At 37.8% G+C, this 144,179-nt stretch overlaps 1 protein-coding gene across 1 annotated transcript; it reads left to right on the top strand.

The window, feature by feature from the left end:
• The first annotated feature begins 35,808 nt into the window (after window positions 1-35,808).
• DNAJC1 (DnaJ heat shock protein family (Hsp40) member C1) lies at window positions 35,809-143,251 on the top strand. The gene is made up of 12 exons (XM_040074748.1): window positions 35,809-35,974; window positions 72,665-72,766; window positions 73,502-73,548; window positions 79,636-79,801; window positions 80,676-80,773; window positions 81,839-81,932; window positions 91,259-91,349; window positions 100,938-101,104; window positions 128,157-128,276; window positions 140,930-140,978; window positions 141,428-141,906; window positions 143,036-143,251. Exons 1-12 carry the CDS (start codon window positions 35,810-35,812, stop codon window positions 143,102-143,104), a joined length of 1,647 nt encoding a protein of 548 aa, XP_039930682.1. The 5' UTR covers window position 35,809; the 3' UTR covers window positions 143,105-143,251.
• The last annotated feature ends 928 nt before the right edge of the window (window positions 143,252-144,179 follow it).

Raw genomic sequence — 144,179 nt, 5'->3', positions numbered from 1 at the left:
TCAGTGCTCATAAGATTTTTTTTTTTTTTTAGAGGTCTTTGTTTCTTTCTTAAGAGGAAGCTGCTGCTCAGCATCAGAGATTCCTAATACCTTTTTTAGCAACACCAGGTATCACGATAGATGCCACATATATTAATATATATAAGTGAATTGAAATAGGGATGCATGTCTTTACATTTGGGAGTAGCTTTAGTTCTGGAAATCAGAAGAATAAAAGCTTACAGATAATTTTTTTTTAAGTGTTCCAGCTGTCAGGAAAAAAAGGAATTTTGTCTGAAAATGAGCGTTCTGATCCTAGTTTACTGGGAAGGAGAAACAGTAATAAATTGTATCATGTTTACAAGCCCCTGTACAAAGTGTTGCCATATGTGTAAAACCTCAGGGCATGTGGGGCCATACCACAGTTGGGGACACCCATCCTTCCTTCTGTTTTGCTGGGAGAAAGAAGGGTCTTGTCCCTATCTTGGGACTGGGAGAGGCAGTCTGAGATGGGACCAGTGTTACCACCATCACTATGACATGAGATCATCTAAATCAGATTTATGTCATGGGTGGTGGGTGGTGGTTTTTGTTTGTTTTTTTTTTTAACTTAGAGACAATTAAATTCCTTGTTGGTTGCTGTGTTTTGGGTTTTTTAGGTTTTTGGGGGGCTGGGGGGGGGGGGATTTTTTTTTTTGTGGGTTGTTGTTTTTGTTTTTGTTGTTTTTGTTGTTGTTGTTTCCTGCAATACTACCAGCTATGAGAAAACATTTAAAACAACCATATGCCTGAAAATAATTCATCATGAATTCTGTTAAATTCTCACAACTGTTTCCATTTTACCAGTCTTAGAGCTATGTTTCATTGTGTGTTTGGAGGGAAGCAGGCACCATAGAACCTGAAACCTGAAAGAGCCCTCTACATTTTATTAGGGTATAAATAATGGCAATAATTTGATGGATCTCCTTGAATAACACAACAACAGAATGGGGCATGGTTTACAGCATCATACCTTGCTTTGTCTGTAGAGCTTGTGCTGCCGATTTCTTTGCTACAGATTGGCTTCTGCCAGTGAGAACATCATAAAGGCCCACCTTAATCACTGGCTATGTCTAACTCTCCCCTAATTTAATCCCTATATAGGGCACCACGTACTATCTAGGATGCAATTTGAGCAACTTAAAAGAGTGGATAAAATGTTTCTATTGAGATGTAGTTGAAGCTGCCATGTGATAATGCAGGGACTGGGACAGACAGCTGGTCCCAAGCATGTTAATCTGTAGGGGAGCAAACAACAACCCTGTAAAGTTTTCCACACCATCACTCTGGACAGTCCAGGACTCATCTAAAATTCCTTTTGTTTCATAAAATAATTTTCATCTATTTAAAACAAGGGCAGAGGAGGGGGAGACAAAACAAAATTTCTTAAAACTAGAAACCAGAAACTTCTGTAAACTGTAATTATTTTTTAAAGGAATAATTGTTTCTAATTAGCTCCATAGGTTGGATTGTATGGCACATGGATGGCTGTGGACTTCAAGAGCACTTACCCTGTCTCTGCTCACAAGGAATTCAAACACAAAATATCACTCTGGGAAAATAAAATGGGAATCTTCCTTGGTTGCCTAGTATTTTGCTCTTTCGGTTCCTACACTACATCTGATCATCATGACCTTTAGCTAATGGGACGTAGTAGGAGACATGTTGCCTTTGCTGGTGCAATCAAATAGGCTGCTTTCTAAATCACCTGCTAGACAGACTTTCCACTGGCAATGTAATGTCTCCGTGCTCATTCCCAGGCACAGAGGTCCCTAATCCCAGTAGGAAGGGACAAGGACATGCAGTGAAGCCATGCACCAGAGATCACTTCAGTGTATCCCCATAGCTCATGACCACGTGTATTCCCCAGACAACATTTTCAACAGGAGAAGGGCAAATGGCCTTCTGGAGCAATCCTTATTTGCAGACATTTGAGTACAGCTGTCAAGGAAGGGCAGCAGAGCCAGTATTGTTCCACAGAGACTTGTGGCATCATGGCCGTGTTGCAGCCATTTATCATCAGCCCCTGTCATTCCCAAACTGGGGCCTCTCACATGATAACACAGAGTGCCACTGCTCCTTTACTGACTTGGTCCCTGCTTAATCAGTTTGTTCAGGTTTTGAATGCTGTATTCAAGCATATTTTTAACAATGAAAAGCTCTCTGTGATAAAAGAAAGGTCCTATGTATTTGAGTCACATTCTTGTCTCTCCAATCGTTTCAGGTTTTGTGTCACTTCATTTGTACTAGCTGTGGCTCATTATGAGAAGTATTTGTCAGTGTGGGCACTACGGCACGCACAGCCCTACATGTGAAATTTAATTATGGGCATGGGAATTTCCTGTCCATTCCCTTGAAATATTGTTGGTTAAAACTTGATAGAGTGAAGGTTTTGCAAATTGAAAGAGAGAACCATGAAGGAAGATAGACAGAGGAATAGACACAGGGGTCCAGAGATGTCTGATGCCTGGGGATTGAAGAAAAAAAAGCCAGGTTCCCTCAGGAGCAGTGAACGACCCTGGAGCCATTGGAACAGAGGAAAAATAAGACACCCTGAAGGCACAGGATGGAGCCTGTTGGAAAATACTGAGGGATGGATCCTTGAATTGGATCAAGAGAGGAAAAGGAGCTTGGAGGGGAGACAGAAAAAAGGTTAGGACTGGAGGGAGTCTTCTGTCCAGAGGACCTTTAAATCAGAGATTGTAAGCACAGGATGCACATGTTGATATTACAGTGCAAGGTACTCAGAAAAGCTGTAAGATAAAATTGGCATAATTTTCATTTAATAGATTTGCTCCACCTCTCCTATCTCACTAGAAAGATTTTAGCAAGTGCTGAGCCCTGGTCACTAGTGCACAGCTGAGTAGGACAGAAGGACTTTGCCTCCTGCAAATGAAACCATTTGCTGGGAACCCTCCTGCTCATACAGTGATGCTGTTTGTATCTTTGCTTGAGGGGAGTTTTATACAAGATGGAGAAATCTTTCTTTACGGGTGGGCAAGTGACATCTCCATTGTTACTCATGTCTTTCTTGAGGCGGGGATTGTATTAAGGATTTCCTAAGTATTCAGGGCCTCTAACTGCAGAATAAAATCATGCTGCAGAACTTTGCTTCATCTTTTGAAATCTCATTTAAGTAAAATAAGTCCCTGTAGTTTGTAGTCCCCTCTACTCAGTTCAGGTTATTGTACCATGACCACTGTTTCTGTCCCAACACCCCGTAACCTCCCCCTCCTCCCAGGGAGTTCTGACCCTCAGCTTCAGAGGCAGAGCACCAGCCACATACAGGGCACATCAGCATTATCACATACAAGGAGTGAGATGGGTTCTTTCCCCCATACATGGGGCAGAGATGGGGTTTTTTTGGACAGAAGGAGGTGGTAGCAGGTAGCTTGTTCCTGCTACAACATCACAAACAGCTACAGCGTTGTAACAGAGACTCACAAAAGCATTGAGGCTCCTGTAATTATTACTCTCTTCTCCCTGCTCTAAATCCATCCCTGGTAGAACTTCAAGAAGGAGTTGAGGAGCTCTGCTAGCTGCAACCTGACAGGTAACAGTGGTATCTTAATCAGCAGAGCCTGAGGCACGGCCACAAACTTCCCAGGTGTTTTATTCTGCCTACCATTGTGATGCCTGTCACAGTTGCTCACTGGCTGCTTTTCACTGATGAACATTCAACAGATTTCAACCCAGCTTCATGACAGTGCTGTTGTCACTCGTGATGCAGCTACAGAGAGCTGGATGTTGTCTCCATGCTCTTGGGAGGGAAACCGTCAAAACACCAGCAGACAGCAGAGTGGCTGCGTTGTCTCCCTGAGTCCGCAGATGGTATGAAAATAGGGAGCTTTCATTTCAGCAGAATGATAAATCTGAAACTTAATTGTGACAGCTGCATTTGCATTAACTATTTCAGTACCTGGGCATTTTAGCAACATGTTAAAAACATGAGTCTATCAGTCCTCTCTGGCATGGTGGTAATCTCCAGCTCAGAAGTTAACTTTCAGCTTCCACCCTAACTGCTGATGCTGTTTTCAGTTGCCAATATAGATGGCATGTTGGAAGCTGAAAATGCAGATACATACATTTAATTTAATATTGAAAAAATACAAGTCTTTCCTGTCTTGATTATATTGCTTATTTTCCTGGTTAGGATGATCGAAATTCTTGTTCCCTTGGCTTAGGCTATGGAGAAGATCTGCTGTGTCGGTGTCAGCTCTTTCTAAGGGCGTTCCCTGGAGCACATCTGTTTCGTACACAATTGCATGACCAGAGCTACAGTCGAGGAGTTTTCCAGTATCACTTCCCTAGTCATGATAATTGGATTACTGTATCAACTGTGAATTATTCCATAAAGAATACAAATAACTGATGTTCATTTGGATATGGGGTCAGTTTTGCACTTTTAGAACTGGAGATGTAGCTGAGTTCAGCTAAAACACAGAAACTTAAAACATGTTACTTAAAATCAGAGATAACTTCCTTCAAAGCTGATGATTTTCCATTTCAATAATTATTGTGCTTTAAAATTTTATCAACAATCAAATTTAAAAACGTTCCATAAATCTAAGCATTATTTTTGGAGAAAGTAGAATGTGAAGCATTTGCAATAGGAGCTGTTAGTATATAACTTAAGAATAGAAACAAATTCATACAAAAATATGAAGTTAGACATATACTTGAAAGCTAACAGTTTCATTTGCAACTTATTTTAACTTAACACTATCACCATAGTCTCCATTATTTGGTGCTGGGGTCACGTGGTCTACTGGTGTGCAAATAATATCACAGTCCCAGAGTAATAGCATTCTCTTTGGAGGGTATTGAAAGAACAATTGTTAAGAAATGAAGACTTCAGAGAATCCTGAGCTCTGAGATAAAATAATGCAGATACCTTCTTTACCCATATCTCATTAGAATCCAAAATGCAAAGGTGTATTTCATATTGATAGCAAGTTATGAAAGCATCACTATCCAACATAGTTACAGTCTAACAATTTTCACACTTTTAAGACGAGTGGGAAGGGCACTCTACAAGCGAGAGAAACTGGGAAAGAAGACTATGGAACAAGACATCAGTATTAAGTAGAGAAAAGGAGGAAAAAACAGCTCACTGTGGATTACAGTAGCTAATAGAATAGGGATGGGATCAGAGGAGAGCGAGAAGAGACTGGGAACTTATTATTTTAAGTAATAAAATACTTAAGCATTATTTGCCCAAGGATAATGCTGGGCTAAAATATATAACTATCAGCGAGATTCTGTCAGATTTACAAGCATCACATCAAGCTGACTCGCTATCAGCTGTAACTAAGTAAAATATGCTGCTCCAACTATATTGGCCGAAAAAAACCCACAAAAAAACCGGTTTGCACATAAAGAGCTAAATTTTATGTTGATTCACCATATGTCCCTTGCCACCTCAGAGAAATAAAGATCTGAAGAGCATAAATATGCAAAGAATGTTGGCCAGGTTTTGCATTTTTAGTATTTTCTAGTTCTTCCATAAGTACAACATTCTTGCATCAGGTCTGCTGTCAGCTGCATTAGTTGTAGAATTATACCACTGACAGATAGCAAAATACAGAAAATTTATGGGTCCCTTTTTGTTGGAGCATGGGATTTGCAGCTAAACACAAGTCGGCTTGTTGATATTCATCCGGTTGGGAAGACTGTTTCCAGGGAACATGCTTAACAAGCAAACTTTTGGAGTAGGGACCGTCTTTTTGTTCTGTGTTTGTGCCAGGTTGTCTTGGTCTCTAAACAGGGGTTCTGGTTGCACTAATAATAAATAATCTTTAAAGATTATACTGATTCTTGATTTGGAGGTGACAAAGAGGTGTAGAAAGCAAGCCAGTCATTTATAAAAATCCTGCCTAGGCTGGCTTAGCCTTTTCAGTGCTGTGAGCCAAATGTCAGCTTTGGGGCACCTCTGTAAGCTGATCTCTGGAGCCCCATCAGAGCAGGGTTCTCCTCCAACACAGGTGGGCTGGCAGTTTACAGAGTAAGAGTTTGGGCATGTGGAGGTGCTTGGGGAGGTAATACGCCAGCTGACACAGTCCTGGCAACCAGCTCTGGCTCATGGGCTGCTGCTTTGATCTGGCCTTTTCATCGCACTCACAAGAACTGTTCCACGTTTTTTTTCAAATATGTTGATGAATTTATCATTTTCTCCTGTATTTGCATAACTCCTCTAATCACTGTGAAGTGACTTGAGAGTTCTCTGTATGTATTCCATAATCCGTGCTTGGGAGTTGTGTCATCTTGATTAGGTGTGATCGGGTAGGGTCTTGCAATGAAGGTTTTGTTCCTGGTCCTTGGCTGAAGGAGAAAAGAGACACTTAGGGCAGAAGTGTGGATGCCAGCAGCACTGACTTTCTGCCCACTCTGTCATGGAAAACACCATATTTTCAGGTGGAATCCTCTAAAATTAATCACCACCAGACAAGCATTCAGTATAAACAGGCAGTGGGATATCAATTATGAGTCAGTATGAATGAAATGGGGGTCAGTAATACTCTGTAGGCAATCACTTATTAGAGAAACAAAAAAATATGTAGCTCTCAACTGTTCATTTGCTCTTGTGTGAGAGTAAGACCATGACTGAGGTACAGTCTGCACATTAGCACACAAAAGACATGCAATAGGGTCAAGTATTACATGTATGCATATAAATTACATGACATTACAAAAATTATGTTTCTGTTTCTCTTTGGATTGGCTATTTTTTAAAAAAAGGTCCAGGAATTTGTAATGAAATTCAATTGTATAGTGTGCAAGTTGTATACAGTTTGGAAATGTAGTAGCAAACTATCATACAGGCTCTATTATAATTACAAGGTGATGCAGGGCTAAAATCAGAGTGAGAATGAGACCCTTATAAAGAGGTACACATAATTTATTATACATTCTAAGGTGTGTGAGGAAAACTGGGGATTAGCCTGAGTGACCAGTAGAAGCTGAACCACACACAAGGCTCAAAGACAGAAAAACTGAGCTACCTTAACTCAGAATCTATGGAAAAAACCCACTAGCAATACCTTTACCTGCTCATGGAAACATCATGCTAATGTGTGCTGTTCTGCTCCACCACTTAAATTATAAGTTTAGGTTAAAAGTTGCTGCCTTCACTCTCAAAAGCCTGTATGCTGCTGGTTGTCTCTTTCTTTGGAGTTTCAACCAGCGTGAGACTTCAGGGAAGTGCCAGTCCAAGGTCCTGGTATCCGTGCCTCAGGAAGGATGCGAGGCCATGAACTTCGCAGCCATCAGAGGTAAAAGCATGATTTGCCTCTCCAGATAAAAGAAACGTAGCCACTCCTGGACCCTGAAATCAGCTCAGTTGGTCAGAGTCTGGTGCTAATAATGCCAAGGTTGTGGGTTTGATCCATGTATGGGCCATTCATTTAAGAGTTGGACTTGATGATCCTTGTGGGTCCCTTCCAACATAGAATATTTGGAGATTTAGTTATCACTAAAGCAAGGAAAGGGAGCAATCAAGAAGACATTTTATAAGACATTTAATGAGACAAGACCTAGGAAAAAATGTTACTTATATACTTGACCTGAGTGGTTAACCAAAAATCAGCTTAATAAGAGTGGTTTTTTTGTAATAAGAGATTGCTGGTGGAATAATGTATTTCTTTGATGCTGTCATGATTATTTTCAGACTGTGCACAGACAGTTTTGATCCCTGAACATAGCAGAAATGTGACAGCAAGGAACAGTATTTTTTTCTGTAGCTCCAAGTCTTTTACCAGTTCTTTCTATTCACTGTAAAAGGGGACTTCCTTTAACATAAAAGCCACTTTCGCACAGTCACTAAGTCTGCCATACTGTTCATTTTCCTACTGCATATGTTTGACATCTGTAAGAAATATTGTTGTACATGGTTTGAATATACAGCCCACCACTCAAGCCATGCAGAAAATCTGGAGGAGATGGCAGAAGCTCAAGACATCTGAACAGAACTTTTACTGTTAGAGAGGTATGTGGGTTTTCAACCAGAATGATCTTGATTAGCTATAAAGCAAAAAAGATAAAGTATTTCTGTTTAAAACATCTAATGGTGGGTTCATTCACTGTGTTTCAGAAAGGAAGTAGTGGGGCTGAGCAGCAAATTTTTCAGCAAGGCAATTGCAGTCTCTCAAATGTTGAAGTCTGGGGAGAATTCTGATTTCTTCCTGTGCTCTGATACCCCAACAACAGGAAATCATCAATTCTGGTTTTTAATTTGTCAGTGACTCTCCTGTCTTCTACTTTAAAGCAAATTAATTACCCTCTTTATTTTCCTAATATGCATCAGAAATTTGTATCTATTAATTTGTATTGATCTCTCAGTTAGACAAAATATTTATATGTACATTATATTCTTTATTTCAATATTTTAATAATAAAAGAAAGAAAATATAAAACAACTTTAAAAAAATGGAGACAATATAAGACCAGACAGGACTACCACACAGCTCTGCAGACATCAAATCCCTGAGCAGGATTCTCTGCTGGCCTCAGAGAAGATTACAGCTGTGGTATTAAAGGCCAGCTCCCAAGGGCCTTTCCTCTCACATAAATTAACTGGAAAGCAGAGGCAGAGGGGTGAGGCCAGAGGTGGGCATTGACACTGTTGGGAGTTTTGATCTGCCTCTATCTGGATGGATTAGCTAAAGAACTGCCACGGGATTTAAATTTAAGGAGATAGTTGCAGTAAAGTACAGGATCCTCTCAAGATTTCTTTATTTCAATATTTTGTGAGGGAAGTGAGGATCCGGAAGAACAATACCTGAAATACAGAGAGTTGCACTGGCCGTTCACTTGTCACTGACAAGGTGCCTGGGTCGTGGCTGGCAGAGCAGCCCCAGGGCAGAGACATCCTGAGAGTTCTTTGGGCAAGAAACTCAGGCACAAGCTGAACAGGACTCCAGAGCAGAGTTCAGTCCTCACAGCCCAGCTCCATCTCCCCGGGGCCTGGATCAGCCCAGCCATGCTGTGCAGGGCCCTGGGTGCATCCACACTCTTTCTCAATGACCCACCCACCGCCCCTGTCCTGCCCTCAGCACCTCACTGCTGTGAGCACATCACTTCCGTGGGTTTCCCTTTCTCTCTTTTCCAGAGCTTCTCTCTGGGAGCTGTGTTGGCTGCCCAGAAAGTGGGAATGTGGAGAGCAGAGGAGATGTAAATCTCTGTCACTGTTTGGAAGCTTTTTATGGGATAAATGTTCTATGTGAACAGACCCATGATATCTCATTAGCATGACAGATATGGTCCTTAAAGGTTGTCTGATCAGTGGAAATATAAAATAAAAACTATAAATCGGTCTCTTAAGTCACCCAGGACCCAAAATTGCCCTCTTGTAGTGCAAGATTGTATTCCCTGTTGTAAGGATTTTGTGGAGATCGGATGTTAAGCCATGTCCCTCCTTCTGTTTGTTTCCTGTTTGAGGAGACACCTGGCAGAGTTCTGCCTTCTCCAGACAACCCAGAAGAGTTTCCGCAATGCTTTCAAAATGTTGTGAGTACCAGGGGCCACACAAAAGTGTATTGGCTGATAAACCTACATTTGTTCCTGCCAAAATATAGCAGGGTGCCACAGATTAGGAATGGTAGTTCCCGGTTTAGTACTCCCACTAAAAAGAAAAGCACCGCTGCTCCTGCCCCACGCTGGTGAGAGAGACAAAAGGCACAGGTAATGAGTTAAGAACAATTTGTTGGAAACAATGAGATAAGCAATGAGATAAGAAAGACACAGTAACAGCAACAATATTACTAACAAAAGGGTACAAAACGAGAGGGTGATTTACATGCTAAATGCTCGTCCCACAGCAACAACGAACAATGGCAGACAGATTTCCCACTCGGGCCATGGCCCTAATCCTGGAAGCAGGAGTCCCTTACACCCCTGGCGAAGATGTCAGTGGTGGAGAATCACAACCTAGACACGACCACGCAGTTCCAGGCTCCTCTCCCTCGCAGCTACTGCAAAAATTTACTGCGTCCTGGCCGAAACCAGGACACGTGGGTACAACCAGAGAAGGCAAAGACAGCTTGAGGTGACAGTGTGCAGGTACCTGACCTTTGTCATTCGGCTCAGCACACCTAAGCCCGGACACGGCTGCAGTGACCGAACACCGTGGATGTAGGCAGGATGACTGTACTAAGCAGAGATGGGTGGGATCGCCTCCATAAGGCCTGCCAATGGCTTTTTCCCACTTCTCTGCTCCAGCCCTGCCCATCCCAATTCTCTCCTGTGGCGTGGGGAAGAGAAGGCACGGACACTGTTAGCAGAACAGCATAGATGTCACATATTCTTTAGCTCCCATGCCAGGCCTCTTATTTTTTCACAAGGTGCCTGCTGTTACAGGTGAAATGGATTGATTGCTTTGGGAAAGGTCTTCTAGACAGCTAACAAAGAAGGCTCTTAATTACCAAGAGGTGGTTCTGCAGGGGGTACTTGGCAAGTTGTAGGTGAGAACTGCCTTTTCTTAAGCGATTTCTAGTTCCATTAATTACAAAACTGTAATCTTACAGGATCCTGTGGAGTGTCAGTCAGAGATGGAGGTGAAGTTCTCCCCAGATCATGAGGAGGTGGCTCTGATCGGTGCATGACCCCATGGCAGGGCCTGTGGAGTTTGACCTGGGAGGTGAGAAAGACAGGGAGGTGAGTTTGACTAGCAAGTCATCTTTTCCTCAGCACACAGAAGAAAAGAGTAAAGAGGGGGAGAGAAGAGGGGAAAAGGGTAAAGGTGGCAAGGAAGTACTGATCAGGTCAGTATCTGCACTCCTGCAGAGGACTGGGCTCTCTGGCACCAGCGTCCATTACATCTTTTGCTTAATTTTAAAAGTAGTTTCTAATAATTTATTGCGTATTTGACAGAGCAGAAAGTATCTATGGTGCTAGAAAAACTCTGGAAAGAGTAAGTAAATTAAAATGACACAGCTGTTCCAGGCTTTCCCAGCCTCCCAAGAAGACAGCTCAGACTGCAGAGAGACACACACCACATTTCATTGGCGTAGGGCCACTGTTTGTGTCACAGCCAGACAGCTTGCAAGAGAGCTTGGCCCGAATGTGAAAAGCCTTCTTATTTGAATTTGAGAACTACAGAGTCACACTCGGATTTTAAAGCTTTTTAATTAATAAAAGTTTAGGACAGAAAATTCAGTACAGTTGTTATTGCTGAATCCAGACAGGGCTTGAAAGGTGGACATTCAGCAGGAGGGTGCTTCTAGCAACCCTCATCCTTCAGGGGTGATGAGCACCCTTCAGCCCTGCTGGCTTCCCTAAGAGCAAGTGTGAAGTCTCTTCTAGTGCTAACCTCGTGTGACAGGTTGTACTTAGAGCTCAGGAGGGTAGATGCCTGCCTGTGACCCAGCACTGTCTTACGGCTGCTGACAAAGCATCACTCAGACAGGTCTGATGCCAGGTGAAATCTGGAGCAACTCTGTTTCCCACCGGTAGAGTTACATCAGTGTAAAGCCACAGCAGAAAAAATCAGAATAAAGCCCAGCGTGGAGAAACTTACTAGAAAGTGTAAAGGGGTCAGAAATCTTACTCCAGTTGCACTTCAGGTGTGGTAGTTTTATTCTGGACCTGGCATATGGTTGCTTTGGGTGCTGAAGCCATCTTAAAAATTACCCTCATTTGAGTATCCTTTACCAGCCCTCTACCTTCTGCGCACTGCAATTTAATACTTGAAACAGTGGTCTGCCTTGTGCTGCAGCATAATATAGAGCAGTTTAGGATGTGGTATCTCAGTGTTATACTAGAGCTGCAGTTCAAGGACTTTTTTAGGCCTTTACCTAGACCAGGACTGAAGGGGAGGATGGGGGAATAAATATACATTTAGAACTAAGATTGTGACTTAGGATTTTCAATAATTTACTCAGCCACCAAAAGAAATTTGAGGACAACTAAACTTATTTGCAAATGTGAGCTGAAATTGGCAAATAGCTTTGGATTTAAAAAAAAAAAAAAAAAAAAAATCCGTCTGGCATTTTCTGAACCTATTCCTGAATCCTTTTCAGACTAGATTTATAGGGACACCTGAGTACAGCCCACATAACTGGGAGGAAGATGAGTCTGTTGCAGGGTGACAAACTACTTGCAAACTGAAGACCATGTCTAGTATAGTTCTCTGAAATGGAAGATCAAGTGAAATTCCTCATCTAGTCAAGTGAGAAGGACTGGAGGGCAGATTTCCTTACTGCTGGAGATACAAGAGAGGACAGAGGAAAACAATATATTTTGTTAGACTTGTTTCTAATTGATTAAAAAATAGGTTTAGGTTAACTCCAGACAGGGTTTTTTTCCCAAAGTCAGACAAAAGTGATTTCCATGTCTCTGCTTAGAGCTGCATTCCTGCACAGCTCTCCTTGGCTGAGCCAAGCACAAGCACAGCCTGTGTAACAGTGCGTCCCTACGTATGATGGACCATGAGCATGGACGAAGGGATTACTGTAGAGTCTTGCTCTTGATTTGGAATTATGGTAAACATTTATCTACTAATGCAAATCAGATTCAGTCTACAAAGATTGATTTTCATATAATTTGACCTTGTCTAATAAGTCTTCTTGACCTGATGAATTGCAGGGACTTTGCACTGATTTATTTTTGCTTATGCATAAAGTACTGCATGCTTGTTCATTTATTATGCTTAGCACATCAGACTCGGGAAGGTTATATTCTTTGAAAATTAAATTTCATACATTTGTATTTTAACATAGACCTCTCTTCAGCTGTTTGACTTCCTATAGCTCTTTCCTCCAACATGAAGAAAATGCATAGAAAAAATTACGTGGTTTTCTGCAGTTTGCATGTTGAGTAATAATCCCAGAACTGTCACTGTGGGTACTCCTGCTATGATGGAAGAAGAAAACTACAAGGTTTTCAGAAAACTGTAAGGTTACCTGAAGCATTTTACCTTGACTTGTGTCACAAATACTGATGTGCCTTAATTATCATTGTAGTGTTATCGTGCCACTATAGGGAGATTTTGCCATTAGTTGATCACCTTAACTTTAACTGTATTCTTTAACATCTTTTGGTTTCTATTACTCTTTACATTAACTTCATCCTAAATACAAAAGTTTTCGTAAGGCTGGATCCGAAGTTACTGACATAAAGCGAAAGGCTCCCTTTCATTTTAGCAAACTGTGTATCAGGCTCCTGAAGCCAGCAGTGCCCTAAGTTATTGAATCTATTTTAAACAATCACTATATAGGAAGATAATTGTGTGAGGAGAAGATAATTATGATTGTAATTAATCTTTCTCATATTATTATCTTACATTTCTGGTGAAGTAACCTCATGCTGCTACGTTCTTTCAATTACTATGGTTCTTTCCCTCCATCTTTGCTTACAGTGAAATTTAAAGATATATCATTTACTCATTTAATCAACTGCCCCTTTTAGAACATTTATGCTTATAGTAAATTTATTTCAACACTGACGTCTTCAGTATCTCCCCAGATACCTCTTTGCATCTATTTCAACAAATTGCAGCCTATTTATCATTATTAATTGTTTACAGTCCTTCAAGCAGTCCATGATTTATCTCAAATTATTTAATAGAGACCCCTCATTTTTTAAAATATGAGGCTGAATTATGCCATTTAGCCAATTACCCAAGTAAATAGGGAGTGTGGTTATCCTGATCATTAAAAACTAGTTGTGTTTTGGCCACTGTATGGTTGAACAATAGAGCCTCTATAAAACTCAGCTAGTCATCTGTGTATGTATATATCCTTCCAAACAAGTATCAATAAAAGCTGATTTGCCATATGACCTTTATATATTTATATATATATGTACACATGCACACATGTATATCTGGAATCACAGTCACTTATTTTTTAAAATAGAATTTTAGCTACATTAGAGTTAACATGCTTTGGGATTCTTCACCTATAGGGCCATGTTTGTAGGGCCATGATTCTGCAAAGCATTTAAATATGTTACAGCGTGGAATTACACTGGTGTCAGCAGAATGAATGTGCCTGAAGAAATGCATTTAAGGCTTGTGAGAGAATTTAAGTAGCAGAATTTGAAGCCAAGCTGGTTCTAAAATAACTTTGTATGGTCCTTCTCTTAATGAAACTGTAAATATTTAAATGGTGAATACCTGTTACTGTCTTGCCAGTGACAGAAGCAAGCACTGAGTTTTGTAAGAAAATTATATCTACTTCTGTCTATAATGACAGAGATCTAGCTTTTGGCCCTTCAACTCCTCATGTTTTGAGATTGAATAGTGTACTTCAGAAGTATATAATTTTATCAGAAAGATATCCACATGTGAGAGGCAAAAATATTTCCCTAGAAGACTGATGAAAATTAAATATCAGGTGTTTGAAACTGCTCAGGTGTTTAGAAAGTCAGAATTTGCTGAAGGGAAAGGAATTTGTACCCAAAGATCAGGCAATGCATTAAAAATGCATGGAAAAATAAGGAAAAAAACCCCCATAGGATGCATTGTGGAACCATGTGATAAAATCAATTTCACAGTGAATCATGCAGCTCTGCAGTTCAATGTTGATAACTCACAATTCAGCTGAGAGTCAGAAAATATTTAGCAATTTTTTACAGCCCTAACTCTTAAATTCATATGATTACAGCGGGAATTCCAACTTTAATTAAATTTGAAGTAAGTCCCTGCCTGCAGAACAATGCTACAAGCCACGTTCATGTATGCTCCAAAGACTTGGAAATCAAAAGACAAATAAAAGCAACCCGTATTTTTTTGTTTGTTTGTGTAGGCTTCTGTTGCTAATAAATTGTAAATAAGCTTTATTTGGTTCATCTGGAGGCTGCTTTATTCAAAATGAGTAACAAACTAAAATACTGAGCTAAGAAGAGGAATACAGTGAAATTAGACAACCTACAAAGCATCCTGTTTAATCTAACTCAGGACTGGAGAGTAACAAATTTTATCCTGGTAAACTAAAGCACTAGCAGTAAAGGTTAATGAGGTAAGAGCAGAAACGTAACCTACCTTAATGCCAGTGAAAAGATCCACCCAACTGCTGTGTGTTTCCAACTAATAAAATACAGTTAACATGTATTACCAGCTGTGTGCAAGGGACCCAATAAATGATGGATCAAAAGACAAATAATCTCTTCCCCTTTTTATTTTTGCATAAAATACTGAGTGACTTTATCAAAGCAAAAGAAGGGTCTTTTTCAAGAACTATCCCAAATGTACTTTTCTGAAATGTTGGGGTATCCTCGAAGCATTCACACTAGTCTGTTCTGGGGATCACACAAGAATTAACATGTATATAATGCCCATGTAAATAGTGATAACTTTATTGAGGTTGAAAAATCAAGCTCCTTAAAATTAGGAAGTGTCCCAAACGAGGTTTTGTGTAACTCCAGTCTTTTATGAACTTGCATCAGTTTTGACTCTCATGACCAGTATATCTTAGCACTTGTACCTAATGTTGAGGATTGCTCCATTTAAGACCTGAAGAAGTGTCTGGCTGTCCTTATTCTCCAAACCATCATAATTTGATTTAATGAAATGCACTGCTTCTGACTGCAAATCTCACTTCATGAGTGTTTCTGATAGTCCTCAATGAGTGATACCACTGAAAAACCACATTGCACTTAGTCACTCCTCTTCACGTAGCTCTTCATCAAGTACCATATTCCCCACAACCTAAAGCTAACTGCTCTCTAAATCCAGTCTCTTCTGCCTTGCATTCTCCCTTTTGTCTTCACTTTCTGCTCTCAGTTTTCTTGTCAGTCTGGTTCCAGGTCTGTCCACTGTCTCTGCCCTGAGTCAGTCACTGCTGACACAGGTAGGTCGTGTGCTTTTTCTTGCTACCTCTTTAGAATGATTAATGCTGAGAAAGTACACCATCCCCTGCATATATCTGTTGGAAAATGCATGCCTAGATGCTCCAGGGACAGCCACATAGGATGCTGGAAAGAAAGAAGAATACTTTGTGGCATGGAGGGAAGGCACACCTTTGTTCTAGTCACAATGGAGCTACAAGCACTTGCAGCACACTCAGTTTGCAAAGGAGATTACAGGATAGTTATATTAGCAGTGGATGAGTTTTAGTGTTTTTCAGTTAATACCTCTTGCTGCTCTTAGGTCAGTCAACATAAACTATAAATAACTTTATATTTGATTTGTTTGTTTTGTACCTCATTGTGCTTAGGATTCAGATCGGTATTCTGTCTCTTTCTGATCATCATGATTTTTTAATATCATCAATCCTTTCTGATTTAGTCTTCTTGGCCCTTTTTAACCAGTTTCCCTGACTGCTTGACGCAGTGTCAGTGAGGTGACAAGAGCAGGCACAGAGGACAAAAGGAGAAGCAGAAGGGCAAATGCTGATCTCTTCTCTCTGGTGACCAGTGACAAGACCTGAGGGAACAGCATGATGTTGTGTTAGAGGGGGTTAGGTTGGATATTAGGAAATGGTTCTTCACCCAGACACTGGAACAGGCTCCCCATGGCAGTGGTCACAGCACGAAGCCCGACAGAATTCCAGAAGTGTTTGGACAATGCTCCCAGGCACATGGCATGACTCTTGAGGTGTCTTGTGCAGGGCCAGGAGATGTACTTCGGTGATCCTTGTGGGTCACTTCCAACTCAGAACATTCTATGATTCTGTGGAAGAGAGCATGGGTACCTTTTGATACCTTCTTATCTCTTCCAGAATCATCTCCTGACTAAAACTCTCCTTGTTCTAGTTCTGAACTGAGGGAACCTCAAAAGTTATCACTGTATGGTTAACTAAGTGATGAAGACAGAAAACACTGAAAAATGTTTATGGGAAGGAGAGAGAAAGCATCACAGGGTTTAGTGGAGCTGCTCATACTTACATGAGAAATTAATCTAGGAAAAAAAGAAGTTTAGTTTTGAAGTTCTGTATTTTCTTTAGTATTTACAGTTTGTCAGCATCACAGGACCTTTATTTGGATTTCAAGTGCAGCTCATGAGACTGTACCCCTCTTGTCAATAGGATTGTTGTGCTTTCTTCAATAAGATTATAAACGCTCATTTGCTTTCAGCAGAAGTTTTACCAAGCGTCTATTCATATCTTAATGGATTATTGACACAACACAGCAGACTGCTATGAAGTATTCCACTATGTGTAATTAGAGAGTATTTAATCTGCATAATAAAAATCCATATGAACAGTTGTTGTCATTCATGCCCAAAAGCTGCTCATCTAAATGAAGTATCTAGTTTGCCCTATAAATTTAGGGGCGGAAAACAGCATTTTGAAAAAAATCTAAATTCCAGAATGCCAAAAAGGTGCTTTTACTCAGCAACCCAGATGGGGGCAATTTGATTTCTCTCCCCCCTCCCCCCCCAGAAAAAAAGAGAAAAGAAAATGCATATAAATTTGAATATTACATTGCCACTTTCATCTTGAATCATGTTTTTACAGCCATTTGTTGAATATTTACTGGCCTTTTCCTTGTGCATTTAGTAGGATGCCAAGAGAGCATACAGGGAGCTTGCTCAGAGTCCTCCTGCCTGGGCTGGGGAGGAAGGGTGGGTCAGGTTGTCTGCACTGTAGGGCCTTGTGATTTTTTTTACAATCCATCCACCCAGTGCTCCCACATGTACAAAATGGCCAGAAGGTCAAGCTGGCATATGGACATCATTTAAGACCTGCTGAAGCATGTGAAGTAGAGCTTAATTGTGACTATGAGTGGTCCATAGAGCATCGCTGGGTGCTCTGCAATGGGAAAATTTTAGGGTTAAAAAACAGCAGGGGAAGAGAAGCTGTAGCTGATAATGCAGCCTGATAGTGCTGAGAGAGTAACCGGTAAGTAGGGGAAATATTTTATCCCTGTAGCCTGCTAGGGCTTCCTTTATGAAAGGCTTTTTACCAGATCAAAATTTGCAAAGAAAGCAGGAAAAAAGGGAGTTCAAAATATTTAATAAACTATTTTTATATAATATTTTTTTACTTGCTTTAATAAAAAATTATTGTGATTTTTATTTTGCTAAGGAACTTCCTTGAGTTCAAACTTAGCCAAAACTGAAGGATATAAACTTTCGTTGTAAAGAATTGTTCTGCTCAACCGCCGTCACTGCTTGTTATGTCGTGGTGAAAATCTATCTCAGACTAGCCTGAAAACACACATGAAAAGGAAAGAACCCCAACCAAGGTAAAACCTCAGCTGTAATTTTCACATCAGCTTTTTACAGCCAGAGCACAACACAGTCATTTTGTGGTATCATAAAGAGTTGGTAGTTGTTCTTCTGGTGATTTAAAGCTCTAAAATTGTCCACATGGTCTAGAATATTATTGTGTACAAAAGGAAACTCCATGGCATAAATTCCATAAATCTGTTCATTTTGGCATGAAAATAATAAACTCAGTCATTTGAGGAGAGGCATCTATAGGGCATACAGTGGGCTTGTCATGGCACTGATGGGTGTGTGTGTGTGTCTGTTGAATTAAGTAGAACGGTTCACAAAGAATTGAAAAATCTATGCTGATACATGAAGGTACTGTAATATTCAGGTGAGCAAGCCCTGTAAAGCGACTTCTAAGTGACTAGTGCAAAACTCCTTCTTTTGTATCTAGACATTAATGTTAAGTCAACAGGAAGTAAGGTATTCTGGAATTGGTTCTAATTCTGGTATTTAACCTTCAAATATTTGCCTTCACAAGATTAACAATGTTCCTCACATACAGCTTCTAGCAAGTGTGAATTTAGACTTACAAATTGCAGGTCCTCCAGATTATCTGCACAAATGTATTTGTGGTTCTCAGCTGAGGGGGTAGGATTTGGGGTTGTACTGTAATTTAGACCAAAGAATGGTAATTGTAGCTTGTGTGTAAAACACTTGGAACTGTCCTAGAGGAGTCTCAAGATGCTTTATCAACCCAGATATTATACAGAGCTTTCAAGAACTAGTTCCTGAATGTCTGAGTTTAAGGAAAAAAAAGGCCAATGCGATAAGAAATATGCTGAAAAGCCTTCTTAAATCCCTTTATCAGAGGGAGAGAGATAAAAATAATAGCACTTAGTAGCTAAAAAATACAATCTGTGGAAATCTTAATGAAGCCTAATGAATCATGTGAGCTGTATTGTTAAATTTACTATCCCTATTTTACAGCTAAGAAAAAAGAAATATGAAAGTGAACACTGACATTTTCATCTATTTGGTATATTAAATTTTGCAACTTAATCCACACTCTTACATGCTAGTGAAAGAGAGAAGAATTTCATTCTTATTGAAAGTTAAGCTATCACAGAGAGGGGGGAGAAATCTGCAAGAGCAACAGAAATACCCCCATTCTATCAGGCATCTAGTGACTAGTGACCCAAAACTTACGGTTTGAAAGCAGGAGGCTGAAAGCTTTAAAGTGCCAGCCTTCCAAACATCTTTCCCCTTCTAAAAGAAGGAAGTGTATCTCAACAGTGCTCAGTCAATGCCAGTTTGATCTTAGTTTTATGGAGCCTGCACTTAGAATGTTTGTAGAGTGAACACCCACAGTTTCACTTTGTGTGTTGTTCTGTGCATAGTCTTCCTCCCATATTAGCTGATCATCCTCTGGCTTCTTGATAGTCTCTTCTGCTTTGGAATTAGTAAATTTAGGATCTTACTAATTTTCCTCCTTTTCCATCAGAAACTGTGGATTTCTCTCACCCTACTGCAGTCTGTGTGTGTAAAGCACTATCTTTGTGCCTTTTGAGCCTCTGTTTGCTGTTGTATATATATAACATGCTGTCTCATGGCTGCTTAAATATACTCATTGATATTTATAAAGAACTAACAATTTTGGTACAATTTTCTACTCAATGAGGATTACAATGTGAAAAGGCTGTGTTCAGCATTTTGGTCTCCAGCATCAGGTTGTGGTCTTTCTTTCTCTTGGGCATACTTTACCAGTATTTTTATGATCCTATTGCATCCATGTTTCTGTCAACTTGCTGTGAACTTAGCTTTCTCTTTTGACTACCTATCTACATATGTCTCTACACTGTCAAGTACTGATGAGGAAGAAAAATGATCCTGGTGGGAGATGCACAAATGCAGGCAGTCCTGCTGAATTCCAGGGATTCAGCAGCAATTTTGTTGCCCCATCTTACCAGTCCATCTGATTTGGATCACGACCCCAAATCCTCGTTAAAGTTCTGTACAAATAGAATTATTTATAAAAATAGCTTCTCTACAGGATGTATATATATACACATAGATGTATATATATATGTAGACAGAATCCATATGTAAATAACACGGACTTTGTATTTTTAAAATTCCATATCAATATAAATACATGTAGTTATAAACTTTGGGTAATTTTCAGCTTATTTTTGGACAAAATATCACCAGCTGTTATCTGCTTCATTTGTGTGGCATAGATTGCTGGACTTTTCCCTGGGGAACCTGTTTTTCCAATTCTGATGGCTGCTGCTGTCTTAAGTGGTGTATGGAAGTCCACATCCTCGGCAAGATGTTAAAGTTGGATTCAGACCCTATGGGGATCACTGGCGTTATCTCTGAGAACACTGAATGAGGAAATCTAAAGGTTCTACAAAGTCAAACAGCCTGAAGAACAAACTGGCTGACAGCTCTTGGATTGGTTCATGTTTTTACAATCAGAAAGAAGAACAAGTTTTGACAAAGAGACTGCTGGTGTGGAAGACCAGGAAGCTGCAGGAGCTGGACTGGAGACCTTTTGGCCCTGGTACAGTGAAAGTCAAGGGAGAGATAAACTCAAGGCAAGAACAGAAATGAAGACATTACGTGTGGTCACTCTGACCCTCTGATGCTGACCTCTCTGATGAGGGAAGATGTAACAAGGACTTTGCTGGTGAAAGAGATAACAAGGACATCGCTAGTGTAAGAAGGATAGTCAAGAAGATTGTGTTTCTAAGGGGACTGGGGCAAAGGGGTCTGAGTCGAAAATTTTGTACGGAACATAGAGATCTATAAATACTGATGAACTTGTGTAATAAAGGGGCTTGGCTTTGCTGGTGTAGCAGAGTCTGGGTCTCTCAATCCACACAGCTGGCTCTTACGATGTGGTTTGATCAGATGTAGGTCTATAAAGTTTGGCTCTCCTCCTTTGGCTCAGGCCATGTCTTCCAAGACCCCCTGGTTTGGAACAGGAGCTCATGAGGCTTTCCAGAACAGCCGTTCCTCTCACATTTTTGAGGTCCACAACGGTACTCTGCTCCTTCCAGAGTAATTCATAGATAGGTCCTGGATACTGACTCTCCAAAGAGCTTCTGTTTGTGTTCTGAGGTTTTCCATTATATTATTATGAGAATTGATTCAATGGTATCTACTTTTACCTTACAACTTCCTTCATGCTGCAGAAGAGAAATCAGAAGACTCAATCAGACTTGTAATCTGTTCCTTATCTTCCCTGGAAGGCAAGAAGGCTTTCCAATGTTTTGGTAGATATTTCTGGAGAAACTCCTAACTCCATAAGCAAAAGCACAAAGCAAAGATCACAAGCTTCTTAAACATTGACATTTCCTTTTGAAACAATTCTGTTTCTTCAATGGTCTTCAAGACACAAGAGCACACTGAAAGTGTCTCACTCATTTTAGTGATGAGAGAGCTTTGTTGTCACATTACTCCTCCACCATAACATGGCCGGAGAGATATTGTGTGGACTTAAAATTAACTTGTTCCTTGTGCACACCGTGTCCCTTCAGCCTGTCATTAATTTATAAGTCTTTCTTTGATACATAATGATAAATTACGTCTTTTAAAGAGGCCCACCGAATCAGCTTGGTGAATATCCTCTACCACCAGAGATTGTCTCCTATGCCTTCAATGTCCACTGCAAGAATCAGTCTTTCTGCCCTGGAGCTCGTTCATCTCTACAGTTCTGGTTAGACAGTTTCTTGATTTGTCAGTTAGAGGAGTATTTGTTCACAGAAGTTTCTTTCATGACTGTAGTCATCCAGTAGGTAAGACAATTTATCACTGTGGTGATTCTTCCATGGCCTAAGGCAGTTTTTTCTCTACTACTCCTAAGCTTTTGGTACAGTTCCCTAAAACACTGATTTCAGCGCCATGGCCTCCTAGTGCTGAGCTTGCCTTTAGTCAGCAGTAAGCAATGGCTCTCTGGATTACAGTTTACCTGTTTATTCTTGTTGGTGATATCCTTATAAACAACAGGGGAGATTTCAGCAGGCACATGCAGCAAGCATGCTGATGTGTGATGATGATTTATAGGACAGGATGTTTTTATTAGCTTGTTTGAAATGGCCCTCATAGTCATACCCATATTGTGTCATCAAGTGAAGGATTTTCCATTTGGATTTGCTGAATGCTCTTGAAACTCCACAAAGTTTCTTCCCATCAGGGTCTTGGTCCTCCTTGCCAGGTGAGATGGTTTTCATATCTTTGGTAGTACACTTTACAAATCTTTCTCCATTCTTCATTTTTCAGTGAAATCAACCTCACAGTTATTTCAGTCAGGAGGGTAAAAAGAGATGGTAGCCTTTATTAACAGACAGGCATGTACATCTTTTAGAGTTTATGCTTTACACTCATCCTAAATACCTTTCCAAGTAGTGTGAGTATTCTCTCTTGGATGGGAGAATGACTTCTATCAGCTGTTCCCAAGCTACATGCTCCCAGGACAGAGCTGTCTGGCATACCTTTAATACCAACATATAAATGGTCTCTTGCACCAACATATGAAATTATCTGGCTAACTCTCTTTGGGTACAGTTACACTGACAGTATGAGTGACATTCAACATCACAAAGAAGAGGATACAGATAAGCTACCTCTCCTACGTTACTTCTCTATTCCATTTTATTATGTTCTGCTTTCACTTTATGTTTTTGCTTTGTGGACTTGTGTTTTCCTTCATAATTTGCATTATCATCTAGTATCTGACATTTCCAGAACTAAAAAAAAATACAGTGTTTCATTTTTGAAAACACTGCAAATATTATTTCTAAATTTTGTCTTGCCTAGGCTTGCAGTTCACATTCCTCACAGCACAACTCCTATGAGATGAGCTTTGCTTGTACTCAATATAATTAGAAATTCATTTCAAAAGTATTTCTGGGACTTCAAATATAGTATAACTTATGTATGGTATTCAAATGCAAATCATATATTGTCTTTTCATATCCAAAGTGATAGTCCACAAAATTTCTGCTACAATTGATTCTTTCTAGCTCTTCTTTGCCTCTCTTCAGCCGTTGTCCACAGAATTTTGCAGAATTGTTTTGCTTCTTACAAATATAATGGATTTGCCCAGAGGCTGCTTGGGTCTATATTTTATTCAAGCCTTTGTGCAGTCTTCTATGTGACTTCTTGCAAATCTACTCTGACTGTATTTTGTGGACTTCTCTATAGAGCCTTCAGTTTTGTTTCGCAATTTTATCTTTATGGATTTTCAGTTAAATACATATAAAGAATCACACATCTGCTTCCTGAGTTCTTAGAGGAAACCCGTCCCTCTGCAGCTTTACCTTTCTGTAACTGAAGAATACTCTTCATTTATTTAGTGCTGTGTAACAGCTGTCTTGCTCTTTCTCACCTGCACATAGGCTGCTGGTCTAATCTGGTGCATCTGAGCCTCAGCATGTCTTAGGCCATTTTTTAAATCTTTTTAATCTTCTCAGAAATAGAAAAAAAAAAAAGTCCTGCTTTGCTCAGTTCTCTAGGGTTTTTCTGAAAAGTTAGATACATAGTGCAGTTTTTACTGATTTCTCTAAGATATCCTTTACTCACTGTTTTTCTTCTACTTGTGTGTCTATTTTGTTGCTGGTACTGCATTGTCTTCTGAGGTGGCAGTGAAACAGAACTCCAAATCAGGACTCAGAGGTACAATAAATAATTATCATAACTAAAGAGAAACTAAACCTGGGGAAAGAGGCAAGTGTTTTACTCCATCAGGTGCTCAGCACCGACTGAGTGTAGCAAAAGCTATTTCAGAACAAAATTCTTCTTTAAAGTGCCTTTTACTGTGAGTGTTATTTAATGTTCAGAGGTGTTATGTACTTAAGACTGTCTCTGAAGTTAAATGAGGAAGGAATGAAATGGTATATTTATGCACCAAATTTAAAAGACCAAGATTAAAAATTGGCTTGTAATGCCTTACTATTTAGAAATTCTTACATCCGGTTAAGTTATTCAAGGTTGTTTTTTATGGAGATATTCCAGAAAACTGCTTTCAGTTCTGGAATGACTGATCTCTTTCTAATTGAGTGAAACTTGGCAAGCCTCAGATCTACAAGAAACAGAAAGGGTGCAGGTACAACATTTCGCTATTAAAAAGATTTAATTAAATACTGTATTTCTAAAATCATAATAGCTGAGAAACCACCATTTTGTTTTACTTACTGTGAAAAGGCAAAATATAACCAGAAAACAGTAAGATCCAATTTGCTTATTCCTCAGCTACAAAATATGCTTTCCAAAATAAATCTTTATGCTGCTTCTTTCTCCTTATAACAAATGATTTGTTCTCTTACTGGCAAAAATGAAAACAGAAAGAAAGACAATAGTTTGTGAAGAGTCTTTTCACTTGGGAAATACTACTTTATAGTAGCTGTAGTATAATCTGTCATAACTCCAAATGTAGCAGACTAGTACAAAAAGAAAGCAACAATGGTAAGTGCCTCCCTGGGTGTTTCATGGTAATTACAGCTCTCTGGCTGAGAGAGCTGATGGCTAAAGGCAATTTAGACATTTAAACTGACCAGTCTGACTCCTTTCCTTTTAGGTTGAGATCGCTCTTTTAACAGGCATGCAGATTGATGGCGTAGCCAAGATTTTCTGGAGTGGGGCGCAGTTTCAGGAGACAGCCTTAAAAAATATGGGTAAAAGAGTGAAATAATCAACCACACAATAACAGAGGCATAATTAAACAATAGCCAGGGGAGCATCATGACCACCATTTTACAGTTTATTTTGACTGCCATTGCTATTTTGTACAGTCCTTAATATAGAGGATATGGTGCCTCTGTACGTGGTGTTGTCCTGTACGTACTATTGTTAATGTTCACTGGACATTCTTTTATATGTTTTTAAATGTAAATTAACTGGCTATTATTGTCAATAGTGAGCCATACAACAGCAGTAGGTTTCTGACTACATCAGTATTTAACATTTTTTATAAAGACACACAGAAATTCCATCTCAGGAGGGATCTATTGCTGCACTTGTGCCTCTTTCCAGATTGGTTTTGTTTTCAATATTCCTGTACTTTAAAATGACTGCAGGGATGATGGGATTTTGGCACAGCAGGAAGTACTGTAGTTATGGAGGTACTGTAATTTTGGTGGATTTTAGTCCTGTGCACAGTGGGAACAGGAAAAACAGTGTGGAGAGCGGGGGCAGAATTTGCTACTGGGCCTGAACATGGCACACAGCTGTGGCAAGTTCGCTTGCTTGTTTGTAACTGCAGAAAGACCTAGATTACATCTTTCAATACTCCTGGGAAACCAGACAACATGAACAATCATATATGTACCCAAAGGAGTAAGTAAAAAATTTTCCAAATCAAAACAGTGATGAAAAAAACCCACAGTTAATATTTTTAAACAGAAAAACTACTTATTTTTTACCTTTTGTGTTTCAATGCCCTGCATTCTTCAATGTCAAATTTCAGAAAAATATAAGGACAGGTTTCTTATTCCTTCCTTTTCCTGCCAAGAGCTGCAGCATCCAGAGGGCTCTTTGTTGCCTCTGTCAGGTCTTCAGTGGGTGGATGGTCACAGATGCATCTCCTGCTCCACTGGCCTGTTTTGGCCTGTTTTTCATGTCCAAAGTACTTGGTCCATTCTCAGTTGGATCTGCTGACACAATAGGCTGAGTTTGCCCCAAAGTCCTTTAAGGGAAAAGGTAATATGTTAAAGGAAAGTTGGGGAAGTTGGAATGTATGATTTTTGGCTAGAACTCATCCATTAAGACTAGCCTGTAGAAAGTTACCTAATAGTTGTTCCCAAGCTGCATGGTCTCAACCGGTTTTTATCTCCTGGGAAAGTCGGCAGGAGTGGCTGTTGGCGCATAACAGGAGCAGGCAAGAGGGGCCCCAGCCCTGGGTGTCCCTCTGCAGGTGTGTGTGCCAACAGAGGACAGATATGCTCAGGTCCTTTCTCCATGGCCAAGGCTGAGGCTGGAGCAGCAGCTGGGGAATGTAGAGAGTCTGGGGTGGATGGGAGTGGGAGAGAGAAAGCTCTACAAAGCAGCAGGAAGGGGCTGCATGGCTGCAGGGAGATGCTGGTGGCTCATAATGCTGAAGGACAGGCAGAATGGCAGTTTCTGTGCTCTCAGGAGCTCCCTGCAGAAAAACCTCACAGCACACAGAGCAGGGAAGGACGGGTGCGGTGCCTTTCCCTAGCCAGGATGGACAGACATCCCTTGGAACGTGGAGCATCTAGCATAAAATTCTCTGAATCTCGTATGACGGTCATGTACAATGAGCCCCAGCACAGCAGCTCAGTTGTGGCTTCACCTGCCATGTGTTTGATTTGCTGTGCCTGCACAGGGTGTGCACATGCACTGCTGTCAGCTGGGGCCCTCCTGCCTTCACACCGACCGTCTCCAGCCCGGGGTTCGATAGGACTGCACTCACCGATGCCTGGTGGCATCAATGATCTGTCACTGACGTGTGAGGCAAGTGGTGGGAGGGCAGCCCGTGACCAGCAGGAGGTACTGAGAGGAGAATTCCTTCTGCCCTTTCCTCGTGCTGCAAGAATAAATCACAGACTCAGTCTAAATGGTGCTTAAGTGATGTAATGGAGCCCTTGGATGGCCTGTAGACAGAGGTAACAGCACTTGGATCTAGCGCTGATTAAAATCTGCCAGCCTGCTGTTTATTTACCATTTCAAAAAGTATTTTGCAACAAAAGTAAAGATGAAAAATATCATTTGACTATAAAAGCAAATCAGGGCTAAGTGAAATAAAGACAAGCGGGCTGTTATTTGGCATTAATATTTATATTTAAGGATATTCTAAAGGCGTGCAAGGGCTGTCAGATTCCTTTTTATTTGCAGGACATAAGAGAGCTTTGAAGTTTGCATTATAGGTCAAGAAAAGAGAGAATATTTGTTTGGCCTCTGTAACACAAGGGAAGAAGATTAGTGGATCTGTAATTTAACTAACCACTGCCAATAGCACAGCTATTAAGGGTGGTTTCTTTTCCCAGTTTTCATAGGTAGTTTTGATGTTGGGAGGATTGCCATACTATTGGCAAGCTGATAAATGGGGGGGGGGGGGGGCTTGTCTTGTTGTCTTGTAACTTTTTGATACTTTGTGTTGAAGGTGTGACTCCTTAGTACTATTAATGTAAAAGTGGACCCAGATAACACCATTGTGTACATTCCTACGCCGTGCTCTGCAAGCCACCTTCTAAGCCTACCAGTGACCAAGAATATCTACCAAGAGCATCCACTAAGTGATTTCTTCCTGTACATGCCATATGGAGGAGAAGTCAATATTTATACCTCTCACTTGATAAATTCATTAAATATATTTTGCTAAATAACACTCTATATTACATATTCCTTGTCTAATATTTGCCCACGGAAGAAGTATTTGTTATGTGAGTTGAATGCCTAGTTAAGACCTAAATGAGTATAACATATTTAATATTTATTTGCTAGCACAATACAGTGGATACAGGGGAGATGAGAAAGAATGCAAATAGAGGAGGAAGAAAAAGTGACTAAAGGGCACAGACAGAACATAAAATATTTCTACATGACTGCAGTGATTCTGGAAAAAAGTAAACAGCAAGAGAAGTTCAGTTGTTTTGGGTTTAAAATTTAAAAGTCAAAAATTTTAAGGAAAAAAAAATATTTAAGAAGATTGTAAATGACTATTAGCAGCAGACATGCTTTGTCTAAAAATGTGTTGCTTCAAGTGAACTACAGAAATGAGCCACTTCTCATCAGATCTGGACTGTTTGGGTTCTCTGCATTTAGGGCACCTTTTATCTTCTATGACAGGTTCTTAGTATGAGAAATCTTTATTTTTACTTTTCTATTGTTTTAATCTGTGATGTAGTGAGTAAAACTCACACCACAGCAAAATCTAGTCACAACAACAACAACAAAATCCCCATGTGGCTGAGAACTGTTAAAGCTCTGTTAAAGACTACTTACTAGAGAGATTGTATTGGCTAATGGGATTTTGTGAGAAATTACATTGCAGAATTTTGGCAAAGAAAGTGCTTTGGATAGCAATTTTTTTTTTCTGAAAATAATGTTTTGTAATAAGAGTAACATGCCCTGCTCTATTTTCCGAAATATATTCCTTGAGAGCAAATGGAAATCACAGCCGTGCAGTCAGAGGAAAGATTTTGGCCATTTATGAGACTTGAAGAAATCACAAATATAACCCACCATCAGCAAGATGCTGTGACATGTTTAACACTGAACTTTTAATTTAATAAAAGCAAGTGAATCATGAAGTAAATATATCTTTACTTGACATGATATAAATGCAAGAAAAGCTGTATCAGACATTATAATGCTTATTTTAGCAGATATGTGTTTGCATTTGTAGCTGTGGGCAGGATTTCAAAGATGCCCTTTATTAAATATAACCAGGGAATAATCAAACCTCATTTCTTTATATTGGCTTCTACAAATGTACTTTTTCTGCTGTGTAGTTGTGATTATTCAATCCAGACTGGTCTTCCTAGGAATTTCTTTTCCATATCTATGTATACTGGAATTTTGTGGATGAGAATTCATTGGATTTTTTTTCCAGTCACAATTAAGTGCACTGTTAAATTTGAAGTGGAATTTGAAGAATTTTAATAGGCTTTTCCTTAGACAGACACTTGAACACATACATCATATTAATGGTCTTCCTATATTTAGTTAGTTCTGCTGGTTTTGCACTGTGTAAGAGTAAGTCGGAGTACGACTACTTCATTAATGCAATCCTGAAGTGTGAAAATTATTTTAACTTTAAATTTATTTAATAAAGAAAATATTTTGAACATCCTGAGCAAATTTCAAAGTATTATCCTCAATTTTGAACAGGACAGCAATTTACCGCCTAAAACCCCCCTATGGTACAGAAACAGCAGTTTTGAGTAAACAGTGTATTCTATGTTCATCCATCACAGCTTTCAGTTTCCTCTCCAAATGGACTCAATCATTTTATTGAAAAGATATCCCACAAACCAAATGCTCTCTGTGATTAATTCCTACATGTGTTTGCTGTAACAGCCTCTTCTGTTACAATGCTGGCACGTTGTGCTGCTGGTTGCACAGTCTCTCTATGCAAGGTCATACTAGTTTATTTTATGGTGATGTTTTTTCTGTTTTGGATTTATCTGATCCCTTTTCTTTTCTCCAGTATTTCATGGTGCTAGTTCCTTTCTTGGGAGGATATCTTAGCAAACATCACTAACATACATACCTACCACATTACTAAATGGGAAATGAGCGTTATGTACTGACAAATGGAATTGTATGATCTTCATAGAAAATTTCCAGGTGATATTTAAAATGGTTTTCTCGTTTGCAAAATCAAATTCTATTTTTAATTATTCCCAACATCAGTTCATCTCTGGCAAAGCAACAAATAGGAGGGACTAAGCAGAAACAAAACAGCACTGACAGCATTGAGCAAGGAATTAAAATCAGCTGAAATAGAATGATTCTATGATTCTGTGACAAGTGTTCACAATACTGACTTACTTTGTTACCTGGTTTAATGCCTAGATGGTTGTCATTTCTTTCTGGTGTTCCTGACAGAGGTGCAGAACAGCCACGCGCACAGAGGACCAAGGCAGCGCTCACGTCACAGCCATCTTGTACCAGCCGGTCCTCCAGCTTGCTCTCTCTCCCAACAGTTTTCTTAACCTCAGAGCAGTCAAAGTTGGCAAAAATGGTAAAGATGTCCCTCTGATGTATTTTTAGGTCTGCACACTTTTTGTTTTTAATCACATCTGCAATTTCTGTGAAGCAGAAAAGGACCTTGCAAGGGTCACAAATCTATGAAACCAATATAAAAATGTTCCCTCCGGAGAAATAGTTCTTTGCCCCCTGGTGGTGAATTAATTTGGAAAAATATTACAAAACACTTTTAGGAAAATTTACTTAAAATGAAAAATAAATGCTAATTGCTTCATTGAATACGAGTAATAATAATCTGCTAAGCAACACTTAGTGTGTCAAGCATAATTAGGAAAAATCCTATTATGAGCAAGCTCCATCAATCTTTGATAGTCACTGTAGAAGAGATTAAAAATAGTTTGAAAACTGCATGAAACCTTCAATACTTCAAAATCATGTGTCTTGCTTTGGTTTTTTTGGGAGGGTTAACACAAATATCTTGAAAATGTAATGTAGTCTTGAGAATCCCTAATTTCCAGCATTCTTACTGGCAATGAACTATGGAAATTATATTCATCTGAACAGCATCTTTACCTCTGCCCCTCTCTGTATGTTGTCCATACATTGAGAACTGCCATTCTGGGCCACTAGAATAGCATTCCCTGGATGAAACTTTTAAAATAGCTGCACATATCTCTAAAAGTTGTCTAGAAGTTTTCAGTTTGCATATGCTGAGCATCTCCATGTGTGAACAGACTACCAGGATTTCATTCTTGGAATAGTAATAACAAAATTAACACTGGTAGTCACCCACTTGCAATTTTATCCACAGATCATTTTGAAATGTGTCAAGAATACGTTGTTTAAAAAGATCCACTAGCCGTCTAATCAGTGATTTTGTTCTCTTTTAATTATTATGCCTCCAAAACTTCTGCCTGAGAGTGCTTCCCCACGTTGATGTTCTTCAGGAAAATATATATTAAAATTTAATGACAGACTATTGTCATGTCATGCAGCAAAACATTATGCATTTATGCTGGAAAAAGGCCATTTATAACGATCAGAGCTTTCATATGTTGGCTTTAAACTGTTAGGATATGGCTGATATTTGCTTTTCCTGTTGCACACTCTGAGCATATTATCGTATCTTGTATGATGGTAATGTGGCTTAAGGTAGTTTTTGAGTTTGGAAAACAGCATCAAAGGTATGGCATGCTCAGCAAGGCACTACTGGGTTTTGGCACTTAAGATGCAACATGAAGGAAAAAAAAAAAAATAGAGTAATGTAGCTAAAGGAGACGACTGAGCTGCCCAGACCAGGCACAAATGAGCTATTTCCTAAATAATATTCTTTCATGTCTGATGGACTGCAATAGCTTTCTGTTTTTAGCTCTGTTGCTTTTGCTTCTCTTCCCATTCCTACGTTTCTTTCTCATTACTTTGACTTATATCTGGCCTAAGGTAACGGCTGGTGTACACAAATGACATATTCCTTAAAAATCTCTCGGTGGGCAGGGTTGCTATGAAGTGGTCCTGTCCCCGCCGTCCTTCTTTTCCCACTGCCACGCTGGATGTCATCTTCTCTCCGTCTCCTTTCCATTCGCCCGTTCACGTGGCTAAACGCTAAACTGCATCTGCAAAATGATCTGACTTTAGGAAGAAATCCCTTAAAGAGGCAATAAGCAGGCCACTCGCCTATCGGGATGGAGCAGTGCGGCGCTGCTCCGAGCAGGGCTGCTGCCGCTGCCTCGCCGCTGCGGCCGGAGAACCCTCTCCCCTTCCGGTGCGAGTCCTGCGGCGTTCCTGCCGGCTGGGAGACAATTCCCGCCGCTCTGCTCAGCCCTGCTGCCACGGGAGCAGCCCGCCTTCAGCTCCCCGGCTCTAGCCGCACAGCGGGGTTCTTTCCAGTGGAAAAGCCACTTTAAGTCGGACTGTTTCCTCCTTGCTCTGCCCTCTTGTTCTTGCTCCCTCGTCGGGGCTCGCTGTCCCCGTGATGGTGCGAGTGCAGCTGTTGGGTTGAGTTGTAAATCGGGTCAGTGGAACATCTGGGTTTTTCTCTGTGTGTGTACATATGCGTGCGAGAGGTTTTGTGGTGGTTTTTTTTTGGTTTTTTTTGTTTTGTTTTGGTTTTTTTTTTTGTGTGTGTTTTTTTTTTTTAACTTTTTTTTTTTTTAATATACTTTTTTCTTTTAGAGCTGGATCATCTCAGTCATTTGATATATAATGTGCCCCACAAGGTGTTGAATTGGCACAGCTGAGGAGGCAGCAAACAGCGGCGCGGAGGTGGGAACCAGCGCCTGGGCTGGGGGGAGGGCGCAGGAAACTCTCAAGCCAGCTTTGTGAGCAGAAAGAAGCGCACTGTGACTGTACAAAACCATGCCGAGCACCTACACCAACCCGCCCGAAGACAGAACTGGAATAGACCGCAGAGCAGTCAGGCTCTTCAAATGCCGGAGATAAGACTTTATCTTTAGGAAGAAAAGGGCTGGTTCCTTGATAAGCTCTTTCCCCTAGTCGTCTGCTATTCATTTGAGACACCGAAATCGCAGGCTGTTTAGCTATTCAGAATATGATCGTGTGAATCCTACTGGGCTTATGAAGCACGTTGGTCTTTCAGTGCTGTTAAAAATGCTAATAATAACTGGTTCATGCCTCGGGCCTTGGGTGCTACTGCCAATTAATGTCAGAACTGAGATTTATTTAAACAAATTATTTCTGTATATGCTTCTTTCCCTTACGCTTTGTAAAGTAGAGCTTCATGACCAAGTGGACCTGTTTCAGTGACACCTGTCTGTATGTGTGAGCAAAATTGGGGCACAGAAAAAAAGCTGTCCTTGCCTTCATAGCTCTCTATATTCTTAAGTTAAAGGAGCTGCCTGGCTGCAGAGACTACATACAGGATTAAAAACTTCTCTGATCCTCTAGCAATTAAAATGTCATGGCTGAGTCACAGGAAAAAATACTAATACTTCCCAGCAGGAGTAATTCTAGACAATGATGAAAAAGCTATGCGTAACCTTCTACCTTCCCCTTTACCTTTGTGTCAGAGCTTGCAACAGCAAGATTTAAATCGTCATCACCAGCGTCCCAACTCACCAGCCTGTGATGTCTCACGTGTAGTTGCAGGCTCATAGAGAAGCCAAACATTGTTGAATCTCTGATTATGTTTATTTTGTATTTTAAGTCTTTCTATGAAGGCAAGAGAGAGAACAGATTTGAATTATTACTTTTTTTTTATTATTTTATTTTTTAATATTGGGGAGGCCTAATGTAACTTGGATTAATTGAAGTGCTGGAGAAGGGGAAAGTACTCGTCATGACTCACTCTCATGACTTTAAAGAAGAAAACTGAAGAATGAGGAAATGTCATTGTTACGGAGTCACTTAAAGTCTTTTAATAGTATTTTCAGCATTATCTTCCCAAAATTTCAATATTTATGCTTGGAGTACAGAAAAATCTTAATGGAAACATTCAAACTTCTCAGAGTGAAGAATTTTTTTTAAATCCCTTTTGGAAATGTTCCATGCAGTATTAGGACTTCTATTCAAATGGTTTAAGGAGCAGAATAAAAATGACTTTTAAATTTCTCACATTGTTAAAACCAATTGGAATAATTTAACTATCCTGACTTAAATTAAGAGATCTCTTAAATATGTATTTTAGATAATCATAATCCCATTAACATTAGTGAATTTTTTCTCCTATTATTCTTTCCAATTTCACATTCATCTTGATTAAAGAAGCCATAATTTATCTGAAGAATTCTGAGGTACTTTTTTCAAAATAGCTATTATCTGCTGTGTTCTCAGAAGCATTGGTGCCACAAGCCACCTGAAAATTTTGATCAGTGCTAGGACCAGTGTTTCCCTGGTCTCAGTAGAATGGAATAAGGGACCTTTTTTAATCAGGTTTTTTTGAAGGCTTTTTTAACAGTTTCAGCAATAGCAGTCAGAGGTGGGTTTTGAAAGTAGTAATTTTTCATAACAGATTCCAAATGCCAAAAAATAAGATCAAAATAACAAATGCTTCTCTTCAAGGGTCATCATTGCATAGATCAACTTAACTGAGGAAGCTTAGAATCTAATGAGGCAAGAGGAAGTAGATATGAAAAATACAGAATGAGTCAGAAGAAAAGGAGAATTTGGAAGTATTTATTAAAGGGAATGAAATAGCACGAATCTCACATTTTAAAAAATCTCCTACCTGGTTTAAAAATAATTCTACCTTATTTTACTCTTTATGTACTAATTTCTGAGGATACTTTGCATCTTTAAACCTTGTTCTACAGCTTTATGAGTAGGAAATGTTTTGAATCCAAAGCTGGTATTTTTGTGCAATAAAGCTTGAGACTTGAAAGGAAGGAAAATGTAAATATACAGGGCAATAAATTTATACTGTGGAGACTGGCATACAAATCAGAACAGATTAACAAAGTAAGGACGTGGGAAGAAACTGATCTATACCAGGTTCATTTGCTCCAGCCAAACAAAGCAGCTGATAAACTAACTACCCCGTGACTTTCTCTTTACTTTGTCATTCTCTAAAAAAGGATTTTTGGGGGGGTTTTGTGATCAAGTGGGAGGAACTTTTTTTAAGATGGTAAGAATGAGCAGTTAAGTGCTCCTTTTTGTGAAGGGTAAGTGAAAAGGGTCTACATAAGACACTGTTGGCTAAATTATAATTTCCTGGCAAATGGCTTTAGAACTCTTTTCAGAAAGCAGAGCCGGAGGCAGAATTGTGATCCTAAAAGCCCACTGGGCATGCATGGGATATGGAAACATGAGTTTAAATATCAATCTAATTAATATTTAAATAGTTTATACAAAAGGGAACAGTTTCAATAGTAGAGAATACCTAAGACTACTCTATACTTTATGAGTTGGAAAATTGATAATGGTTATGTTGGTTCAAGTCCTTACTCAGAACTGAGCAGAGTGTATTTTAAAGCCATATCTTGATATTCCCATGGAGTGTCAAAGGAAGCGCTCTACTGTACAGTGATTCTGTAAATGACAGCTAGCTCCTCTTAGGTGAATTCAGATGCAGATAAGATTGGCATCTGGGATTTATTTTTTTTTTTCTTAAATTGCAAACCCTATTTTAAAAATTTTTGTTCATGGATATTTTCTCAGATGAGTGAATCTCCCTTTTCTTAAAAAATATTTCCATAGTGAGTTATTAACCAGGCCTAGTTTCGAGAGAGACGAAACAGACGGGGTGTGCCGAGGAGTCTGTCCTTGCCAGAGAAAAATTATTTAATGCTGATAATTTGTATTGTTCGGCCATTAAGTTTCTATCTAATTTCTCATCTAGCGTCCTAGATGAAACATTTCAAATTAATTCAAGCAAGGAAAGAACGAAAGGTCCGGGGACAACACCTTAAAAATCGCGTTGACACTAACAACAGGCTGTAGCGATTTTAGGGTCAAATAGGTTACAGGAATCAAACATGCCCTTAAGGAGTTAATGAAGACAGAAAATCGAAAGGAGATTTAGCGCGCGGGGGCCCCGCTGGCCCCGCAAACACCGCGGTTCCACGGCCGCCGCGCCAGCCGCGAGGGACCGGAGCCCGCCGCGAGGGACCGGAGCCCGCCGCGAGGGACCGGAGCCCGCCGCGAGGGACCGGAGCCCTCCGCGAGTCCCCGCGGCCCCGGGTCCCCGGAGCACGGCGCCGCCGCTCCCGCGGCTCCCGGCGGGAAGGGCGCGGGCCGGGGGAAGGCCGGGGCGGGGCGTCCGCGCGCGCACAGCTCGCGCCGGGAACCGCTCGCGCCCTTCCCCCTCCGCCCTCTCCACTGCGCCAGCGCCGGCTGTTGCCGGGGCGCGTGACGTCAGGAGCCGCGGGGGCGGCGATTGGCCGGGCGGGGAGCGCCCCCCCCCCTCACCCCTCCCCCGCCGTGGCGCCGCCGCTGCCGGGGCCGGGCCGGGCCTCGCGCGTCCCCTCAGTGCGGAGCGGCCGCCGCGGTGAGCGCGGCCTCCGCGGAGCCTCCCGGGTGCGTGCCCGCTCCGCCGCCGCTCCGGTGCCGCCACCGCAGGCGGTGGTCATGGCCCGCCTGCGGCCCGCGCCGCGCCCTCGGCTTCTGCCGGTCCTGGCGCTGCTGGCGCTGGTTGCGCCCCGTGCCGGCGCCTGGGACAGCGGCGACCTGGAGCTCTTCGACCTGGTGGAGGAGGTGCCGCGGAACTTCTACGACTTCCTGGGGGTGCAGCAGGTGAGCGAGGGACCGAGCCCACCCGCCGCCGCCCCCTGCCCTAGCCCGTTCCCGCGGGCCCCGCCGGTCGCCGCTGCCGCTGACCCCCGGCACAGCTGCTCGGCTCCCCCCGCCGGCCCCTCGCCCGCCCGCCTGGCGCTGTCACCCTCCTCCTGCCCCGGGCCCCGGCTCCCGCGGATCGGGGCAACGCGTCTGTCCCTTTCCGGCCTCTGCCCTCCCACCGCGGGGGCTCTGCTCTGCTTCAGGTACTGCTCTGTTGCTTCTCCTTCCTGCCCCGCCATAAATCAGCTCTCCCTCTCCCACTGTACCTTTGTGTGTTCCTACTGCCTGTTGCTTTTCTGAACGTGTCTCATTTTCTCCAAATGCATCTATAACCAGACAGAAGTAGCTTCTGGGGTTTTCACACTTCCCATTCGTATCGTCGGTGTGGCAGTTTCTCACCTTTCTCTCGTTCTGCATAGCTGCTAGTTACTTATCTTAAGATTGTGCATCACCATGTGTTGTGGCTCATATTTTCTCTCACTCATGCCATGTGGTAGACTGTGACCCTTTGCTATGTTAATGGCTCGTACATTGTTATATTTGTTTACTTTCTATGTGTCTTGGTTATTGTGCGTGGTTTTTACCTCTCTTTGGTAAGTAACGCCTAAGATGATCTTAAAGAATTTATTATACATCTTCTGTTAATTTTTTGTGCCAGTATGGTCAAGACAGGAACTCCTGTTAGGAACACTTTTATCCCATGGTTCTTATGTATATTTTAGATGTTGTTGCTGGTTTCACTGCCGCTTGGCATCTTCAACTTGTGTCACTTGTCTGGGCTCCCATGTGATGCCTTTTCTTATCTCTAGATGCTCTGCTCTGTGTGTGACTTTGCTCAGTGTCTCTGCGTACATCTTAACAATTATTTTTTTACTTTCTTCAAGTCAGTGTTCTTCTCAATAATGAAATACACAATTCTTTATATGCTGTTACTTCACCCAGAGTCCCCAAAAGACATTTTGCTCTTTCTCTGTCTCTTAGTACATTCTGTATCCCTAATACCTTCTCTCTCCAGTACTATATTTAAATGGCTTCCCTGCCAACCTTGAAGTTTATTCTCGTGTAGTTCTTGTAGATTTTGGGAGTAATGACTGTATTTTCAGGTGCATTTCATTAAGGCCATGTCTAAAAAGAAAGGGAAGATGTCTGCAATACATTAAGGTCCAGTTCTGGAAACTGCTGGCTGTGGTCGTTCTGACTCTGTTTCATCTCTTTCTTTCCTTCAGTCCTTCTTAAAGCATCCAGTGTTAAATACTATGGAATACCATGATCTGTACAACACAGCAAGCACTGCTATTCATGTTTCATTTTCAAGACCCTAAAAATCTAGGTGTTAATTCTCAAAGACAATTATAGTGTTAGGTAATGTAGGAATGCAAAACTTTGTTTCTGTTGGTGATATTCAGGTCTGGTATGCAACTCTTTGTTAACATCTCCCACAGTCCTTTTTTCTAGGGCTGAATCTAGACCTTGCCCTGTATGTTCAGCAAAATGTTAATTTTAACAAGCAATTATTCTTCTAATTCACATTTCCACTTCTAGTTTTAATGGAAAACTTTTATCACTTAAAGTGTGGGAGCAAGGAAAAGGTTGGTAGAAGCTCAATGCAAATGAAACTAAGTTTGTTCATTTGTTTGAAGTGTACTTTTGTTTAAAATGGTCACTCATCATGTCATTATAGCCAAGACTGGAGGTGTAGATAGTGCTGATACTTTACACAGGCAGTAGAAAGGACTTGTGTGGAATAATGGACTACGAAGTGTTGGAAGTTAAACTTCAATAAAAACTGGTGAAATTGGAAAGCGCTGTTTTTTTCACGCGGTATCCTTTGTTCCTGCTGCTTGCTTCTCCAGCTCTGACCTCTGTCTGAAACTTCCAACAAGATCCTCGTGCCATCCTGAAGCGATGTTGTCTTGCAGTGACTCGCTAGGCAGCTGCTGCAATTTGAGTTACCTTATGAGGAGGGTGATTGGTCTTGTGACAGGATCAAAGGAAGTGCACAAATGTCAGGTGTGCTGCATCCTACCTTGGATGTCTCAACACAAAGCCGTGTTTTACCACAATGGCTGAATGTGATGTTAGCACGTTTCTTCAGGTCTTCTTCTATTTTTTAGTACTATGGTTTAATGGAGCTTATTTATTTTGTATGTCATTATTGTTTTAGTTGGGATGCTTTTTTACTACAGTGCTGTAATTTCGCTTTTTGTAGTTCTGATACTAGAGGTTTCCTTCCCTGAGTTCAGGTGGTTTTCTTGTCAGCAGGAGTTGACTCTGTGTGTGACAGTTGCCTTTATGGCCACCTCTTTGACCTGTTTAATTGTCTTCCATTCATCAAAGCTTGCTATTCCTCCCACCCATTCCTATTTCATTGCATTGTATCATGTCCTGATAATCCCTTCTTCCTTCATGTACTTCTGGGAGAGGGAGTACTTCTCCATTATGCAGGATGTAACTTCTACATCTGAGGTATGGATGCTCAGCTCTGTTTGTTAACAGTAGTGTAGCAGGGCTGGCAGATTTCTTCTAAACATGTCATCTTGTGTTTTGAAAAAATATAGGGGATGACTCCAATGCTTCCTTAAGGCATTAAAGCAGCTTAGGTTTTGATGGGAGAATTGTGGCACTGATTGTTGAAGTCATACTCGATGTCAGAAGCTGATGTTGACCTCAACTGACAAGATGCAGAAGGCATTGTGGGAAGTGCTGTAGCTCTCAAGCATGCTTTGGTGAAGCCTCTGGCGTGTGGATTTTTTCACTGAAATTGGAGAGAAATTATTGGGATTTTGTTTTGTTGCTACTCTGTGCTTGCAGGGGTATGGATTTTGTGTTTTCTCATTTTGAGGGCCTCGTGGAAGCCTCCTGGCATTGTCAGGTATCTCATCCAGCTCTGGTAAGGTATTAGGTTTGAGCTGCTGTAGTGTTTTCTGATATCAATGACAGAGGTAGAGGATGATCTAAGCGGAGTGATTTTTGTTGTGGTTTTGAATGTGGAATGACAAAGTAAGAGTAAGATTGTGACTGTCTTGGCTGTTAAATAACTGACCTTTGTTCCTGACTTCAAAGAGGGGTTGACTGAGCAATTTACAAATGCTCATGGCATGGTTGAGGTTGGAAAGTCCCTTCTTGTCCAACCTTCAAGCACTAGGGCTGGGTGCCTAGATTAAGAAGTATCTGATTTTTATACAAGGACACAATCTATCTATTTGGGTTTTTAATAGCTCTAATATTATCATAGCATGAGGAAGTCTTGCATTGTTATGTTGTTTCTATTGCTGTTCTGACCAATGTAGGAATTGCTCTATCTTCCTTTTCTTTGGTGGTTCTTAGATTGGTGATGTGATTAACTAAAATGAGTCATTTAAAAGATTGCTGTTTTCAAGAAGTTTGAATGGGGATGTAACCTTTGGCTTGAGAAAAGGTTGCATTTCCATGTCCCCCAAGAGATTACTGAAGAAATGGAATCATAACCTCTTAACAGATTTGATGTAATAAGGATTTCAGTAATCACTTCAGTATAGCCAATTTCAAACCAACAAAAGAATCAGGGCCAAATAATATTCATCTAAAAACTCAGATGGAGTAGCAGAATTAAACCAGAGGCTGTGCAGACTCAGTAATATGATGACCTGTTACCTGAGAATGAGAACATAGAAATGCGATGTTAACTTTTTGGAAATTCTCCAGGAATATCTGAGGAGCTACAAGCTTGTATCATGGACAAATGAATGGGTCAAGTTAATGTTATCATCTCTTACAGCTTTTAATAGTTGATACCTTCGTGAATATGAGATGCTTTGGGGAAATTCACTTTGCATCAATTGAACCTGTGGCTCTCCTTCCCCAAATATGCTTTAGATTATAACTTGTTAATATGACTTCAAGGGAATTATTTGTTCCTCCACTTTTTTTGGCTTGCAGCCAGGAAGGCACTAGAAGCATCTAAATGTCTTTTGAAACTTTGTGATACAGTTCTTGGATACAAAGGATCTGATCAAGAAATTTTTAGGTAATGCTGTTTGTGAAGATATATTAGAATGTATGTGAGCTGTATTGCTGGAATTGAGCTGTGTGGAGCCATGTGTTGTGTGTCAGGAGCAAGGAAGGTCTGCATAAGGCTTTGGCTTCCACTGGTAATCACATAAGGGAAGAAGTTGGTGTTGAAAGTTCTGCTAGGCCTGTGCAGAGTAGGGAGGCAAACATAGAAAGGTGTTTGAGGTAGTGGAAGAGGCCCAGGGAGCTCAGATTCTTGAGGGAGGGTTAACAAGTAGGACTTGCTGGCCAGCATGGTGGATGAATATATAACCTGAAAAATGTTGAGTGATATTTTCTTCAGTATTGGCTTATGCCTTTCTTATGGCACATGAGCTTTAAATTGAACTAGGCTCTAATGTGTTCATGAAGCTTTACTATGGAGAACTAAGAGCGTTATATCCACTGGAAGATGCTGGGTTTGCTAGATGATGCTGCAGCACAAAGTCAGAAGTGAGTGTACAGAACCTGATTGTGGTCTGACAGCCTGTGAGACATTGATATGTTAGTAACTCCAAGAAAGTGCATGACATGAAAACCAAGGAGCTGGATTTCTGTGGCAGTGGGAAACCACAGCCTCTCCAGATGAGCTGGATGTGTTGGGCTAATAGGCTTCTTTCAAGATGGAACAGATGAGCTGTTGTGTACTGTGTCGAGTAGCAGGATCTGACAGGGTTATGTCTGTAGAATGCAATGTTTGGTGCTGCAGAATTGATGTCTATACTGTTTGCATTTCAGGTATTTTGTTTTTCCTTGTTGTTGAACTAATTCCAGGCTGGCTGCATGGACTCAATGCCTGTTTGTGTTGAAACATTCCGTTTGTGCTCTTGGTTTCACATCTTATGGTTCAGTTCTCTGCGAAAGGAATCCTGTTCATCCACTCCAGGATTGCTTCATGGTATGCAGTCAGTAGGTACAATAAAGAAGTTTGCTTTACACATGCACTGCTGGGCTGCACTAAAAATGAGGTAGCTGCATCTTTAAGAGTATAGTTTCTAGTAAATGGCTGACGCTGAATTTTGCTTCTTGACATTACTCTGTAAGAAGAGGAGTGAACACTACAACAAACTGTTTGGTATTTTCAAGTGTTACTGGAGATGGAAGAAAATTCCCAGGGAGGTGTTTCTGCATGGTCTGTTTTATGCAGGTGCATTGACCAATGGCATGCAATGCATACATCACCACAGTTCAAAAGTTGTGAATTTGTATGTTATATAAGTAAAGTTATTGGAAGTAAATTTAGTAACCTGTTTTTCAGAAATAATGGTAATCTCAGAAGTTTTCAGTGTTGTTTTGTCTGGCCTTGCCATAGTTCTGGTTCTGAAGAGGTTATTGTCCAGAGAAAGACCCACATTAAACTATTTTTCCTATAGAACTTCTGAGGAACTTTGAGTACCTAGATTGGCCATTTCAAGTGTGAAGAAACAGCTCTCCCTTATGTGTATCTGTCCAAGGAATACTCTTAGGTCCTCATCAAGAACAGCCTATCTGTACCCATGGAGTTCTGTCTTTCCTGGCAGGCAAGGTGCACATAACTTAGAGCAAGGAAGGAGGGAAGTGAGGAGGGGTAGCCCAGAAACTCAGCAGTTTGTTCTTCCCCGTGACAAGCTGGATCACTTTCTGTAGACATTTTGGTTGCTCTTCTAACACTTCAGACTGTTCTCCTCCCTGTTGCTTTTTAAGGTTGATGTATGTGGGTGCAGTGTTGCTAAAGTCATGGAGTGTGCATCATCTGTGAATGTTTTAGCAAAAATCAAGGTTGGTGATAGTGGTTCAGTCTTCCAAGCTTGGGAAGTATTTGCTCAAGTGAGGCTTTTAATCACTTTTATGTGATTATAAAATCACCTTTTCAGATGATTGTGTCAAAAATATGAGTTGTAAACTATTCTTGCATTGTTTTGTAAGATTATTTTGTCTTGCATGACAAATAAAATATTGTGACCTTCAAAAGTGTTATGCTGTGAAATGATGTGGAACCATGTAGCACCTTGGTGTCTCACTCATTTCTGACAAAGCAAACTTGTTCATCTAGTGGTTGAACATCTGTCTAATACTCTCAGCCTTTTTCAAGACTGCTTTCTACTTCCTGTTCAAAATATATGTTAAGGAGATCTAAATTGGAAAGCATTAGATTTTAATGCACTGTCAATTGCAACATTGGTTCTCAGTTAGAAAGATGAAATGTTTCTATTTCCTTGCTCCAAGCTTTCAAAAATAATTAACTTCCGTAATACACAACGGGGTGATAGTAGCAGCAGACCTTTATATGGACACTGAGGGTTTTTAATAATTCCTGAAACTGTATTTCTTTTAAGCCCATGAATATTCTGTTGGCATTGAGGCAGTAATAGTCCATTGCACTGCTTCAAACAAAAATAGCCTCAGAAAATCAGGGTTTTTTTCTGGTGGCTTTAGCTGTAATGTCAGTTCATTCCATCAAAGTAATTTTTTTTTTTTCCCCCTCAGTGTGTTACTGGGACACAAATCTGTATCCCTTGATGATTTAAAACTTTCTTTTAAAATCTGTTACATTAAAGTTATGCATGGACCTGAGATTTTCAGCAGTTCCGGAAACTCTGCTTGTCCCAAAAGATGTGAATTGTTAAGATTGTGTGAAGTCATCATTGAGTTTATTCATTTGGATCCTGTAGAACAAAATTGTTTCAATTTTGAGGAGTTCAATGGCTTTAAGAGTCACCATAGAGAAGTGCTAATGATAACTGCAGCATTTGTAACTGGGGATGATGCAGGGTACAGGTTTCTGTGTGTTTTGGGATTTTTTAAAAATTGCTGAACTTACAGGTAAACTGCTGATAGATAATGTATTCTGTTCTGTAAGTACCCTGCCCTTATCTTTTTGTTCACTGTTGTTGCATATAAAAATGATTGAGACATCTAGACACGTAAAGCTTGTATTTTCCATAAAAATGGGTTTTCTGCATTGTTGCCTATTAAATTTCTGCTTGGATGTTGTCCAAGATTTTTTTTTCTTTCATTGTTGTCTCCTTTTTTCAAGACACGAAAGTGCTTTGGAATCTACCAATTCAAGTACTTTTAAAGACACTTACTCTTAACTTTCCCTGACAATTCATTCATATAGTACTTTCCTGGTTTCTTTCAGGTTATCTTTTTCTTCTTTCTTGCTGTTTTGGAGGACATCCAGCAGCAAGAAATTACTATGTTTGGGAACTCAAGGGAATTGACAGTATGCAAAGTGCACTAAGAAGGATAAAACAAGCAGTGTTGAATTGGTTTGGTTTTGTTTTTTTTCTGTCTGCAACAGTAATAATGTTTCAGCTATTTCTTTCTATGCTTCTTGCTTCACTAATCCTTTAATAGTTTGATCTTCAAATTGCAGAAATAAGAAATGGCGGGGGTTTTTTCCAAGTAGTTCTGTGTTTGATCTGTAATTCATTGAAGAGATTGACCAATTTCTTAGTGTAGAAGGTTAGGTAACCTGTGCTGGCCTTTGGTGCTTACAAAAGGCTCTACGTTTTATGCTTGTTTTTAATTCATCTCCTTGCTGAAGTTCTAAGTACGTGGCCATGTTGGTATCTGAGGCAGCTACGTAATTGATCTAACATGGAATTTTGTAAACAACTTCCCAGTCGGCCTTTTACTACTTGACTGCTGTGGATTGTAGTCATCATATTTGTCTGTAAAGCTGCGTTAAAAAAAAAAATCTTAGAGGCAGCCTTAATTTCATTCTCTTGAATGATAAAGCTTTTATGCTCCACCTAGAGTCATTTTACAAATAAGATTAACATGGTTTTCTAATCAGATCTAGAGAAAACTATACCTTTAAGGGAGATATTTGGAGGTATCTATGGTGCTATTTTAACTTTAAGTATGTGGTAAAATTTAAAAAATAAAATGAGAATTCAGCATGTAAGATGTTTCTTAATTGGTTTGGTGCTTCTTGTGCTCTCAGCAGGGCCAGTAACAAAGAGTCTGTGGTGCTGTTGTGCAGCTGAGCCAGTAAGAATGAGAGTGTAAGTGATAACAAAGGGGGAATTTTTGTCTTTAAGAATGGGTCCAATATACATTCATTTCCTCCTTTTATTCATTTTAATATCTGAAATGTTTTGATTTTGCACAGGATCCTAGTCAGCTAACAAAAATCACGCAGCATATGAAAATCTGCGGTTTTGCTTTTGATTTGCTTCCTAGTCTTTCTGCTTTTGCTTAGCTAGATGCTGTGCAGGTTAGAAGTTTGCTTCTCTTTTGGTTTTTTTCCCCTTGCAGTGTAAAATTGTTGAGTTTCCCTAAATTCTGAGGAGATTTGGGATTTCTGTTTCTTTTGCTTGTTGTTTGTATGACAGTCTGGATGTTATTAACTCTGTATCAAAGTGTGATTTGTAAACAGTCTCACGTATATGGCAATGTTGTACATGTGGTGTGTGTTACAGTTATGCAAAATGTTAGTGGTTTAAAGCAGGATTGTGTATTCCTGGGCTCTCATCTGAGGGTTTGCGTAAGTGCAGAGTTCTTAAATGACCTGGTTGCAGGCCTTGCAAACTGTTCTTACTCGTGTCAAATGAGCAGTGGGATGAGAAGTGAAGAAAGTTCATGTGCAGTCTCTGATAGATCTGAAATTCATGCTTAACTGGAAAATTTGTGGAGGAAACCAGACAATGCATAGGAACTATTGAAATAAAGTCACTCAGCAATCCTTTTATGACTGAAGAGAGAAGGGAGAACTAGAGGGGTCTTGCCACATGGGCTGTAATTATGAAATGCTGCTGTCTCCAGTACTGAAAAGTACTTTCACTTGTTGAAGGAAGCGTTCAGTGCTGATGAGGACATGAAAAAGCTGTGAAATAGCCTTATTGCACTGGTTTGGGTTGATTAGCTTCTCCTTTCAGGCACTGTGATTGTTTTTACCTACCCCTAAAACTATTACAAATGATTTTTTAGTGTGATTGATCAATGCTTTATTGAATTTTATTTATTTCTTTAGCCTGAATTGTTTTTATCAAATTGATTGGTTTTAATTCAGTTTTATCAAACTGATTTAGGCTAGCTTTGTATTCAGTAATCACCATTTCAAACTCAGGGATTTTTCTTGTGTTCTTCTATCAGATATAAATGTTGTGTTGGGAGAGTAAAAGAATTTGTATGCCATTTAACTTTGTGACAGTCCAAGTCATAAAGGAGATGCTTTACTGGATGTCGTGTCCAACAGCGGCTGCTAAAATGTTATAGTACAAAAAAAGTCTGTAAAATTTAATCTTATATAGAAGCATCTTCCCATTTTCCATTAAGATTACATGATGAGTTTGGCCTTTCATACACTTACACTTCCCCTTCTTACCAACAGATATGATGCCTTAATTTTCTGGAGGAGGTGCAGACCTCTGTTTAGTGAACTCAGATTAAAGGGCAATAACTGTAGTATCAGTTTAAAAATAATGTGATTTTTAATGTGCTTGAGAGTACTAAGCACACTTGCCTTGTCTGGGTTGCAGATGTTTAATAGTAGTCTGGAATTGTCTTGAGCGATGCATCCTGATGACTGTGAGGGCCTGTTTCCATTCCATAGTCTTCTTGGTCTCCAGTTAGGGCACCCCTCCATGTCATCCATAAGCTGTTTGGATACCTCCAAGGAATGCTGAATGCTGTAAATGTGCTGTCTGGTTTCTACTCTTGTTTCTTATTATTTATGCACTTCTATATTATCCTTGCACTTCTTTCTTTAATAAAAGCAATAACGCCAGTGGCGGTAGATGGTGTCACTGGGGAGCACATGTGAACTTAACCATGTTTTGCAGTCCATTTGCCCCCTGTACCTTTCAGCTGCCACGGTTTTTGATTAACAATGTTTGAAGGTGCATTCCTGGTGGTACCTTTCAGTCTGGTGCTGTACACTGGATTTGTAGAACTGTCAGCAATGTGTCTTGGATCACTCAGTGATTTATAATAACCAGCTGCAAGCTCTGCTCTGTTTAAGAAAGGTGTAGTTTAAAGCAACAGTCTTACACTAAATCTTATCTCTCACTTTTTTGCTAGATCACTTGGTTTGGTGTTCTCTGGCTTGTGTCTGGTACCTACCCAAAGCATTTAGTGTCACTGTGTGCTTGGCTCTTCAGGTTGTCTTTGAAAATGCTGAATGAAGCCAGTCCCAGCACCAATCTCCCAGCAGGAGACCTTTCAGCTGCCTCTTCTCTGCCCTCAAGACTGGCCATTAGACCTTGCTTTTTGTATCCTGTTCATTAATTTTCTATTTTGTAAGACTTTTTCCTCCCATCTTGTGTTAAGTTAGTCACTTTAATAGCCTTTGGTATGGAACCTTGTCAAAAGCTTTTTCAAAATTGCCGAGTCCCTGGTGGCCTTTTCTTTGTAGCACTGGCTTATCTTCCTCACCTACAGGTGTGCAGTTTTCTCTATAAATTTCTTTCAGTCTCAGGTGATAGCCGTGGTCCTGACTTATTAGTATCTAGTTTGTCTGTTTGGGGTAATATGTCTAATATATATTTCAAGTTGAATTAGCTTCTCTTGACCTGCAAAGAATACGTTGGTGTGAGAATCTCTTTAACCTCTCCAACAGGGAAGATTCATTAAGTGAATTATTAAATTACTTGGCTGTAGCTTTTTTCATAAATGAAACTTTCATAGTTTTGTCATCAAGCAGTCTCTAATCTTGGTTTTGATCACATCTGAAGAAATAAAAGGGTTTTGAAAATCAAATGAATTGCCACTCTGGTTTGCTTGGACAAATACAAAAGTCCTCAGTAACGTGCTGGAAAGAAGTAGGCAACACATTTTTTTAGCTACGCATTCCATGAATTCTAATGGAACTGGCTCAAATATCCACCATGTTGCTGTTGTGGTTATTTATCATTAGAAGGAAGAATAGCTGCTGTTATGCCACTTCTCCTGTTTGATGAACTGCTACACATGAATGGTTAAGCACATTTTCATAGGAACCCAGGATTTTAATTGGGATATCCGTAGGGAGTTCAGGAATGTATCATCTGCTTCTGGTCACTTTGCTTTGGTTACTGGCCTCAACTCTGTAACATCTCAGTCATGGACAGTAGTTCTCTTTTCAGGCTTTAAGATAGCGGCCTTGGGCTTGTATTACTACTTGAGTTAAGAAGAGTTGGTTTGTGTCCTGTTGTCCCTCCCTCCTTTTTGACTTATGGTTCCTTTATGCCATAGTAAATCAGTGGATTTATCAATTCTGCTGCAAAGTTCTTACTGTGATGCACTCAAGTATATTGTTTTGGAAACAATAAGGTTGTTTTAATCCAGTTATTGTAATTTTGATGGTATCACTTACTTGCTATGTCTTTGCTTATTCCTACTGGTTTAGGCAAGATTTTGGTATTGTATTGTTGTATAAATCACAGTGAAAACTTCAATTTTGTGTTTTCTATCAGATGTTGGCATTGTGAGAAGAAACATGACAGGGTTTTATGAAATACCCTCACTTCTAGAAGTTTTTAAAAGGTAAAAGCTTGCTGAAATAACTTTTGCAGCAGGAAACTTGTTTGAAGTAGGGGAGCTTTAATTGAACATACTAAAGAGTTGTATCAGATAAAGAGTATTGAATTTCAAGGTTTTAGTACAGTTCTTCATTGTGTAATCTATTTTCTTTTTCTTCTAAATAGAGTTGATCTGTTTATTGTTCAGGGACATAATAAAGTCATAGTTCTAGGTCCTATTTAAAGAAATTAAACCCTGTCTCTAATTCTATGTGTTGCTTCCATGCTGTGCATGCACCTTGATTATTATCAAGAGATGGGAATTTAGGGTAGACTGCACTGTTTACTAGTATCTACATGTCTGATGTGGTACATTGAGAAGTCAAGTTTGAGAACACAAACACACAGCATCTAGAAAAAGTGTGGGTTAATGGAAGAGGAAATCAGACATTTCTGGGAACAGTAGTTTTGTAGGTACAATGTACTGGGTGCAGAGTTCAGATGGAGAGTTTTGTAGCAGAGGTGTTGGTGGTAAATACTTCCAGTTTTGAGTTCCATTTGGGATTGTCTCTTTAGGGCAGCAGTTTGTCTTCGTGTGACAGCAAATTGCAATATATAGTTAGCTTTATCTGCATTTTTAGGTGAAACTGTAATACTTGATTCTCTCAGTCTCTGAAGATGTATGTTTGAATGGACTGTATTTACATCCAAAATGTTTAGGTAATATGACATTCTCCAATGAAATGGAGAATAAATTTTATTTATCTGATTTATTATCCAATAAAAAGGGATGGAGTTGGAGCGAAATGCACTTGAATTAAGAATCATGTCCTAAGAATAAAGAACTTTAATCTTGCTATTATACTTCCTATTTTAAATTGTGCTGGTTTAAAGTTTTCAGCGCAAAACGTTTGTTGGCATTCATTTCATAGTATCTGAAGTATAAAAAGTAAATCAGGGCACCCTCTGTTTAAAAAGTGTTCTTGCATAAGTTGCCGTTTTGCATTGCAGAATGTTGACTTCCCTTGTAAGTGTATTTGTGAAAATAAACTGCTTAACATTGAATATGAATATCCATATTTTCTTTCAAAGAAACATTCTTTCATTTGTATTCTGTATGTTTGACTTCCTCAAAATTCAGCTTTTTAACACAAAAATACTTTTTTGTAAGAGGAAATATGACTGGTATTTAGACAACTGTTAACAGGGGCATATCTTCTTAAATTTCTGACCTAAAGGAAACAGAAGGTTGTAAAATGTGAGTGTCTTCACTTCTGGAATATGTAAGATGCATTCCTATAGCTTCTGGGGTCTTTTCTAACAGATTAACTCAAAGACACTGTCATTGAATTAATGGTATCCCATTATTATCAGGGTATTGGTTATCCTGTCTGCTGTCATGAGATATGAGAGCCTTACATGACAGCTGGTTAGACGTGATTGGATTGATACTATGGCCAGGAAAGACAGTACCGGACTAGGCTGCTTTCTGAAATTGATTTCTCAGTCAAGACAGAATTGTATCTTGATCAAGTATTCAATATTTTGCAATTCAGCTAAGACAAATATACAAACTATTTCCCTTTTCAGCTGCAAGTGTCGAAGTTGCTGTTGTCATACAAAGGAACACCCGCCCTGCCCCCAGCTTACACCGGGCTCGCTTGTGTAGTCTCAGAGTGTTTGGCTGCAAGCCTGAAAGGAGTACATATATTGGAGTCATTGCCATGCTTCATCTGAGTAGGAGAGTCACAGGATCATTTAGTAAGGTTATTATTCTGACTGTTCTTAAGGGGTAGCTTGCTCAACTGGAGGTTCCTCTTGGACTCTCCACTGTCAAGGGGTGAACGGATAAAAAGATTCACACACAAAAATACTATCAGTCTTCCCTCTGACCCCTCTCCCAATATATTAATAGATTTAGGCATGAAAGTAAGAATGCCTAAAAAAATGGAATCTTGCGTGAGTTGGCAAAGCTGAAAAATACCAAACTGTCATGATAAAAATCTAGTCTTTTGTCCAGTTATATAGTGAAACCAGTATTGCCAGTTAAAGATGAGATGGTATGAATCCTGAAGTGGTGGTAAAAAGAAAAATTAAGACTCCATGAAGGACATTGATTTCTCAGATACTCTAAAAACATGGGAAAATCCAGTGAAATGGTGAAATCTGGGAATTAACAGATCTTTCCCCCTCCTTCCCCGCTTAACTCTTGGGTTGTTGGTGGTTTTTCTTGTTTGTTTGTGTGTGTGTGTGTGTGTGTGTGTGTGACTGTATTAGTACAAAAGGTATTAACTTCTATGCTAGGCTATGGTTAGTGTATTTAAGATAATTTTTCGGTCTAGAAAATGCTGTTCTGGCTCTCAGCCCAAGACTTGTGCTCTGGGATTTTGGTAGTAACAGATTCATATACTGGCAGTAGGCACCTTGAAAACAGGATTTGTTTTTACAAGGATTCTGTCTTGCAATGACTTGGTTAAGGAAAAACATCATTGCAGGAGGTGAAATAATACTCTAGATGAGCTATGCTAGTGTGAAATCTATCAGTTTAGCTGAGGCACAGTGCAGGATAGCACTTTGCTGAGACCCAGCACTCTGGCAAGAGGAAGGAGAGCAGAAGAATAGAGTGAGCCAGCATGTGCTTGGAATAGCAAGTTACTCCAGGGAAATTTCTGATTGGTCAGTTTTGCTAACTGCCTAACAGGCTTGAGGTGTTCTGTATTAAATTTTTTAGATAAATATCTGATTGGGGGTTTTAGCAACAATTATTGCATGTGCTCTGCTATAACTGTTCTAAAATTGTGTTTCTTTTCAAGCACCGGGAAAAGTGCTGCAGTTTCTAATACAGCCCAAGGAAAGGAGCTCATCTTCAAGAGATTCATTGCTGATCTTTTGATGACATTTTGAGGTTACATCTTGCTTATTATGCTGTCCTTTGGTTTCTGTTTAGGTTTGACCTTGGTGGTTTTATTTGGGTACAGTATGAATGTCTACTCCATTTTCTGACAAAGCCTGGTTGAGGTGATATTTTCAATGAGTTGATCTTCAATTTCTAGGCCACAGTCTTTCTTCTAGAGTGCCAGTAATAATCCCATCTTAACAGAGAAGAAGAAAGGCTCGTTTTCTTCTGGCTACCACTAGGATAACACCTGTGGCCCAGAAAAGGAAGATGATGCTTCCTTGTAGACTTCCTGCATGTTTTGTTTTAGTTGAGCTTCGTTATATTCTTTACCCAGAAAAGATGCAAACAAACCCTCAAAATTATCTACTCTGATAATTTTTTTTTTCTTTAGTCTCTTAGTTTCTCTCTAGACTTCATAACAGATCTGCCTACAAGGACTTCATTTTCTAGATTGATATTTGGCAGCAGGTTTACATTTTTTGCTGCAATTAGCTTGCTGGACTTCCTGGTGATTTTGTTGCTGTTGATTTTGTTTATGTTGTTGCTGTTGTTTTGATATTTCCTTTTTTGCATCCTTTTTCCCCAAATGAAATCCCTTTCTTCAAACTGTTAATCCTAGAATAATGATGAAGTACGAGACAGTTAAGTAAATGGTTTCTTGTTCTTTGGTATGCCTACAGCTTTGTTTTTCACCCAGCCGGTCCTGGGTGTTTCTTTAATGAGGGCGGTGGCCGAGGTCCCTTGTGGCTGCAGCTGAGAACTGCTGTGCTGGTTGTGATGCTCGAGTAGTGGTACAGCTTTGTGAGTAAATCCTAGGAACCTTCTGCAATGCAGTTCGGAGCTAATAATTATTCTTTACTCTTTGATGGCATTTTCCATGGCTTCCATGCTAGTTGTTTTTTGGTTTTCTTTCTGCTCTAATTTTTAGAGGCTGCAAGAATGAACAGTCTGACAGTCCTGTCTGTTCTGCTTGAGTTATACTGTACTTTGTCTTCTGAATTCCTTTACCTTTTTTTTAAACTTGTCCTCTTATTGAGAACTAGAGTTATCAATCAAGGACACTTTACAGGGATATCTGTAACTTTTAAAGCATCCTTTCTTTGGGTACTTTTCCTTATCAGTGTATTTGATTCTTCTGAGATATCTGCAGTCAGTTCAAACTACATGTAATCATGTTTGGGAGGAAAAACTAAGGGCTTTAAAATTTCTTTTTAATCTCCAATGTCTTCTGTTTGTCACTCCTAATCTTTGAGGTCATCTTTTCTCTTTATTGTGTGGTTGGTTGGTTTGTTTTTAAATGTATTCCTGCTGCCATCAAATTTTACTGTGGCTTTCACTGCTCATCATAAATTCAGTCTGCCCTTTCAGCTTGGGAGCTGAAGTGGTTGTATGCACCATGGTTAACTTACATTGCAATTACTTCAGGAACATCTTCTTTGTCTAATCCCCATACTTTCTGTAACTAAAATGGCTGTCTAAAATTGCTTTTGGCTTTTCAGTTGGACCCGGAGATGAATTGCCAAGCAACAGGCACTTAGTGTTGCCTTGATATTAAAGCTACATGTGGCTTTAGGCTGCATGTTACAGTTGCCCTTTATATTCCTGTTTTTTAATACTGCCATTTTTAAAAAATCCTCCCATAGTTTGGCATGGGTGGTGGTGCTTTTTTATTTATTTGTTTTTTGTCTTTGCTAGTTCACTGATTTCTGTTCAGTTTTTACTCTCTTCTTATTCATGTAATTCCTGAAGATCCATTTTCATTTCTGCCTGCCAGTATCAGTTCTATCCCTCCTTTCCCAACATTGTAGAAGAAATAATTGTCCTAAGTTTCTCAGTAGATACTTTTATTATTTGTGGCTTTTAAAAGTAGTTCGCAAGTAAATACTTTGTGTTCTAAATTTCAATATGTAGGTGTTATATCAATTATTATTTTAAAAGAGAATTTTTTACAACTGTGTTTGAAAATTCCTGATCTGGAAACTAAGGCTCTTTGGTTGGGCAGGCTGGGTTCCAAGGGCAAGCAAACACAGAAGTTAGATCTTTCAAACTGACCTCTTCCAGCTGGAAAGTTGACTGTCTGGAGGTTGCTTTTTAAATGGCAAAGTTTCAGCAGACTGCTTTGTGTGATCTTTCTTTTCAGCAGAGCTCGCTCTGCTCAGTTAGGAGTAGGTAAGTCGCCATCCGGTACTAACACAGATCAGGTTGAATCTGTGGACTGGTGGACAGAGGATCTGATAGAAGTAAATAAACAGCTTTTTCTTTACCAATGAAGTAATGGTAAGGCATAGAATATCTCTGCTATTAACTGTTTGGGTTTTTTTTTCCCTGTTCATTTTAATTTCATCACTATTCCTTTTTCTGTTTTTAAATTTCTGTAACAGAAGTTGAATTCCTAAGCTCCATGGCATGTACTGATCACTATTCCATCGAATAGGACAACACCAAGAAGTCTTTGTACTTTATCTTCTGCTGTGGGCAAAATACCCAATTGGAATAACTGCTGGAAGGAAAATGTAGTGAAATAAGTTTGTGTGCATGCAGGAGCATGTAGAAGCTCTTCGTGCAGTGACACTGGGTTTGTGGTAGGAGGTTTATTTCAGTGGTATTCCTGGTCATGGTGGAGACCTTGTGGGCTTTCTGTATGTGGGCGTGATGGGCAACCATGGGAGTAGTTGTACCATAAAGTCACTGAGGGGTTGAAATTGAAATAATCAAGGTCTTGCAGCCTGGCTCCATTCTGCTGTTACTTTGTTAGTTCTTTTTCCTATTTATTTGACCTAGACAAACCCTCCCATTTTTTTGGTGTGTTGCGTGCTTGTTTCCCAGTAGGTCACTTGTGATTGTAGAGCATTAAGGCTTCTCCTGACATAACAAATGTCCACAGATGATTATAGCTGTGGAGCACAAAGAGACTGACATAGCTGCATAGTTGCTGCATTAGACACTGCTGGAGAGATGAGCTGCTGGTTTGCTCTTTCTTTTGAGATACTGCCAATAGGCAACACAAAGTATGAGGAGACGTTTGTGCTGTTCCTTCTAATTATGTTATTAAATTCTTCCTAATTGCCAAATTAAATATATTTAAAGTGTTAAGCATTACGTATATTGTTCCTTTAAATAAATAAATTCTTTTGTTGTGATGCCTTTCTTTTTCTAAATCTAGTGTTGGGGAATATAGATTTAGATTTTTATTCTGTGCAATTTGAAGTAAAAATAAAGCTTACAAAAAGAGATTTGAAACCGTTGTTGAATTTATGTGTGAGGCGCTGTAGTGCTCCGGAGTAGATATACCAGAACTTCAGTGAAAAGAACCATAAAGATTTTCAGTAGTCAGTAATTATTGTTATCTCTCTATCATACTGATCATTTAATCTAATGATTGAGATTTTACATTTTTATGTTCAGTTTGGGTTTCTTACCACTTGATGGCAGTGAAGGAGCTAGTGTTGCCGGGCAAAGGTTCAGGGCAAGAACCCATTATGAATAACAAAAGAGGAGGTACAAAGGAAGCCTCTGACATTTAATATTGTTCACATTTCTAGGTGATATTACATATACCACAAATGACAGTAGATGGAGAAAAGCCTCTAGATGGAGCTTCAGTACTTCCAATGGGGGAGAGATTTTTATACTCAAGTGGTTTCCTCCTATTTATAATAATTGTTTCTAACAACAACTTTCCCATTTAGACCTGGAATGATACCAGACATTATCAATAAATAATGTCATTGCTTCTGCTATTATAAGCATACTACTTGAAGAACATGCAATTCTGGTATTTTTCTCACACCTTCTGTTCAAATCCTACAACCTTTCAAGATTCTTAGGAATTCTCAGGTATTGCTAGAAATGTGTGCTGTAGATTAAAGTTCAACATAATTATTCAAGATTTTGTAAAAAGAAGATAGTTGGATTTCACTGGTGACCAAAAAGAGAAACTTGAAAAATACTCTTCACTGGAAACTGTCCCACAGTATTTTCTGTTGTGCATGGTCTAGTCCCATTGAGGAAGTGTTTGTTGTAACATTAAATATTACAAAGCACGCATGTGCGTTTGAGGCGCTCTATTAAATGAAGGTTCTTTTGCACTTCCTACACCCATGTACACCTCTTGCCAAGCTGGTATGGGGAAATGAACCATATAATGGCCCTGCTGTAGTAATTGGCTCCACATGGGTGGACTCTAGTGCACGGACAAAACCTTATTTGAAGTAATTGGTGCTTTGTGTAGGTACAAGGGTCTGTACATGCAGATTTATTTTGGATCCTGGGTCAAACCTTGGCATTAGTAAAGGTTTCAATTTCATGCAGTGTCTTTGACGTGTAAGTGATTTTGAATAAGTATCAAAAACATCCATGCAAATGCAACTTGATTGAACTTTTTTGTTAAAATAGACGTAGCTAATATTTTGCAGTTATATTTTTGATTGGGTGCTAAGTAAAGAGCGTGGTTTAAGTTTTCCATGTGTGCAGCCTGTTACTAATTTAAGAGAATGTCAAAAAGCAAACTCTAAATTTGCATAATTATTGAATGTTTTAATCCTTATCAGCATTATTCTAGTTCTATAATAGTACAGTATAAACTCACAGTTGAAAATAAGTTAAAATTGGCAGAGCTATCAAATATTTATTTTGGTTTCAGATGCCATTCTTATTTTTAAAAATAATTAAAGCACATTATTCACCGTAATTAATATTATTCCTCATATTGGTGTTAGCAATTTGAATTGATAGATTGCTGTGTTGATTTACTGTAATGGCAGCCAGAGCATACTTACTGGGAAAAATTCAAGTTTCTCTTATCAAATAAGTATCAAACACAAATTCTGTCTAGTGGTAGAAAGAAAAGGTTAGAAGATGGAGTCAAAGATCGTGCGGTATTTAGAATGATGGTTTTAGTCAGGAGAGACTCATTTGCTGGAAATGCCCTTGTGAGACCGTAGCATTTCATCTATGGCATTAGTTCGTTGTGTGGCATAAAACAGTATTGGAATGGGTTTCTTGTTAATGCTGTTTCAGTAGGATTTGTTAGAAAACAATGTGATTTTACTTCATTACATGGTATGGCTGCTTTTATTTAATGCTGTTGGAAAATCTTACCTACTGTGGTGCATTACAATTTCATGATAAGGTGGTGCAAGCTTTTCTAGCAGCTGTTGTTCAATTAAGGGGAATCTGAAATTTGAAGGATACAAGAAAATTATGGCAGGATTTGGAACATGAAATCTGTTTTAAGAAGTTAATGTTAATCTTGCTGTGTTTTGCTTGCCAGGATGAACAGCGTAAATGCAAAAAATCAGATGTGGGAAGAATGTCTATTTGTGAAAAAAAAATTTGTTTTTCTAGGCGATTATCAAGAATTTTAGAAAATGTAACTTTAAAAAAAATCTGGTTGATTTGTTTGGGTTGTTTTTATCCTAGAGATAAACTCATCTAGCTGATGGGCAACATATTCGGGGCGCATGTTATATGACTGCATACAATTGTTAAATATTGTGTGGAAGAAATCACATTTTATAAAAGGGGGGGGAAAAGGCTGTGAGTATAATGCAACTCTCATACTTACTAGAGGGTAACTAGTTTGTGCTAAATAGTTTCTATATTAATCAGTGCAGTAGTAGCAATTCCCCAGAAGCAATGTGTTACTTTTATTTCTCCTTATCTGGTAAAGAGTTGCAGATAATAGTAAAGGTCTCAGTTTCTAGGTTTTATCTCTGTGGAAGTCAGCAAATTCATATTGATCTTTTAAAAATCCTCTGGCCTTTTTCTTTTACAGGGCTAACACTTGGGATAATTTTTGCCCTGAAACTGTCTCTTAGTTATATCTTTATATTAACTTTATCATTAAAACTTCAAGATTTGTTGATGGCATTTTTATTTATCCTTGACTGCTGGGCAAATCCCAAATGGTCACTTCCTGTGTGGGCAGAAGGAACAAGTCAATTCTTGGAAAAGGCATAAAATTGAACAAATTACCAACCAATATATGGAGTTAATATCCTTGAATATTCCTTTGTTTACTCTGATGCGTATTTTGAACAAAGAATTAATTCCCTTTATGTAGGCAATACTTTACTTTGTAATTTATAAATAAAAATGCCGTACCAGAACTGAAGACTGTAGGATTCATTTTCATATTTACTTCCTTTTTGATAGTGGTAAAGGAGATTCACTATTCAAAGCTACTAAATTACTGAAAATAATCAGAAGTTTCCCTTCAATTTTACTTTGTTATAATTGTAGTCTAATAGAAAAAAAAAAAAAACCACAAACCTGATAAAACTGATTATAGAAAATTGTGTAATGATTAGCATTTCTTGTTGAAGTGTTTAGTGAGAACAGAATAAATATGAAGAATTTAAAATTGCTTATAGAATTAACTTTTCATGTTTTGTTTTATTTTGTCATAAGAGAACCTTTCAGAATTTGAACTTCTATTGTAACTTATTTATGCAGTGAACAGGAAGTTTTTTGTTTGGGTGCCCTTATTCAATACTCATATTTCAGACCCAGATAAAGATTTCTGTAGACTCATTTCATAAAGGAAGCAAAATTTTTCAGTTTATAGATGTGAGTCTGACTGGAGATCTGTAAATATTATAGATTTAAAGTTTAGCGTGCCAGTCAGTTTGAGAGCATAATTCCATCAGTATTTAAGCAGCAGTCACATTTGACTCCCATCTAAGTACATGCATGAGTCTCAGGATTCCTGAAAACTTCTGTAGTTGGAATTCCAGTATTTAAAACAATGTTGGTTTAGTTGCATGCAAATTTTGTTTGCCCCATGTGGGAAATACTATGGTTCTATATTTAAGTTATTATTTTATACAGTGCAGGAAAACGACATCAAATATAAAATACATGAAATATTGTTTCAAAAATATTACTACAATACTTAGAGTCTTGGAGCTTTTTAAAGGAAAGGCTTGGATTAGTTGTGTTTATTCAGCTTGATGGAATATAAAGCTTTTCAACTCTTAGTCAAATGTTTTATGTTTAATGTGATAAATTGAGATAGAAGCAATATAAAGTATTGCAAGTATGTCTTGTATTGATAAATGCTAGCAATGCCATTCACATAAGTGAAACAGTTCTGGATTATTTATAACTTCTGAAAATGTGCCTTACAAATTATATTTCAGTAAGATGCCAAATAATTTGGTTAAAAAATTGCTGCAGTTATTTGTGATCTAAAAGCAGACATTTCCATTTTTTTTCTGGAGTACCCTCTCATGTAGGGAACTTTGTTGTACCATAAGAAAATTAGTAATTAAAACACTTTACCACTTTCTCATGTGGCTGCCATTATTTTTAGAATCTCATTACTTTCATTTTACTTGAGAGATTTTGCAAGGTGCTGGGTCTTGGGCTGCTTTGTCATAGGTGATAAAAATATGTAAGCCTTGCAGAAAGTGCTTGGTAAATCCTTCTGGCTCTTTTGAGACAAGAAGTACATTTTCCTGTAAGAGAGTCATCAGCTGCATGGACACTGTGTTTCAGACCTGTCTGTCTACACCCAGGCTCATCTGCTTCAAATACATGCAGTCCCCTTTCCCTTTCCCGATTTCTCCAAGCCCTTTTGTAATGATATTCTGGTTTTTAGTTCTCTGCAGACACCAGTACTACTGCACATCTCACAGAAATGTTACACTTTTAAGGAAAAATTCATTTTGTGTTCTATTTGTGTTAAAATCTGTAATCTGAAAGAGGCAAATTGTTAACTAGCCAGATTGTTCTGCAATTGCCTGTTAGAATCAAAATGATGCTTCAGAGAGCTAGGGTTTATTTAAAGGGAGCGGGGATAACACTGCTTGTGAGTTAGTATTATAGAGCAGGTCTGCATTGGTTATGCAAATTTTTTTTTTCCTTTCCAAATCTGCTTGTTTCTGTGTCTTTTTTTACAGCAGCCACGTACCTTAATATCACTTTTAAAAGACTAGGAACAAATTTCTGGGGCTGCATACTCTAAAATTAGGGAATGTCAGTTTTCAGAATGTCTCAAATCTTAATTTGGTTTCTTTGTGCTTGTTCATTGTGATGATTTTTAATTCACTACATTATATTCTACAGGGTCTTTACTTATTCAGGCTCAGGGAGAGATCTGGCCCCAGTGCAGCTTCAGGCTTATGTATTGAAAGAGACTGTTGTCTGTAAAAACTGTTTAACCTGTAGATGTTGAGGGTATGTAGAGAGTGGGGGAGAAGATTGTGGGGGGCAGGGGGAAATGGTTTTATGGGTAAGCTAGTCAGACGAGAAGTGCCCTTGAGGATTGAATTCTGTTCCTCTCTCTGCCACAGAATTCCTATGTGATGCTCGGCAAGTCGTTTAAACGAAACTTTTCCCAAGTGGTGACTAATTGATTTGAGTGCTCTGCAATTCTGGTTGCATAATTTGAGGTACTAGGGCCTTATATGCAGAAATGCTGAGGGTTTGCAGCTGCAGCTGAAGTCGATTAAAGTCTGTGCCCTGAATGTATGAAATGTTGTTTGATACTGAGCACTTGGAAAAACCCTATCTGAGATAAAATTAGCACCTGAGATTACTGAGGATTTTACCTTAATCTGTGCCTAATTTTATGACATACTAAAAAAGGCAAGTAATGTCCACTTGTCTCTTAAGATACTACAATGGTGAATTATATTAATGAACTCCAATGCCATCAAGATGGGCTTCAAAACAAATAACCACAGCTTCCAAACATGTTTGAACAGCATGCAGCTATGAGCAGATGAGGCCACACATGAATAAATGCGTGGAAAAAAATCCTGAATAGCTGCTCGCTGGGTAAGCAGTCATCTTCTGTGTGTCACATAAAGACGGAGTGGCAGGAGTAACGAGGACAGATTGTAGTTCCTTTTCAGGGAATCACTGAGTTCTTCCCAAATCCCCTTTGCTTCTTTGGAATATTTATTACTGTTAGTAGCATGTATTATCTTTATCGTATTTCTGTTATCTCCTAGTTTTTAAACTGTAAGTTTACATTTTAGGTGGAATTAAAATCAAATTAATCTCTTATCTTTTGTCAATCTCATTATTTTTTAACCATACCTTCTCATGCTACTTAAAGTTTCACCCTTTCTCTTGATTCAAAGAACAAAAATAGAGCTTGACCAAACATTTTTATCCTTTTGGTCTGTTTGCTCTTTGTTGACATTGCCACAGGGTATTCAGCTTCCACTGCTGGCATCTGCTTAAAGTTGGCTCAGGGTTTGTGTGGTACTAATTGGAAGAGGGGAGCTAGAGGAGGAAACAGACTGATTTTAGTCCTTTCTTCCTGCTTCCTGGTTTCTTCACTCTGAAGTGATATTTCTGTTATGTTGTCCAAAGGTACCTACTGGGACAGATTTTTTCACACCTAGTCTTGCAGTATTTTAGCCACCACTGTTTTGTGTTTGGGTTTTCTTCTTTCCAAAAAAGACAAGTTATGAGAAGAAATTGCGTCTGATAGGGAAAAGCTCTCATGGATTACATTCCATGGCTGGGATTATGACACAGAGGGAAATGCAGTTTTGGCGTATTATTGACTTGCAGGGTTATTATTGTAGGAATGCTTATTTCCATGTAGTAGCTGTGTACTTGCAGTCCTTTCTTCTCCTCCTGTGTGAAAAACTTACCTACTAATTATATTTTTGCTTGTATGTTGATTTTTCTTTTAGTCTTGACTTTGTAACTTGAAAAGTTGGATGAAAATCTATGTTAGGATTTATCCTTGTTTCATTTAAATTTTATCTTAGGCATTTGAAATATTCTACGTTTGCCAGTGTTTCTACTTGAGGCAGCAGGACCACAGTTTTATCTCCCAGCTTTCACTGTTATCTTTGATGCTGATAATCTTGTAATCCCATGTTGAGAGGCAAGTAATGAATTGGTAGTAGCCACTATCTTCTGTAGTCAGTTGGCTGAAACAGATTTCTGGTAGCATGGTTAATGGGATGTAACCTGTGCCAAGTTTTTATTGCTGCTCACTCAACTGCTGATTCTTCTTTTCCACAGGCATAGAAAAAGCCATGCTTTTCTTCTTTATTTTGGTGGGAGTTTTTTGCCTTTTGCAGTGTTTGTCTTGCTACCAGCTCTGCTCACCCAAATTTGTAGGTCCTGCAGTTGGCTATCACTCTTTTTTCTGCTCTGTAATCCTTCCAGGCTGAGGAGGTATCCTTGAAATACAGGTGTCAGAAGAAAATTCCTCTTATCTGTTATTTCTGTTTATGATGGTAGGGAAATGGAAATGGAGGAAGCAAGAGATTTCTTTAAGTAGTTCAGTTTCAACTCTGCTTTTATGACTTGAGGACAGGTCTCTATGGATGGATGACACATGATGGGAGGCAAATAAAATCCATACAACTGCTGCCTGTGAATATCAGTGGCTGAAAAACTGACCTTACATTAGCTCCTTTACTTGTTTTTCTCTTTCCCAACCTGTTTCAGTCATGACTTCAGGGCGAGTATTGAGTAAGGGCTGTTACTGTGCCTTTCGAAGTGCTCTGAAGGTGGTGAGGAGCGATCTGGCTTACCAGCACAAAAGGCTTGTTTTTGCTGAATTATTTTTGTGTATAAGGAGAGGACCAGGCACATTCATGTGGTTGATACCCACTGCCTTTTGTACTGGTGAGGCTCTTGGGTGTTGCCCTCAGCTGACTGAAGAACGCTTGAAGTAGATCAGAAGCGTTTCCTTCATGCTCATCTCTGCTCCTCTTCCTTGTGCAGACCTGCGCTCTGTCCCTTGTCTTGTCTGTGTTTCAGTGTCTGGTTCAGCTCTTGCAGGCCAGGAGAGGAGGCAGTTTATGGATCAGCATGAATTACCCCCCTCCTTCCCTGATGCAAAATATGCCTCCAAAGTACTGGAAGAGAAGAGCAATAACTGCTTGCAGGGTGTGGCTTTATGAAAAGCAGGGAAGGGATCTTTCTGCCCCTTGCTTGGACCTGTGTGGTTCAGTTAAAACATTTTGATTTGAAAAACACAGAGGGCAATTCAGGGAACAGCATGCCACTGTGTGTAACATTATCTGCCCACAGCTGCCATAAATCTTGAGAGGTAATTATCTTCCTTAAGGATTATTTGGCTCATTCTCTCTAGAAATAACGTCAGATAAGCATTTTTAGAGATCATAATACCAGTTTTCTATACAAAATTGCCACTGAATGGGAAAGGCTGTCTTCAAGTCAGTCCCACTGTAAGTCGTTGCATATATGCGGCTTTTAAAATATGTCTGCAATTTTTAATGTTAACATTATTTAGGCTTGAGTTGCTTATAAATTAATTTCCTGTATGAATTTTAATTGATGGTTTCTAATCCTAAACTTGATTTCCTTATCTGTGTACCTTGGGACATCAGCTGCCTAATTTATGACTCATACAGATTCTGGCAGATTTTGCCAAAAGCCTTTTGTGATGACAGTGTCCCCTGCCTCCTACTCTGGCCCTTGATCAGATTTGCAGTATTTTATGCCATCAAACTTCAAGCTGAAGTGATCAAACAATGCTCATGATTTCAGCTCATTTTGTTAGGAGTGTGCAAACATTGCTAACGTGATGGGCTGTAGTTATCGTAATCTGTTAAGCTTATTGGAGTTTAACTGAGATGCTTTCTAAGTTTTAGGCTGCGATGTGTTTTACATGCAGAAATTTTGCTGATGCTGGTATCTGAACTAAAGAGAGTGATGGAGGACATTCCTATATTCTTTCAAGGAGGCTATGTACTAACTCAGCAGTGAATTACTATATAGGTAGTGGCATGTTACAACCTCCCTGAGGTCTTCTGAGTCCCGAGGTAGTAATAGCTCATTAAAATGGTAGTTAATGAGTATAAAGGGATCATTATACGACTCTCCTACATGACGGGTAGGGCTAATCCTAACTCAGTTCAGTAGAAAGTATTCTGAATAAAGAAGGAAAGAATTTGACAAATGCTGCTGGTGGTTCTTTATTAACCTAGCTATTTAAAGCAATGTTTTTGAGAAAAATACTCATAAAAGTAAATTTTGAATAAATACCATTTTAAAATGTATTTTAGTGCTTTCAGAAGTTAAAAAAAGGAGAAAAATTATTTTACCTCGTAACTGCTTACGTTTGATAGTTTTTTAGATCACAGGATATTCCAAGTTGGAGGAGACCCTCAAGGATCAAGTCCAACTCTTAAATGAATGGCCCATAGCTCAGGATTTGTAAACATTTTCTGTTTTATATGCCAAAAAGAAATAGTGGAACCATTTTGCTTTGTGGTAGAAGAGTGGCACTCCCCTAATACGGTTTTGTTCATGGAAGATATAACCACCTCACACATGAGGCGGTATTTTCTTTTTTTTTTTCATTTAAATATGGGTTTTTGTCCTGCAAAAAAAATGCGAAGAATTTATCCAAAGTGAACAATATGAATTTTGCAGCAGTGAGATGAAAAACTTCTTGATTTTGGCAAAGGCATCATGTCTTTCAGGCTCTAGGAGGATAAACAAGCAGGTGAAAGACTGGACTCAGGTACACCTGGATCTCACAGCTCAAGTTCAGCAGACAGAGTTATTTCTAAATGTCCTTAACCTAAGAAAAATAACATTGCTTCTACAAAATGAGCTCTTCAGTAATATTATAGGAAAAGGAGGGTGGAAGCACATATGAAATATATTAAATGAAAAATATATAAATATATTGTAAACATATATATAATATTTGGAGAGAGGTGCTCCTGCTTTCTGTCTTAAATGAAGAAATTATGCCTGCTGTGCATGGATATGGTTTACTACAGCAGCTCTACCCTAATTTGTGTGTGTTTGTTGCAGCATTTAAGGATGTATTTATAATAAACCAAATACAGAACATTTTTAAAGGAGTAGTTTAGTTTTTTAATAAAAGTTTTACTTATAGAAATTTCTGCTTGTTTTTCTTTTTCACCTTAGTCCTTATTTTAGTCTGACATTGTCAAGGAACCTTGCTTACCATATCTGTTCTGTGTTACCATCTTTCAAGGTTAAAGCTGGTAATGGATGGAAAAGTTTTCTAAACTCAAATTATATGGATGCCTTACTCGTGATCATCTTCTACGGGATGACTTTCTTAGTTTGGAGCAGCTGCTGTGTAACAGGAAAAATAAGTCTAATGCCTAGTGGTGCAAGTCATGAAGTGGTGTCCCATGGGTTTTTATAGCAAAGAAGTGTTTCCTGCCACCTCTTTTTATTTGCTACTCCTTTCGAAGCCCTTCTAGGTTTTGTGAAAATCTCACAGACTCTTCCGGCACGAACATCTGTCATCTTCAGTGTGACAAGAATACCGCCTTTCAGCTAAGACCTTTTAAACTACATAAACAGATGCAGTAAATCCAGTTGGAATATTTTCAGAGTAATTTTTAAATTGATCATCAAAAGAGTATTTAAATTCTAAAATATAGTACTGTTAGTGACCTACTGTACCCTGCTGTGGAAGAGCTGGTTAAATCTAAGTCCCTCCTGATAAATGTATGCAAGACTTGCTTGTAAAGGAGACTTCAGCAGTCTGTTCCAGTGATATGCTAGTGTTGCTTATGGGTTGTTTTCCTGGTACCTAACTGGAATCTTCCTGTGCTGCCAGCCGTCTGATAGTGCTTAGCCCTGGGTAGATCAGACAAAGCAATAATTAAAGTTTTCCTTTAAAGCTACCTTTTGCATATTTAAAGATGTTCTTTCCTTGTGTCAGCTGCCTTTTCTGTAAGCTTAAGTCACCCTTGTTCATTTGGTTTTTCTGAACAAGTCACTGTTCTGTTCTAGACCTCTTATTAGTAAGATTTTTTTGTTTGTTTGTTTATCATTTGTATGCGTTCCTGGCTGTCTTTAATTGTATTGTTTGAACTGGATGCAGCAGTCTGCTGAGGTTTTACAATTACTGCATGACATGGCACGGCTGCTTGCTGCCATACTGCTCTTGTCACAGTGCTGTGCGGCGCAGAAAGGCAGCATCATGCCTCTGACTCACGCTCAGCTTGTGATTTACTGATCATTTCTGCCTAACTGCTTTTTTTCTGTCCTATGTGTTCGTAGTTGATGAATTCTGTCCAGAGGTAGACCATTAGTTTTTCACTTAAGAAACAATATCATATTTTTTTACAGCAATTCTCCATTTTATCCAGGTCTTTCAAAATTCTAGTTCTCTTTGACTGCATCATGTAGGTTTTTCAGGTTAGTTTTAACTACGTGATTAATCATCATTCTATAATTCACCTGCCAGTTAAAATACTGAGTGTGGACTTGGGACAGGCTTCATAAAATCCTGCTTGATACCCCTTTTCATTTTTGACTGTTAGAGTCTTTAACTATTCGAGGTATGATTTATTTTATTTCCAGTTTGTTTTGTGCTTGCAGGAGAGCCTTTATGGTACCCATGTTTTTGTCTTTTATTTAAAAAAAGGTTGTACATTAAAAGCATTACTAAAGTCAGCATACAAAAATGGTCACACTCTTCTTTCCAAGCTTATTTAACTGTGTTCTTAAAATGTTTCATGAAGTTGAGCAACAATTACAAGTATAAATTACAGCATTGTATAAACATTAAGGACTGCTGGGGACATAAGGTTTTTTACACCTGTTTTTAAACTAGTGTGTGTGTCTATATATATGTGTGTGTGTGAAAATGTATATGAGGAATGTGTCTGGGTGAATGGGCATACAAATTGGTATCCTTCACTGCTGATAGGCTGAAGAATAAATAGTTAATGCTTATTCTCGAAATTATTGCCTGTGGGGATTATTCACCTTGTAAATGTTGTTGATGCATAAGATAATGGGTAGATTTTTGAAAACTTCTGTGTTGAAGGTGGTTGTGTTCCATTCACTTTTTGTATGGCTTTATAATTTTTTCAGTCATACCTCCTATATCCTGCCCCTCAAATGCTCTTTCTTCATTTTTTGGCCATCAGAAGGAGGGTAAAAAACACCTTACAAAAATGTGAAAAGTTTTAGCAATTAAAGTTGTAGTCACAGAAGTGACAGTAACTGTTTAGGTGACACAGGAATTCAGTAATTGGAAGCTCAAGCAATTTTAGGGGGATTATGAATTTTTTTTTTTTTTACTTTTTTTTTTTAGTTTTTGTTAAGACATAAGTCTATAGTTTTTATAAACCCCCCTCCAAAAATTACCCTTGAACTGAGATCAGGGAAGTGTTTTTTGACAAAACTAGGTGTGTCAGAGAGTATGGGTCAGATCTGGTGGAAGGGTGTAATGAGAGCAGGAATAGCAAAAGGAGGAAAAGGTAAAGGTGTGGTATGGATGTAGCCTTGCTGATTTTCTTTTTCTTTTTTCCTTTTTTTTTTTTTAATTTCTTACGCTAAAAAAAGAAGTTGGGAACATTGTGAAACAGAAATGTAGCAAGAAAACTATATAAGCAATCAAATAGCTGCATATTTTTGGCATTACATCATGGGAAGGGTTGGAACTTGTCAGATGCAACACCCCAAAATCTCTACTCACTCTCCACAGTAGTGAATGTGGACTGCATGCAGCTGTCCTTGGGTATAGTGTCACCTCTTGTCAATCAAGGGGCTGTGCTATCTGAGAGCAAAGGCATTGAGCATGAAATGCACTGCAGGAGACACCACATTTTGCTTTCCCTGCCGACTTGGGCTGCAAAAGCAGTAGTTTTTCTTTGTAGCAGCTTAGTTCGTCTGAAAATGTTGCAGGATCAGGAATTTTGTGAGTAATGTTTTTATGTGGGAGCCGTAAGCTGGAAATACCACATATGTGATAGGCAGATTTTAAAGAGAACTCACTAGAAATGACTTTCTATAGGTATATGCACACACATATATGTAAATATATACAACTATCTATATTATAAAAGCATGTAACACACATAACTATGTAAACAATAAATGTAATAAATCAAATAGAATAAAAATAAATATGTAATAGTGTTCCTGGAAAAGCATATAAAATAAGTGAAGAATATCTACTAATTCCTTCCTTTGGAACTATCAGAATAAAAAAACTAAATGGAAATAAAATGCAGCGGTAGGAAGAATTTTTAATTAGTCAATATTGGCTTGAGTTGTCCTCAATTGTTGTTTGGTAGCTGCTATTGCTAATTGTGAATTTGGAGAGTAATTCTAAAACTGTTGGGAGGTGAAGAGTGTTTTCTGCTTTTCAGAGACAAAGTTTATGTTAAAATATAAACTTAGGATTGTACATGACACTGTTCTCTTGGACAATCTAGTTTTTTTCTAAGTAATCAGTTTCTGAAAAAAAATGCAGAAGGTAAAATAGTTGAAAGGAAGAAAGTAATTTTATATAAAAACTGTTGTTCAAGTTGGTTAAGAAAACCTAAGCCCATATAATTGCACATGTATCTGAGGAGAGCACTTTTTTTTGGTTTCTCAAGCATGAGGCAGCAAAATTTTCATTCATTTGGCATGCTAGGCTGAAAACAGAGTCTTCTTTCATTTGACACACTCCCCTGGAAACAAACATGCCAGTGAGGGGATTGTGCCAGTTATCAGAAGCTTACAGGAATACATTGTGCTGGTTTGTATTCATTTTCATTTCATGAATTGCTTTAAAACTTAGCAGCATAAAAAAGCATTAAAACACCTTTTTAGCATTATTTTTAGTTCCTATGTATTTCCCTGCTGTGCTGTCATTCAGTTTAAATCAATGGAATGTTGTGAGACACATGGCCGGGTTTGCAGCAGAGCAGATCTCTCCTCCTGCCTGCGTATGCTCCGAGTATTCATCTGTAGACAAGCAGCAAATTTGAGTTTAACTCATTTTACATCCTTGGAAAAGATGAGTGTCTTAGAAAGAAGTTCAGTAAAAATAAAGGGTAATTGAACAAAGGTTATGCAGCGAGAAATTTAAGCCAAAACTCAGCTGGTATCTATTAACTATGAAAGTTCACAGATGATGCTTGGTCTTCTGGGAGACACTTGTTTTCCTTTCCTGGAGTAATATTCTTCAGGAGTGCCAGCAGGTCCTTCCCACCTCTGGAATTTTCTACAAGATTCTATTTCCCTCGTAAATGTTTTTCCACATGCAGACTTGGCAAATTCAGGTGTACTTCTTGGAACTAATCTGGTCACGGGAGCTTAAATTAGGACCAGGTTGCAGTGAGTATGTGTGAAGTAAATCTGGGAGTGGTATTGAGGGTCTGTGTCAGCCTGTGCTAAACCAAAGAGGGGGTAAAGAATAAGGGAGAAGGATCACAGCTGTATGGTTTCCATCCTAAGAGTTACCTGGAGAGGGGTTGTGGAGTCCCCATATGATAGGGTGATCACCTCTTTGAGGTCCTTGATGCTGCTTAAGGAATGAGGACAGTGGATATATAATTGTTGACTTACAGTCACGTTTGTTCTCTGACGCTTAGGGGTTTTAGTTTTCTGTGGACTTCACACAGGACAAAACAGATAGATAGTATCAGTGTTGACACAATGTTCGATAGACGGCGGTAGCTTCCGCCCAGTTATCTGTGCCTGCTTGTTTGTGAGTTTTGTGGGACAGGCTGTGTATCCTGCAGATTGAAATCGTAGTAGAAAAACAGGTGATTGTGAATTTACAAAGCTTACTTGATTTCCTTTTCTGTACCATTCTGTTTCAGCTTGTATGGCTGATGCTCACCAGAAGGAAAGTAGTGACTTATACCCTCTCTTCTGCGCAGAAGTACTGAATGAAATATTTTTTATCAAAGAAGCCCAATACATTTAAATTGCTCTAGAATTAAAAAAAAAAAAAAAAAGAAAATTAGGAAATCCAAAAATCCAAACACAAAAGTTTCATAGGTTTGATTTATAGTTTGGGAAGGCTAAAATAGGCCTCGTGAAAGCTTGCCTGCACTGATGTTACTTACAAGTTCAGACTTGAAATGCAGTCAGCTGGTGCTCTATACAATTGTCACTTTTTGTCATATAGCTTCAGTAACATGGCTGTGGAAAATTTTACACAGTCATTCAGCGGCATTGCAGTGAAATAGATAGACTGATGTCATTTTCCTTTTGCCCATTAACTAGTGATTGGACAAACTGCAAGGGAATAGAAACGTGATTTCTATCTCCATAGTTGGTTCCTGGACCATGTACCTTCCCATTGCTAATAAAGATACTGCCACCTATTTGAAGACATTGGCAGGCATATTTAAAACCCAAGATGAATTGAGCACATTTACTGTGTTAGAAGCAGTTGCTAAATTGTGAGTAACTAAGTCTTGTTGTATAACTGCATTGCACTCAGGGGAACAATTTAGGTTTTGAATTGTGTATGTTGGTAAGTGAAAACTATGTAGACATTGATTATTTTTTCCCCTTGACCTAATCACTGTTTGCCTATGGCAATATCTGATATGTTGTGTTCACCAAGAATTGTCTTGGGAACACAATGAGAATTTTTTTTTTAGCTTCATTAGTAATCATAGTTACATTAGGAATAGAAGGCAGTGGAGTAATATGCTTGTACTGGGTACTGCACCACTTGTTTGATTTATTGTAAAGGTGGACATGAATTCTGGGGGACTCTGAATGTGTATAGGCAGAGGAGGAGACCAGATTTTAAATTTTGTGCATCTTGAACAGGAATTTAATTTTAAAAGAATGGAAGGCAAATGTGCATTTGTATATTTTATTTATTTTTTGTTGTGACAAATTCCTTTCTGTGTTCCTACTTCTATATTTGTGGTATGAGAGAACTTTCTTTGGTAATATTAGATAATATGGAAATGATGGTGAGTAAAATAAAATTTAGTAATGTGGTTTTCATTGTCATAATTCAACAAACTGACAAAAGTACATCATAAATAGGGAGAAGAATGTTTCCTCTTCTATCCCACTCTTTGAATCTGACATGTATTGCCCTTTAGACAAAAATGTGAAACTCCAACAGAGAACCTTAAGAAATGTGCTTAACTTTTGACATTCTGTTGAATCCTTCAAATGTTAATTTTGTTTCTGTGCTAAAATACTTGTTTGAAATACAAGGGATTATTTTAAAAAGTGTACAAGATTGAACTTCTAACTTCTGCGTAGAGGTCATGTAACTAGATGCATGGACACTCTGAGGAAGTGTTGGGCATTAAAAAACCAATACTTGCATATTTCCATTCATAAGAAGCCAGACTGTGGCCTACCTAAGCGGAGACTTGCGGTTATGTATTTTTGAGCACTAATTCTAGCACAAAACAGAGATGTTCAACCTTGGAAGTATGATGGGAACAATATTGCTTTGGAAGGATAGTTATCAGGAAATAAGGTGATACTCCTGATGTTTGCATCCACCTGAGGGTGACAGTGTGGCAGGCTTGTTTGCCATAATTGGTGGCAAAACCTGCCAGCATGAAGCAGCGTTGGAGAAATCAGTGAATGTGCTTGCTGTCTGTACCAGCTCCTTCTGCTATTAACTGAGATGCCTGTACAGGTTTTACTTTTCCCTCCTTAGATGTAACTGAGATTGCAATTTCTCTTGTAAATAAAGCAATCTAACATGTTGTTTCTTTAAAACAAGCAAAGCCTTAGTCTGGTCATGGCTTTCTCCGGTCTCCAGACTTCTGCTCTATTACGTAAAATAATGTTTTAGTCTGCAGAAAACACCGCCTCTCAACTGTGTGTTTAAAAGCCTTAGCTTTTATGGAAATATTACTGAAGGTGGCCAGCAGAGTCAGGTCTCTTGGAACAGCTGACGTCAGTGTGGGAGGTGTTTCTTTATTGCTTGGAAAATAATCATTCTTTATAGCTTATTTAGAGTCATACACTTTTAGGAAGTTCTGTAGAGATGAGAGTCTTCTCTCAAAAACCAACTACTTTTGTTCAGGGCAGGTCCTAGAGGATCTGGGATGCTGCCTGAAGATGCCCAACATTACCCATAGGTAGCATTAATTGGCAAAATGTTTGGAATATACAATGGTCAGCTGTGTTGTGGTTTTGGGTATTCTGGAGAATAGGTTAGCAGGCAGACTTACTGCTTTAGAAATTAATATGTGCCAGTTGTAATGAAATAATTGACAGTTATTATCAGTTGTTATTGACAGTTATCAGTTATTGACAGTTATAATTAACAGTTCTTATCAGTTATTATTATTGACAGTTATTATCCTATTATTTAATTATTTGTTGATATTATAATACACTCTTCAACCTTTTAGAGGATTAATCACAATAAGCTGATATGTTGATGAAGATCACTTTTGTGGTTTAGATAAAACCATAGCCAGTTAACTATTTCCCACTTTTTATTTGCTGTAGTAGTGTTTAAATAATTATTTTTTGTTTGAAGACCAGCCCATGTTATTCATGAAGTGTCTGACTGGGTTGGTAGAGGAGGGGAAACAAAACAATCTCTATATTATTTCTGGCAACTAAGATGAACAATCCAATTTTGTAAATTTATACATTTTTATCCCAGCTTCTCAAGGTGAAACAACATAAATATTTAAGCAACTTTATTCTTTCAGAGTTGTCTTGGGATCTTTTGCTTTGCTTAAGCATTAAACTGATAAACTACCTTTTGTGTTGATCTCTTACACAAATAATCATGCTGTTCCCAAATAAAACTAAGGTTTCAATTCTTCAGATTCAACTGAAAACACTATAACTTCTTTTTTTGCTTGTTTGTTGTTTGAAGTAATTGGAAGAATATTGCAGAACAGCTTTAATATGCTTTTTAACTGTTTTTAACTATTAATCATGAGTATACCAAAAATAATATCCTGCACATAGAAATACGTGGTAGAGAAGGAGTAAGTTGTAGTTTATCCAAAATAAAAGTCTTGAGGTACTTACTTGTCAAGGTTATCATGGTCTCAATCCCTAATTTTTAAAAGATATTTTTACATCTCATTTTCGCATGCATTTCATATAATTCTGTTAAATCTGTGTCTCAATGATTTAATGTTTCTTTGAGCTTAGAATAGCAATTTAGTCACTGTCTCTTCCTTCCCCTTAGCTGAGAGTTAAAAATAAACGTGTAAAACAATGGCAATATGAAACAACTCATTGGCAGTAATCAAGCTGGAAGCAAGCTGCTGTTTGAACAGAGGAATTCTGCTTCGGTGTGCACAAGTCTTAGAAGTAGCTGTTGAAAATGGAAAAATTTAAAAATGGATGTGTGCTCTTTTCAGGAGAAATCTTTTTTCAGTAATAGAAACATTTCCTTTGACAGAGAAGAGACTACAGAAACTTCGGTCTTCTATTGGGGAAAACAGCAACTTTCTTAAAATATAGTTTCCATGCTGAATTTTCACAAATTCTGTATTTTCCCCTGTTTTTCTCCTTTCCCTTGTTCAGTCTTTTTCTGTTATTCACTCCGGACCCAAACTTATACACAGCGTTTTAATAGCCTTATGTTATAAAACTGAAAATTTTAAAATTAAAATAATGATCTGTAATAAAAAGCCTAGCAGACTAATTACAGTATTGCATTAATTATCATCTTATTTCACTCTGTTCCACAGCTAATTCAGGTCTGGGTTTTTAATCCACGCTTACACTGTAATTTTAAGACAGAGGATATACTTAGAAACAATATATATAAAAATCAAGGAATAAAAATTGTCAGACAAGCAGTTGAATTCCTAAAGTGTTGCCTCGGACATGTTAGCAGTAAAATGCAATTAGTTCTGTTTAAATGTTATGCTTTGTGTTTCTTCTAGTGAGGATAACACCTATATGACATATAATACAAAACTCTTCATATCTTCATTTCTGGATATCTCTATAGCATGTACTAAATAGCAGTCATTAATCCAGCTTTGTTGGTTCATAATTTTGTGTTTTGAGTTTTATTTTTTCTTCCAAAATGTCTGCAATTCTTATAATGGTTAAGGTATAGATTGATGTCAGTGCTCCACTATAGCTCCAAGACTGCAATTTGAAGCTACTTTGGAAAAATACAATTCTTTAGACATGGTGAAACTGAAGTTGAATGGAGGTCCTATTAGGAGTGAATTGCATGTAAATATTAATAAGGGAAGAGTTCCCAGCAAGTCCTGAGTTTGGGAAATTGAGCATGATAATTTGCTGAAATTATGTCTGTCTTGAAGATATGCAGATGCAATAATTTTCAGTTTTCAGTTGAACTTTTAAATGGTGCAGAAGGTGCCTGGCTAGGCTTTAAGCAAGAAAGTGTTTGGAAGTATTGGCAAATGTCGTTGTAATGGATGTATGGTAATGAAAGGAGTTAAGATGAAAGATGAATTGGACTGAATGGCTGTTAAGTCATTTATGCTGGGCTGGTTGCAGGTTTGGTTGTTAGAGTCTCAAATTACATTGCCTTAGTTCCTACACTTGGTTGGCTGTCTTCAGATCTTCAAAAAGTTCAGGGTATCGGTTTTTCACAATTTGCTTTGTTTTCCTTTTTTTCAGGATGCTTCATCTGCAGACATTCGGAAAGCGTATCGAAAGCTTTCTCTAATTTTACACCCAGACAAGAATAAAGATGAAAATGCAGAAATACAGTTTAGGCAAGTAAGTGCGATGTGTGGCAATAAAACTTTTAGGGGAAAATAGAATTTTTATGTTGATGCTTTTTTATTCGAACAGTAGCACACCTTTGAAATTAGTAAGTTAAATATTGAATTACATTTTTGCTGATGTAGCTAGACTAAAACCTAGTACACTTTTTTGGAATTAACTTGTTCAATAACTTGTATTTTATATTTACCTGTATATGAAAAATAATTTGAACATAATATTTATACTCTTAGGAGGAAAATATGTTTTGCACTTCCTAAAGCAGTGGGGAAAATTTCTGATCAGTTCTCAACGTAAGTCCTAGATAGGCATCATTTAATGAAAATAATTAATTTTAGTTATATTTGAATATTTATAGAGTGGAATAACATGACTTTGTAATTAGCTCTACCTTTAAAAATGTACCTTGGGCTAAAATCGGCTTACTTAATTTTAGTAAGATCTTCAGGATGGAACAAGGGGATACAAAAAATTCAGTTGGACAGCTGTCAGGTTGAGAAGAAAGCCTCCAACAAGAGTTGCTTGTTTGTGTCTAATGACACTTTGTATATGAATATATTACTGTTACTTTTACACGCTGGGTTTGCTACTTAGTGGTGTAGGGAAAAATGGAAACTAGCAAAGGTCGTTTGTTGGCAAATGTAAATATACTACTGTTCAAAATATATAAATTCAATAATAAAGTAAAATCTTATTTTCTTTTTTTTTTTTGTGGTTTGTTTGTTTTAGTTGGTGGCCATCTATGAAGTTTTAAAGGATGAAGAAAGGAGGCAGAGGTGAGTCAAATTACACAGGTTTTAAAATAAAGCAGTCATACTATATTCAAGCCCTGTTTGACTTAGTTGTAACACTTCTGATTATTTTCTGCATAATTTAAGTTAGTAAATTTAAATTAAAATTATATGTAATTGTTGAATTAAAGATTATGTGTGGCTTAAAGGGCAAAATGGTATTTCTGCATGACATACTGTTTTTTCTCCTTTAAAACTAGTACTTGAAAGAACTTTGCAAGCTAACTGCTATTTCAAAAATTTTAAAAAATTCTTAACTATATCAGCTTTTTTTCTCAGTTGTCAAATTTTAAAAACTGTGATTAAAAAGTATTGGTCCCTTATTCAAATGTCAGTCACACAACCTTGTATCAGTAATTGTTGTGTGATATTTAGGGATTATTTCTGTTGAATGTTGTCTTCAGCATTGTTTTCTGTTGCTTGGTTCATAGGGTTTGGTTTTTTTGCTTTCAGATGTATTATCTCTAATAGTGAAAACTTTTTAATATTTTTTTAATAAATGCTTGTTGTCCTTGCTGCTGCAGGAGCAGTTCCAGCAGTACCTGAAGGGGTAGGATAAAGAACTGTAAGCCTGGGGCTAATTTGCTTTCTGAAAGATTATTTTGAATTTTTTCCTGTTTTTAAACAAATAGGAATTTCAACCAATGATTATCAGAAAAACTGAGACACTGAAAGAGTTTTGCTTTTGGGTTGGTGTTTTAGTAGATCATCTTTCAGCTTACAAGTCTTTAAACGGGGTTTTATGAGACATTTCTTGAAGGGATTTGGCTTTGTAGATGTTCTGGCAGGAGTCCAGGGTTTATAGTACAGATTATCTACTTTTTTGATAATCCCCTTTTCAAGTGTCATGAAAATGTACTTCATAGAAGCACTCTTGGAAATTTGTGGGGTTTTTTTATTTCATCCGTCTAAGGAGAATTTAATTGTGAAGTTACACTTAACAAAAGTTTTTTAAAAATAGCTAAATTATTTCAGGCCACTTAAAGTGAGTTATCCCCAAGATCTTCTCAACTATTTGTTTGTAGCATTGTTTGCATACACTTCAGCGTTGCTTCTCTGGAACTTAGTTCCTTCACTGGTAGGAATTTACTTGTAGCTGTAATAGAAGCTTTTTGCACGAAGCTGTAATGCAGTAGCTTGCAAAAATTATGGTTTAAGCCTTGCAGACATTACATATGTGACTAACTTACTCAAATACTGTTAATTAGTGCATCAGTGAGTACAAATGAGAAGTTAAAGCAGCAGTAGGTTGTTTTACCTTAGATTGATTAACTGTCACGACTTAGTGCATAGACAATGTCATATTTTTCTTGCACAATGTGGATGCATGGTTGATACTGATTTCATAGTTGAATAAATAGAAATGTGGTGGATTAAAGTGTTTACTTTCAGAGAATTTTCTGGAAATAATATGCAGAGTTTAGGAATAAGCTGTAGAGCAGAGGTATATGGTCTCATTGCTTCGAGAAGCCCTGTATTGATCAGGTTTATTGCACAGTGTAATGATAATCTCTCGGCTGAGCTCATAAGCAGAGGGTGGCCTGTAAGGCGTTGTTGTAGCACATCTCTAATACAAGTCCTCAGTAAGTGTGGTAGGAGCTGCTCTCCCTGTTATGTTGGTTCTATTGTAAGGTAACTTGAGGCTTACCTGCAGCTGTACACCAAAGGAAAGGGTGGGAGTTACTGCTTTTTGGGATCTTTCTACTTCAAATGTTGATACTTGGCTTTGAACTTTGTGAGGTGATGGGCATAGCGAAATAGGCTCAGAGCTTACTCAGAGCTTACCCTGGCCTGGGCACAAACTGCGCTGCAGCCCTGCTCTGGCAGTTCAGCTGGGAACCCTTTCACAACTGGACACCTGAATGGTTTGGAGCAGGGGTTTGTACCACCAAGAGAAGAGCGAGCTGCAGGCTTCTGCTTGTGTGCAGTGAAGTCAGCTGTACCTGGCTCTTACTGTTCCTCTCAAAAGTGATGTTGTCATTTCTGGTGTGTGTTGAGCGGAGCCAGCAAAGGCAGGAGTAAGGTCCTGCACTGTATGAGAGAGTGATGAACTCATTTTGAAACAATAAAACCCCTTCTCAGTGAATGTCAGAGCTGGTGTTCATTTGTGTGAGTACAGAAACTGTTTTAAAAAGGCAGATCTGTTGGCCATCTACATGTAATTATTCTTCTAAAGCATTTACGTTTTCTTATTTATCAGTGAATGTTTACTTCATCTGATGGCAGAAGCCTTTCTTAAAATATTACAGTTCCTCTACTGACAGTGATATGGCTGGGCTTTAAAACTTGGTTTTCTTGTTTGAGAAAGTTATGTTTGCTCGTGAAGCATACCAGTATCATTAGTACTACATAATATAGTAATACTACCGTGTTAGTACTTCTCTCCTACACAGTTTTGAGTGGAACATGATCAACACATTCAAATATTCTGACAATAAACATACATGCAGCATCATTTAATGTAGCGCTGTTTAACATTAAATTAAACACATGCAGCAGAACACAATATTTTATGTTTTGTATACACACCCCAGTGTGAAATCCGACAGAAAATTTTATCTTTAGGGTGTTGTAGAGATAGGTGCATTTCCTGAAATACACTTCACCTTTAGGGCATTTATTGGTAAATCAATTTGATGGTGATAAATTTTATTAGCCCTTGATTATCTTAGTTTATGAAAAAAATAGTTTTATGCACTTCTGTTAATTGTAACTAGATAAAAAGAAATCTTAGATCATAATTTCATTGTTTGTTACCTTTTTAAGGAGCTTTTTTTTCCTACTAGGCCTATCTTCTGTAATAATGTTGGCTTGATTACAGGAAACATTTGCAAAGGGATCAAAATACACTTGTGCAGAGTAAGAAAGGTGTCTGTCTTAGTTCTCAATAATAATTAAATGATGTATTTATAGGTATAAATTGTTCTGGCTGATGTTGTGCTGGATGTCTGTGACAGCTTGAGGAAAATAGGCGACCTAAAATAAAATCCACCAGTGCAATCTTTCCATAGTTCAGAATAATCCTCATTAATTCAAGTTTATACCATATGAACTACATCAGATCTCTGAAATTATTTGAAATATGAAATGCAGTGGCTCTCTTAAAGGGAAAAGTAAATTATAATTATATTATGACTGATGATACTGTGTAAATAGTTACTACAGTTAATGGATTTTTTACTTGCATTGTAATTGATTCACAAAGAACTCTAAAAACTGTCTTATGAAATTTTGCAGAAAAAAGAGAAATGTTAATATTCTTGCCATTTGTTACTTTTAGTACAGGGCTACCAAGTCTTTTATAGACTGCTGAGTTTTAAAATAAATACTCAACATAGTTTTAAATAGGAAATGTTTTTGGCTTTCTGTTGCTGTACCGGCACTTTGGGGTTTTGGTAGCTTGTTGACTGCTACACTTGAGAGAAACTGGTAGGCATACTCATATGGAAAAAAATTTGCTGTATTCTCTGTGCATATGTTTGTGGAAAAAAACATGCAGATGTATCTTTTCTTTTCAGCTTGTTGTTTTGTTGTGGTCTTTTTTTTTTTTTTTTCCCTACATAGAGTTACAATGAACATAGGTTGCCAAAAGAATTCTTTGTAATTAAATTCCAAATGTAGTTCTTGATGCACACGGATTAACTGTCTTTCATAGTTAATATAAGTGTCTATACAGGAATTCTTTAATGAGAAACTTGCTTTTAATTAAATCACATTCTAAATTTGAAAATTAAGATTTAAAAATTATGGAAGCTTCTGAGTTTCAGTAGGATCATTTTCCAGTTGAAAACCTGAAAATCATTGGTATCTTTATTTTTCAAATACAGCGCTTAATTACTATTGAAAGCAGTGATTTATCTTTTAACAGTATATTTTCTAAAAAGTGGGTTATAATAGAAGCTATCTTCCCTTAAAATGGCCAGTCGTGTGAGCCATAATGCTCATTGATAGTAAAATCAATAGAGCATTGATTCTGAGACTTAATCCGTGGAGGCTGTTGTTCAGAACAGCGGCCGTAGCCTAGTAAATACACATTGCTGTTTAAAACACTTAATGCAAGAGGCTCTGCTGTCTTCATTTATTTTTTCTGAACAGATAATTTATAATAGAACATGGTTGCCAAATGTTAGTTTGAAATCTTGGGTTACGTATTGTTACCATCCGCATATATGGACTTCATTTAATCGGTAGCCACGTTTTCAGTGCATCAATTAACAACCCTTAGTATATAAGAAGGCAACTGCTTAGTAAACGTATATTAGGATTAAATTAGATTGTAAATGTATTTCTCAGAAGATTTCAAAGGAAGAACATCTTAAGTAAAACCTTGTTATCAACCTAATTTGTTTTAAAGATGGTTCTGTTTCTAAAATCTTCTCTTCTATTATCACTAAAATCTTGTAATTGTCTTAGTTTTTTTAAAAGGCTAAAAGTTCTAATTATTTCTTAAAGCAGAAATTTTAATTTTAAAATAACATCATACACGATTTTTCTGAACAGAGTTTGTATTAAGGTATCAGTAGTTAATTTGTTCTGACTTACTGGGAAAGGAAAAAAGTTATTAGTTCAAATTTTACAACAATAGATGTTAACCTTGGTATTCTCATAGTTGTAATGGAAGATAGAATTTTGTAATATGAATTTTACCTCTGGTATCATTCAGAACACGGCAGAATCCTGAGGTGTTAAATCTTTTATGCAGACATAATGGTGCCAACTTGAACAAATGTATTATCAGAAGTTAGCTTTTCAGATATGCATTATATTAAGGTATATTTTTTAATTGAAAACCACTGCTTCTTTTTCTGGCTAAAATGAATTTACTTGTGGAAATTTTTTTTAGTACATCTCTAAGGTATCAATTTAATAACTATCAAAGTAGCTAGTGCAGTTGTTGCATTTAAATTGATTTACATGTCAAGACTGGCAGTTTAGCAGCTGCGCTATTATTCCTGGATTGGTCAATTTACTTGAGAAAAACCTACTACTGAGTTCTACTGACCTGCATGACAATATAGGCCCTATTTCTATTCCTGTAATTAGGCCTGCGACTAACTCAGAATATTTTTAATTAAAATATTTTGGTCAATGTGTTGCACCAAATTAGGCCTTTCAGTGCAGATTTAATTCTGGAAATGGTGTGATTAGAATATGTAATGAGTTGTGTTCAATTTAAGATTAACAGGTTGTGCATCTTGAACATACAGGTTTTTGGGCTTACTGTAGAAGTTTTTGTTTGAAACTTTACTCTGAAAAGTTAATTTAAAAAAATCTGGTTTGCATGTCTGTGGTTTGTTTATTTTTAAATTGATCAAATACTATAAATAAAAGACCTCTGATATACTAAGATATTTCAAGATGTTTCTGTGAAGGAAAAGGGATTGTCATAAAATAGTTTCTGTACAGTTGGTAGGGTAATTAATCAGCTTTAAAATAGATCGATTTTGAAGACAGTGTTTCAAATAGAAAATCAAAAACTGGTGAACTTCGTTTTCAAACATCAATATCAAACCTCTAATTTAAACTCTTCACTTACAAGGAAGGTATAAGTCTGGCATGTTTCTGCTTAGTAGATTTTGTGGTACTAAAGGACAAAATCAAAAAGCAGAGATATCTCTCCCCTCCCCCCAGCCCTCGTGCATTTAATTTGTGAAAGAAAAAAGGGTTTCTAGCGTTTGAGACATTTGTTCTTGGCTACCTATTTAGTTGTTAGTGGGTTGTTACTTACTTCGATCATGGAGACCTGCCCACTGATTACACTGACATTTCTGGAAGTCTCTTACTTCAAAAGTGAATCATCTTGGAGGGGGAGGGGGATAAGTGTTGCAGAAACATTTGAATTTTTTTTTCCCTGCCCCCAGTGTTTGTAGCCTGTTTGTTTCCACATGCAAGCCTATCTGCTGACAAAACAAGGCATTGCTCTCTCTAAAAAAAAAAAAAAAAATTACTAAACGATCTTTTGTGTGTGTATTATTCAAGCACTCTGTGGATTATCTTTTGTCTTATAATTGGATGGTTTGGCTTATTTCATTTTTAGCTCTCCATGAAAGCCTGTTATGTTTGCTACTGTAGGTATGATGATATTCTGATCAATGGACTACCAGATTGGCGACAGCCTGTGTTCTACTACAGGCGGGTGAGAAAAATGAGCAATGCTGAGCTGGCATTACTCCTGTTCATTATACTCACAGTGGGCCATTATGCTGTGGTTTGGTCAATCTACCTGGAAAAACAGCTGGTAAGTATTGGTAATAAATCCAACTGGCTTCAATTATTAGTACTGAATTTCCTGTAGAAGTTTGCATATTATAGAGATCTCTACCACTTCCCCCTGAGTACCACTTCTACCACTACCACAGAGTGCTTGAATTTGTATTTTTCGTATTTTAAAATTATCCTATTTAAAATTATGATAATTACAGAATAAGATATGGAGCACTTAAAAGTAGTAATCTAAAAATGACTTAATTTTTCTAGAATTCGTAATAAATTGCAAGAGCTTATCCTGGGTCAAAGGAAGAAGAGAAAAAGTCTGTCATTTGTTGATGAAGAATCATATGCTACTGTAGTCATATCATCTAAATAGTCAGGTTTTACTTGTTTAAAAGTCATACTTGCTTTGGCCTGTGTTCTAAGCTAAATGCTTTTTTGTTTTGGCTTTTTCTTAACCGGGTAGAAGTTGGTAAGCAGTATAAATTGCTTTTTTTTTTTTTTGGTCATATAAAATCTGTTGCACTTAGACTAAGAAAAAAACTAAGCATAACTTGAAAAATATTCATACATTAGCATCTATTTACATTTTTTTATTTTCCACTGCTTTATTGAAGTTGATGAATGAGAAAGGAGGCAAGTTGAATGCTTTCTCCTCTTAGAAAACTTTGATTGCTATGGTGATGCACATGAGTGACAGAGCTGGACTTCATGTGTGTTTAAAGACTGGATACCATGGCAACAGTTATTGTTAAGATAGATCATTTTACTTAATCATGTAGGACCCCAGATACATTTGCATAAATGCTACTCTACTGTTTACCCTTCACAGAGGAGTCCCAGTAACATTTGTGGTTTACATGCTAATGATAACCTGTAACTGTAGTTCTTTCTACATCAAGGATGAACTGCTTAGCAGAAAAAAGAGGGAAAAGAAGAAAAAAACAGGCGGCAGGAGTACAGATGAAGCCAAACTTGCTGCTCTAGACAAAAATGAAAGGTGGGAAAGAACTCTCTTGTTTTCTGCATTTTGAAACATTCTGTCAGCTACTGATGTAGTTCTCTCATTTTCTTTATGCATCTTTGAGATACTCTGTGAGAAAAATAACTGTATTTGTAGTAACAGCCACTGCTGATATAAAGTGTGCTAATGTAGATGTGTTTTCAGGTTTGGATATGTAAATAAACACGTGGTGTTTATTCTGCAGATCAACGATCATTGAAAGATTAAGGCTAAATTAAAGGCACCTGTCTTATAAAAAGATATTATTTCTACAACTTGATTGTAGAAGATTTTAGAACTTTTTCCCTCTTTAAGGGTTTTCGCCTTTGATTACAGTTAACAAATTTCAATTTATTTGAGCTTAATTTATTATTATTCCAAGCAAGTAGTTTTTATGGGGTTTTAATGCTTGTCTGATTAAATGCTTTTTATCTGATTAACTTAAAAATGAGCGTATTGGTAAGGGCTTCTAACACATTGTTTGTCAAGGAGCACATAGGGAAATAGTGACTTTCAGGACACTCCAAAAGATACCGCTATTTCTTCTATTGATTCATAGAAAGAAATAAAGGGTTTAAATAGTTCACACAGCAGGGGCATGAACTGGATCAATGAGGGATGGAGATCAGAGACCATTCTGCCTGTCGTCTTTCCTGATGACATCAGTGAGTAATGCTCCAGTGAACTGCAAATGACATTAATTTTTATGTATTGTTTTGTTTATGCTACAGTCTTCATATCTGGTTGTCAGCACTTGTGAATACTTGGTTGAGGCTTGAGTGGTTTTTTGGTTTGTTTTTTTATTTAAACTAAAGTGATTATGTGGCTTATGAATTTATTTCCTTGAAGAAAAGTCTTTTTAGGAGATCAAAATACAGAAATTATTAGAAGTTGGCTGTTACATATTTTGAATTAAATGTTTAAAATGTATCTTTATTGTTATGTAGTTAGACATTTTTATGGGAGTTGACAAGTCCTAATCATCTTTAAGGATAATGAGAAAGTTCTGGCTTAGAGATTGTGTGGCAATAATGAAAAACCTACTATTTTATTTGACTGCAGGGTACTGGACAAGCCACAGTGGCATGACTTACTTCCATGCAAGCTGGGAATATGGTTCTGTCTCACAGTGAAAGCTTTACCTCAGTTATTCCAGGTAACAGTAATGATGTTAAATTGTGTTACTTAATTTTTCTTGATGGTGTCAGATGTGTAGCAGTTGTTCTTATTTAATTTTTTGGCTCAAACACATTGCATATATATATATTAAGAAATCACTCTTCGGAGGCAAATTTGATAACATAAGTTCATGGAAATATGAATGTATTTTAAATGCATGTTAATCTTAATGAGCTAGGAAAGCAGTTTCTCTTAGGCAAAACTACAAGAATAAACAATGGGCGAGGGGTGATATATATCCATCTAATTAGGAATAGCAATGTTTCTTAAGTGATGTTAACAAAAGTACTTTAATCTCAGATCAGCAAATACTGTACTTTCATAGCAAATTTTTATATGCCATTTAAATTTGGGGTAACAGTGAAATTACTTTTTATGATGAAGTTTCTTTCTTTAATTCATTGGATAATGAATTGGATACAAATTGCTACCTGAAATTGCTGAGGTAAAATAACAAAGGTATGCTTGTAGTTTTAAGCATCAATGTGGCAGTCTTGCTCACAGTAATTGTGTTTTAATCTAATACTATAAACTGTAAAACCTAGCTGGTTTTCAACCCGGGGAAGTATTTTCAGATCAGTTACCAGAATAACTTTTTTAGTATCACCTGCTCTTTCTTTGCATCTTCCTTAAAAACGCTGTCTTGATTTTAATACCTTTGTCACTGGTAACATGGATCAGGCATGTGAGGTGGATTTTACTTTGATTTACAGAAATATTGAGTGTCAATTTAAAAGTAAAAGTAGTAGAAATGGCATCAGTGTTTGGGTTCTGTCTGTGATCAAGCTAGAAAAAGACTATAGTTGTACTCCCACTCTCTAATTTAAAGCCTTGTAAAAGTTATAAATGTGATAATGCCTGGTCTTCCAGCATCCATTCTTATAGCCTTTAACTCTTCCTACAAACAGAAGCAAAAGTTAAGATGTCTCTCTCTGAATATTTTCATCAGAACTTTGGGGCTGTTTTATTAAAAAAACCTTTCTTTTTGCAAGTTTGTAAAGCAAGTTGATTTTACTTAATCAACTGTTGTGTCCAAATTAAGCTTTGATGTTCATTCCTCATCAAGGTGAGTCAGATAGAAAATAATTAGGGTCAGTAAACTCTGTTGCTGCATTTTTGAATCTTTATTCATAGTTATAGTACTTTCTCTTTTGCTTTAATTGCAAATTTTTAAAAAATCACACAATATAGTAAGATTAGTGAATAATTTTAAATTAGGACTTCTTATGGGCTTCCTATCATTTTTATGATATTAAGATAGTTTTATGTCAGTATAACAGGTTTCAGGGTTGCTGTTCAAAAAGCAGCTCCTATGCCTGTCAGAATTGGCAGAAAAAAAAAATACAACAAAACTGAGGTTTCATGCTTTGTAGAACTCAGCCCTTCTTTGGATTCCTATTCCATTAAATTAATAGTACTGGGAAAAAAAGCTGTCCAGTAGCTGCTGGAAAATTGGAGACTATCCAGCAGGGGGTTGGTGGCAGGGGAAGCATGTTGTAGAGGAATTCAGACCAGGAAGGCTTCGAAGCAAAGAGGAAGGACAGAGAGAGGGGTTCTAGGGTGAGTTGGCCCGTATATAAATATATGGATGCTACTTCTTAACTGCAGGGTTTGTTTTGTTTTTATCTAACATGACCCGCTAGTTGCATGAGTTAAAATGCAATAAAGCATAAATAATCTTCAATGTTAAAACTATTCAGGACTTCAGGTGACTGAAATAAATTATTGTAGCTTATTATTTATCAGTTAACTATACTTAAAGAAGTATCACCTCTTCTAAAGATCATAAGAGCAGCAGTGACCTCATATTGGAGCTGTGTTCTGAAGTGACAATTGAAAAGATACCTGGTATGTTGAAACTACCTTGACAGAGAGACCTCTGGGTTCTTTTTGATGTATATTTAATATTTTGGCAAGCAAAAAGTTATGGCGCAAAAAGTTATCTGTACTTGTAAGATTATACCCTGGTACAGAGGTCCTGTTTTAAATCGGAGTGCTCTTTTTCTTCAGTGATACACAGGCTTGAGGTTTCAGGGTACTTAATGCTTTTAACTAAAATCACTAAGGCAGAAGATGAAGAGTCCTACAGATACTGAGCAGTGTTATATGCCGTTTTGCAAGTGGTAGACATCAGGATGGAGGCTCGAGATTTTAGCTGTTTGTTGTTTTAATCTAAATGATTTCTCCAGTCATTTAAAAACCAACACATTGTTTTCAAGATCTGTCATTCAGCTGTAACTAATCCAGTTGTAGATGAACTTCTAAAAAGGCATCCATATTTAAATGAACTGTGTTTGGGACAGGAAAGGGGAAGAGTTAGCAATTAACTGAATTAGAGTTAGCTTTTAACGGAATGTTCCTCTGCCGTTGAGTTTTTCAAAGCCCTGCCAGTAAAACAGCTGAACAATTTCCTCAGACTAATGAAACAGAAGCACCTGCCTGTAACAGACACAAGTTCTTCCTCAGAGGACACTTCATTTAAAAAAAAAAAACAAAAGCAAAACAAATCCAACATAATAGCATAATAACAATAGCAACAAATAAAACTTTTTAGCCCTTCTTTTATTTAATTTTTTTACCTAGCATCCCTCTCTCCCCCTGTATTTAATGTGAATATTCTTCTTCCAACAGCTGTGTCTGAGGATTCAGTTTGCTGAGCTTCTGCTCATGCCTGGCTCTCATTTATCCAATTGAGTGTCTTTCTCCTACTTCCCTTCCTCCTTCAAAATGTCAGATTTCAGAAGGAGGCACTTAAAATAATTAAGGTGGGCCTTCACTGAAGAAAAATGCTTTGTTTGCATGCCCTTGTGATGGCCTATGCCATTTTATTGTAGCCTGCATTTTATGTCAAGAAACTGGAAGAAAAATGTGTGAGAGGAGGATGAGAGAAACTAAGAAAATGAGCAGTTTTTTTAAACTGTTGACAATTGTATTTTGAGAGAAACTGCATCGTTTTTTATACCCACACATTGAATTTAGTTAAATTTAGGAGTGAAAACAGCATTTTTAAGTTTGTCTAAAGAAGCAAAGGGAGAAAAATACATAAAATGTATCATAAATCAAATATGTATGCTGTGAGAGAAACATTATCTGGAGTGTAAATTACATTGCCTGTTACCAATTTTAATTCTTGTAATGTAGGATAAGAAAAAAATGGAAAAAGAATAAAAATTGTTTTTAAGGCCATTTTAGCTAATGCTTTCATGGCAATGACCTGAAAAAAGGCAATGCATTAAAAGAAAAAAAAGGTGGGGAAAAGAACCCCCAGAAACTCAATTAAAATGCTTATTGAAACTGAAATTTCTCCTTGGAATGGAATAAACAAGCTACATGTAGTGTGCAAGAATTTCAGTTCATACTGTGTATGTAATACAGACCAGACAGTTGTGTTAAGTGTGTTTATGTTTTGAAGAACCACCATAGGTAAATTGCAGTTTATTCCAAAACCAGCTGACTAGAGGGTGGGGGTTTTTGGGTGTTTGGACATGTTATTTAAGAAAAATGGTATTTTTGAAATGTTTTTAATTATTCTTCACAAAATTTTTCCTTCAGAAAACAGCAGATAGCCTTGTTTCTTAGTGGTCCTGTCAACTTTCCCTCCACACTGATGTGGTGAAGTTTAGCAGTGAATGTCTTAATTTTCACATCGACTGAATTATGAGCCTGCTGTTGTCCTGAGGGGAATGGAGCAGAAAGCATTTTTGCTTGTTTTGAGCAGAAATAGTTTCTCAATTAAAAAAAAAATGAAGTTTCCTTTTTCTGTCTGTAATCCTGTAGGTGTAGAGCACGCTGTTGGGAGAACTGGTGGCTCACCAGTAATGAGCAGGCAGTTCAAGCTCAGTACATAGTTGCACTGGGTATAACCTAGTGGGATTATCAACAAAGCTTTCAATTACAATTGAAATTTGTGTTTATAAAGACCTTTGTGTAGCACAAAGTGAGTTAAAACAAAAAAGTCAAATTTATTTTTATGTAGACTACCAGATGGTAATTACTGTAGCTGATTTAGTAGTCTGGAATAGATTCAAACTAGTGACCCAGAGGTGTTTAATTTCTTGGCATTTTTTCCTCAGGTTTTCTTTTAATCCGTGATCACAATTCAACACCTGTTTAGAGATGGTTCAGCTTTGGCCTTAAACGGATTGGCAATGTGTCATTAAACTCAAGAGGCTTTGCCAGCAGGGCATCTCCTTTGGCAGGTTAGCTTCCAAGCAAGATTTGATTAGGTCAGCAAATATATTTGTGGGTTGTTTCTGTCTTCACATGTGACTTTATATAAAATGGTGTGAGATTGAAACAAAATTTATTGCATTTAATAGCATATGCCTTAAAAATATTTTTTTAGAAAAGGATTTATTCAAGTCAGTAAGGTTAAATATCTCTCTATTTCCCAGCTTTACAGAGTTTTGAGGGTTTTGACATGTTCCAATTTACTGTACAGAACCAGTGTTGGTATAATTTGTGGGGAGCGAGCAATTGCAGGATGTGTGGCACGAGTGATTGCCCATTTGCTCTGTTTCTTGCTATTTCGCAGCTGTTGGGAGGACCAAAGTAAGGATGAAGCTCTTGACCCTGAGGTCAATTAGAAGCTTAGAAACAGGTCAGAGGAGAGTGGATGGTAAAACAAGTATTCTGGGTGTATGCAAGTGAGCAAAAATAATTTGTGTCTAACAGGGTACTGCTTGAGGCTCTGGAGGAAAAATGTGCTGCAGAAATACTAAAAATTTTAAATAAATGTAAGATAGTAAAGAAATTAGCTTTTAATTACCTGCTGTGCTGTGGCAGCTTTTTTATCACTTACTGTAAGTCTACATGTGCTACCACATGAGTGTGTGTAGGAGGCAATGCCGGCTCTCAATTATTGCTCGTGGTCTGCTGTGCTCTGGGGCCTCATGGGGTGTGAAATGGGTCCCAGAGAGGCTCTGCAGCACTGGCTGCTGTTTCCCCTTCTGGCTGCCTTTGTCTCAGCACTGGGCACATGGAATTCCCAGCGGAGACTGCGGTGGCACAGCCAGCTGCCGGTCTCATGGTGCACCCAGGCTTGGGAAGCACGCCACTACTGCCCACGGGCTGTACACAGCTGAAGAGCCTGCCCACACCTGGGATTATTCGACAGCCAAAGCATGATTTTTTGATTATAAAGGAGGAAGTACCCTAATTCCTATTTGTTTACTAGATTGCCTTTGGGCAAAGAGGTTAAAATGCCAAATAAAAGTATAAATCATAATGTTCAACTCTTTTTTTAAACATTATTTCTTACCGTAACACATTGATAGCACTCCTTCAGAACTGTATCTGAAAAGTATTTTTGCTGTGGTGTAATGGCTGGAATTTTTATTGGGTAGAAATAACAAATTGAAAGTTGGCTGGTGGAGTAAATGTAATTTACCTCTCTTTTTATCTCTTTTAAATATAAATTGCCTACAATAACACTGTGGTCAAAAAGACAAAAAATTGGTTCAATAGCTCCATAAAAGTATTTGCTTTTAATGTAACAAAAATTAGTCCAAAGAAAATTATTTCAGTATCCTGATTTTAAGTATTCTTGTGAAAAAGTTTTCAGTTAACAGTGAATTTTGTTTGTATCAGTCCCTTACCCAGAGAACTAAAATGTGAGGTGTTTCTATCACAAAATCTGAACTGAGGATTCTTATACAGCAAGTTATTTCAAGTTGTCTGCTTTCTTTCTCCTGATCTCCAGTTTCTTTTGAGGTAGACTAGAAAGCCAGGAGGATTTAATATTTACTGGAGGTGAAAATACACAAACAACAAAAACCCAAAAACCACAAAGCAAACAAACCAACAAAACCTCATCACCGTCCCCAAAAATCAAGGAAAAGCCAAAATGACTGAGTCTTAACCGGAATGGAAGTTTTTTCTTCCAGAATTAGTACAGTTTGAATAAATGCTGTATCTCTTGATTTAAAAGCAACAAACAACACCTAAAACTTCAACCGAGACCTCAAACCCTAAAACAAACAAAGGAAAGAAAACCTTGAAAGATCAGTATCAGGAGTTTCTGTATTTCTGTACAACTCAGACTAAGATATCTCTGGGCAATCTCAATTTAATAACATGAGGTTATACTGGTATAAAGAGAGAAACTATATTTTCAAGAATTTTTCAGTGTTCTTCATTCTTATTTGTGATTAAATATGAGGGTAATCACAGGATTTTCCTATATATGGTAGTTTAAATGGAATTTAGAAATGCTAGTAGCAAAATTTTGCATTTTCCAATGCATTCTTTTTTCATTCTGTTCCTTTTTGGAAAGTATTTATTTGAATTTATAGCACAATAAACTAGCATATATCAGCCCTCTTTATTCTTTGTTCTTAACTAATTGCATGTTATACTGTTTTAATGGTAAGAAGAAATAATGTATTTGTTGATGATTTTATTTTTTGAAAACTTCTTAAACTTCTGCAAATAAGAACATATTTCTGATTAGGTAAGGTGGAGTTTTAGTTAGAACTTTCCAAGCTTTGTATTTGTGTCTCTTTTCTCTGCATCTTTCCATCCCAGAAGTACAAAAATACTGCTTTTCTGATGTCTATTGCCTCTTGAAGGTGGAGTATACGTTAAGTATAAAATGTTGGTATTTTGAGCTATAAAATCGTTACTGAATCATGGGGAAGGATCATTAGATTGGAGGAGATTATCAGTGTCCTTAGGGCCCTAAAATGCAGGTATTGAGACAAAATGACTGCTTAAATTTATCATTTTGGGAAAGTAAAAAATCTGAGCATAAACCCGTTTTGAAATACTTACACTACCAAAACTGAATAGTCTTGAAAACAAATATTCCTGTTTAGACTGATTGAAAGCTAATGAAGAATAAATTGAAAGGGGCTTATTTACATTAAGGCAGAAGTTTCCTTCAAAGAACTTCCTGTGTTGAATGGTTTTCCAGTGTTTTTTCATTTTTACCTATGAGGTCCGATATGTGTAAAATTTGTCTGTGGTTAAAGTCTTTACTCAGGTATGCCTTTTAATTTTTCTTTACAACCTGTAGAGCCATTCATATTTTTTGTGGGAAGCATTTGATTTTCAAATCTTCAAAATCCATTTTGAGTAAAGCTTTTTGGTTTTTTTTTTTTTTTTTTTATTTGCTATTCTTTACGTGTATACATTTGTGTATGCTTCAAAATGTGCAGTTTCCCCTTTTTTTGTTATTATGGTACGAGCCATAATAATCTTACTGATAAGATGAAAGACTGATGCTGCCTTTGTTACCTGCATATTACTCCTTTTGTAGTGATAATCCATTCTATATCTATAAAGCAACAATACTACCAAATTTCATTTACGTGCTTCTGACTAGTTTTCTTTGTTGTTCAGCTATTGTGTCTCATTTTCATCTGAGCCACATTTCCAATTGTTCTGTGATTGACGTGCTGGAGAGATTGACAGTTACCCCCTAGTGCCTGCTGTCTGGAGATCCCACAAGCAATAATGGATTTTACACCAGAATTTAGCATCAAATACTGGCTTTCAGTGTCAAATGGGTTAAATTTAAATGCCAGTTAATTGTAGCCATTTTGAAATCATAGCCTTAAACCAAAGTGTTTTTTGGATATCTGTAAGTCTGAGTCTTGTGTATGCCACGCAACCCAAATGTCTCAAACTCAGCAGAAATGAGCTATTGCATTTATGGCTGTTTCTGTTTCCTAATTTTGCAAGTAGGCCAAACCTTGAGAGTATAAAGAAAGTTTCCAGTGAGGTAGGGAATTCTTATTTCAGGTAAACCAAAATGGGAACCAGTGTGGATCCTAATTTTGCAATTCAAATATGTCTCCTCAAAGCCTATATGTCTGCTGTTCATGCTAGTCCTCGTGTAATTACACTTTTTTTTAGCCACAACTCTAGTTAAAAATACCCCTTTTCCCCAAACCTAAAATTATTAGCATGTGAGACGCTCTCTTCTGTTATGTTCCAGAAGCAAAAAGTTATGTAAACCCTTTAAAATTACTTTTGTGTGCAGGGATTTCCTGCATTAAACTGGCAAAAAAAATATACAACTTTCTATTTTCTGTACCCAGTTTAAAAAAAAAAAAAAAAAAAAAATAGAGAGGGTAAGAAGAGGTGTTTTTGAAGGAGATGGAACTTTACTGATCTTTTGTGGGAATTTGTCAGAGTTGTTCTTCAAGGATGCTGACCTGTATCTATGAGATATCTCTAAACCACTACATAGTTCTGCTCAGAGCTTGGTCAGGATTCCTGTCATGGGCTTTCCAACCTCCTTCAAGTAGCTTTGAAAGGGTGGATGCTGGTGTAACATGAAGAAAACTGTTGTATCTTTGCAGGGAGAATGGGATGATTTCTATCATTAGAGTCAGTGATAATGACTGCTTAGCTCAGATTTTTCTTTTCAAGGTTTCTTAAAGTTCTTATTTCATGTTGATGTACTGTTAGTGTATTAACACCAAAAAGTATATTTGGGTAAAAAGATCTAAGATTAGGGCTAATACTGTAATTAGTTTTTATGTAATACAATAGACATTCTGCATGCTTGATAAAGATAAATAACAATTTCTCTATTTCAGCATTTCTGTTATGGATTCCTTGTTTTTGAATGGGCATAGAAATCTCTGAAACTGGTGAGAGTAAGAAAACTCGCCATATTTCTTACTTCAGCTATCTGGTTGTTCATATTGGAAAGCTTTCAACAGAAATCTATAATTACTCATTCATCAGATTTCGGAAAGGTATACCTTATTGTGGTGTATGTGTGACAGGAATTCTAGTTTAATGTGTACATTTGCTCAATAGATTTCAGATTAGAGTCTAATCCTTGGAGAAAAAAAAAAAAAGTATATATTCAACATTTTAATAGTAATGTAGAAGTTGGCTTAAAAAAAAAAGGGGGAGAACAAGTTGGCACATGCAGTTAGTGTTACCTTAATGAGTTCACATAAAGGTGATTGGTGCCTAGCAGTTGCCTTTGTCCCTGCACACACTACTCTAATTAAAAACATCCCTTTCTCCCTTGAACTTCCAGATTGCTGATTTGACCAAAGTGGGTGCATGGTCTCTGCAAAGCTGTAGGTAGTTTCTCTAACCATTTTGCTTTTCAGGTTGTCAATGAACATCATAGTCTATAATATCAATGCTATTACATTTGAGCCTTTATTACATACATTCTGTGTTTTAGACTGAAAATTGTGGTAAGTCAAGGAAACATATATATCTTTTTGTTTTGGTTTGGGTTTTTTTGTGAGGTTAAGTGAGAACGTAAAACAGAGCCATTGCAATCACTTGTTTGTATAAGGATGCTAATGCCATTGCAACATTTTCTTAAAGGATGCCAGACAATTATATGTAGAATATAAAGAAACAAAAATGAAGGCGAAAGAAGATGCCCTGGCTAAGGCTGAACTTGAAACACTTCAGAGTGAGTTTTTACCACTGTCTTAATAAACAAAGATGTAATACAATATATCTTCTACATTGGATGTATATGAACAAACATTTTTCTAATCTTCTAAAATAGATGCTTTATATCTACTGCTGTTAAATTTAAATAAGCTTTTAATTTCGTGGCTAATTTTGCAGTAGGTTTGCTGATTTATTCCTGTAGAAACATACAACTCAGGTGGTCAGTTAGATTGTAGCAAGAAGAACATACCTTTTTAGAAATGCTGCTTTATGGGAGGGCAAGATCTCAAATGTACTCTGCATTTTCAGAAGTGACCTCTTGAATTTTTGAGCATTTTTGTATTCTTGTTTTCTCATTGCTTGTAAAAAAAAGTTTTAATAATGTGTTTAATAATTATTTTGTGCATATTGAGTTGTTTTTTATGATAGAAAGTAACAATAATTTGAATTTCCAAAAGCATGGATGCAGACTTCAGAGATGGATTCATGCTATTGTTGAAATAAATTCTTTAAAGTTTTTATACTCTTATAAGAGACCAGAGAGAGTAATTAACATTTCCTTTAGTAAAGTATTCATAATAATTATAGGTGACTTTTTCTTTTCTTCTTTCAGTTATTTGCTTTTGACAATTATTAAACCTACCTCTTCTGAAGACAATTTTAAAAGTTTTTTGTCCATGTTTGTATGTGCATGTTTGCTTTATTTACTGTACTTAAGCGCATGCTTTTAAGTTCCTTTATTCTGACAAGTGCATTGAGTGCTTTGTGATAATTTACTAGCATGGAGTAAGCATAAGCCTTTAGGTACTTAAAATACAGCCGCGTTATTTATATTTACAAAATAGTTTAATTTTGTAAAATCAGTGAAGAGATCCAGTTCCAGCAGTAATTCCCAACTTTGCTGTAGCTGAATCTATTTTGGGAAAATGGATAACATTCAGCATCTCAGTAAGCATCATGGACCCGGGCCAAATCTAGCAAAATAGTACCTTTAATGCTTGTTAGGAAGGCCTACCATTATGTTTGATATACCTACCACTTGAAAAGGGTCTTGACTTGGGTTATTAAAAACTTGTTAAATTGTCAGATAGTAATGTTTTACTGTTGTTCAAAATAGCTGGCATGCATTCCTCATTGAAATCTGTGAACTACTGTTTTAAAAGGACTAGTTTTTGAAAACAGAAGTGCAAATGAAAGTATAAAGTTATTAAAATCATGGAGTGCACATTCCTGTGTCACTGAAAGGCCATGTGGGAGCTTTTAAGTATTTCCCTGCTGCCAGGTGTGTTGTGAGTCCCCTTTTTTGTTGTTACCTCCAGTAGTGGTGCCCACTCGTGAGAGTTCGGTTAGTTTGGCCTTGCAGGTCACCCCAGACCTGTCACAGAGGCACCGCCCTGTCCCCTGTCACGCTGCTGGGTGCCCCACGGCGTGACTCCCGTGTCTGCCAGGTGACCCAGTGTCACTCGTGTGAGCAGGGGCCAGTCCTCGCCATCTCCCTGGCAGCCTGCCCTCCCCTCGTAGGCTTGCTGGCAGGGAGCAAGGAGGATTGCGAATCGCCACCTGTAATTAGCAGAGTTTGAGATTTGGCATGGAATTATTTGGTCAGCCATAGCAGTGCTAGAGCTGGGAAGCAGAATGAGCTGTCAGTTACCTTTTTTTCTAATAAGTAAGACTCCCAAGAGAGGAACAAGAGATGGCTCCATGTTACTGTAGGCAAAAAAAAAAATTGTATCATTTTTTCCTGAAGCTTGCATGCAAAGCATCTGCTAAATTTGCTTATTTCATTACGTCGCTCTGCATTGTCACATCACAATTAGCATAGAAAGGTTGTAAATCACCAAATGTGCATTTTGTTTGCCCCCATTCTTCTTAATTTTAGACACTGTCCCTGGGATGCGAGGTTGTAATAAAGGTTCCATCTATTTAATTGAGTAAACATATCTCACGCTGATTAGCAATAGCTGTTTTACAGTGCTTGTTTTTTCATGCCCTAATTGCTAGTTTGCCCCCTTGTCTGTCTGCTTTCCTGCTGAAACTGTGCAGTATTCTCTAGGCAGCTTGAACTAAAACCAGAGTGTAGGCTATTAAAGGAGGAAAATAGAGTTTGCTTAACAGGAAAGAGAGGACAGTATTGAGATGTCATTAAAGTTCTGTTTTTGGGAAAGAGTGTGAAAAAATAATTTCTTGGTAAGTCAATATTATGCAGTTTTGATTTATTTTTCTGGCACTTTTGCAGCACTTCTCAATCCATCCAAAACTGTCATTACTATCTTAATAAAGTAAAGCAACTTTACCTTACAAAAATAGAGCAACTTACAGTACAGTTTTAGATTTCTAGGAAGTATGGTTTTGTAGGAACTACAGAGAGCTGTGTATTTTAGGGACGAAAGTAGAAATGGTAGAAATGGTTTAGGTTATATTGTCTGATGCAATTTTCACATTTAGATGTAAGAACACATAGTTTTATTTTTAAACAGAAGTGCTTTAGTTAATAAACTTTCTTCCAAGTAGTCCCTGTCGTGTGTCACATGTGTGATCCCTGCATCCCCTGGGAGTGGTCCTTTCACAATGGATAGCCCTGTTCCTCATCGTTATGGGATATAAGCTGCAGTAGGTGTTAGCTGCACTGAATAGTCATTGTTAAACTAAGATGACGTAGGCATACAATCAGGACAGATCACTCCGGTTTTAAATTTAAATTGCAAGGTTCGAATAGTTATCAGGACAAATTCTAGCAACTCTCCAGCTGTTTTCGCATGGAGTACTTCTTTCAGCCATGTCCAGTTTGCGGGAAAACACATCTATTTTTCTTTTTTTACACTTAGCCTTGGCAGTTGTCTTACTTTCCATTCTTCTTAGTTTGTTTTCCATGACATTCAGGATGAAAACTTAAATTTAATTTTATAATATGCCTTTTAAAAGAAATGGTGCCTGCTAAGTATTGCAGGTGAACTTTTCACCGGCATCCCAGTTACAAAATATATTTGCATTGTAAATCCAGAATTCTCGCCACGATGTACAAGGTATCTAGAACAATCTATGGCAGGAAACAGTTTTGTGTCCAGTTATAAACCACGTTGAATAGTATTTGGGTTTTTCTGCCTTTTCCTTACCCCCATCATTTAAGCTTTAACTGAAGTATGAAATTATGAGCCCTATGGCTGCTTGATGATCTGCCTTTCTGTGTCAGGTTTTTCTGATGTGATAATTATGTCTCTCCATTAGGGTCTTGCAGCTCTCTTACCCAAGTGCCTGCCACCAAACGTCCAGAGCTGCAGTGAAAGCTTTAATGTATTTGATCAGGTTTGGTTAGGCTTGGTTGATTGTCCTTTCCTGACAGCTTGGAATACAGCATGCTGCTTGGGTAGCTTTTTATATTGTTTCATGAAACCTCGGGATAGGAGACACCATTAGGTCATTTAGTATATTGGGTTTATTTCAAACTCTTACAGGAGAAAATTGGTGAAAAATACTTATTCTCCTGACTTGTCTTGTTTGATTTGTACCACTGGTGCACTTCAACTTTCTTATTACTCAAGATATGACTTTGATCAGTAAATCTTGAGATGCCTTCTGTTCTTCATGGTTTGTTCTGATAATTAGTTTTCCTATTATATAGCTATATCCTAATTTCAGTATGAATTTCTCTAGGCTTAGCTTTCAGTTGTTCATTATTAGCATGTCCCTGAAAAGTTTTTATTTATTGGCAGGTTTTCTAAATACAAAGCCTTTCTTGAGCACTCAGTTTCTGTGGATCTTCTGTACTCAATGTAGTTTTGCAATGTATCAAGAAGTATTGGGCCCTGGGTTTGTATATAATGTTCTAAAGTTTGTCATCTGATTATAAAATCATGTTTCTTCTGTGGTTATTACAGAATCACAGGTTGCTTTAGTTCCCATTTCTCTGGTAGCTCATTTCAGATTGCTTGTCCACCATAAGTGCAAGCCCTGATATCAAAGGTTCCTTGCCCAAAATCCCTTCTGAGTGCAGATGTGGCATAAGGCCCTTGACTAGTCTGTAACCCAGACTACCAGCCAGTCCATGTTCCTACTTCTTCTTGTTATTTCCTCTTCACTGTAAACCATTTGGACCAAATGTATGGAATCTAGCACTATACTGCCCTTTTACTTCCAAATAATGGATAAATATCTTGGGTAATTGTGTTTGGTATTAGTCTCTGCCAAAATGCAGTGTTGACATGGCTGCTCCGTAAGGATTTGCTGACAGGCAGGTTCAGAGAAAATTAATTTATGCAATGCACGCTTTTTTGGTTGGTGTGGGTGTGAATGTTCTGATCACTTAATTGTTACCTCTGAAGCCTAATTATGGCAAACTATGTATCATCCATTTCGCTGATTGTTTTGGCAGGCCTGCTGAAAGAATTTTGAACTTTCAAGCTTGTGAATTTTTCCCAGTTGTTTCAACTAGGCTTGTTATGATACCTCTCTCCACAAAACTTGATTTAGAACTTATGGAAAACATTCCATAAAAATATAGTGCATGAGGCTCATTTAAAAGAGGCATGCATGATCATTATATGTTTGTTGTCAAATATTGGAACCTTGTTTCTACCACTTTTGTATTTTGGGGGAATTGGAAGCTTTGGGAAGGGTAGATCTTCAGAAAAGAAGATGGAAGTCATCAAAAGCTGTAGCTTGTGAGCAGCTTTTTGTAGCTGAGATGCATTCATCCCTGAGCATGTCTTCAGTCAGTTTGCTCAAAAGTAAAGTAGCTTTTGTGTCCCAGTATGGAAGATGTATATATCTGTCTCTAATTCCTGATATATTCATATAATCCTATTGACTTTGAGTATAGAAATGTGTACTTTTTTAAAGCATATGTGCATAAGCTTTTTTAAGCCCCATATTTGCATTGGTATTGCACATAATTTGCTCCATTTTTTCATTAGACTGTCAAAACCTTAGTACCATTTTTTCCCCAGACTTCTGGGTTCTTTGTGTTCTGTCTATATTACTGTACATGTAAGTGAATTTTTCTCTTGTCGTGTTTTCAACACATTTTAGTGCTACAAATGCTTTGTTTGTTTTTCATAGTTACATAGGTAAGTGAGCTGCGTTGAAAAAAGATCTCAGTGCACTATCTTACTGATTTGCCAAAAATATGTTTGCTGTCTACCTTTTTGTGTGGTCATATTTCTTGCTTACTAATGCATGGACATCAGGCAGTTTGTCCCGTTGATTTTCAAGACATCGCTGTCTTTTTTTGACTGTATTTTCTGTGAATTCTTGTTCATGCTTAAAACTTAGAAGCCTTCCAGAGAGAGGAAGCTACAACTTGATGTATCAAAATTTGTTTGCAGAATTTCAGTGCTTAGGTTTGGTTTTATTACTTCCTCTGTGAAGCAGTTACACTTTTTTTGTGGAAAAGTTTCCTGAGTTCTTTATGTTTAGATCAGCTAACATGTAAAATCAATATAATTTTTTTCTGAAAACTTTAAAATGCAGGACCTCTGATACTTGTTATGGAAAAAGCATCACTGTTTTATTACATAGCACTTGATCCATAGTTGATTCCTTATCTGAAGCTTGATGCATCTTAAAGCAAATAACCATTAGCTAGATACTGTTAATTCTGCCAGTGATAAAATGAATGTACTAACAAGGTGGAAGAACTAATGAGGAAGATCAAAAGTGTCTGATTATGTGCAAGTAATTCATCAGACTTCAAAACACAGATCATGTCACCATAAACTAGTGAAATGTATAGCCAGTAAAAGAAGAGTATTGGAGGCCTTTAGAAACATAACATTTTGTGCTTTAGGGTAGTTAGCTAATTGTTATCTGTAAAGTCTGTGCATCCCAGTGATAGGTGTGTTTGTATGCTGTTCAAACATAGGGGACATAGCTGCTTCTCTCTTTTTTTAACTCTTAAGTTGTTAAATACACAGTTGATTTTATTCTTCTGGTTAAGAACTTGGTAGTTCTCAAGGTGGAAGATACTTTTAGAAAATTAGTATTTTTGCAGTATGAATTCAGGAAATGATAAAACAAAATTCCTTCTGCTAAAGAGGATTAGAACTCTCTAAAAGTTACGGGTCATGTATAATACTGACCAGCTGACATTGGACTGGTAGATATCAAACAGTTTCCATTGTGCTTACAATCTTGGATTCCATATACACAAAAAAATCAAATTCCATTTGTTTTTTTAATTCTATTTATTAGACTAAAAAAGTCACTATTCTAGAATTTGGCAATTAAAGCACGTAATCGTCCCAGAAAATAGTAATGAGAGTAAGCTTTGAACTTACCCTGTTGAAGTCAGGCTCTGTTTAACCAAGATGGTTTTCTCTCTCCTGGGTTTAGTTGTACGGGTGCCAGTAACTCTGGTTATAGTGGAGGTTTGCTGGATATTGGTGCCCACATAGGGCACTGTGGTCTGACTGGGTCTCCAGCAGACACTGAGCTCACTGTCACAGAACTGAGAGGAATCCAGGAAATCTTTTCTGTATGTTTTTCCTAAATTTTAACTAGGTTTGCGAGTAACAATATTAAAACATTATTTGAGACTGGAGGAGAAAAATGTCATTTTAAAGCCTGTTCTGTTATAGTGGATGGCCTAAAACCAGCACCATTAGAAAATGACAGCAAATATTAAAGGAACACTTGTGTTTCAAAACTCTGAATCACAGCTGCAGTTGTCACTACTGTCAGCACAACCAAACACATCCTGACTTTAGGTCATGGTGGTAGGCAGCTGCACCAACTTCCTGGCAGTTTGTCAAGCCTTAGCAGATACAGGATTCAGCTGTTTAGGCATCATCTAGTATTTGGAAAACCTGATCCATATTCTCTTCAGGGCAAAGTGCCTGGTCAGGTCGGAAGTGTCTTTTAGGCTGCCAGTTCAATGGCTGATAGTGAAAAGATAACACGAAAGAGAGGGGTTTTCTTCCTGAGTATGTCTTGTGGACTTCTGTTGTTTGGTTGAAATAGTTCTGGTGGTATGTTCTGCTTTCTCTATATTCACCTGAAAGAGCACCAGTGCTTGGCTGCCTTAAGTTGAGGCTTCATACTGCTAAACATAACTTGGGAACTTCCTCTGTCTAAAATCCTTTAAGATGTTACCATTAAATTGCTGTTATGTGCTTTCCTGTTCTAAAAAGCGGCTTTGAAAATTCTGGGGTGAAACTGTTCTTGATGGGTTATTGGGAGCCGCATGTCAAAGGTGCTGTGACTTCAATTCTACTTATTTTCTTTTTTAATTCAATATGACAGTCATTGTATCAAGAGATATGCTGAACTCCTTCATCTTTTTGTGTACGCATGGGAGACAGTAGAGATAAGGGGGTTTTTAATTCTAGTTGAGTGCTTGTTTGAGGTTGTACAGCCATCTTCTCTAGGTGGGATTTCTCATTCCTTTGATAGTCAGCAAACAGCAGGGTGTCTTATCTATGTTAGGTCTTCCTCTGTCACTTAACTGCCTGAAGAAAGTCTAGATACTGTCTTTGATACCTCATTTTAAAGTGGAGCACAGTGTCCTCTGGAAATAGTTACAGAATTATTTCCAAAACTACAGCAAGAGCCTAGATGACCTGTTTTAGGCTGTGCTCTTAATTTTTAAATGTTGGTTAAAAGCATTCAGGCTTTAACTACTTGCATATTTTGAGAGGGAAAATTAATAAGCAGTAGCTGATGGGGTGCAAGATACAGGGAAAGCCAGCTGTTGAGTAATTCCAAGTGAACACACACAGTGTGCTTGATTATTTTGAGGGATTGAAATAAGGTGGTGAAAATTGTCATTGAAGTTAACTTCTGAGGATATTTTTGCCAGTATCAGTGTTTGCAATAAACAGTTGGTAAAGCTCTTGTTACTTATCCATGCAAATCTGAAGGGATTCTAGAAGCGGTTATACATGGCATTTTTGGAATTAAAATGAGATAATAGTTAATATATGTGATTTGAATATAAAATTTTCCTTTTGAAATAGATTAAAAAAAAAAAATTTACCTGTGTTATCTTTACTAATATCTGCATAGTGAGACAAATCTGGTATTACACTTTTGTATTTTCTCTTAATTTTGAGCAGTATCTGTCATTTCGTTATATTTTCTACACGTCCCTACAGAGGGATGCTAAAAAAAATTCCAAATACAAATTTTAACTTAATATTTCATTTATTGAAATATGACAGATTCTTTTCAAAAACAGGTCTCTGAACAACATACAGTGAAACTCTGAACAGTGAAAAGTTTAAAAGCTCATTAGTCATCCTGTTAACTTTTATGATCTGTATGACTTTGCTGTTCATTTTGGACTTGAAACAGTTCTCTGCCTCTTTATTGTTTTCTTAAATACTCAGTTCCTAGGGTTTGTCAAATCTGCAGTCTTCTCACTGTGCTGTTTCTGCACATATACTTTTAGGAAAAGAAATTCTGCTCTAGGGAATAGTCCTCTGTCCTCTTTAGGATTTTTTTAAAGGTTTCCATGAAAACCAGTTTTTTCTCATTTAAAGTATTAGGGCGTGGTTGCAAAGGCAGATTAGCTGATCAGACAAGTGTGGTTCTTCTTTTCCTTGCTCACCATCTTAAAATTACTTGGATTCTTTTCTATTTGAGTATTAAGAATGGTTTTCTACTTGCTAAGTAAATTGAAGTAGTTTGCTGAGTGATTGCATGATTGTCGAAGCACAGTAGAAGAGAGAGGAGCACAGAGACATGCAGTGGAGAGTGAAAAGGGGGAGTTAAGTGTAGAACTTCCCTCTTGGTTGCAGTGGAGTATTAGATCAGCTCCTTCAGTTTAGGAGCATTTAGTCATTGTGAATACAGCGTATTTTGAAAACAAGAGGAAAAAACAGAAGAGTCCCACTGGGCATACCTGAGGTTTCTGGATGCTGTCTGAGTGTTCAAGCTTCTTTCTGCTCCTCATCTTCTTGTCCTTCCTAAAGTTCTGCCAGTTGTCCATTTAAAATCTTACTTTTGAGATCATCTTATACAGTGGATGCATTTTTAGGCGCTGGGATTGAGGTTATTGTGATCCTTCCTTCCTTTCCCATGAGTTTGCTGTTCCCATTTAATGCCATTTGGAGGGCAGAGAGAGCAGAAAGGAGTAATCATTGTTAGAAATGAGGTCCAACATTTAAATCTTCCTAAATGTGTTAAGTGCTAGAACAGAGCTATTTGTGGTTGGAGAAATCTGAGAATAGAGAAGCCATCTGTTGACTCAGAAGCTTCTACTTAGCATAGCTGACCATAAAGTAATGCAGAATTGTCTAGAATTCACCTTTCTACCTTTTGCCGATCTCTCTGAAGCTAGCTGGACTTCAGAATCTTTTAACAGCTCCTGTGCTTTTGCCTGTACTAATCTTCTTTGCCAAGTGGTGTAACAGTAACAAAAGCTCATCTGGCCCTTTCAGGCATAGTTCAGATGGAAGAGGGGCTAAGTGGATGCATTTCTATTTACTTATAATAAAAATAAAATTATTATGCAAAACTCTGATTCTCTTTTTAACAAAGAAATTGAAGTGCTTCCTCAGTGGAAATTTTAAGACAGGATTAAGAGCTGAGGAGCTAAACCTGCTCCTGAATTTATACATGCCTGCAGTACTAGTAGCATTACTTTTTCTTCTTTTTTAATTTTGTATAGAAGAGAAGAAGCCTAAAGTCAAGAAACCAAAGTTAGAATTCCCTGTATATACAGCTCTGGAATCAAGTGCGTATATACCATCTTATGATCATGGAGCTTCAATTGAAGAGATTGAGGAACAGATGGATGATTGGTTGGGAGGCAGGAACAGAACCCAGAAAAAGAAGGTAGGTTCAAAATCTTCCATGTTGTTATATATTTTAAATGTTCATTCATTTGCTTGCCTCTCAGGAAAACAGAATACTGTGTGTATACCACCACAATATTCATAATACCATCAAAGTGTAGAAAAGTATTAATTGTCTGGCAGAGATATAACAGAAAAATTATATTAATGTTCAGTGTAATTTGTGTAATGATGCTGGAAATGTTGTTATAATAGGATGTCGTTGATTAAGCCATATGAAAGCTCTCTATGGTTTCTAATATAAATACTATTCTTGTTCGCTAGAAATTAGTAGAACAGAATGCTGTCAAGTTGTATGAGGCTTGGTTCTTTCTCTTAATTGCAGTTAATAACATTTTGCTTGCGAGAATAGATTCTTCTCTGTTAAAAGAAAAGCAAAGGAAAAAGAAGAAACCTTGTCTTTGTAATATGCAGATGTATTATCTTTTGATTATAGAACTGATTACATACTTTGTGCATTTTATCTGATGCATGGAACAGTTCTAACAATTCAATTTAGGCCGATTGTTAAGGTTCTTTCTATTCAGAGATAAGGGTTCTTAGTTGCAGTTAGTATAATTGTGTTCTGGTTAATTTTACTAAATCATACTAGCTTGAAAATCTATAATTTTCACATTGGAACTGAGAATAAATATTGTAAATTAGTCTGCTGTCTTGAAAATCTGCCTTACTTGGAAGGGTGTGTTTGAAGTAGAGTTGGTTGCATGCTTGATCATCTGGATCCCCTAACTCATCTTTCCCTCTGACAGAAATTGAGTCTGTCTTTGAGTTTCCATGAAAATGAAGAAATGGAACAAGACTGGGCCTATTGCATCTATAAATTTACACCTCCTCACAAAATATAGAGAAGCTGTGTCTTCAGAGACACTGCTAGGAGAACTAGTTGTAGGTCGATCCTTCCAGATGTCCTCAACAAAACTACCTTGATTTTCTACACTTCTTTCTGGATGTTCAGTATTGTATCTCATTGCTTTGATAAATTAGTATATTTTTAAAATCATATTCTGTTACAAAAGAGGTTAACCTTTTAGGGACAACCAGGCAGTTTGTCTGGGTAAAGTGTTTGACCTGAACAAACTCTGATTAGCTTGACAGCTAATACGTTATCACAGCAACATCAACATTTAATACAGTTGTGGAGGGAAACAGATTCATAAACTGCACGAAGAAATGGAGAATATGTCACTGGCTCTAGGGGAGCCATTTGTATCTAATAGGAGAGGGTCTGTGTCATATGATTTACAATAAGCTCACTGGGAAAATGGTTGTACCACAAGTCAATTGTTCCTAACTGTCATCTGACACATTTTCCATTTTAGAAATACATATTTTTTATCACGTCATGGATGTGAACTGGGTCAGCATCCCTCTTCTGGCTCTTGCATGGACGTGAAACCAAGTGGCATGTAACGTCCACCTCTCAGTTCTGCTTGTTTTAGGAAAAAGTTACTGTCATAAATCATTTTACCATCAGACCTTTTCTTGGGATTGTCATTCTTCACTCACAAAGAAACCTGTTAGCTTCTTTTTTCCCTTGTCTTCTGTGGTAGCTCAGGGATGTGGACTGTGTACCAGCCCACATCAAAGTAGCTTGATAAAGTAATACATTACTTTGTCATCCTTCCATGAGTAAGAAGTGGAGTTGCTTTCCCTGCTATTGGCATCCCAAGTGTAGATAATTACAGTAATATAATATTTGTCATCAACTGCTTTGCACTGTTAATATTTGTAGTTTAGAGGGGCCTATAATCCATGAACTAGTGCTTTGGAAATGCTGCACTGTGCAAAGTGCCTAATTTGATAGAAAGATTAGATTATATTCCATTTGTAGGTTGATTTATTCTTTTTGAATACTTTGAATTCTTTTTTTCCTTGTGATTTATTCTTTTTGATTACTGCTTCCATAGGATTTAAGTATTGAAGTAGATAAAGAACAGGCTGTAGAGAAGAAAACGTCTTCCTTCTTAGGCACTGTAAGATGATCTACCAAGGGAAGGAGAAAGAGGAAAGTTTTCCCTTTTTTCTTCCATAAGGTTACATAGCTGGATGAAAACATGCTTATATCATTGTAATGTTATTCTTCTGTTATTCTGTTTGAGAATGCACTGAGCTTATGTCCGTAAGGATCTAGTCTTGCCATGTTGTTACTCTTTAGTTAGAACTGAAAATTAAACAAAATAATAAAAGAAAGCAAGCTATTGGGAGATAGATAATCAGTATTACAGAATGGAGAGTTAATTTTTCTGTAGTTCTGTGTAGCAGATCCATCCACCTTTAGTACCTTTTTAGTATAGTTTTTATTTTTGTACTTTTCAAAATAATAAATAAGAATGTTTAACAGAAAGACTAGGTCAACAGTAAAAGTAAATTTAGAAAATCATATTTATGAGGGAAGGTTAAATAGTTGGAATTTTACACCACAGAAAAGGGAGGCTGTGTGGAAAAAATGGGATACAATATTTTTCCAGTCCATTCCAGTTTTGTTTTAGGGAAAATTATAATAATATATTATGACTTACTACTTACCATAAATTCAGAGAGAAAGAAATACTCAATTTGCTTTGCAGCCAGAATGATTAAATTCAGATTTGGAAACACATGTAGGTGGAGGCACATACCCAGAGCATGTTACCTGTATCATTTATGAAACCTTTCAATCTATCCTGTTGTTGAACTCGAACTGTTGGAAATAGTGTGAGCTGACTCAGTTGTATATGAGAGCATGGAAATGAAATATGGGACTCTAGAGAGGGTTTTTTTGCTATATAGGAAATCATATACTTACCTAGGACTAAATTGCATATTCATATAGTGCAAACAGCATGTGACTAAGAACATGGGAGGAATTGCTAAAAGCTTCTCATGCTGAACATCAAAACTCTTCAAAGCAAGACAAGCAAAGAAAAAGTTTATTTCAAAGATTGTTTTGTTTTGTTTCGTTTTATCACTGAATGTGCTCTGTTTCCGAAAAGGAGATGATCTGCAAGATCTTAGAGGTTGTTGTTGAGATTTTCATTTACTTAGCTCAAGCTTCTGATTTTTTTATTCTTTTTTTCCTGTATCTCATTAAAAGGTGACTGGAAAACTTGTTCTGTGTATGCTTACTAGTAATTAAGGGAAATTTAGAGGGAATGGACTTCCTTTGAGATGTAGTATTTTGTAGCCACTATTGTATTAGTTAGTAGCAATTTAACCCTTTACTTCCCTGTTGAGCAACCTATTATGTGGAGCTGGAAGAAAGAAAAGGAACTTATTAGAGGACATATTTTATTACATCTGATCTTGTTCAGTCATTTGTGCAAGCATTCATGCAAGAATACGTGTATTCACTGTTTTTGGAATCATGCTATTGATGAATCATTTCTCTCAGTGGGATTTCCCTCATACTCTTTGTTCTGATTTGATTTTATGTGATTCGTAACACATGTTGTTTTCATGAGAGTTCATTGCTTATGCGAAGAATATTGTTGTTCCGTGAAAATCTTGGCCCTTAAGAAATCATTGGGAGATTTATCATCTTCAGTGGGACCAGGATTATAATTCCTTTTGGTTTACAGAGTCCTCATCATCTCTACTGGAATCTCCATTTCATATCATTATTTGACTCATTAATCTATGAAGATAGAGTTCCAAGTTCTGTCTCAATGACTGGTGAATACTTTTGACCTTTTGATATTTGCTTGCTCTGTAAAGAGGAGATAAAGGTGGAGAAAGACAGTGCCTGATCCCTTCCAGCTGGACCAGATGTATGGACACAAAATGATGTTTCTCATTATTTTTTTTTTCATGTTATCCTGCGGCACTTCTTGGCATTTGGGTGTTTTTGATATTGCGGGAGCACCTGGCTTGGTTTTACTAAAGCAGGACTGGTAAAACTATTTTGTGCGCAGAGCATGGGAAACCTAGCATTCATCACTTGTATTTGATATACTGTTAACCTTTAAAATAGAATTATTAAAAATATTGTGAAATAAAAGTATACATAAGTATACGTAAGTATACATAAGCTTTGTTTTTACAGAGTTCATTGTAGATGCTGGAAACATGGTAGTTACTGTTTTTTCTTAATTATTGAACTGTGGAGCACTGATCATTCTAGTGCTGAGCTGCCTTCTGGTTAAAATGCATTTTGTGCTTTTGTTTTTCTCAGCCTGGGCCATCAAAGCACTGTGTTTCAGATATAGGATATTGATAACTGACTGAGCTTTTTAATCATGAAGGTTTTATTTGAAAGCTGGCTGTGGAACAGCGATATAACTTTAAATGTACAGACGAGAGCTCTCTGCTTTCTAACATCAAAAGGCAAAATGCTATACAAATGCTAAGTTACTACTTTATTAGCTTAAAATGTATAGATTTGACAATTAAGTCTTCATCATTTTATAACCTTGTACATTTTGTAATTGCCAGCTAGCCTGCCACCTGCTCTCTTCTGCCTTGGATCTTCCCACATCTGTGCTGCTTTGAAATTTGAGTATGCTTTTTCTTTAGTAGCAAATAATGTGGTGCTTGTTCTAATCAGATGTCATATGACGGATTACCTGAATACAGTTTCCAGGCTTTTAAAAAATGTTAATTTCTTAAGCAAGCAGTTTGTATCTTAGCAGGATTAAGGTGTTGTGTAAACCAGATGTTTTAATAAATTGGTCTTTGAGGGGAAAGGTTATTCTGTTCTGGTGTGCAGCCTGAGGTCATCTAGTTTTGGAATAATTTATTTTTCTAATCTTTCTAAGCAATGAAGCAAATATGCTATTTGAAAAATGTGTCTGGATTCTAATGCTCTTTTATTCTTTAGAAAGGTACAAATAAGCAGTGAGCAGTCTGAGATTCCTCACTGTGCGAGCTACTGGGCCTTAATCCTGACTCAGAAGGACTGCTGTAGATCCAGAAAGAAAATCTCTCTGTGTTCCCAGTGAGTTCAAGGCTCTGTATTGAGACTGCCAGCAGCCATATATGTTAGTGTCAGTTATGAGGCTATTCATTGGAGCTACTCTAAGTTCATAATACATTTTAACCTGAGCTCCAAATTCTCATCAAATGGTGATGACTTTGAGTCACTATTGATCTGGGCCATATTGAATTAAGTAACCCTGAGGTGAAAATCTCAGTGTTCTATTATCAAACTCTTAAAAATGTAGTGTTACTGAAAAGATGCTTCATTAAAAAAAAAAGTCTGCCTTAGAGTGTTACTGAAAGTGTTAAGAGGTCAGACTTTACTGTGGTTTTTTATGCTTAGTGTCACTGCAAATACTGCAGACTCAGCCTGAGCAGAATAATTTGCATGTTAAAAAAACTATAGTTCATGTTGTTGTTGTGTTGTGTTGCATAGGTTACTCCTGCAGTTGCCATATTTATATTAGAGCTATTACTAGTAATGAAAAATTATACACATGCTTTTAAAAATAATTGTTTAAGTTTACCTTTTTTCTTTGGCTCCTGTCTGAGGTAGTGGACCTCAGGTATGGAACAATGTGTATATTTTTCTTCTCTGTAACAAAATTCTAGTGATGAAAGTTAGTGATAAGTTGGAATGATAGAATCATTTAGGTTTGAAAAGACCTCTCAAGACTGAGTCCAACTCAGCATCACCATGTTCACCACTAAATCATGTCTAAGTGACACAATCCTGAGTCTTTCGAAAACTTTCAAGAACAGTGATTCCACTGCTTACCTGGGTAGCCTGTTCCGATACTTCACCACTCTTTTAGAGAAGATTTTTTTCCTAGTATCCAATCTAAAACTCCTCTGGTGCAATTTGAGGCTGTTTTCTCTTGTCCTAGTGCTTGTTATCTGATCTACCCTGAGCCTCCTTTTCTCCAGGCTAAACACTCCCATCTCCCTCAGCTGCTCCTGATCACACCTGTGCTCCAGACCCTTCCCCAGCTCCACTGCCCTTCTCTGGACTCTCTCCAGCACCTCAATGTCCTTCCTGAATCGAGGGGCCCAGAACTGAACCCAGAACTCGAGGTGTGGCCTCAGCAGTGCCCAGTACAGGGGATGGTCACTGCCCTGCTCCTGCTGGCCACACTGTTGCTGATGCTGGCCATTGGATGCCATTGCCTTCTTGGCCAGCTGGGCCCTCGCTGGCTCCTGTTCAGCTGCTGTTCAGCAGCACCCCCGAGGCCTTTTCCAACTTGCAAGATCTTTCCAGCCGCTCTGGCCCAGGCTGTGGCACTGCAGGGGTTGTTGTGAGCCCAGGGCAGGACCAGGCACAGGCACTTGGCCTTGTTGAACCTCAGACCTCTGGCCTCTCCCCATCAATGCAGCCTGTGCAGATCCCTCTGCAGAGCCTTGCTGTCCTCCAGCAGATCAGCACTCCCACCCAACTCAGTGTGTCTGCAACCTGACTGAGGGGGCCCTGGATCCCCTCATGTGCATCCTGGGTAAGGATATTAAACAGAGCTGAGCCAGCACTGAGCCCTGGGGAACACCACTGGATGCCATTCCATTCACCAGCACCCTCTGGGCTCGGCCATCCCAACAGTTTTCTACCCATCCAACAGAGCAGCCGGCCAAGCCGTGAGCAGCCAGTTTCTGCAGGAGATGCTGTGGGAAATGGTGTCAAAGGCTTTCCTGAAGCCCAGGTAGGCACATCCAGAGCCTTTCACTCGTCCACTAAATGGGTCCTCTTATCAAAGAAAAGATGAGGTCAGTGAAGCAGGACCTGCCTTTCACAAACCTGTGCTGGCTGGGCCTGATCCCCTGGTTGTCCTGCACGTGCTGTGTGATGGCACTCAAGAGGATCTGCTCCATGACCTTCCTTCAACCAGGGATGGTGTAGAGAAGGCATCCTTTTGTTACACATTGTGTTGGTGATGTAGAGTACAGGATATACCAATAACATAGTTTGGTACCTTGATTATTCTAAAATGTTTATGTAATTACTTATTAGTGATTATATTCCTCTTTTCATCTTTGCTACCCACCTACTCTGTCAGCCTAATAAACAGAGGAAAACCAGAAAAAGTTTTTCAATTTTTCAAGCCTTGTAACTGACAGCAAAGTTTTTATTGGTTTTCTGGTTTATTTGTTTGTTTCTTTATGTGACTGTTGAACCAGAGCAGTCTATATCTAGGAAATTAGTGTATTTAGCATATTTCTATCTAGTTGGTGTAGTTTTTATTTTGTTTAGAAACAATAAATTTACTTTGATGTACTTTTGGGGTCATCTTTCCTTAAATGCAGACACTAACCTTCTTTTCAGGCTTCTATCTTGAGTATTTAAGCATCTAATACTTTACTTTGGACTTGAATAGCTTTAAGGAGAGAATAAATGTGATTCTAAAAAAAATATTATTTTTAATTACTGAGTTTTCCTTGGAGAGGATGACCCACATATTTAAATCTAGAATAAGGCTTGTCTGCTTTTGAGCTGTGAATATCAAATCATTAGGGTCAGGAATCTAATTTAATCTGCAGTATTAAACATGCAAGGCCCTTTAGTCTTCAGGTTTTCTTAAGGAAGAATAAAATGATAGGATGATGTTATATTCTTTAACTAGCATCTCAAGTTGGTGATTTCAATCTTATGGCAAATAGACATCAAAGAACAAATGGTATTTGTAAACACATAATGAAGTAATTAATTTCTCCTAGCATTGGATTCAGAGAAAATTGCTTTTATGACTGAGACAAATGCCACAAATAGTAATCATTAAACCAAGAGTTAGTTTTGCCTGAAATAGGTCATGAATCTGTAAAGACTGTGAATAAATGCGAACTACGTAACGGCTATGTAAGTATGTGTAATTTATGTATTTTCTTTTTTGCCTTTCTCTCTGTGACCTTCAGTTAGGTTAACAAAGCATAGGAAACTTTATTTCTTTGTTTATTCTTGTACTTAGAGAAAGTAACAGTGTGTTTTTAGAATATAGGTAATTCAATAATATCCTGCTTTCAAATATACTATGCTCAGTCCAGCTAGAACTGCAAGCAAAAAAGTAATGCTATGAATATTTAAAGATAATATTAACATTTATCTTAATGATATAGGGAAATTATTTGCTATGACAGCCAGAAAAAGAAAGGGATTTGGAAATGGTATGTTTCACAGCACAAACCAAAATTCAGTCTAGATTGCAAAGGAAACAAAGAGCCAAAATATATAATTCCCTAAGGATATTTCCTAAAAATAGTCACAATATGTTATATAAACACTTAGGCAATGGTTAAAAACATAAATCAACCATGCATATGTGTTGAATTAAGGCAATACGGTTGACATTTGCCGGATATTTCCTGATTTTGATTGAGTTTTTAAACTTTCCTTTTAATTAAATATAGTAGCATGGGTTCTTGTCTTGTACGGACAAGAAGAGTAATACACTGATTTCAGCACCATGCTATGGATGTTGTGGTGTCAAATTTTAGCTTTCAGTAGTTTTCCAACTGAATCTGTGTTCCAGAGGAAATGATTGATGTGACTTGCTGCCATAATTCAATCTGACTAATTTCACACATGTACTTTCACTATGTAGTCCTCAGTTTTTGAGTCTGTCAGTTGAAAACTACCTAAGAGCTCCAGTTAATTGTGCAAAGTATTAATCTGTGGGGACAAACACACAGTGTTTTTAAAATGCAACTCTGTATCTGCACTGGGCAGTACTGTAATCTCAGTTCAGGCACCTGCCTGGGTCCAGATTAGGTCTGTATAGCTTTTTACATTGACTTTTATAGCTCTGGTTGGAGTTGTTAATCTACCTCAGGTCTTGAGTCCTCTTGCATTTCTGAGATTGATATGGTAGTTGTCTATTACAGAACAACATGGTAGTTGACAGAAGAGAAACCTCATTCCTGTGAGGAAAAACTGGAAATTTATCTTTCCCAGTCAATCCTTGAAGATCTGACTTCTGTCATAGTCAGTGTCTCTTCTGTCCTGGAGGTCATATCCGTTTTACATAAATTTGCAAGAAATTGTGCGGTGTTTTTGTAATTAATAGTTTTTGTTGCACTGGTTTTGTTTTCCTCTCAGCCTGGGAGAGATGTAGAAAAACATCTGACGTGATTTAGCCCAGTTGGAGTCAGGGGGTGGTGGAAATCCTAGTTTTCCTAGGTAGAGATGCGTCACTCACCGAGACAAAGTCACTCCTGTCTCAACTATGAAAGCAAGAGTAAAGAAGTGGAAGGGAGTCATTGCACGTATCAGAGGTAGGAGTTGGAAGAAGATGTGAAAGCTGGTTAATCACTGTGACCTTGCCCCACTTGCCTTCCCATCCAAGAGAAGGGAGAGATCAATTCAACAATCCCTGTGTTGTCAAAATTTTGGTAACGAATGAGAGGCAAGGATGTTAAATATCCTTGAAATGAGATTTTCACAGGATCCACAACTTAGGGATCAGAAAGAATTTGCAGTTTATAGCATTGACTTCTCTAGTTCAATTCACTGCTGTTCTTTTTAGCTTTTTAACATGAATTTGAAAAATGCAAACTGTTGCAAAATACTTACTTACTTTTCTTTGTATGATTTTTAGCTATCTTTAAGTTGGAGAAGGAAGTTAGCTTCAAATAAATTCAGTTTTAATTTATAAGCTTAAATCCATAGTGATATTTCTATATCATATTTTCCAGACAGACCAATTAAAATCTGGTTAGATTCAGCATCTTACTTTCTTTACAGTGCATAGTGCTGCTCCTTTCCTTTCCTTTTCTTCCTGGGCCCATGACTATAGTGAGGTTTGGTCCAATTTATTTATAGAAATTACTGAGAAACTATAATCTATGGTAAACTCCAATTACTAAAAAGAAACTGAACAGTGTTTGGCTTTATTGTCATAGTAAAGATAAATGTGTAATCCTGCCTTGCTAAGGAATAGTTCAATACTTCTGACGTAAGCATTTTGTTACTTCAGACTTTTTAGAGCATCTCAATCCAGTTAATTGGCCCTTTTCTGTATGGGTTTTGTCAGGCAGGATGCAGTCTTGACAAGATCACCTTTAGTCCAAACTCTCAGTTCAGCACACTTGAGCATCCAGTTGCATTCCATTTAAAGGAATAGGAGTTGTGTCCTTAACCATTCTCATAAAATGCTACTGGAAAATATATTACTTACCCAAACCTGCAAAAGAGGAGAGCACTCTTAAAGCTGAGGAAAGGTATGTTGTAGTGAGGTTAGTTTATCATATTAGTGATGGCACTTTCTATAATTTCCAAGATACAGAATTTTTTTAATACAGTGACTCAAGATGCAAATTATGAAGGAGTGGATGTTCTTGCATCATTTGCAGTTGAGTACTGTGCAAAGCTCGTGGTTTTTTGCAGCCCCCAGACTTTCTCAAAGTAAGCATGCATTTACCATGTGCTACCTGATGTGTTGTATAGCATCAGATTTTTTTTACACAGATGTCTTTAGGGAATATCAGCATTCTGACTGTCCAAAGTTCTCCTAGTCACGTTCTTTTTAATCCTAAAGTGTGTTCCGCATTCCTGGTTTGTTTTGTGGGGTTTTGTTTGTTTTTGTTGGTTTTATGTGTGTGCATGTGTGTGTGTGTTTGTGGTTTTTTGGGTTTTTTTGAGAGGTTGGGGGTTTTTTGGTTTTTTTTTTTTTTTAAAGAAACATACAAACATGAGCATGGAAAACAGTACTTCAATTTTTACTATTTACTTGATGGTATTTGTAATTCACATTGGAAGTCTGGATTGGAATAGGTCTAGAAAGGAAATGTATCAATAGAGGATCTCGGTTTGTAACTTCCTGCGTATGAGTGCGTTTCAGGTTTTTTTAATGATACTGGTCTCAATGGCTGGATATATACCAGTAACTGCAGTATATCACTGCCTTGGGTGCTTTGGTTGTTTTTTTTTAATTGTCCTTGGTCAGAAAACTTGCCTGGTAATGAGAAAGTGAGCACGGGAAGAATGAGATTGACATTAATAGTACATTTTCAAATGGCCACAAATTATGGGAAGGAAAATCTGTGCATGTGAAAAAAAGGCTACCTTTGATTTTTAATTAGCCCAAACTTTGTGGTTATATTGGAGAATTTGACAGGCAGGTTCAATGTTTATATGGTTTTAACTAGTTTTACTAGTGTTTCCCTTATTTTCAATTACATGTATATTATTTCATTATAATTAACAGTTTTGAATTTTGGGACGTTTTTGGCAGTGCTCTGCTTGAGGTTGTCATCACAGATCTGTGTTTTATGAATACGTGAAAACTTCTCAGATTTCCCCCCCACAGACAGACACTCCCTTCATTATTACTTGGCAACTTAGACTGTTGGAAAACAGTACTGAGGTTTAGTATGGACCATGTTCATGACATTTTCCAGGTAGCCCATTTAGGGTCCTAAATGCATATAATGTTTCTGATTCTTTCAGTCATATTCTGCTGGGACAATAGATTTCCCCCCCCCCCCTTTTCTTTTTTTCTACTTCATAGCCAAAATTCACACTTGCCTTGAGCCATGTCAGAACATCGGTTAGGTTGTGAGCTAGATACCATTCTCTTTTTGTTCTCTACCAAAGTGAACTTGTATGTTGAAAGCAAATCTCTACATTTTGGTATTCTTTGTAGCAGAATGTTATGGTCTTTGGACATCTTGTCCCTTTGTAGAAGAGTGCTGAGTTTTTCCTTTGGGTTTTAGTGTACTGATAGACCTGAATCATACTTATATAATACTGGATTCCACAGTATGTCTACACATTTTTGGGATGCAAAGTACCTCCTGCATTTGAGTTAAAAATTAAGAGATCAGAATACTCAGGCTGGTTTAGGTCATAGGAGCATTGCTAGTAAAAGAATTTAGTTGCATTTGATGTGAAAGGAGGAACATTATTTAGACATTATCTGTGGTGGTGAAATACTTCAGAGGGAGACAGTTAGAACTATATTTGAAGGAAGTCAAGGGACACAAAAAGCCCCCTGATTTTGGAAAAGCTATTTAAGATCAATGAAGGCAGGAGAACCAATGTTATCGAGGTAAGATCTTTATCTTATGATAAATTATGCCAAGAAGCCTGACAGAGAATCTGGACAAAGGGTAGAAGAGGGAAGAGAGGACAGCACTGCAGAGCAGTCAGCAGGATTAGCTGTGTAATAGTATCTTGTTCATTATGACACTATCACAGGATGGTTTAGTGTATTGAATGGTACTTAAATACCATATGTTAATGTTTTTAGAATACCCATAACATGCCATGTTGTGCTGAAGTCAATAGAAGAAGAAGAGTATACAGCCTGATGCTGTAAAATATTTGACACTTTCATGTCAATAATTTCATAATAACCTTGCAAGGAAAAACACTCCTTATTAGTAAGGCCGAATCATATGCTTTAATGTATCTGCATGCCCTTGGGCTTGTCTTCTCCAGTGAATTTAGCATGGCTAAAGATTTTTAATGTGTCAGGTAATTATGAAATAAGCTGCCACATGCAATCTGTTGAGACTTTCTACCCTATGGACTTATTGAAGTTTATGAAATTTACAAAATTCTCCTGAAGAATTCATTGACCTGTGTACTATAGAAGATTTTCAATTTCATGTTTTCTATCTAACAGAAATACTTTTCAAACTGCATTTAAGAATCCAAGTAGAGTGATGTTTGAGAGAGAATGAAATGAAAAATATTCATTTGCTTTCTTTCGGAATTTGTCTCCACATTAATGTATCACAGGCCAAACCTAATTACCTATTCAACCTATATTTTATTTGATCTACATGCCTGAGTGTCCTACAATCAAATTTAGTGAAGAGCTTCTCACTTTTTTCTGCATTAAAACAATTGCCTTGAAGCAGCTAACAATTAAAAAATAAATGAGTTAACGCTTTCTGCTAAGTGTTACCATTTAAGTTGTAATATGCAATTAAAAACTACATTTTAATTTCTGTTCAATTACATTGACTTAAATAGTAATTTTAGTGTTATACTTATGAACCATTTAATTGTGACATTTTTCCTCTGGCATGCGTGATGCAAAAGTAGATTTGATTTTGAGAATGTGGCGAGAAGTAACCTTTCCCCCTCATGGTTTGCTGTAATGACAAAAAAAGAATTATCATTGTGTAAATATGATGGAACAATTTAATTTCAAAAGCCATGAAAATATCTTGGAATTCAGATAATTTTTCATGTTTTTAAAAACTATCTGCTTCGTAGGAGGAATACTTGGATTGCTTTATGGTAGTATAGATGGGTATTTGAAACATTCATGCATGTGCATGACCAAACATGTTAACAGCTATAGGTTAAAGAAAGCTTTGTCCTAAGTCTAAACTCAAAGCCTGGTAGAACATGAAGTGTGAAAACAAACGTGGCTTTTTTCAGGTGTGTATTGCTAGAGAAAGATCCTTTACTCCTTTGGCTTTAGCTCCTTCTTTTAAAAAGAAAACAGTTTATGAGTTGATGCATTGCGAGCAGCTGGTTAACACATTTTTATGATAATGCTAGAGAGAACTTGCTGTGGAACAAGGTCCTTATCAGAACGGATTAAGATTTTCTTTTCCTCTCTGAGCCCTCCAGGTCCTTTTAGCATGCTGAAAATCACACTGACACCTGGCCTAAAAAGATATTCCATTTTCTCCAGTGAGATTCTGTGTCTCTGGAAGGACTTTATTTCATCCATTTGTATCTTTTGTGGTTTTGATCTCTGAATGACGGTGGAAGTTTATAGTGACCCTTCTACTAGTAAACTTGGTTCTATATCACTTGCAGCTGATGAGTTTCCAGCTTATGTGTAAATGGAAAGTATCATACACTGTATTTAATGCCATCCCAGTTATTTTACCAGATCCGTAAAGTTCTTAAGATATGCTGGTCTTTGCAAAGAATCAGAAATTTAGGGTATCATTTTTTCTGGTGTTCAATCCTGTTTCTTGAAAACTTGTACCTTAGTGCTGAAGATTAAGACATTAACTAGATTAAGACATCTAGTTGTATTTCTTTCTCTTACACAAGTTCAGATATTACCATGAACTGTGCCTCAGTTAGATGCTGTGAGGGCACAGCAGCTTCACTGCCAAGAAGGGCTCTTAGTATCATTTAAAGAGACTGTTACTGGAGAGGACATCACAGAACAGTGTTGTGGGTTTGGAATGCTGTTTCCCAATTTAGGATTCTCAGTGAAATGCTTCAAACCATGTGCTGCTGCTTGATCACTCCCCCTCTCCCTGTGATGGGCTGCAGAGGAGAATTGGAGGCACAGTAAAGATAAAGATCATGGGTTGAGATAGGAACAATTTACTGGAAAACAGCAGTGAGATAAGAAGGTGAACAGCAATAATAGTAATGACAGAGTTTACAGGAAAAGGTGAATGATTCACATGTGATTGCTCAACTCCCACAGAAACTCCCTGACAGTACCTGACCTCTGCCCCTGGCACCCATAAGGGATCCCTTCCCCAGTCCCCAGAAGATGACATAAGGTGGTATAGAATAACCTCTAGGTCCTAATGGTGCTTCCTTGTGGCTGCTGCAAAAGTTAACCCTGATCTAGTCAGAACCAGAACAGTGTTTCAGTTCCAGTCCCAATCTCATAGTGTCTTCAAACAACTGTGTCAGCATGACTGGTGGATCTGCTTAAGAAAGGAGAGAGTACATTGTAAGAAAACTGTGTAGAATTTTAAGAAGTATAACTTTGAAAAACATTTTATTTCTCTTAACAATTTCCAAATTAATAAATGACTTGCACCTTCACCCAAATTCAACTGTTCTAACAGGGCTTTGTGGCTCAGGATACCAGAGTGGTTGCAAATGTGGGTGTCTCTCTGAACATCAGGAATGCTCTCTTATTGTGAGAGTGGCAGACCACTGGCACAGGAAGCCCAGAGAGGTTGTGGAGTCTCCCTCCTTGGAGACACATATTCAAAAACTGTCTGGTCATGATCCTTTGCAGCTGGTTCCAGTGGATCTGCTTGAGCCAAGTGTTGGACCAGATGACCTCCAGAGGTGCCTTCCAACCTCAGCTGCTCTGCAGTTCTGTGCTGTATTAAATGGTGTGTATTTACTCATGAACTTTAATCCTAATCTCAAACAGTGCCAGGGTGATGTCAGTTTTAATTGACTGTAAGAAAGTATTCTGAGAGAAACATCTTATTCATCAGATATAAGTGATGGCTTGTATCTTCCTGATCAAGTAAAACTGAAATAGAAGTGATTCTTCCAAACACTTCTAGTTAAAGAAAACCAGGCTTAGAAAGATCATTAGTTCGTTTAGGCTTCTGATACTATTTGAAGACTGTGTAGGGAGTAATTGTTCTCTAACTTTAAATTAAGACATTTATGGTCTAACAACCTCTTTTCTTTGCTTGTGTGTCCCTTTTATATATGCTCATTTTAGCTGTGTTTTATAGAATTGTAATTTTTATCTGTAATCTCTTTGAACCTTTGTGGTCATTAAAGGGCTTCAGCATTTTAAGTGAAGTCAACCAGTATGTTCTTCCACTTAAAAGGGATAACAATAACATATTTAGGATGTTATAAAGTAGTAAAAAAAGAAAAAAATGTGAATAATATTTTTCAAAAGCACCTAAATAACTGAGGGAGTAACTTTATATTAAAAATATCATTACTTGGTGTAGGAAATTCAGCCAGTTTGTTAGGTTATACCAATAAGTAAATAAATTTTTTATATTTATTTCTTATAGAGATAGATCTGCAGACTATTTTGTTGCTAGGAGAGTTTTACTTGAAATCTGGTATTTGTACTGTTGTAACCAACAGCAGCAATTGTAGATGTTGATAATTGCTTGTAGTTTGAAGGGGATATCACCAAAAGCTTCTTCCCCAGACCTTCTCCTAGATACAAACCATTTATTTTCATACTTCATAATTCTTCAGTGGGTGTACTGATGTTGGCTGCCAGTTCCTTGCCCAGGTCCTTGCCCAGCCATTCTTTCGCTTCTTATTCTCAGCACAACTGGCTGAGAAAATAAGATGAAAAAGCTCATGGGCTGAGGTGAAGATATGGAGATCAAGTAATCCATTGGTGGTGCAGAGAAAATAGACTTGACGTGGGAAAAAATTAATTTATTGCCAGGTGAAATAGAGTTGGATTGTGAGAAATCAAGACAAAACCTAGAACACCTTTCTCCCACTCCCCTTGAAGTCAAAGGCTCAACTTAACTCCTTTCCCAATTCTTCTCCCTCTCCCCTGCTCCCAGTGGCCCCGAGGGTTGGGGTAGGGAGCATTTGTGGTCAGTCTGTAGCAGTTCCTCACTGCCACTCCTTCCTTCTCACACTTTTCCTGCTCCAGTGTGGGTCCTCAGGCTGCAGCGTGGGTCTCTGCTCCAGCATGGTCTGTTCCACAGGCTGCCAGGGAGTCTCTGCTCTCCTCTGACCTTGGTGCCAGCACCCTTCCCCTCACACTGCTGAGCAGCACTTTGCCCATTCCTAAATATTGTACCACCAGAGGTTCCCAGAGGTGCCACCAGCTTGGCTCACAGGCTCAGCTGTGTCCTGCAATGGGTCTGCAGTGCCCAACACAGGGCAGCCCCTCACCTCCTTTCAGAGAAACTGCCTTGGCTACCAAAATTCTGCCCACAGTCAGTTGATAAAAAGTTCTCACTTTTTCTGTCATATTTCTAAATATTTTTGCAACTAAATACTAAGTGTTTTCATTCTTTTACGTCCCCTCTTTTTCCAAGGTGATGTAGCTTTAACCAGATTACTTCATATCAGTGACTAGGCATTAACAAGTCATTATTTTTGAGCACTTTTAGCCCTATTGACAAGAAAATGTTTTTATTAAGTAATATAAAGTTGGTTTTGAGGTATTCTTGTTCTGCAAAATCTAAGAATTACTGCTGTGCCTTCCTCTACAGATGATTGATCAAGAACTGGAGCATTCTTAAAATCAGTATTAAAAAGTCCTCTTGACTCTGAATTCTTGAAGTAGGAATAAATAATGAGTAGGAAAGGGGAAGGAAAATCGACTCTGATTTTTTTTTATAATTTAGAGATTTACATTAAGAAAAGGTGTAAAAGAGATATAAAGAAAATCTAGAAATTACTGAAGGGTTAGAAATGTCTACTTATACTTGGAGAGGGACCATTATGGGAGAAAATACTTGTTATTAAAGGTTTGTTTAGTCTGGGAGGAAGACAGAGAAAGGCCAGTGGCTAGAAGTGAAAGGCAGAGGGGTTGGAGTAAATATAGGATAATAGCACTCATTTTGTGAGTATAGAACACATCTTATGCTTCATTTTCAGGTCTCCTGAAAGGTTTGCCACCTTTTCTGTTAGATGACTCATTAATACTGTTTTTCAAGTACTTGCAAGTTTCTGAATATAGTCATAAATTAAAAAAATCTCTTACTGCTCCATGTAGCTGGTTCTTACCCTGATTTATATTTAATTCTGTTCTTCCTCTTCTGATTTTTGTCTGTCTTTTTGAACACAGATTCTTCAGTCTTAAGGTATGGCTTATTCCAAATGTAGGAATACCCTGGCAGCACCAAATAATACTGCTAAAGGTGCTGGTGGGAGAATCTCTAATTCAATATGGCTTCCTGCTGAGGTTAAGTAAGATATATGTGGAGAGAGAGAGAGAGTCAGGCACATCTTAGGAATGAGAGAGCTGAATAGTAATTACTTTTTGACCTGCATTAGTTGTGAAGTGTACTTGTAAATAAATATTTTAGTAGTTGTTTCTGAATAGATGGCAATTGATTTTGTTTTCCCAAAAATGTTATGGGATCTGTTGTATTTGCATTATATGTTTGTGGACATATTTGCATTTTGATTTGTGATATGCTTAAACTCTCAAGTTGAATTTTAGTTTTGGGGTTTTTTTCTGGATGGGGGGATTGGTTTTTTGGTTTTGTTTGTTTGTTTCAATGCTTACAGATCATCTGTTGACATGCAGTTAGGATGGGTTCTTGTATAGCTTGAAGGTAAAACAAAATTGTGAATAATTGATATGGTAGCCAGAGGAGGAATCACAAATATAACCATTTTACTGGGATTAAGTTATTCTTGTCTCAGACTAAAAAGTGAAGATAGCTGCTTTGGGGGGGTCTGTGTGGTGAAGAGCTTCAGAAAGAGAAAGGCTTATGCAATTCCAGAATAAATTAAGCCCAAGAACAAAAAATTACAACTTTTTGTTTTCCCAAGAAATAGAGAAAGGAACACTATCAAGGATTTTGATGAAATACTGGATGATCAAAATATAAAGCCATTTCTAGAAGATGCTAGGTCCAAAGCTCCTTTTCACCCATGTTTACTACAAGGAAGTTTAGAGACTTTTGACATCATGTATTGAAGACAAGTGAGAAGGGAATGGAATGTTTTAGATTGAAGTGTTCATCTGAGGATGATAAATAACAAATTGCTTGGAACGATGGTCTTCACCATTCGTTGACCTGAAAAGAACTCTAATATCAAATCCATTTAATACTGCTGTTAATATTTTAGCAATTACTTAAATGAGCCTTGAAATGAAAGATAGAAATAGGATACCAATTTTTGAGTTTGCTTGAGGATTCTGGGAAGTACAGACTGGTTAGCATGAATTCCGTACTGGGTAATTTTTTGAAGTTACGAAATTAATGGTACTATTAGGAGTGCCAATTTAAAAATAATAGTAAGAAGCCAGTGTGAATTTAAAGAAAAGTTATGCCTTACTATTAGAGCTTTACAATGCACTTGGATTTTATAAAGGTTTTGACAGGTTCTGTCAGCAAGACTTCTTATAGACACAAAGTAATATTAGGATGGAAAGGAAAATCTTTAGAGTAATGCTTGTCAAGAACAGGAAACAGATACATTTTTGTTATTGCAAAATGTCACTAGAAGAGTTTCATATAAATCTGCAAGGATCTGTTCAGCACTGGAAATGGTCTATAGTGCAGTGAATTGCAAGGGGTAACAGTTATTCAGGGCAGCACTAATTGAAATGTCTGTGAAATCCTCATTCTCAAACAGGCAAGGTCTAGAAAAATCTCTCGAAGGAGTGCTATCTTTTCTATGGACTCTCTTCAGCTGTGGGTTTAGAAAGTAAAGAAATCACTTGGCTTCCTGGTAGTGGGGTTTTGGTGGGTTTTATTTTTTAATGTGGGGTTTTTTTTTTCCTTCTCCCTCCTATATAATATCTGAAGCTGTAGAGCACAGCAGAAATATATGGGACAGAGAAATGAAAAGGCAGCAGGGTATGGTAAGAAGTGAGAAACTGTGTAGAAAGCCAGCTTATGATGTTGATGTAGAGCAAAAATGGGATGAGGAGAGTGGACAACTTCATCATTGGCTTTGTAACCAAAATGGATTCAACTTCATGCTTAGGAAATTACTAATCCATATTGGGGACAGCTGTGAGAAAGGAAAGAATCTCTGTCCTAAAACATTTGCTGCTGCATGTGGTAGAAGACCTGATATTGAGGCAGATGAAACTTCGTGCTCCTGTTCTTAGGTTCTCACTCTTCTCTAGGAGCTGTTGTCTACTTATATATATTGTTTAGTATTTTAATGCTAAAGGCATTCCTGTCAGAGGAGTAGCATAAACAAAAGGTTACGGTTAGGTTATTATTTTGACAACTTTATAAGAGAAGACAGTTACTTATATCTTCATGTTTACATGTAGTTGCTTTGAAAAATTCTAAAATTAATGTTCTTTTAAACCACTGTAATATATTGTTTAAGATTAAATTATTTAAGTTACTGAGACCAGAGGATGGGCAACACAGAGTTCAAAGAAAATTTAAGGATTAAATAATTCAAGTAACTGTTTATATTCATGGGTGCCTGGGGACTGAAATGGCAAATGTGTCATTCTGCGTATTTATTAAGTTGTCAGTGGAATTCAGGGACCTTTACAGGCCTGTACTTTCAACAGCTCTTTAGAGAAAACTAACAAAAAACTGATACAAAGAGAAGAATTCGTGAGCATGAGGTAAATATGACCTGCAGGGAGTCCTGAGCATTGCTTCCATAATGGGAAGTCCTGCCTTAAACCCTTTGTGGTTTATAGAAAGATAAACAAATATGCAGAGAGAAGGTGATCTAATTGATAATGTCTGCTTGATTTTGCAGAAGGGTTTAACAAGGCTTGTAGGTTCCTAAGGAAAGAAAACAGTCATGGAATAAGAGAGGCTATTTCCCAGACAAATAATTAAGTAAAAGATGGGGAATGGAGGGTAAAAATAAATACCTCTTTCAATAGAGCAAGGTTAGCAGTATGGTTTGGCTGAATTTCTGCCAGGAATTTTGCTGTTCAGTGTATTCATATAGTGAAGATGGTAGTATGGTAAAAAGTTGATTCTTGAGGTGAGAGAGCTTATTGGTGGTAGTATTGTGTGGAACAGTGAACATGAGGACAAACACTGGAGAACTGCAGAGTGATCTTGGGAGTTTGACTGCTTGGGCAATAAAACAGCAGGAAAATTTCCCAGTATATAAATACAAAGTGATGCAAAGGTTGATACAGTGGATGACTGGCCAAACTTCATGCACAGGATAATGAACTCTGAGCTGACCTTGATCCTTGAGGAGTTATCAGTGCTGGCTTCATTGAAAACATCAGCTCAGGATCATTCCAAAAACCAATGCAAATTGTTAGAAATTAAGAAAAGAATAGAGAACAAGACAGAAGAATCCTTATTCCACTGTATAACTTCTGATTAATCCTGCTCTGTGCAGTTTGGTGCCTCATTTCAAAGAAGGTGGTTACAATGGAATTGCAGGCGGTTTAGAAAAAGGCATCATGGGAAGTATTTCGTGTACATGGCTTTACAGCCAAGTAGATCAGAACTCTAGCCAGAAAGAGACAACTTACAGAGGAATACTCTTGAGGGGTATTTTGAACAAATTCGTAAGTGACATGGTAGTCAGTAGATGCAGACTATTTGGAGGTGACTCTCTGAAAGTCAAGAGCCAGATGTCATCAAAGCTAGTGGGAGCCATGTTCAAACACAAAATAAGCTGAGTTATTTTATAGTGAGTGGCAGATATGTGCAGCTCCTCATGAACCTGATGTTGCATATCCAGAAAGTTTACATAGTTTCATGGGAAATTGGAAAAAACTGAAAAACAGATTAATTGAGATAAATAAATCTAAATAGATAAAATATATCAGCTAGAAGTATTGCTTGATATGAAAATAATTGGAGTTGGGAGAATATTAGGGGAAGCATGGGTAACTTACATGCTTCTACTAACTTCTGTATGTGCATATGGTCCCTGTTTTTCAGAGCAGGGTGGGACTGAAAAGAATGAATGATAAACATAATCTTTCTTGTTATCACAAAGTTTTTTGTTGCTGCATTCCTTGAGCACAAATGATGAGCTTACTGACCTGCTCTGACCATTGCTCTGAAACCAGCATAGCTTTGTTTTTGTTGGCTCACCTAATGAAAACAGTACTAGTGAAAGTTGGATGTGTGTAAGAGCTTTGAAGGACCAAAGGGTTATTTATATATGAACATGTGGCTTTGAATATGAGTTCAGATCATTAATACACTTTAGCTGATCTTGAGAGCTTCACAACAGATCTTTAGAACTGGAAGAAGACCCTTTGTGTTCAGCAACAGCTAGATCACAATGCCAAATGTGTAGTAAACTAGATAATGCAAGACCGAGTTCAGACTTCTTGTAGCCAAAGCAAGAAATTATAACAATATAGAAGAATATTGTAATAAAAGTAAGACGTTATGAGCAAAAAGTTAAATCAGGAAAGTTACTTGACCAAAACACCACCATCCTGTAGGTTAAATGTTTTCTGATTTGCAAAATTGTCCACAATTTTACTAGGACCCTTGGTCTAAAAATATTTGTAGAGGTATTTTTAAATAGATGCTGCCTCATGCTGTATTTGCAAGATCATGGACTAGATGTGCTCAAAATCAGTGAATCACCAAAATTAAATGACGTATAGCATAAAGTTCTAAATAGATTGAAATGTTAGCCAAACTTCTGTACAACAGTGATTTTAATTGAATATGCAGTATATTGATGACAGGAAGAAATTATCTAAAGCTAAAATTTAATCAAGAAAAAAACAAATTATTTCAATGTCAAGGTACTGTAAATGAGTCTGAAAGTTTCCTTAAAAACTCTCAAACACCAGCCACTTTCCCATTTTATCAGTAAAAGCATATATAGTTCTATACTTATTAACAGGATTAAATGAGTCAGACTTATCTTGACAAGAAATGCTTTGTTGTCTAAAAACTTGCTTTTAATGTAATTGAAAATAGTGTTGCTCATATTTTAAAAAATTGTAATAGTGTAAAACTGTCACGCTGAAAGAGGTGGGATGGAATTGCCAAGTGCAGATGCACATGTAAGAGTGATGCTGAACAATAAACCACATTCATATTTCTTTTCTACAGAAGGTGCATAGTGGTTTGGGTGAACTAATCCCTCAATATTGCCAGCTATGTACAATAAATCATGCTAAAGGATTATTATTTATGGGAATGCTATGAATTTTTTTACGTCTACACTTGTAGCTTATTTTCATTTTAAAGACTTTAGACCATAACTCTCTACTTTTAATTTTGTATTCAGTATGGGGAGTTAATCCCAGAATGGGGCTTTTTGGATGCAAAATCTGAATGCTTGTGTAGTAACAACAGCTGTCCCCTCACCATGTGGTGTCTTCCATTGCTTTACTGTAGAGATGAATTTTGGCCCAGTGTTTCAGTAATATTGGACACACATGGTTTTAGGTGACAAAGCAGTATGTTTATGCATTCATTTGACTCTCACAGTTACAGTTGGCTACAGATTAGAACGGGGAGAATACATTCACACCATGACCACCCTCGTAGCTGCTTGTAGTACTTGGATCACAGTAGGCGCTGTTGCATCTAAAGACACAATTAACTGTTGCTGAGGAATTGCAAATTCACAAAAGCTCCTTTACAGCTTTTGCTGTTGAGAGTGGATTTAAAAAAAAAAAAAAAAAAAAAAGCTTTTTCAGAGATTTTCCAAATTTATAAACGTTGTAGATCTTCATGTTCTCAAATTATTGTCAGCTTGAAATAAGATTAAGAAGTTGATATTTTAATGCAGCTAATGAATTTGTGTGCCCTGCATTAGCTGTGTGATTAACTAGTGATCTACAGAATGGTTTGTCCATTATTTAGGAAGATAACCTCAAGAGTTCTGTAATATTTACAAGTGGTTAGTAAAACTGTGAGCACAAATCAAAGCTTACAAAAAAAAGTCTGAAAATAAAACTTAGCAGAAAGCTTTCAACATCTCTATATCACTGAAAAGATCATCTTGATTTCCATGTGTAATTGCTTAGATATGCTTTGGATATGGTAAAAGAGAATAGCTGTGAATGTAGCTGTAAATCTATTAAAAAAAAAAAAAAAAAACCACAAACTAAACCCCCACCAAGTTTTAGTACAAATTAAATAGAAAATTACAGTAAACCACATATTAACCCTAATTTTGAAGTTTAAAATTTGGCTGATTTTTAAACAAAAGACTTTCAACCAGAACTCTTTAGAAGAATTCATTATTCAAATTAGAGTGATAAAAATTTTTATAAGTAGAACATTAAGCACTGGAAGTCCTTCTTTACAAAAATTCCTGAGAAATATTTTCATATAAATATCTTTATGGAGTATAATGTAATAAAAGTATATAGTATATTAACTTGTTAAAACAAGTAAAAGTAATAAGGCTGTTTTGCAATGTAGAGATTTTTCTAAGCATGTAATTTCTTCTGTAGGCCAGGGTGTAATTGTATAATGCAAGCAATGTATGTGTGAGATCTCTCACATGCACACACGTTACTTAAGAGTCTTGTGTTTGAATCATCAGAAATAATTCATTTCATTTTATTGTTGTATTAAAGACTATGAATGTTTGAGGCTTTCAGCATTGAATCAAGGACTACATGGATCCAAACCAGGAAGATTGATAAAATCCTTGCTACTATTGGCTATTATTTACTGTCTTTTAAGTGGCAGGTTGTATTTATGCCAATTTATCTGCTTCAGGGAACACTCTTGATAGCAGAACAAAGTGAATAAAAGTAGTTTGCTTTGCAAATGAATGCAAATGGTGAAGCCTTTCGGGAAGCCCTTTAACAGGAGCAATGCACTTTGATTATGAGTGAAGCTGCCATTTGGACATGGTGAAAAGAGCACGCTTGAACCATTGATTGGGGGAGACAGTAAAAAGTCAGGAAGGGCCCCGTTAAGCTTGCAGTGCGGCGGGCGGATGTCAGTGTGGTTAGAGCACAGTGGGAGAATGACAGGCAGGATTAGTGTCAGGGAGAAGCTTTGCTGTAGTTGTGGAGATGGTCCCTGGGGTCACTCACCTCTGACTGTTGTTCTGTGCTGATGGCTCTGTAATGCAAACCGCTTGATATGTGCCTGTTCATTATCGGAAATGGTGATTAGAAGAGGTATGTCATAAAGAATTCCTTAAAAATAAATAAAATGGCAAACTACTGATGATAACAAAGATTTGGCTCTGCGGTCGTTGCTGAAGATGCTGCAAATGTCAAGGACGGTTACTGCGTTTTGCCTTCTGAGGCAACCGCGATTTCATGCCTTAAAGTGCTCTAATTGTGTGTTCCTTGCTTTGTTCACTTTTATTTGGCCGTTATGAAGACAGTCATTGTTAACAGCTTGGCATGTAGTTAGAGTAAAACATTTTTATATCTTTTGGTTATTGGGTAGTAGAAGCATCCGGTCTGGTTTTCTGGCATAACTGCATTTCAGAGAGGGGCAGGGGTGTTGTTTAATTGTCCTGATGGAATATTAGAGTTAACAGATTTGATTCCTGGTTCATGTTAGAGTGCTAAAACGCAGGATGGTAACAGTGACAAAAAGCTAAGATGACTGTCCTGTTTCATTTAGAGACTTTTTAAACATGTCAAAATGGAGATATTTTGTGTGTCTCTGCTGAAAAAAATATTAGATAGGCAATTAAGTAAATGTTTAAAACTTTGTGTCTTAAACTGTGATTTAATCATGGAAACATTTAGGTTGGAAAAGGCCATTCAGATCATTGACTCTAACCATTAATCCAGCACTGTGAATCCCACCAAGTGTCACACACATGTGGTCTTTTAAATACCTCCGGGGATGGCGATTCCACCACTTGACTGGGCAGCCTGTTGCAATGCTCAAAAACCCTTTTGGTGAAGAAACCTTTCCTAACATGCAATCTAAAGCTCCCCTGGCACAACTTGAGGCCATTTCTTCTTGTCCTAGATCTTATTACCTGGGCAAGAGGCCAGTCCGTACCTTGCCACAGCTTCCTATCCCAGGTAGTTGTAGAGAGCAATAAGGTGTCCTCTGAGCCTCCTTTTCTCCAGGCTAAACACTCCCATCTCCCTCAGCTGCTCCTGATCACACCTGTGCTCCAGACCCTTCCCCAGCTCCACTGCCCTTCTCTGGACTTTCTCCAGCACCTCAATGTCCTTCCTGAATCGAGGGGCCCAGAACTGAACCCAAGATTTGAGGTGTGGCCTCAGCAGTGCCCAGTACAGGGGATGGTCACTGCCCTGCTCCTGCTGGCCACACTGTTGCTGATGCTGGCCATTGGATGCCGTTGCCTTCTTGGCCAGCTGGGCCCTCGCTGGCTCCTGTTCAGCTGCTGTTCAGCAGCACCCCCGAGGCCTTTTCCAACTTGCAAGATCTTTCCAGCCGCTCTGGCCCAGGCTGTGGCACTGCAGGGGTTGTTGTGAGCCCAGGGCAGGATCAGGCACAGGCACTTGGCCTTGTTGAACCTCAGACCTCTGGCCTCTCCCCATCAATGCAGCCTGTGCAGATCCCCCTGCAGAGCCTTGCTGCCCTCCAGCAGATCAACACTCCCACCCAACTCAGTGTGTCTGCAGCCTGACTGAGGGGGCCCTGGATCCCCTCATGTGCATCCTGGGTAAGGATATTAAACAGAGCTGAGCCAGCACTGAGCCCTGGGGAACACCACTGGATGCCATTCCATTCACCAGCACCCTCTGGGCTCGGCCATCCCAACAGTTTTCTACCCATCCAACAGAGCAGCCGGCCAAGCCGTGAGCAGCCAGTTTCTGCAGGAGATGCTGTGGGAAATGGTGTCAAAGGCTTTCCTGAAGTCCAGGTAGGCACATCCAGAGCCTTTCACTCATCCACTAAGTGGATCATCTTATCATAGCAAAGGAGATCAGGTCAGTGAAGCAGGACCTGCCTTTCACAAACCTGTGCTGGCTGAGCCTGATCCCCTGGTTGTCCTGCGCATGCCATGTGATGGCACTCAAGAGGATCTGCTCCATGACCTTCTCTGGCACCAAGGTCAAACTGACTGACCTGTAGTTCCCTGGATCTTCCTTCTAACCCTTCTTCTAGATGGGTATTGCATTTGGAAACCTCTTGTGAACTGGGATCTCCCCAGTCAGTTGGGTGTGCTGGTGAATGTTTGAAAGGAATTCAGTGAGCATTTCCTTCAGCTCCCTCAGTTCCCTTGGGTGGATCCGATCCAGCCCCATGGACTTGTGTTTGTCAGGTTACAGACCAGTATTGCTTGGATTATGGCGGCTTCGTTGTGCCCTGTCTTCCAGGTCAGGGACTGGCTACATGGAGACCGTTGAATCTTTCCATTAAAGACTGAGGCAAAGGGGAGGTATGAAGTACCTCAGCCTTTTTCTCTACCTATGTCATTGTTTCTGCCCGTGTTTAGTAAAGGATGGAGATTCTCCTTAGCTCTCCTTTTGTTGCTCATGGATTTGCAGAAACATTTTTTGTTGTTGTTGTCGTTCAGGGCAGTAGTCAGATTAAGTTCTTATTGGACTTGGGCCCATCTAATTTTTTGTTTAACCCCATATTCATATAAAAGTATTGTTGAATATTATCTTTTCTGCATTTTATAATGTTGTGTTATGTATGTTGTATTAAAGTTAATAGACATTAAATGTGGTAGTCTACATAATAGACAAAGTGTAATTTTTGAGTGTTCAGGATTTTTAGTATCTTACTGTTGGTCTGTTGGTTCTATCCATTTTCAACAACAAGAGAGAAGATACCCAGTTTGGGTTTTGTTTTTTTTTTTTACATTATTAGATTAATTTGTTTAAAGATTTTTTTTTCTGTCCCTATATTACCTTGCAAATAAATGTCCAATATTCCAGTGTAATGAATGTTTTACCAATGTTTTACAGGCACCTGAATGGACAGAGGAGGACCTGAGCCAGCTGACAAGAAGTATGGTTAAGTTCCCAGGGGGGACCCCTGGTCGATGGGAAAAGATTGCTCACGAATTGGGTCGATCAGTGGCAGATGTGAGTTCACTCAGATTTGCATTGTGTAGAGGATGAGAAACCAGAAGAAGACAGGCAGTGTAGAAGGCAGCCGTATATGGGGGCCGACATTGTCTTTTGAGAGAAGCTACAATCCTTTTAGGACCTGGAAGTGAACCATTAACTAACTATGCAAGAAGCAGATGTCAGCCAGTCTCTCCCTCCACAATTAACAGCTGTAACTGATCAGCTGGATGGGGAATGCTGATGCTTACAAACTTCAGCTACTGTAACCCACTAACAGCAAAACAATGCACTGCAGGTTTTGTAGCAACCTCCTTTCACTGCAAGTGAATGTTGGTGTGACTTGGTTAAAGATTACATCTGTTTCAAGCCAGTCCTTAAAAAAAATGCATATAAGCTAATGGTGTTTAGACAGGTGGTTTCCATTAATTAAGCAGAAATAGCTTAACAAATTTTAAAATTAGTAATGTGTATGGTACTATTTCAGTGCCTTTTTCAGCATTATAGCATGCTTAAAAATTATATTATGTAAAGTAATTAATGTCCTTGTTAATTCATATTTTATAGTACGTGCCAGATACCAAAGCAAACTTGTACCTACCATTTTTAAGTGTTATGATCTTAAAACCCTTAGGGGCTAGACTGTAAAAGACTTTTCCTTTTTAAGCAATAGATCACTAGAACATGATGTAGTGTCTGTTGAGGACCATTTGAAAACCCTTTCATCTGATCCTGTTTTACGGGCTCTGTAGGGGTTAATGAAAATAATGTTTAAATCTGTCCATGTACACTTTGAGATTAGATGTTCTTTATTTATCATATTTCAGGAATTATCTTAAATAATAGGAAACAAAGCCACTGACTACAGCAAAACATTAGAGCCCCCTGGAAAATTTGCATACTTCTTAATTTTTTTTCATCATTGTTATAATCACAAAAAGACATTTTTACAACTTACTTTTAAAGTTTTAATGCACTTATATTGTTCTGATCATATACTAAAAAAAAAAAAAGTCTTTTGTGTTATTCTAATTTTACAATACATTTTTTGCAAAACAGTGTATGTAAGCAAGAAGTTACTAACCTGCTAATCAAATTAAATTAGGGTTTTTAAGGTTTATTTTGTTCAGTAGTACTATATATCTTGAAGTATTCATAATACTGATCTGGAGTCATTTTATTAAAAAGGTGCTGCATTTTACTGATATTAACAGCAAAAATATTTCACTTTTTTTTTTTAGTATACAGTGTTAATGGCAAAGAGCTTTTGAGATTGGTTTGGAAAATTTATTATCTTGATACAGATATTAAGAACCTGTGGAATAGTTCTGCATATATCCATCACAAAACTAAGACTATCTTCAGATTGCCTTTTGCACCCACTGTCTGCTTTATTCCTCGACTTGGGTGTATTAAGAATCCTTTGCATAATATATTTGGCCATCATACTTGCACACAGCCAGTACTGGAAAGAAAGAAACAATGCTCACTCACTTGTTTCTTCCATTAGATGAGAGGTCCTCAGCAACTTGCTGTTTTGTTTCAGAGAGTAGGAAAGAGAAATGAAAGAAATGTGATTGTTCTAAAAGCTGTCATTTTCTTGTATGAAGAAAGGAATTTCCAGGATTTTTATGTGCAGAGAAAGGTCTGAGTGTAATCCTTTTTACTTCTCGTAACCTCCAACGATATGATTAATGTAATTGTTCTCCACACAAGTTTTTACTTCTCTAAAAATTTTCAACTGCTGCTAATGCTAGGTCAGCTTTCCTGATACAAACTAAGTATTAGAGTTTCTGCTGCTTTTATCATTGCATTACACAGAATTGCAGCAATTAGGTGTTATGAGCAAACAAGAACGAATATTTTACAAAATGAATGTTTTAAACAAAAGCTTCACGGGAACTTCTTCGGGTCTCAGATTGTTACTGCATCAGTACTAGAAATGGTAAAACTGGAAACTACTTAAGATATTTCCATTCAGTAAGTTTTCAATATTCAATAAGATGTGCAACTTATCCTGTATATTTCTTGAAGATAACATAGAATCTAAATTTACAGCAAGGATTCCTATTTTGTTTGCGTATAATTAGATAAGAAATGTTATGATGAAGCTGCAGGAGAAACTTCTGGATTGTTAAACTTTGTGTGCAGTAAAAAAGGTGTTTGCATGTGCAGGCAGCATTTGCTGCCCCAACAGCTGTTCCCTGTTTCTGCTGGGAGCAGGGCAAGGTGATAAGTTCTGGTGTAGAAGGTGCTGCTTTGAAACAACTTGTGTAGCAGGGGTTGGGAATGCCTTGCTTACAGCTGGTTTAACAGGAGTCAAGGCAGAGAGGGTTAGAAGTATTTATTATCTAGCCAATGGACTAGGTCTTAAAGAAGAAAAACATTCAAGAATGAATTTGAATTTGGTTTTCTAACATTTTCTAGTACAGGAAATACTTTTTAAAAACTTGAGATTAGTGTCTGCTTTTTTCTCCTGCAAAGCATCAAGAGCAGTAAGGCTTGGTTTTCTTTTCAGTTAGGGAATTGTGATAGAAAGGATTGATAAGGTACAATGTGCTTGTTTCTGAGTGATTTTATGCATTCAAACCTTTTTTAATAGTAGATTAGCTAAATAGGTATTAATAAAAACAGCTCAGAGCAATCCAGTCCAAAATGAAGTTTCCATTGTTGCTTCTGTCTCAAAGCTTTCTTCCTCGGGGGGGAGGGGAAAAAAAAATTAGAAAAAAATCTCAGAACTTTTTAAAGGATAAACTGACACCATTCATATCTATCAGGAAAGCATCAGGGAAATTCACTCCCTCTACCCATCCCAAAGAAATTCTATTTTGTCTTTGAACTTTTCAGCTTCGTGGTGTTGTTTAAACTTACTACATCCTTAGTTTGTGTCTAGATTTCAGTATTACTCTTAAACATGTGGTTTGATAGAAAGAGTCCAGATGAGAGTGAAAGGTTCCTAAAATGTTATCTACAAGGGAAGATTGTGAAGGAATGAATGTTGTTGAGCTAAAAAAAAAAAAAAACAAACAAAAAACACCACCACAACAAACAAAAAAACCCCCACCAAACTGAACTGAGAACATAAGTATTCAACTACATAAAAAGAAAACCACAATGAGGAAAGGTCTTTTCCACAGTATTAGTTTTACAGGACAAGAAATTATTGCCTTAAATTTAGTCAGAGGCTGCAGAGTTAGACACTGGAGGACAAAGAATTACAATGGAGATGATAAAGCAGTGGAATAAGCTGCTGTGGAGTCTCTGTATTTGTGGGCCTTTAAGGACAGGTTACACAAACATCTGCAAGAAACAACATCAATATAGTGATTCTGCCTGGGGTTAGGTCCTTCTCTTCATATGGTCTGTGATTACACTAGCAAGTGCAAGCTATCTGGGAGGAAAAGGGGAGGAAACAAAACCTTCCCTACAATTGGAAGCATGTGTGAATTCACTTTTAAAAATGTAGAATTAAAGCCAGATAGTCACCATAGTTGGTGCATATACCTTAGCTTGACTTCTTAAATTCAGTATTTCTTAATACTGTTCCTTCAGCTTTTTTCTTGTCTACTACTATTCAAGTTGGTGTTTTGTAGACATTTAGTTTGTTAATTGTTATTTCCCAAAGCACAGCCCAAATAAGGATTTCTGTTTCCATTATATGGCTATGTCTACCGGATACCCTGTCCAAACAAGTACATCCATCTAGTGTGATGCAGGCTGCTGGGAAAGTGCCAGCTAAAATCCAGAAATAAACAACTGCATCCATGCTCTAGTGTCCCTGAGCTCATCCTGCTCTACTGTTTCTGTTGATGCTGCCTCATGTGACACCAGTATAAATATCTTTGCAGCATATTCCTGTGCTTTGCACCTCAGAGCTAGGGTCTGCAGCCGTGGTACAGTCATACTGTAAGAAAGGTTACTACTACTTCTGTCATGGTAAATGTAGGATATATTTATCTTGTCTCTCTTTGAGAAGACATCTTTTAACAGCCAATGAATAATCGACCCAAAATAGATGAGGTTAAGTTGTGCTCACTTTATCAGTATGTTTAATTATTTGAATTATTTGAATTGTTAATTGTCACTTCGTACGGGCATATAGGGAATTTAGCAATCTTTTCCTATAAAGATGGTTTTCAGCTGGCTTAATATAATGAAATCTTACTGCTTTCACAACTGAAAGCTTCTGCAGCTTTTAAAGTAATTTTTATTGCAATTGGCTGTTATTGTAAATTAGGTTTTCAAATATTTTGATTATGAAAGGGAAATGGAGTTCAGTTAACTCTAATCAGGATTCCTGCCTGCTGACCTGGTTACCTGTACCACTGCTCTCTGTCATCCTCCAAACATCTGTTCTTTGACCCATTTTCCTTGCTGAATTTGTTGCTCCAGGGTTAGTTCCCATTCCTGTCTGCCAATACTTAAGGAAATAATTGACCTTTTAAAAGAAAATAAAAAAGTTATGTTTGAATTTCCTAAGCACTGTGAACACTCTACAACATACTATAATGAATGGAGTGGAGTTGCAATACTACTATTTCTGCAGAAATTATATTGTTTGATTTGACAAATGCTAAGCCTTATGAAGATTTATAATAATGATTGTCAGCTTTTGCTGAATTCAAAAATTGAGAAAAAGCACTTAGATGGGAAATTATAGAAGTATATTGTACTTGACAATACCAACCTTTATAGATAAAAAGTTTTTAAAAAAATATTTGCTGAAAGGCATAAATTAATTTCAGTAACTACAAAGGACGTTGAAATTGTAAAAATAATAGAGGAAGTAAAAGCTGTCTGGCATGCCAAACAGACTTTAATGTGATTATTAGGTACAGGTTTTTTAAATTAAAGGCAAAGAGATCTCAGATTTCATACTTGTGAAGTAATATCATTCACTTGTCTTACAGGATTTAAACTGATTCTGTTTGCTCCTGCAGTCACTAATCTCATGCATTTGTGTTGCAAAAACAGACTGATTGGGATTTGCTGCTTGTATAGAAAAACACTGAGGTAGACAGCAAAACAATAGCCAGATGGCAGACATTCTGAATTACCATGAAACCTGAAAGCATAAGGTGGGGGTGTAGGTGCTTATTTTGGGATATCTCTTGTATGCCCAAGCAACAGTTTCAACCTGTAAGTCTGACTGTGTGAGTTTATACTCATTACACTTTATATGCCATTGTGAAATAGATTTCTTATTTTTGACAAATGCAAGCTCATTTCTTTGTCAACAAGAAAACATCTATATGAGAAATGGTTCATATGTAAAAGCTCATGAATTTATTAGGTCTTTTGCTTCTGGAGATTAACTGTTTTCCTAAGACTGTTTTACATCTCATTTTGTGTACTGTGTCTGTGTTAACTCAGTTACGGTGCAATCCAATTGTGGATATTCTGCAACATTCACCCTTAGCAGTTTGCATATATTTATGTAATCAATAGTTCTCTCGGTTGCTTATTCAAGTATAAAGACCTAGATCGAGGTCCAAGAGAGGTTATGAATATCTAAGATGGGGTTTAGATAATATATAGGTCATGTAGATCCCTCAATCTGAAAGTGACATCTTCAAAACACCCGTCTAATCTCACAGACACACTAGAGTGACTCTGTTGATACTCAGAGGGAGGAAAAGGTGGATGCTGTTCACAGCAATCTCACTGGACAGTTTTATTCTGTGCACTCCTACAGTTGCCCCTGCCATTTTTACAGGATTGGGCAGTACAATGCCCCTATAAACAAAATGGATTTTTGTCTCATAAAGCATGACTAGAGCATTCTTCTCACTTAAAGGAAAAGTTTTTTCAGAGAAGGCAGTGGGACAGCAACTTTTGGTCCAGATAGATGTCTTGTTAAGGGGTTAAGCCAGTGATGTTGCAACGTTTTATAGAGTGTGTAAATTAATGTCTCACAAAGCTCAAAGTGAGCTGGGATTGAAATTCATTGCAGAATTCAAATTTCTGACTGTCAAAAAAGGTAATGCATTTCACATCATCAGTAACAAAATAAGATGACCAAGTAGTTGTTGCAGTGGACATTTGAGTCAAACTCCTCTCCTGCATGAGTGCCCATAGGACAGAGCTAAAGACTCTCTCATGGATTTTAAGTGACAAAAAATAAGCACAGTATGAAGTCTCCAGCAAGTCTAATTCTTCCTCTTGTGTTCTGAAGAATGGAGTAATTATTTTGCTGCTTTAAATTAACTGTTTGGGGACTTAAACTGAGAAATTCTGCATCTGGTGATTTAGACCAAATCTGGTTTTTTGCAGGCTACATCTTAGGCTGCCTCATAATTAACATACAGTTGTTTTGGGGATTCTGTTGCTGTGGCAAAGTTCAGCATCACACATGGCTTCAAAGTCCATAAGCATAAGAAAACTGTATTGTTGCTGGCTGCAACTGGTGTTTCTAAGCAAATTCAGTGACATTCTTAACACCTTCTGTAGTTCTTTCAAGAACGTTGTCCTTAAAATACTCATTTGCTGTGTTAGTATGAAATTTAACCTACAATTTAATCTCTAGTGTCTAGAGATTAGTTACAGTACCAACTTTTTGGGAAAGTTTGTTACACTCTATTAAACTATTACAAGCAGTGCGAAAACAAAGGTACATCTGATTTGAAATACTTGCAGGTGGTCTTGTAAGTTGCAAATGAGGATAGTTGGAAAAATGGAGAATAATTTGGCTCAGTACTTGAAGTTTCCCCCATCTGGTAAAACTGAAAGACCATTTTAGCAGCCCATCTAGTATCTACAAGAGAAGACGGAGCATAAAGCAACAAATTTTGAGTCACATGGAAATAAAATAATGGATCATTATTGTTGTCTGACTTATGTCAAACAGTGCTTGATATGGTTGTAGCTGATATGGCAAAAGCTGTTTAGACCTAGATTGGAAGAAAATTCAGTGCAACGGGTAGTATTTTGGTTATAAGGGGAGAACTTTAAATTTGGCAAGATATTCTGTGTGGTTCTGGGCAGTTAGATCTGTAAACACCTACTACTTTGACAAAGGCAGGACGCCATTAAAATCCTTCTGTATCTGGCTTTCCCTTATAAGAAAAAATGTGATTACAACTCACATTAACCTCAAAGATTCAAGAAATTCCTCATTGCTTCGTAATAATCTGAACTACCCACAGGCTGTCTCCACATTACTTTTTTCTGTAATTCCACAGATCTTGGCATTTTTTCATGACATAACTAGATGGGGGAGCATGCAGGAAGATGACAACTGGGTGCAGGAGACTGCTACTGGGAGACCAAATTTCTGATAGTTAATGCTGAGAAACCATGACACCTTTAGCAAATACTTAGAGAACTTCTGCTCAGGAAGATGCTGAGAGTAATAAAAAATGTTTCCAGACCCTCCGGCATTCAGCAGCACCATAATGTCATCCTTCTTTGCAAAAAGTTTACATACACTTGGAAAGCCAAGTGATGTAGATTTTCTCCCCCTACAAATCCCTACAAATTATTTTCTTAAGATATCATTAGAACCCGAGAGGTTGGTACTTCTGTGATTATCTGCTGCAATTCTAATCAAAATAACTATCCTGGAGAAGGAAGGTTGGTTGTTGCCCACAGCAGATTGCCAGGAGACAGCAAATGGTGCAGGCTGCAATGGCACATTGGCGTGTGACCTGGGCTGGGGGTGGTGCTGGAGGGCTCAGCTGAGCTGGTGGCTGCTGCTGTGAGAACAGGGAATTGCTCTTCATCTTCTGCAAAAGGCTTCTGTTGATCTCTTTAGCAGCAGTAGATTCACTGTACCTGACTTTACAGGGTTTTCCCTCTAGATCTGTCACAGTTTTATGCTTTTTTTTTGTCTGCCTTCCCTGCAGGGTGATATGTACCCTCTCATTCATGTGATAGCAAAGTTTGCTTTTTCCTGTGCATCTGAGAGTTTTTTAAGCTGATTCTGGTTTTTTTTTTTCCCTGTATATCTCTGAAGTATCAATTGTCCCATCTGAAAGAGGTGGCAGGTGTCCAGGGTAATAAGAGATTTAACATCTGGATGGTCATGATGAGGGATGTTTTTACTTCTAGGTGTCTTGTTAAGTAGCAACTAGTCTTTGTGATCTGGACTAATTGTTAGCAGTACAGGAGGAAACCAGCTCTGTCTGGCTTTCATCACATAAAATCATCCCACTAATCCCACTTGCTTTCGATAGAATCTTTTTATAGCTGAAGAGCTATTGAAACTCAGTTCAGAGGGGAGTTCTCAGAAGCAAATGGTTCCTGTGGTTTCTTTCTGTAGGTCCCATAGTAAGATAGTTTGATTTCTACTCCAGCAGTTTGCTTGCATCCAGGTGTTTTTTTTGTCATCTTTATCTGTCTAAGGAAATCTGTTTCACTGTGCATGATATTACCTGACTTTATTTGTGGCTTCTGTTACCCTGGTGGACTACAACATTTAGAGTTGATTCCTATAAAATAATGCAGTGTGTCTGTTCAGCAGTACAAATACTTGCAGGAATATGAGATCTTCTGTCTTCCATTTTAAATCAATTTCATAGTCTTGATCCTTATTATTTAAGGTGTCCCCAGACCCAGGATTTCTTAAGGGAGTTGGCTAAAACACTGGTGAAAGCTGTTATCCTAACAACAGGCTTTTTGCACCCTTCTCACAGTCAGGATAAAACTCATAATTTAATATACATGAAAACTGTAATTTTAAAGCATTATGCAGGAACAAGTAGCAGTAATAACTACAAGAGAGTATTCTACAGCTGCTTCATACTTTGAATAAGTTTTTCCAAGTATGTTATCTGCTAATTAATGACAGTAATAATAACATGTAAGCAAGCTATGATAAGTCATTGAGTAGGGAGAGCAGTGGAGCAACTTATATTGCATAACTTAGTGAATATTTATGAATCAGTTGGGAACTAGCTAGTAAATAACACTCACTATTCACCCCTGGAAAGGAAATCTAAATTGATACTATGGATGTCAAAAAGCATGGAGGAATGGGCAACAGAAGAGTCTGCAGATTTGAGTGGCAAGAACAATGATTAAACTCCAATGGATCAAATTGAAATACAATTTCATATGTTCCATAGGCTGGATTCCTAATAATCCTCAGCAGTTTAATACTGACATGTTAACGATTCTTGGCCTGTGTCAGCATCTGGAATGACAATGACAGTTGAGGCTGATGGACACATAAATCTGAAGCCTAAATAAGTGATACCTGAACTCTCAGTGAAAAGGGCCAGAGTAAATGTGAACTGTACCTGGAAAAGGACTTGCAAACATCCCTATGAAGAAGAAAGCTGACAAAAATAATAATAGACAAATAATCTTCCCCTGTAACCTGTGAATGATGATAGTAAAGCTGTGGGAAGCTTGATGAGTTGTCAAACTTATGTCAACTGAAGGTGCTTGTTCAGTGTTTGAAATGGTAGATTTTCAGTATCTAAACCATACACACAGTTGTTATTTCCAGCTTACCTGGTGAATGTTCAAATTGAAAGTCCATCAAAATATGGACAGATATCATAAAGCCTTCAAAAGATAAAGTCTTGGAAATATTAGATGTGATGAATGGAGTAACTTACTGCAAATGTTATATCTGGGTTCGCCAAGCTATAATGACTGAAGTTGGCCAACGTGAGATAACCTATGGAAAGACTTTCTCCTGATTTTTTTGCATGTAAGGGGAAATATGAATTGCAGTCAGGATCTGGGAATAAACCAAAATCCTTCACTGTTCAAATGGAGAGGAATGGTTTAGATTCCAGTTCAAGTAGATGTAATATGCAGCAAAATTTATATCTGTTGTGGGATACATACACTAACTGAATTTGGGGATCCCTGTCTTGTAAAGGAAACTGAAATTCAGCTGATTTGCACCACTTCCAAAGCAAAGTTTGTGTTGCACATGTAGCTTGAAAGATAAAATGGTAATTGCTGACCTCTGAAAACACCAGAGGTTCGACAGAGAGAAAACTGAACTCAGTTGGCACTGAGGCAGCAGCTCGTGGTACCTGTCTTTGTTGGCAATTAATTCTGCTCTGTTTTATTCAGGGAATCTTTTCTGCTCTCTTCTCACCTTCATGTCCTTATGAGCAGACTGTAAATCTCTGAAAGACCTACTTTAAAGATAGAAGAATGGTTTAGAGACAGTTTTCTGGAATACACGAGAACAGATAGGGTCTTGTCATATTTACAATGAATCCACTGCGTCATTGCAGGAAGCTCTAAAAGCTACTTACTTGCATGGCAAATTCTTCTCTCTCTTTTGAAAATAATCTATTATAATCCAGTTTATATAACATGATTTCTATTTAAGTGATGCATAGCAGGACACCACTAAGGATCCGTCCTGTTCAGCAGTCAAGAGTGGTTTCTGTTCCTCTCAGCCTTTTAAATCATTAGTACTGTAGAGACACTGCTAAAGATGGAACACAAGCATTTTAATTTTGATTACTTTAGAATATAAATTTTTTTTAAGGAAGGCAATTTCTATTAATGGATCGTATTTTTCAAAGATCCCTTGTGTTGTTCCAAATTGGGATCACAGGGATCCCAGAACTGTTAGTGCCGCTTAAAATTATCTGTTCATATTACAGTATTCTGACACTTTTCTTTGAACAATTAAAACTTTATCGTACTGCAGCAGTAGAAACTGGAGTTTTCTGTGCCAGATGTCTACCTCTGGATAAAGGTTTTGGTTAATTAGAGTTGGGATTTCATTGTTCACAGAGTTTTCATTTGAACTTAATCATCCCAGAAAATGAGGCTTAATTTGTAGGGAAAATAGACCACTTTGCCTTGTTAAGTCTTGCTGTCATTTCCTTAAGGAGATCCAGCACCAGCCTATTTTTACAGCAAACTGCTGCAATTTTGTGGGCAGAAAGGTGGGTGGGAGGAACCAAAAAGACCAGACTAGAAGCAGATGTTACCAAGGCATTTTAACTATTGAGGTGCTCACTTATGAGTCTTGTGATAGAACAAAAATCCTGAATCTTATAATTTAATTCTTCTCACAGCAAAGGGCTTTACAACCCCTCTGGCAGGCTTGCTCTCTAGTGCTGCTGTGATAAGAAATAATTGTTATTGTTAACATTAGGTAGCTAAAACAGCAGAAGTCTGTGCTGTGGCTCAGGAGGCCTAAATGACTCCTGTTGTGGGTAAATCCCATAAATCCCACACAGAGGAGTTCTTGACGTTGTAAGTGATGTGTTTTTTATTTTTGCTCTGGGCAGCGCACTACCACACACCTTACACCAAATGGATGTGAACATCTGAGGTCCCAGGTTCAGAGAGCAGGGAACACAGGGAACCCATGCCACGTATCAGATTTGATTCAGAGGCTTACCTATCCACATTTTTAGTTTGATTTGAGTGGTTCAGACTACTTGATTTCCATTTCTGGCTTTTTAATAAAGTCTTCATGTTAAAAAAAATCTATATCTATCTATATCTATAGTATTTATAAAACATTTTCAGTAATTAAAAAGATTGTATAATTCTTTGAGCACTACATTTTAAGATGCTTACGATACCTGAATTTGGGACTGTAGGCTGCTACCTAAAAGGAGCTGCAAGAGAGCTGGAGAGGGACTTTTAACAAGTGCCTGTAGTGACAGGACAAGGGGCAATGGCTTTAAATTGACAGGAAGCAGGTCTAGATGAGATATTAGGAAGAAATTTTTTTATTGTGAGCATGTTGGGGCACTGAAAAAGTTTGCCCAGAGAAGTCATGGATGCCTGGAAATGTTCAAAGCCTGGTTGGTCCAGTGGAAGGTGTCTTCATGGCCAGGAGGGTTGGAATCAGATGATCCTTAAGGTCCCTTTCAACCCAAGCCATTCTATAATTCTGTGGTCATTCTATATAACAAAGATGCTAAGTAATTAAAGAATCTTAATTTTGAGTGAAGCCTGGCATGTTATCTGTCGTGAAGTCTAGAAATTTGGGATGAGGAAGCTCCTTGTTCTGGGCGGGGAGAGAGCCTGTTTGTTTGCTTACAAACAGAACAAATTTTGAATCACTTTTTACTCTAAAAAAAATAAAAAAACTAGTGTCATTTTTTCACTCAGGACAGAGATTTCAGTATACATGGGGAGGTTGAATCATGCAGTTCTCTGTCCTCTGGACTATCAGTAATAACTTCTGCTGCAGTACCAGGACTTGGGAGATGTCTTTGCTGATCTTTGGCAGTCAAACTGTTATGTTTTGTTTGGGGGCTGAATGCCTGTCCACTTCTGTGCTTCATCATCTGGATCTGTGTGGTTTATTTTGTCTTTGTTCAGTACTGAGAAACTAATATATAGAAGGTAACTCATTTGGTTCTTTCCCCCCTATCCTTGTGGTATTTTTAGGCCAGAAAATTAGGGTTTAACAAGGAAAGAAAATAAAATTTGAGTATCAACTGTGGTGTATTATAGTGATAGTAATAGAAATGTGTAGCATTGTTTATATTATTTTAATAAGCCAGGAATGGTTTAGAAGGAACTAAATATAGAAAGTTTCTTTAAGCCAGTTTGAGCTCCACATATGAGCAAAGGCAGCCAAAGAACAACAGCCTCACCATATTTACTGTGTCTTCAACGTAGGTGATTTGCAGTAGGCTAATAATGAATTCTTCAATAGCCCCAAATTATTTGGGGCTGTAAAAACTGTAACTTGTTAACAGTCCTTCATTTTTGTTGTTTTCATGCAGGTTACCCTGAAAGCCAAACAGGTGAAGGATTCTGTTACATGTACACCAGGTGTGTGCTTATGAAAATGACTGGGTTTGGGTGACAGCTGTGCCTTTCATAGTCTGCTCTGTAGATTTTTGCAGCTTTGCCTTACTTTGAGAAAAGAGATCTGCTGGGTATTCTGAGGGCACATTTCCCTTCAGCTACATCCTCCCAGGCTTTCTTATTCCATTTATTGTGGGGTCTGGTAATTTCTTCAGGTTGCTCTCTTCACTTGTATCAGTGTGAGAATTCAGTAGCACTTCCCACAGATCAGATAAGCTCCTAATTGGCAAAGTTCATCACTTTGATCAAGTGAATGCCTTGATTTCCCAATTTTGTTTTTCTTAAGCTGTCAGTTCAGAAGAGTTTTTTGTCCACTCTGCACTATTCTGAGAACCTTTAATTTGTGGGCAGTTCCCTGCTTGTTTGTGGAGTGTTTTACTTTTTCAGAGGTGTAACAGCAGTGCTTCTAACAGGTGTCATCAGGCTCTCAGAGCTTAAAACGCTGGCACACAATTCCAAAAATTTCAAAGTCAACATGAATCTGCCGGATCACATAATCACCCAGCGAGAAAGGGAAGAGGAAGTGGAGGAGGAGGGGAACTACAATCTTGTATCAGAGCAGATGGATATCCAGACAGATCCAAAGGAGACCGTGGCAAGTGAAACTAGACACCGCAGACGAAAAATTGTCAAAGCACCTGAAACGGCTCTGCTGGCAACAAAAGAGGCACCGGAAGAGAAGGGCAGAGGGAGACGTCAGAAAGATTTTGATAACACTGAGCAAGAGGAAGAGAGTGATGATGAAAGCAGAAGAAGGGAGAAAAGCCGTGCACCAGAAGAAGTGTGGACTCAAAATCAACAGAAACTTCTTGAAATGGCCTTGCAGCAGTATCCAAAGGGAACATCGGATCGCTGGGATAAAATAGCAAAATGTGTTCCTGGAAGAAGCAAGGTATGACTTGCTTTGACTGAACTATAATATAAATTGAGGGGAAACACGTTGCTACCAACTTACGATTACCTTAAGAAGGGGAGTCCATATAGAAAGGTGAGGCCTATACTTGGCCTCTCAGTCCAGACTCAGGTGACCTAAAGAGCGTTACTGTCACATTTGTTGCTTTATTTAAAACATTTTTTTCATTTATTTCAGTTTGTGTGATCTAATACAGAAAATTTTGCAAGAACCTCCTGTTTCATTTAAAATATCTGCCTCTCCACTGCCTTTCATATCTTCAGCTGCAGAACAAAATCAGATTTTAAACAAATTTTGAGCTGCTTTGCTTACACTTTCACAATACCTGTCTCAACCCATCTCAGTGAACAAACAAAATAAGTAATTCATCTGCAGTGTTAAATGCTCAATAATCTATCTAATGTTCTTTTTATAAGTACAATTTTAAAAAATAACATTAAATGTCATTGGGATAGATGGTCTCTAGTAGATTTTCTAATAGTTGTGATAGTTTGCTTGCTTCAGCCATTGTAGCTGCAGAAAAGCCCTGTAATACTTGCCCCAAACACCGTGAGGGAGCAGAAGTGCAGTGGGGAAGGATTTGGGTGTCTCTCTGGCTCTGAAGCTGTTCAGCAGTTTCTGGGGTCTGCAGGAGCTGCACTGGTGACCTTGAAGGCTCAGCTTAGCCTCCAGTGTGCCTCACACTGGAGTAGCTGTTTCAAACAGATACTGCAATACAGCTGTTCCACAATTGCTCTTGCAGTCATTGTCCAGTATTGGGCAACTGTTTCTTGGGTCTGTGTGCTCTTCAAAGAGATAAATGAGACACTAAGAAATGTAAATTGCAAGTTCACTTTTCTAATCCCCTCTTCACTAGATGTAGTGTGCAAATTCAGTGTGCAACTTGAGAACAACAAGAAAACAACTAACCAGCCAAGAAAAGCCCAACAAAAACCTCGTAACCAAAAAAATACCTACAAACAAACAAAAAACCCAGACCCAACCAACCAAACAAGCCCCAACACAACCCCCAGAGCCTAGCTCTTCTTCTAGAATAAAGTAGCATGTATAGCGTTAAAGCAGTACTAAAATATCAACCTTTGAATAACACTTCTGTGTTTTCTTTCAGGAGGAGTGTATAGCAAGATACAAGTTGCTTGTTGAACTGGTACAAAAGAAAAAAATGGCTAAAAGCTGAATGTTGTGAGCAAGAAGAGATGTGGCTCATCTTTGTCAAAATGGGGTTTTAAGTCTCATATGCAGAACCTGCATTTTTGTACCTCAGTATTTCTATTTGTCATGTGCCTTAGTAAAAGAAAATAATAATAAATCTTGTATCATCTTACCTGGTTTGTGTGTTGAAGAAGGAAGGTGTGTTTGTATTGAAGAGCTGCTTATGCAGATGTGTGATAACGGTGTTTAAAAGTGAGCAGAGCTTCAGGAAAACCCCCTCTGATAATCACATACTGAATAATCTGGTAGGTTTACAGCCAATGGTATACAAATAACTTATATTTGTTTTGAAAGAGAGAACTGACCTGAAACTGTTAAGAAAGCACAAAAGTAATGAAACTCTCCACTCAAAATATTTTTTTCTTTCTTGCACCTCTAAGTCTAAGACCATGTGCTTATAAATACCTTATTTTTATAAATATCTAGTGATATTTTTAAATAAGTAACATTTCAAATATTAACTTTCACATATATTTATATGCACCTGCAATATAATACCTTCTTTTGCCAACCCTGCAGTGGTATTTGATAGCATTGTTAATTCAGTAAAGTTGAAATGGGTAAAAACACTAATGGCCTTCATGTTTTAATTAGAAATTAGGAGATAAGGTACTTCAGGACCACTTTTTAAGTACAGAATAGCTAACATTCTTGGGCTAAGAATTCTCATTTTGGGGATGGTTGTACCTGGATTTAATTTGAAGAACAGATAATAAGGGTTGTATTGTTCCATACTTGTAATTTTGTTTTGTATAACTTTTCCAAAATTGTGAAAAGCCTAAAATGCTGGAACAAAGGGTATTTAATGGGCTGTAAATGACAGCAATAAATCAGAGCAACAGTTACAGCTGAAAGAAACAGTAAGGATTTTTTAAAAGCATTATTTACCATTCAAACTGTAATTTAATACAGAATTCTAAAACTTTAGAATTCTGAACTTTAATTCAAAATCAAAATGAACTCAAAATCGAAACTTGGTGGCTGAAAGTCTCTCAATTTCCTGCCATTTTCACTGCTGATTTCCCCAGTAAGTGTCCATT

Source organism: Hirundo rustica, chromosome 1 (genome assembly GCF_015227805.2).
Source record: "Hirundo rustica isolate bHirRus1 chromosome 1, bHirRus1.pri.v3, whole genome shotgun sequence".
Taxonomy (NCBI): domain Eukaryota; kingdom Metazoa; phylum Chordata; class Aves; order Passeriformes; family Hirundinidae; genus Hirundo; species Hirundo rustica.
The sequence above is the reverse complement of the archived record's forward strand: the minus strand, read 5'-3'. Positions and strand labels throughout refer to the sequence as shown.

What these genes read in the sequence shown, in the direction of transcription:
- DNAJC1 (XM_040074748.1), top strand. Translation starts at nt 35,810, where the DNA reads ATGGCCCGCCTGCGGCCCGCGCCGCGCCCTCGGCTTCTGCCGGTCCTG. An exon ending in ACAGAACCCAGAAAAAGAAG is followed by an intron (nt 101,105 to 128,156) that starts GTAGGTTCAAAA and finishes AATGTTTTACAG; the next exon opens with GCACCTGAATGGACAGAGGA. An exon ending in TGGGTCGATCAGTGGCAGAT is followed by an intron (nt 128,277 to 140,929) that starts GTGAGTTCACTC and finishes GTTTTCATGCAG; the next exon opens with GTTACCCTGAAAGCCAAACA.